The 144179-nt window shown below is 42.5% G+C and overlaps 1 protein-coding gene and 1 non-coding gene across 6 annotated transcripts; one reads left to right on the top strand and one right to left on the bottom strand.

The window, feature by feature from the left end:
• Positions 1-8307: 8307 nt before the first annotated feature.
• On the top strand, positions 8308-8498 carry LOC142747556 (U2 spliceosomal RNA). The gene has a single exon (XR_012881857.1). It is a non-coding gene; the product is annotated as a U2 spliceosomal RNA (small nuclear RNA).
• Positions 8499-27614: 19116 nt separating this feature from the next.
• On the bottom strand, positions 27615-91119 carry SOX13 (SRY-box transcription factor 13). 5 transcript variants are annotated; one of them, XM_075853725.1, is made up of 15 exons: positions 90628-91118; positions 64036-64104; positions 59074-59197; positions 54296-54386; positions 53768-53854; positions 51664-51836; positions 51477-51545; positions 50995-51136; positions 50504-50565; positions 50248-50410; positions 49817-49923; positions 35423-35519; positions 35031-35171; positions 32162-32378; positions 27615-29194 (listed from the first exon to the last, which is right to left on the bottom strand). In XM_075853725.1, the coding sequence occupies exons 2-15, from the start codon at positions 64095-64097 to the stop codon at positions 28948-28950; spliced, it is 1782 nt and encodes a 593-aa protein (XP_075709840.1). In that variant the 5' UTR covers positions 64098-64104; positions 90628-91118; the 3' UTR covers positions 27615-28947. The 5 variants fall into 5 exon arrangements, with proteins under 5 accessions (XP_075709840.1, XP_075709839.1, XP_075709841.1 ...); XM_075853724.1 differs by having other exon boundaries at positions 50504-50568; positions 90628-91117; XM_075853726.1 differs by having other exon boundaries at positions 50504-50568; positions 50995-51100; positions 90628-91114.
• Between the last annotated feature and the right edge of the window lie 53060 nt (positions 91120-144179).

The raw sequence follows: 144179 nt of genomic DNA, 5'->3' as shown, positions 1-144179 counted from the left end.
TACCTGATTCCTGAAGAGGTCCAGATCAGGGATCCTGGAGGTGGTCAGATCCTTTTATGCTCATCTTTTGAATAGAAAGGAGCTAGATTGGGACAAGATGGTAGCTTTCCTGGCTGAAACGACTCATAAGCCAGGGTTTTGATATTTTGACAGAGCCAATTAAGAGGAAGGTAGGCTGGCAATTGACGGCCTTCCCCTAAAAATAAAAAAAAATAAAAAAATCGCCAGGTCCGGTTGGCTTAACATCTGAGTATTATAGGACCTTTAACGAGAGTTTGACTCATCTCTTGACCATGGTATTTAACGAATGTCTTTCCTCAGGTGTTCTGCTTAGGTCATTGAGGAGGTCGGCCTTGTTTTGTCAAAGGGTAAGGATCCGTCACGTATCGAGAACTGGCGACCCATAGCACTTCTCAAGACGGATAGGAAGATTTTGATGAAGATACGGTTTAACCGGTTGGTCCAATTTGCACCCCGGTTGCTTTCGGTGGCTCAGCACTGCTCTGTTCTAGGCCGCAGTGTGTTTAGCACTCTATTTTGTGTCCGGAATGCTGTGGAGCAGGGCAGGGCAGGGCGGTTCACTGGAAGGGGTATGTGCTGTCTTTGGATCAGGCAAAAGCATTTGATCGAGCTGACCATGAGTGGTCTGTCCTCCTGAGGTACAGCTTGCCAGGAGGGTTCGTTGATTGGCTTAAGACTTTATACGCAGGGGCTGAAAGTTTCCCGCTGTTAATGGTTGATTGGGCCACCCTTTTAAGGTTGAATCTGGTGTTCGTCAAGGTTGTCCCCTTAGCCTCCTTCTATACATGTGTGCGATCGACCCTTTTTCTTAGTAGGGTTGATCATGGACCATTGGTTAGGGTGGGGGTTGATCAGGCGACACCAGATACTACTCTAAGTGTAGTGGCATATGCAGATGATGTCACTCTCTTTGTCTCCGAGAGAGAGAGAGGAGGCGCATTGGGTGATGTCTGAAGTTGACTGCTACTCGGAGATATCCGGGTCTAGTATCAATCGTGAAAAGTGTGAGAGTTTCTGGATGGGAGACGGAGAGCCTAGTTATGATCTCCCGGACACCCTCCAGGCAAAAATTCTTGGCATCGAATTTGGCCAGAGATTATCCTACTCCCCAAATTGGGAGAGCAGGCTTAAAATCGCCAAGGTGGGCCAGTGGAAGGGTTGGTCTTTAACCCTCATAGATAGGGCCAACTTGATCAAAACATACCGGATTCCTATTTAGAGTTATGCAGGCAGTGTCTGTATCTTGCCAGAATCTCTCTGGACACGGGGGTCTATGGCCTGTTCTTCCAGATGTTGTGGGGGAACAGGCTTAACCTAGGCAAAAGAGCGAATACTCACTGTACAAGGAAACTAGGGGGGTTGTATATGGTCAACCCCAAGGTATTCCTGGGGAATGCCTTTGTTGAGATCAATCTTGCAAACCTCTGGCAAGAGAGGGCTCCTTTGTGGGTAATCTCCTGTAAGGGATGGTTTTAGCCTTTCTTCCAGGAATGGGAGAGAGGAGGGCAAGCAGTGACGTAACTACCGCGGTAGCAGCCGTAGCAGCTGCTACAGGGCCCGCGGCTTGAGGGGCCCGTGCCGGCAGCTGACACGCCCCCCCCATATGCCCGGTGGCGCCGCTAGCGGCCGTTATAGTAGCGCTTCTACTATGGGGCCCGCGCCGCCGAGCCTCCAACAAGTATGGGCTGGGCGACACATGCCCTCTCATGTGTGTAGGCGTCGCTAGCACCGGCGGGGGCCCCAGTGCTAGTGACAGCCAAATACATGCACTAGCCTTACAATGACGCTGATTGGCTAGCGGCACGATGATGTCATCGCGCCGCTTCCATGCTTGAAAGGTCCTCATTGACGGGGCAAGTTATTCTGCCCCGCCAATCAGCGTCATTGAACGACGCTCGTTCAGCTCCTATGTAAAGATTTTTATTTTATTTTTCTCTCATAAAACTGTAAATGGCATTATCTATAGTCGGGGCTCTATCTACAGGGGGGTCGTCTATATGTGGGCCACTATATACAGGGGGGTCTATATTTGGGGCACTAGCTACACGGGTGGTCTGTATGTGGGGATGTGGGGCACAATCTACAGGGGGTTCTATATGTGGGGATGTGGGCCACTATATACAGGGGGGGTCTATATTTGGGCCACTATCTACATGGGGGTCTATATGTGGGGCAATATCTACAGGGTGGTCTAAATGTGGGGCACTATATACAGGGGGAGCTATATGTGAGACACTATACAGGGGTGGGCTATATGTAGAGCACTATCTGTAGGGGAGCTATTTTTTTAGGGCACTTTCTACAGGGGTGGGCTATATGTGGGACACTATATACATGGGTGGGTTACCTGTGGGGTACTAGCAACAGGGTGGCTATATGTAGGGCACTGTCTACAGAGGTGGGCTATACATGGAGCACTACCTATAGGGGAAGCTATATGTAGGGCAGCATGGTGGCTATGGGGGCACTATTTACAGGGGGCACGGTGTGTGTGTGTGTGTGTGTGTGTGTGTGTGTGTGTGTGTGTGTGTGTGTGACAGTGTATGGTACTATTATAATCAGGGACACAGTGTATGGCGCTATTATAGTTAGAGGTGCAAGAGGTGTTGAGAATTGTAACTTTGTTTATAGGTGCAGAAATGTTTTAAAAGTGAGAAGCTGAAGACATCTGAGCGGAAAACTGCAGAAATGGGTCATGGCCGGTAGAAATACATCATAGATGTCTGGACCGGAGGGAGAAGAAAAGAACTAGAATCTGAGACGTCACTGGTGAGTCACTTAATGTAAATGTTTATTCTGCCTCTAATCATCACTGTAGTTACTGTATGATCTGCAGGGAGATGATTATGATATAATTTATTTTTTGTGAAACAGCATCTCCCAGCATATCCTTACCATTGTTCGGGCCATGCTGGGAGCTGTAGTTTTACGCTGTACAAACCTATACGGCAGGGGTTGCACGAGAGAAAATTTTGTTTACATTATATTAAAAGCAATATAAAAAATAAAAAAATAAAATCATGACACCTTCCCTTTAAAGAGAGTTTGACTCCTCTCTTGACCATGGTACTCAACGAATGTCTTTCCTCGGGCGTTCTGCTTAGGTCAATGAGAAGGTCGGCCTTGTTTTGTCAGAGGGTAAGGATCCGTCACGTTTCGAGAACTGGAGACCCATAGAACTTCTCAATACGGATAGGAAGATTTTGGTGAAGATACTGTTTAATCGGTTGGTCCAATTTGCACCCCTTTCGGTGGCTCAGCACTGATCTGTTCCAGGTCGCAGTGTGTTTAGCACTCTATTTTGTGTCTGGAATGCTGTGGAGCAGAGCAGGGCAGTTCACTGGAAGGGGTATGTGCTGTCTTTGGATCAGGCAAAAGCATTTGATTGAGTTGACCATAAGTACCTCTGGTCTGTCCTCCTGAGGTACAACTTGCCAGGAGGGTTCATTGATTGGCTTAAGACTTTATATGCAAGGGCTGAGAGTTTTCCGCTGTGAATGGTTGGTTGGGCCACCCTTTTAAGGATGAATCTGGTGTTCCTCAAGGTTGTCCCCTTAGCCTCCTCCTATACATGTTTGCGATCAACCCTTTTCTTAGGACGGTTGATCATGGACATTGGTTTGGGTGAGGGTTGATCAGGCGGCACCAGATGCTACTCTAAGTGTAGTGGCACATGCGGTTGATGTCACTCTCTTTGTCTCCGAGAGAGAGAGGAGGCGCATTGGGTGATGTCTGAAGTTGACTGCTACTTAGAGATATCTGGGTCTAGTATCAATCGTGACAAGTGTGAGAGTTTCTGGATGGGAAACGGAGAGCCTAGTTATGATCTCCCGGACACTCTCCGAGCAAAAATTCTTGGCATCGAATTTGGCCATACTTTCCAAATTAAAATCGCGATGGTGGGCCAGTGGAAGAGTTGGTCTTTAACCCTCATGGAAAGGGTCAACTTGATCAAAACATACGGGATTCCTATTTTGAGTTATGTAGGCAGTGTCTGTATCTTGCCAGAATCTCTCTGGACACGGGTCTATGGCCTGTTCTTCCAGATGTTGTGGGGGAACAGGCTTAACCTAGTCAAAAGAGAGATTACTCACAGTACAAGGAAACTAGGGGGGGTTGTATATGGTCAACCCCAAGGTATTCCTTGTGAATACCTTTGTTAAGATCAATCTTACAAACCTCTGGCAAGAGAGGGCTCCTTTGTGGGTAATCTCCTGTAAGGGATGGTTTTAGCCTTTCTTCCAGGAATGGGAGAGAGGAGGGCAAGTGAAGAATCTCCACACGGACATCTCCCGGCTTACGTTATCCTGGCTCTAAAGGTTGTACGCCGGTGGGATTTGGTCGTGTGGGAGATAAGCACCCTGTCGTGAAAACTCCTTGACAAGAGGGTACGGTCGACGCACTTCCAAAAACTACTGGTGCTCAGGGATTGCCCAAGCAGGGTCCTAAAGGTTGGCTTTCCGCCTATTAAAGGGAATGTGTCGCTAGAATTTTTTATTTCATTTATTTATTTAGTTAAACAATTATTATTTAAGTGATTAAACATTGTTTTAATTTTTTCAATTTTTTCACAAGTCAGGAAATATTATAAATTAGATTCTAATTTATAACATTTCCATGTGCTGGCCACTAGAGGGAGCAGTACTAAAAATTGCAGAATGGTCAATGTGGTAAAGCGACCTCATTTCTTTATGCTGCAAAATTGGGACACTCTCTCTCTAGTGTCCTCACACAATCCCCTCTCACTTATTCTGGCTTTGAATCTTCAAACCTCCTACACTGTGTGTGGCCATTTTCTGAGCGACTGCAGAGTGTAGGAGGATTAGATACAGTGCTCAGCAGACGGTATAACACGAACATACACGAACATACATGAACATAAATTACATCCTCCTGCCGCCGCCTCCGCTCCTATTCCTTGCGCCTCCGCTTCCTTGAACATATGGCCGGAAGCCGCGGCCGGAAGTCGTCATCTTACTGACTGGCAGCGGCTTCCGGTCCACATGAAGACGGAACGGCTCTCGTTCGCATTCTCTATGGGGTTGTATGTGCCAGATTCCATCTCTGTATGTGTTGTTAATCGACACATACAGAGATGAAAATAAAATAGTAGCCCCCATAGAGAAGTAAAAGTAAGAATAAAGTAAAAAGTAGAACATGAGAACACAAATAAATAAAATTTATGTTAATATCGTATTAAAAGAAGCTGTATGTTAGGTGTAACCTGAAGTATAGGAACTCTGAGGAAAGAGGTTGTCCTCGGGAGGAGTGTTGCAGCATGCTGGAGAGCATGGAGCACTTCCTGCTTCAGTGCCCCTTCAACACAGAGGTCTACAGTAGGGTGGGTGGTTTCATCGGTTGGCCTAGGCTGGCTGACATTTCCTATCCAGAGGGGCCTATGGTGCATTCAAAAGCTTTGATGGGAGTCATTTTCAACTTAGTGTAGTGGTCAGGTTCTTCACTTGGAACGCACGTTGTTTAGTATCGACGCATCAGAAAATCCTCCCTGTAGATGAAGTATGTAGGAACATCTTAGGGGACCTGGTGAAAGTGCGCTCTTTGGAGTATGAGACACTGGGTGCCAGCAGAACCTCTTTATTGTGGAGGGGTCTTGCTTTTCAGGTGCACTAGTTCTCTGAGGCTCCCTTCCTGGTGGGGGGCTATAACACCTTAGCCTTTTGTTTTGGTCAGTAGTTTGGTGAGGATATGGCAGGCACTAAACTTGGGTCTTAGGCCCCATGCACACAAATGTGCTTTTGCGGCCGCAATTCCCCCGAAAATCCATGGGAGAATTGCAGCCCCATTCATTCCTATGGGGCCATGCACACGACCGTGGTTTTCACGGTCCGTGCATGGACCCATAGCGCGGACCGCAGAAAGAACGGGCAAGCCTTATTACGGCCGTGTTCTGCGATCCGGACTCATCGAAAATAATAGCTGCGGCTGTCACTCTGTGGCCGGCCGACCCCGAAATCACGGCCATGCACATGGCTATGGTCGTGTGCAGGAGGCCTAATGGTTTGATTAAAAGGCTTGGTTAAGTTGTAAGTAATGCCAGAGCTGGTTCACCTTCTCTCAGTGGATCGCAGGTGAGTAAGCTCAGGGCCTCAGCAGTACCTGGTCAATTTCCAGTGGGGAATCTGAGGTGCTGCTAATAAGGGTATGTTCACACGGCAGCGTCCGTTACGGCTGAAATTACGGTGCTGTTTTCAGGAGAAAACAGCACCGTAATTTCAGCCGTAATGGCATGTGCAGGCGTCTTTTGCTGCGTCCATTACGGACGTAATTGGAGCTGTTTTTCCATGGTGTCAATGTAAAACGGCTCCATTTACGTCTGAAGAAGTGACTGGCACTTCTTTGACACGGGCGTCTTTTTTTACGCGCCGCCTTTTGACAGCGGCGAGTAAAAAAAATTACCGTCGAAACAGAACATCGTAAGACCCATTCAAATGAATGGGCAGATGTTTGCCGACGCTTTTGAGCCGCATTTTCGGACGTAATTCGGGGCTAAAACGCCCGAATTACGTCCGTAAATAATGTGTGTGAACCCAGCCTAAGTGTTAAGTATTTTGGTATAAATAAAGGGGCGTTTTTTTATGGGGGCGTTGGAATAACATAAGGGGGTGTATGGAGGGGTGTCTTTTCTTTTCTCCTTTTGTTTTTTTTTTGTAGATTGGTTCAGTAAAAAGATGATTTATGGACATTTAAACCTTGACTGTGGCTTTGGACCAGGCTTATGGACCTTGTTATGAATCTTTATTATTGGGAGATGGGGTGGAGGGTTAGTTGGGTTATTTAGGTAGATAAAAAAAAAAAAAAATCTTTGTGTGTATTGGTTGGTCAATATAGTTATTGTTTGTGTTTTTGATGTGATTACTACTGCTTTTGTGTGGGATTGGGTAAGGAGACTGGATTAGCAGGTAGGTTGGTTAGGGTTACAACAATTGGGAGGTTTGGTTATGTGTGGCTATGTATGGGTATGGATGTGGGGGGGGCGTGTGGCGGCTGGGCTGAGGTTTTGTTTGCTTTGTATTTTTGGTTTGTTATAGGAGGATGACAATATTGTTATGTTATGGTATGTTATTAATTTTTATATTAAAAAAAGATAAGCAGCAGTAGCAGCAGCGGTGGTAGCAGCCATCCCATTCCCTATCATGAAATGTGCGTGCGAGTGCATGCATGGGTGCTGGATGGAATGAGTTCCCCTCCCTGCATTTCCAAGGCCTAAGCACTTCACTTGCAACACACACTCGCCTACAAAGATAAATTTTTATGTATTAATATGTCACCTGGAAGACTAAAACTGTGGAAGGTGTCAGCGATTTTTTTGGGATGCTGAATTCCCATTTTGCAGTCCCCTGTCTCCTCCTTTTCGCCTTCAGAAGGCAGCTGTGCAGAAACACGTCTTGCTCGCTCAACATGAAAATGGATGATAAACTCAAGCACTCCTTCAGGTGAAATATGCAAAAGGTGATTTATTTGAATAAGGCAATATTTAGAGAAAAAGTAACGTTTCGGCCACAACCCAGCCTTTGTCAAACTCTATTGCCGCTGGTCAATAGAAAAAAATCCTTGCAGAAACAGTGCTGTAGGGTAGCTAGTACTATGGATAGGCATACCAGAGGCAAGCAACAGAGTTTGACAAAGGCCGGATTGTGGCCGAAACTTTAATTTTTCTCTAAATATTGCCTTATTTAAATAAATCACCTTTTGCATATTTCAACTAATGGAGTGCGTGAGTTTATCTTTCAAATATTTACGGGATGGGAACCTTACCTACAGCACCCTGACAACCTGTAGAGTGCCACAGATTTGATCAACATGAAAATGGAGACTGACCGACTGCATTGGAAGGCTCCGGTGGAAGTCTGCATGTGTCACAATGGGGTCCATCAGCAGGCAGAGGCAGTGACGTCATAAAGAGACCTCAGCAAGACAAGCCTAGGCCCAGGCAGAGTTGGTCATTCAGCAGTTGGACAGCAGTCTAGTGTATTGCAGCTCATCCATACCGTGAAGGAGGTAGGGGGCGGTCGTGGACATGAACTTTCGGCACAGCATGCATCCGCACAGCAGGAGGGCGAATGGGCGCAGCCAAGAAGGCGCTTTTATATAGATTCGGATGCTGCTTTCTGCAGAGCATTGTGGTGAAAGAACCATACCATATCTATTTCTCTCTCGCCACGTGTGACGATGCCGGCGGTGGCCCATGGGGGGTGCCTAGAAGTAGCCTCCATACTCTTCAAGAGGTGGATAATTTTGGCGCCAAAACTGGTGCCAACGAGGATTATTACTTCTCTGTCTTTTGGCTAAGATCAAGTCTAATATCTGTTCATATCAGTTTAATATCCGGTGCGTCCCCTATCTAGGGACCATATAATAAATGGATTTTTAGAACAGGGAGATGGAAAGAGAGCTTGCTCCGTCCACTCCACGCATTGACCTGGTATTGCAGTACCTCCAGAACTGGTGCAACCCTTCCTGATCCAGTGAGCAAAAGCAGAATCTAAAAGAACTTTGCCCTCTTCCTTTCTGTCCACAGTGCAGCTTTAATCCCATTACTTGCAATACTATACAATGTCTTTATTTCATTAGTTAACTAGTGAATGAATGACGCGACTATTTCGGAAGCAGCAGTGGCGGTGGTGGTCTGTTGCTGTCCTGTGCCTGCGGCCTATTTAAGGCACAACTACTATATGCCTGAGCAACACCGGAACAACCTAATTGTATCCTGCAAAGGTACGTGTGTACATCATATTCACACCCGCTATTGCGTCAGACGCTCCCACTATTGCTCTCTGGTATCAGTCAGCACCCAGTTGACCAAAAAATAGCCTGGCTCCAGTCCGCTGTTGCTGTCAGCCTGTGTGTCCAGCTACCTGCCTGTGTCTGGCTAGGCTACCCGCTATCAGCTTCAATCCACCACTGCTCATGTGCTTGCAACATGACATATATAATGTTGCATGCAACACTTGACTAAGGGACAGCTTGTTCTGCTGTGACCTACTAGCAACTTGACACCCCAGAAACCCAGTAAGAACATGGACAACAACTTTTTGGTGGAAGGCCACAGCAGCCTCTTATTTAAACAATTACAAATTAATGTCAAGCATATAAACATTTAATCATAAATAACCTTTTTTAACCCCTTCCCGCAAATGGGCGTTACTGTATGTCCTTTCTAGCGGTGCGTTCGCTTCATCTTCAGCGGGTATAGGCTTTAATATACAGCCGACATCTCACTGCTAAGGCGGCGATCACAGTTCACTCCGATCACCGCCGTTTAACCCCTTAAATGCCGCTGTCAATAGCGACAGCGGCATTTAAGTGATTGACACAGAGGGAGGGGGCTCCCTCTGTACCCTATTGGCCCCCCTGCCAAAGGCAGGACCTAATAGACTGATTGTTGTAAAATGACAGTTACAAGGACAGTGACAGTTACAGTTACAAAGTAGTGCAGTGTACTGGATGAGGGGGATCATAAGATCAGATCTTCAAGTGCCCTAGTAAGGGTAAATAAAAAAAGTAAAAAAAAAAGTTTTATGTAATAAAACCAATAAATCGCCCTGTTTCGCTGATCAAGTTCTTTATAATTAGAGAAAAAATAAATAAATAAAAAACTATACATAATAATAGGTATCGCCGCATTCATATCGGCCGGAGCTATACAAATATAATTATTTATCCCGCACAGTGAACACTAAAAAAAAATGACAATTAAAAAATGGCAGAATTTTGATTTTTGGTCACGTTGTTTCCAAAAAAATAGAATAAAATGTGATTAAAAAGTCGCAAGTACAACAAAACAATACCAATACAAACTACAGTTTGTCGCGCAAAAAACAAGCCCTCACTTCGCTCTGTCGACAAAAAAATAAAAAAAGTTATGGCTCGCAGCATATGGTGACACTAAAACATTATATTATTTAGTAAAAAGTGTTTTTATTTTGTAACAGTAGTAAAACATATAAAAACTATATAAATTTGGTATAGCCATAATTGTATCGAACCGCAGAATAAAGTAAACATGTTGTTTATACTGCACAGAGAACGCCGTTAAAAATTTATAAAAACAGTGAGAGAATTTCTGTTTTTTGGTCTCCTCATCTCCTAAAAAATTGAATAAAAACTGATCAAAAAAAAAATTAATCGCAGGTACCCCAAAAGGATACTAATAAAAACTAAAGCTCGTCCCATGAAAATCAAGCACTCACACAGCTCGTCAACAGAAAAATAAAAAGTTATGACTCTTGGAACGCAATAATGCAAAACAACGGCCCAGACTAATTTATATGTGCAGCAGTTCCTCACCTAAAACCTCACGTCATCATTTGCTAGCCCCCACTGGTAGACCCTGTAAATGCAGCGAAAACGATGAAATTTTTGGGGTCTTACACATGGAGCTAGTGAAGAAGTCAAAGATTAGGCAAGGCTGGAGTGTGGATATTTTGTACAATACCACGGACACCCTTTATAAGTGCAACACCTGCACCCAAAAATCTGGCCTGTGCATAAAGGATTGGTTCAAAGAGGATGTCACTATTCATGGATTATTAATTTTATTATTCATTTACCCCATTATTACATCATCCTATGACCTGATACACCCCACCCAGCTTACATATACCCTGATGTACTCCACAGCTTACATATACCCTGATGTACTCCGCTCGGCTTACATATACCCTGATGTACTCCGCCCAGCATACATATACCCTGATGTACTCCGCCCAGCATACATATAGTCTGTTGTACTCCTCACAGCTTACATATACCCTGATGTACTCCTCACAGCTTACATGTACCCTGATGTACTCCACCCTGCTTACATGTACCCTGATGTACTCCGCCCAGCTTACATGTACCCTGATGTACTCCGCCCAGCTTACATGTACCCTGATGTACTCCGCCCAGCTTACATGTAGACAAATAGAAACTGGGGAGGAGACCTCCAGCTCACCTTTCACACTCCAGTGTGGTGTGGATTGTGGATGGCGCTCGGATCCTCGTGTCGGCACACGGCAGGCTAACGAAGAAGGAAGAAGGTAGGAGGTAGGATCCAGCGCTCGGTGTAGTTAAAACGGATATTCTGTTCCAAGTTTATTGGAGGTAGATTAAAAGGAAAGTCCAGTTGCATGTAGTCCTGGGTGAGTGAGAAGTGGAGGTATATGTCCTCGGAGCCTACGCGTTTCGGACGACTATCCGCGTCCTTAAACTTGGCTGTAGTGATTTTTGAAATGAGCGCGCTGTTATTTTATACTTAGTCAGCTGATTCATGCGTGTCATCGTCTGAGTTGTTTTGGAACGCACAGCCGGAAATGATCCATTTATACTCAGTCAGCTGTTAATTGATGCGTGTCATCCTCTGTTCTGCGTTGGAACGCAGACCGGCAATGGTCGTGGGTTCCTATGTTATCGGTTGGATCTTTTCCGTAAGTAATAGGATTATTCTAAATCTTTATCTGACCTAGACGATTGGGATTGTATGATATGTTATAACTGTTTGTGATAAGTGCTGTATGTTAACAATAATTTTGTTTTGATTTAATTGTGACGTTTCAGATTTTTCAGTGGATATATAATAATCTCGGAGTCTGGTTTAGAAGTATATCCAGGTCTACACGAGCTCCCAAAAACCATCATGAACGTTCGTGTTGGCCGTGAGTAATATTAAAGCGTGGATTTTTACTCGTATAACCGATGATTTATATGCATAAGGTTGTGTTTATTAATTGGTTATAGCGAACATCGGGGACCTATCGAGCTGGTCTTGATGGGTTATCCAGTCATGTAAAAGTGGCCATGAAAATGAATTGGGATTGGTGTTGTTACGTGACTGATGTTGTTTGCCTGAAATGAGGTATGCATGAAGGCCTCTTAGAATGTAACAGCGTGATCTGCATTGATGATGAGGACCATGTGGGGAATGTGTAGGAAGGACTCAACTGGATCTACAAGGGAATTAGGAACACGTAAATGAACAACAAGACTAGGTGATATGTGAATTAAAAAGTGTGCATGACAAAAAGCACATGTTATGTATGCATCACTTGGGGGATTTGTACCTCACATGGATTCGCATAATTGATTCGATTTTGATTTTTGTAAGTCGTAACTCTATCCTAATGTTATGTTTGTGTATGGCTGATATTGCTTCTATATGTAGTGATTGTATTTGTTAGCTAGTAATATTTGTATGTATGATGACTTTTTAGTATAGATACATTAGTTCTTTTCTTAGGTTTAGGCCTTTTGGATATCTAGTATTGAGTCTGTATATCCAGTAAGCTTCCCTAAGATGGATTTTGTGTTTTATGTCCCCTCCTCGTTTGCAGGGATGAATTTTTTCTATTGCGTAGCAACGAAAACATTTGATGGATCTATGATGTTGGGAAATGAAGTGCTTAGCGGCATTTGATATGTTTAGAATGTTTTCATTTCTGATATAGCTGAGGTGTTCTAGAATTCTTACTTTAAACTTCCGATTGGTACAGCCTACGTATTTTAAATTGCATTCAGTGCACTCTATGATGTAGATGACGGCTTCAGAATTACAATTGATGTAGTTTTGAATGTTGAAACTGTCTTTTTTTGTGGAGTCACTGAAAGTTTTGGTAATCTGTACATGGGAGCACACTTTGCATGGGTGCTGCCCACATTTATAGAAGCCAATGGTCTCTAACCATGTTGTTTTTGGTTTTTCGTTGGCAGTGAATAAGGATGGAGACAAGCTGGTACCTAGGGAGGAAGCTTTCCTTGCCACTATTTTGCACCCTCCAGACAACACCGTGCGTAGAGTGTCATCTTCCATAAGAATAGGTAGGTAGTTAGTTACTATTTTTTTGATTTGTGTAAACTGATTACTCTGTTGTAGGATCAACGTTGGTTGGTTGTCCATCTGTTGCGTGTTATAAGTTGAGTTTACTGTTTTGCTACGGTGACCTAGAAGTTGGGGTCTGCTTTTCTTGGTCATAATGTTACTGGCCCGATTGAGTGACCATTCGGGATAGCCTCTTTCTTTGAGTCTTGTTTTAATTGTTTCTTGTTCTGCTTCAAATTGTTTTTGTGATGTACAGTTCCTTTTAGCACGGTGCATTTCTCCCACCGGAATGGCTTTGATGGTATGCTTTGTATGATTGCTTTTCGCATGTAATATATTGTTAGTTGCCGTGGGTTTTCGGTGTGTTTTGGTCAAGATGTTTTGGCCATTGATACCCATAAGTTCTAAATCCAAGAAGATGATGTTTGTGACATCAAAATGGTACGTGAATTTTAAATTGCAGTCATTATTGTTGAGGAATTGTGCGAACTCAGGGATAATGTTGGTGTCTTCTCTCCAGATAATCAATATATCGTCGATATATCTACCGTACCATTCTATGCAATGACTGTATGTGTTTTCGGTTGAAAAGATATGAAATTGTTCCCACCAAGCCATGACCAAGTTGGCTATTGAGGGGGAGAATTTGGCCCCCATGGATACCCCTTTGAGCTGCAAATAGTATTTTGAATCAAATTGGAAGTAGTTATGTGTTAGGAGAAAATTGAGTACCTCAAGTATGTATAATTGGAAGTGTACATCATATGTACTATGTTTGGTAAGATGATAATCAAGTGCAACGTGAGCAATTCGATGTGGGATTGAAGTATATAGTGACACGACGTCGCATGTAAGCCAGCTGTATTTTTTGTCCCAACGTTTGTTGAATAGTAAATTTAGGACATGTTTAGTGTCTCTAAGAAAGCCAGGTGTCGTTTGTGCCAATGGTTGTAACAATGTATCTAACCATTCTGAAAGTCTCTCTAAGATCGATCCAATACCTGAAACAATCGGTCTCATAGGTGGAGGGAATAGCTGTTTGTGGATTTTTGGGAGTGCATGGATAATTGGGGTGATTGGTTGATCGATGTAGATAAAGTCCATTTGTTTTTGGTTGATAAACCCACCCTGAAGCCCATCATTGAGTAGTTTTTTCATTGCCAATTGGATTGTTTCTATTGGGTTTTTGTCCAATTTCTTGTAGGTGGTTTCATCCGACAACATGTTTAAGATGGAATTTTTGTAATCTTCTTTGTTTAATACTGTAACGTTGCCCCCTTTGTCTGACATTTTGATGATTATTTGTTTGTTATCTTGTAATGATTTTGCTGCTTCTTTGAGTTTGATTGACATGTTCTTTATCGGGCGCTGTCCTTTGAGGTTGTCAGCAAGATGGTGTAGTTCTTTTTCGATGACCATTTGAAACCGATCCATGGAATCTGTACGTGAGCTGGTGGGGTAAAATTTGGGGTTTGATGTTTTGAAATTGGGAGCTGTAGTTACTGTTTGATTTGGCGTTTCATTCCTCATATGATCAAGGCTAACTATCGTTGTGAGTTCTTCAAATGAAAAATTTGATGGCTGAACCGTCAATTCGGGCAATGATTGTGCCTGTCTTTCAGTATCTGAAGTTGAGGATGATGTTAGTGTGCTGGAATCTTCTGGTTTTGGTTCGTGTTGAGTGAAAAAATGCCTTTTGACTGTCAAATTACGGATGAATTTATTGATATCAAGTATGGTTTTAAAGAGGTTGAAGTTTTTTTTGGGGGCATAGTTTAGGCCTAGAGATAGGACTTCATTTTGTTCCACAGTTAGAGGTATGGAGGAAAGATTGGTGACATTAGTGGTTAATGTTGTTGGAATTTCCTTGAGCGGAGGCGGCGGTTCTGTTCTGTATTTGATCGACTTATGTTTTCTGCCGCCCCTCCTTCCCCGTTTTTTGACTGGAACATATTGTTATCTGATCTAAAGTTGGCGTGTGGATGTGTTCGAATGTTATCGTCTTCTGAGAAACCATCGGCAGAATCTGGTTCTGTGGAGCTAAAACTGACTCTGTTTGGTAGATCCCTGATTTGTTTGTGAGTCTGGTTTCTTCTTTTTAGGATTGGTCTCGGTCTGTTGTAATTCCTTGTTTTGTGGCTCCAGTTATAAACTTCGTTGCATGAATAATCTTTAATGTCTCTTTGAAATTTGTTTTTCTTTATGTCTGCAATAGCGTGATCAAGTTTGTCAGTGGCTGATGACGTCCTGGTGTAGAGAAGGGTGAACGAAGGTGAGTTTGAAAAGACTTCTAGTGATTTCTTTATGTCCACAATGTTGACATCTAATTCTTTGAGTTTGAGTTCCTCCTGTTTTGTGATTAATTTCATTAAATTTATCGAGCATGTTGATAGGATTTCATTCCAGTCCTTTAAAAAGTCCTCTGTATAGATGAAGCTGGGTGTTTTGCGTAACCGTAACCCTCTAGGGATCATGTCCTTTGCAATGTAGTTTTTTAACGTGGTGAGATCCCACCAGATTTTAGCTTGTTGGGCTAAGTTTTTTTCTAGTTTGTGAAAAAGGTCTTCCATGTCTTGGTTTTCTTCAGTATATTTATCATAGTTGCCAAACACTTTTTCAGCCAGTTCTGTACGAGAAACTTGAGTTTCTTGAGTCATGATACTTTGAAGCTATTCAGATAAGGATTTGAGGTAAGGTACAATGTGCAAGTGAGTTAAAATCAAAGTATATTTTATAGGTCAACCGGCTTGTTATTTAACAATATTACTTGTATTATTAGTAATGATATTTGCTTGTAGATTAGTTGTGTCTACTTTATCTAAGTGGCTGGCATGTAACACTTCACTTTTCACAACACCCGCCTGAGTTAGGACTTGTATTGGACGTATGTCCGGACTGACTAGTGTTCTTCCTAGAACAACTAGTGTTGAGGGAGCTCGAGAGGTATAGGTGACCGAACTTGCAGACAAATAGAAACTGGGGAGGAGACCTCCAGCTCACCTTTCACACTCCAGTGTGGTGTGGATTGTGGATGGCGCTCGGATCCTCGTGTCGGCACACGGCAGGCTAACGAAGAAGGAAGAAGGTAGGAGGTAGGATCCAGCGCTCGGTGTAGTTAAAACGGATATTCTGTTCCAAGTTTATTGGAGGTAGATTAAAAGGAAGTCCAGTTGCATGTAGTCCTGGGTGAGTGAGAAGTGGAGGTATATGTCCTCGGAGCCTACGCGTTTCGGACGACTATCCGCGTCCTTAAACTTGGCTGTAGTGATTTTTGAAATGAGCGCGCTGTTATTTTATACTTAGTCAGCTGATTCATGCGTGTCATCGTCTGAGTTGTTTTGGAACGCACAGCCGGAAATGATCCATTTATACTCAGTCAGCTGTTAATTGATGCGTGTCATCCTCTGTTCTGCGTTGGAACGCAGACCGGCAATGGTCGTGGGTTCCTATGTTATCGGTTGGATCTTTTCCGTAAGTAATAGGATTATTCTAAATCTTTATCTGACCTAGACGATTGGGATTGTATGATATGTTATAACTGTTTGTGATAAGTGCTGTATGTTAACAATAATTTTGTTTTGATTTAATTGTGACGTTTCAGATTTTTCAGTGGATATATAATAATCTCGGAGTCTGGTTTAGAAGTATATCCAGGTCTACACGAGCTCCCAAAAACCATCATGAACGTTCGTGTTGGCCGTGAGTAATATTAAAGCGTGGATTTTTACTCGTATAACCGATGATTTATATGCATAAGGTTGTGTTTATTAATTGGTTATAGCGAACATCGGGGACCTATCGAGCTGGTCTTGATGGGTTATCCAGTCATGTAAAAGTGGCCATGAAAATGAATTGGGATTGGTGTTGTTACGTGACTGATGTTGTTTGCCTGAAATGAGGTATGCATGAAGGCCTCTTAGAATGTAACAGCGTGATCTGCATTGATGATGAGGACCATGTGGGGAATGTGTAGGAAGGACTCAACTGGATCTACAAGGGAATTAGGAACACGTAAATGAACAACAAGACTAGGTGATATGTGAATTAAAAAGTGTGCATGACAAAAAGCACATGTTATGTATGCATCACTTGGGGGATTTGTACCTCACATGGATTCGCATAATTGATTCGATTTTGATTTTTGTAAGTCGTAACTCTATCCTAATGTTATGTTTGTGTATGGCTGATATTGCTTCTATATGTAGTGATTGTATTTGTTAGCTAGTAATATTTGTATGTATGATGACTTTTTAGTATAGATACATTAGTTCTTTTCTTAGGTTTAGGCCTTTTGGATATCTAGTATTGAGTCTGTATATCCAGTAAGCTTCCCTAAGATGGATTTTGTGTTTTATGTCCCCTCCTCGTTTGCAGGGATGAATTTTTTCTATTGCGTAGCAACGAAAACATTTGATGGATCTATGATGTTGGGAAATGAAGTGCTTAGCGGCATTTGATATGTTTAGAATGTTTTCATATCCAAAAGGCCTAAACCTAAGAAAAGAACTAATGTATCTATACTAAAAAGTCATCATCAATGCAGATCACGCTGTTACATTCTAAGAGGCCTTCATGCATACCTCATTTCAGGCAAACAACATCAGTCACGTAACAACACCAATCCCAATTCATTTTCATGGCCACTTTTACATGACTGGATAACCCATCAAGACCAGCTCGATAGGTCCCCGATGTTCGCTATAACCAATTAATAAACACAACCTTATGCATATAAATCATCGGTTATACGAGTAAAAATCCACGCTTTAATATTACTCACGGCCAACACGAACGTTCATGATGGTTTTTGGGAGCTCGTGTAGACCTGGATATACTTCTAAACCAGACTCCGAGATTATTATATATCCACTGAAAAATCTGAAACGTCACAATTAAATCAAAACAAAATTATTGTTAACATACAGCACTTATCACAAACAGTTATAACATATCATACAATCCCAATCGTCTAGGTCAGATAAAGATTTAGAATAATCCTATTACTTACGGAAAAGATCCAACCGATAACATAGGAACCCACGACCATTGCCGGTCTGCGTTCCAACGCAGAACAGAGGATGACACGCATCAATTAACAGCTGACTGAGTATAAATGGATCATTTCCGGCTGTGCGTTCCAAAACAACTCAGACGATGACACGCATGAATCAGCTGACTAAGTATAAAATAACAGCGCGCTCATTTCAAAAATCACTACAGCCAAGTTTAAGGACGCGGATAGTCGTCCGAAACGCGTAGGCTCCGAGGACATATACCTCCACTTCTCACTCACCCAGGACTACATGCAACTGGACTTCCTTTTAATCTACCTCCAATAAACTTGGAACAGAATATCCGTTTTAACTACACCGAGCGCTGGATCCTACCTCCTACCTTCTTCCAGCTTACATGTACCCTGATGTACTCCGCCCAGCTTACATGTACCCTGATGTACTCCGCCCAGCTTACATATACCCTGATGTACTCCGCCCAGCTTACATATACCCTGATGTACTCCGCCCAGCTTACATATACCCTGATGTACTCCGCCCAGTTTACATATACCCTGATGTACTCCGCCCAGCTTACATATACCCTGATGTACTCCCCCTAGCTTACATATACCCTGATGTACTCCGCCCAGCTTACATATACCCTGATGTACCCTGCCCAGCTTACACATATCCCGATGTACTCCGCCCAGCTTACATATACCCCGATGTACTCCACACAGTTTACATATACCCTGATGTACTCCACACAGTTTACATATACCCCGATGTACTCCAGTTTTAATATATCCCGATGTACTCCGCAGTTTACATATATCCCGATGTACTCCGCATAGTTTACATATACCCGGATGTACTCCTCACAGTTTACATATATCCTGATGTAATCCTCACAGATTACATATACCCTGATGTACTTATTGCCCTCCTGCTCAATGGGAGGTTTCTGTCCTCCCTGAGCTCGCCTTACTAGGACCGAATTTTGTAACACCTCAACTCAGAGTTCAAATAATATCACCATCTAATGCCAAAATGATACTGATGTAAAGTGCCAAAAATGGGCACTTTATAGTAAGGCCTTACATTTCTAGCCTAAAACCAATTTAAAATGCCTAAATAAAGCCACAATGAAGTGCTGTAATGCCGCCCAGCTAAAATAACTTTGTAATAATATAAATTAAAGTTACTTTCAGGGGAGTAACTAGGAAAGACTGGGCCCCATAGCAAACTCTTGACTGGGGTCCCCCCCTTATAGATAGTGCCCCCTGCAGATTGTGCCATAAAGCCACCCTGTAGACACTGCTATACAGCCCCGCCTGTAGACAGTGTCACACCTCACTTGTAGATAGCGCACCCTACCTCCCCCTTGTTGATAGTGCTATACAGCCCCCCTGTATATAGCACCAGCCCCGCCTGTATATAGTGCCACAGAGCCCCTCTCCCTTGTATATAGTGCCACACAGCCCCCCTTAGTAGAGTGCCACACACAGACCCCTGTAGATTGCGCCACAGCCCCCCCTTGTAAATCGTACCATACAGCCCCCTAGTAGATAGTGCAACACAGCCCCCCTTGATAGTGCCCCACAGCTCCCCCTTGATAGTGCCCCACAGCTCCCCCATGTGTATAGTGCCACACAGCCCCCCAAGTAGTACAAGGCAATGGCACATCCGAGAAAGTTGTATCAGCCAGGGGGATGTTAATCAAACATGGAAAGGTGGGTTTTGAGGCAGGACTATGTGACTCTTCAGGGTGGCGATATCGCCCAATAACCCTTTAATGAGTAATTAACATATAGTGTTAACAATTCCATCTGCCCTGCAATTTTATTATAAATATATCCTATATAATTACAGCTCCAGAACCAAGCTCATACATATATACAGTACCACAACCAAGCTCAGTACATAAATACAGCACTAGAACCAAGCTCAGTGCGTGTGTGTATATATATATATATATATATATATATAAAGACAGAGAACGTTTCGGTTCAACAAAAACCTTTCTCAAGTGGCTTGAGAAAGGTTTTTGTTGAACCGAAACGTTGCTGTGTTGTGGTGAATAAATCCACCCTGCTTTTCATCTACCTTGAAGTCCTGGTGCCGGTACTGTGTTCTCTGTCTTTCTCTATTTGAATTGGGGAATTGATACATCCCCTGGTGACGAGCACATGGCCTGATTTTGGAAGTATTGGAGTGCTGTGTTCATCTACCTTTGGACTGATATATATATATATATATATATAAAAAAGAATATATACACACAGTACCAGAACCAAGATCAGTACATATATACAGCCCCAGAACCAAGCTTAGTACATATATACAACACCAGAAAATGCAGCTCAAATTAGTGCAACCCCTGCCGTATAGGTTTGTACGGCGTAAAACTACAGCTCCCCACATGGCCCGAACAATGGTAAGGTTATACTGGGAGATGCGGTGTCCCCAAAAAAAAAAATCATACCACCCATCACCCATAGAGGCAGAATAAACATTTACATTAAGTGACTCACCGGTTTCTGATGCAAAAAAAAACAATATTTGCTATGGGTCTATTTTCCCCATTGAATTCAACAAAAGTACGATAAATGAGACGCTGCAGATTTAAAACAAACAAAAAAAAAAAAGACAAAAAAACAAATCACCAGGGGCAGAGCCTGACCGTGGAACGAGATGGCAGCATAACTCTTTGCTCCTCACAAACCGGCGCAGACCTGGAGTTATACAGAGGCAGAGGGTAACAAAAATGATCAAAATAGGAAAGGACAGAGGTAGAGAACCTTCTAGTACCCCAGGCCGACAAAAGCAGCAAGCGGACTTAGGTAAATTTCTTCATAAGAAAGGCATACAAAACGCTGCTGGCGCTAGCAAGATGACACCGGACCTCGTGTCTGATATGGAGGATTCCGACGCTGACAGCATATGCGGGGTGGTGGCTCCTTGTCTGGGTACAGATTCTGGCCAGATTACCAAGTCCTTTCTGAAGAAGACACTTCAACAAGCTGTAACCCCGTTGATGAAGGAATTAACGGACTTCAGGTCAGATTTTAAACTTATGGGTCACAAGCTTGAAAGTTTGCAATCAATTGTATCTGACACAGTGAACTACTTTGACTCGGTGGGACATAACTTACAAGTCCAAGACGTGCAAATAAATAAAGCGCTTACCCTCATCGAGGATATGGAAAAGAGGAGCCGTAGAAAAAAATATTTAGCTGAAGGGTTTGCCAGAATCCTATGCTAACGAAGCCTACCCTCTATAGCGCGCCAAATCTTTACCACGCTCCTGGGAGAGGAGAGAGCTGTAAAAGTGGTAATTGAACGAATACACAGAGTCTTGCGGCCCAAACCCAAAGATCCTCAGAGGAATATAATTTGTGGGCTATTAAGCTATGTTGACACTGCAGATATTTTGTCGGCAAATAGAGACCAGACAAATCTCCTTTTCGAAGAATCCAACAATACCAAGATATCACAGCTTCTACATTAGCCAAATGACGTATAATGCGTCCCCTACTGACGAAACCACAAGACCTCAAGATACCCCACACCTGGCTGTTTCCTTTCGGTCTTGCTATACTCAAAGATGTGAGACGTATATTGATCCACACCCCAAGTGATCTGGATGATGTGTGGGAACATCTGGGAATACAACCAGTAGACATACCATCCTGGATGCCTGCTCAAACAGACATTGCCCTGCCAGATTTACCCAAAATGGAATCGTGGTCGGTTTATGCTAAGACCAAAGTGACTGGAGGCAAGAAACCACGCTAAAAACAGACGGCAGTTCAAGTGTTTACATCTCCTAAGTTGTTTGTGTACCTTTTAGGGTATGTGCACACGATAACTGCAATTACGTCTGAAATTACGGAGCTGTTTTCAGGAGAAAACAGCTCCTGAATTTCAGACGTAATTGCATGTACTCGCGTTTTGCGGGGCGTCTTTTACGGACGTAATTTGGAGCTGTTCTTCATTGGAGTCAATGAAAAACGGCTCCAATTACGTCCCAAGAAGTGTCCTGCACTTCTTTTGACGAAGCTGTAATTTTACGCGCCATCTTTTGACAGTGACGCGCAAAATGACAGTTCGTCGGCACAGTACATCGTAAAGCCCATTAAAAGTAATGGGCAGATGTTTGCCGACGTATTGGAGCCGTTTTTTCAGACGTAATTCGAGGCGTAAAACGCCTCCATTACGTCTGAAAATAGGTCGTGTGAACCCAGCCTAAGAGGATCTATGAAAACAGGACTTGTTCATCTTCTCCGCTCATGTTATATGCATTGGTAATAGCTTCTGCCATTGTTTATTCTTTCAAACTGGAAGAGCTATGTCTCTCTAGTTTTTCATTGCAAGATGCATCTGGGTGCGAGTACTTTTGCATAGATGGGTGAACTGTATCAATAGTCTATACAGGACTGGGGAGTTTATTGACAAGAAACCCATGTGTATTGTTTGGTTTAGTTATTTTGCCCTATGGAGATATTGAACTGCGGCCAAAAGTGTCCAGTTCACACTCCTGCACCCGAATGCATCAGTTTTTACTTATGCCTTGTCAAAAAAAAACAAAAAAAACGTACTACCGTTTATGACCCTTAGGTCCCGGATTGGGAAGTTCTCCACTCCTGCCCACATGCAGCGATGGGTTGGCGCTGGATGCCAGCAGAGGCCTGGATCTCGTATCATCCATATTATTTTCCTATTACTAATCTGGTTGCCAATTTTGTAATCTAGTTGCTGCAGTTCTTTGTCCATTGTAAATCTTGTGTTTCATATATGTTGTTTAATCATCCCTCAGTTTTGTCTTTCCTCCTTCCCCTGGCGATTTTATAGAAAACTGCCATGGCTTTTACCTGTAGTACACGAAAGGAAAGCTGGTAACGTATAAATGCAAACAGGTTAAATACTCCCAGGAAACACAATCAAATTATAGCACTATTGAAAAGGGAACAGGCATCTAAAGCTTTTTTCAGGAAACTCACTTTAAAAAGAGTGTAAGTTGCCAAAAATATCTACTTCTTATTTTTCTTCTTGGCTCCACAGCTGCAATTCGTGCTCTGCTTCGCGAGGGGTTTCTAAAGCACTCCACAAGGACTTGCCGTTCTTTTTATCGAATAGGCATGTTTTGAGGGATGGCAGAGCTCTTTTTCTTAGAGGTAAGTTGGGTACACTATCCTGTACATTAGCAAAATTAGATGAACCAAACACATTACAGATCTCCTTGCTCTTACGTCTTTTGGAGGAGTTCCGTGCGTTCGCTATACGTCCTAGAATAATAGGTGGAGATCTCAATTTAACATTACACCCTGAAATAGATTCTTCCTCACATAAAGCAACTCTTTCTAAAGCTAGACGTAGGAAGTTTTTATGTAAACTACAGGAACTTGATTTGATACACTCCTGGCGGGCATTAAATCCTTCCTCTTCCGATTTACACGTTCTATTCCCATTTACATGGGTCACATCAAAGACTGGACTACTTGCTAATTCACTCACGTTGTGCAATCTTTACAGTCCGCTTATATAGCTCAGATAACCCTTTCGGACCATGCTCCTGTGTTTTCCTCACTAGTTATTTCTGCACTGCCCTCAAGAGAGTGGACGTGGCTCTTAAATGAAACCCTTCTAGATTGCCAGGAACATATCAGTTTCTTGGCAGAATCTTTGAAATCCTATTTTGAGGTGAATGCTACGGAGGATGTCTCAGCAACCATAGTATGGGCCGCTCACAAGACATCAGGGGTATTTTTATATCACTTAGAACTAAAGTTAAAAACGATAGTGATAAAGTAATCTCTTTGCTGTCACAAATTGCGATTGTTGAAAAGCTCCACTAACTGCCTCCTACCAAACCTTTACAAGCTGAATTGACTATTCTCAGAACCAAACTAAAAGATACTTTAAACAATAAGTCTGCTGCTCACCTAAGATCACCATGGATGTAGATGTTTCGTTTGTATTTATTAGTGTTGTCACTTAATACTTTTTACTGTATTCAAACTTTTACTTCTCTATGGGGGCTGCCATTTTTTTTTCCCATCTCTGTAGGTGTCTATGAACGACACATACAGAGATGCTATACGGTACATACAACCCCATAGGGAATGCGACCGGGAGCCGTTCCATTCTCGGGAACGGCGCATGCGCCGCTCCCACACAGACCAAAATGAAGCTCGTTCGTAGAGCGAAATCCGGCACCATTTTCATGTGGACCGTAAGCCGCTGCCGGACAGTACGATGACGACTTCCGGCCATATTTTCAACGAAGTTCAGGCGCAAGGAATAGGAGCGTAGACCAGCGGAGGCAGCAGGAGCAGGTAATTTATGTTCGTGTATGATGTGTGTATTATGTTCGTGTGATACGGTCTGCTGAGCCCTGTATCGAATTCTCCTACATTGTGCAGTCGCTCAGAAAATGGCAGCACACAGTGTAGGCGGTTTTAAGACATTCAAACCCCTCCTTCTCCTGGCACTAGCCAGAAGAAGAGAAGACGGGAGGGGGGTTTTGTATGAGGACACCAAAGGAGTGTGTCCACCCCAAATTTGCAGCATAAATCAAGGCGTTTGCTTTACCACAGTGACCATGCTGCAAATTTGGGAACTGCACCCTCTAGTGGCCAGCACATGGAAATGTTATAAATTAGAATCTGGCTAACACGGTACTACACTATTTTTAATCTAATTTATAATATTTCCTGACTTGTGAAAAAATTAAAACCGTGTAAATCACTCAAATACGAATTGTTTAACCGGAAAAAAAATAAACAAACTCTAGTGACACATTCCCTTTAAGTCTCCTAATTGCACGGACTGCACAAATAATGCGGCTATATCGCGGTAGCGTTTAGTAGCTACTACTCGGATTTGTAGAATCTACAAACATCCCCGTCTTTATCAGAGGGCAACGCATTCAGCGTTTGCTAGACCAGTTAACATTACCTACATTGATGGCAGATGAGGTAGACGATCTTATGAAACCTAGACCGTTGGACGTACTGAAGATCTCGTGTTCTTTTCTGTCTGGGAAGAGTCCTGGCCCAGATGGTCTCACAATTAAGTATTTTAGAAAATTACCCCATTTAGTTACAGCATTTAACGAACTCTTACAGGAAAAAAAAAAAAAAAAAGATCTAGAGGTATGTGTATATATATATATATATATATATATATATATATATATATATATATAACGATTTTGCCTAAAGAAGGTAAGGCTCCAGCATTGTGCTCAACTTATAGGCCCATTCCCCTTCTAAATTTAGATTTAAAAATATGGGCTAAACTATTGCCATTCACCTGATGAATTGCATTCAGTATGCTCATGACAAGTGCCAATGACTCTTAGGAACAGATGCAGAAAAGGCATTTGATAGAGTGGCATGGAATTTCATGGCCTCTAGACTTGCAAAATTAAATTTTCCTACTAAGGGCTTACTCAGACAAACGCATAATACACCCGTGTTACGCGCGTGATTTTTCACGTGCGCCGCACAGACCTATGTTAGTCAATGAGGCCATTCAGACTGTCCATGATTATCACGCCGCATATGTCCGCTGCGTAAAACTCACGACACGTCCTATATTTGCCTGTTCTTCGAGCATCACACACCCATTGAAGTCAATGCGTGTGTGTGAAAACAGTGTGCCGCGCGCTACAGTAGTCAAAACTATGAATGAAAACAAAACGCACCACGTGCTTTTCTGTTTACAAACATAAAAACAGAGTGTCATAATAATGGCGGCTGCGCGAAAATCACAGCCACGCATCATATGCTGACACGGAGCTTTTATGGACCTTTTGCGCACGCAAACCAAAGCGTTTTTTTTGCGCGCGCAAAATGCACACGCTCATGTGAATCCAGCCTAACTTTGTAAGGGCTATCTTTACACTGTATGGTACACCTACAGCTAGAACCAGAGTGAATGGTGTTCTGTCTCCTCTATTAGCAATGGCACTAGACAGGGTGCCCCCTGTCCCCTACCCTATTTATACTAACACTAGAGACGACTTTGAGACAGGATAGCGGTATAATGGGTCTTAACATAAAATCACAAACCCATCTGGTTGCTGCTTTTGCAGATGACCTATTACTGACTGTCATGAACCCTATGCAGGCTCTTCCCCACATTTTGGATGTGTTTTACACATCTAGTTTTAGATTTTATTTCAAGGTCAATTATGCAAAGTCGGAGATTCTGAATAGGTCTCTACCACCTAGGCTAGCAGGAGAACTAGCATCAAACGCGGAATTTTCGGGTCCTAATGTTTGTCAAATACCTAGGTATTCAATTGCTGAAAGAGCTGCGTTCATTATACATTGTAAATTACCAAGCGTTGCTTAAAAAAGAATATTGTATTATATTGTACACCATGACAATGGTACCCATTCATTATCCAAAGAAATTCTTTCGTAAACGTTTTTTTCACATTCCTACGGTAACAGGGGAGACCTCGTATTTCATATAGTCTTTTCATTGGAAAAAATGTAATGGAGGTCTTTGGACTTTCTAGCATTGATTATTATTATTATTATTATAAGGCAATTCACCTACAGAGCTGGCTGGATATGTGGGGGATTCTGAGAGGATTTTCTTGGCATCCATACACTGGAAAATTTCTCTGAACTTTTGTGGGCGCCATTACAACATAATGTCCGATCCATGTTAAACCCTTTATTAAAAAGGCACTTTTGGCAGAACATGGTTTGTCATCTAAGGTAGTTAGTGGTTTTATTTAGTAAAAGCGTAAAAACTAAAAACAAAAGTACACATATATGGCATCGCTGCGACCGTAATGACCTAAACAATAAAGTTAATATGTAATTTAAACTGTAAGGTGAACACTGTAAAAGAAAAACCCGCAAAAAACTGCAAAATTGCTTTTCCCCACTGCTCCCCCAACAAAAAAAAACAAAAAAAAGCATTAAAAAAAAAAAAGTTAATCAATAAGTCCTATGTACCCCAAAACACTAAGTCTCGTCCTGCAAAAAACAAGCCCACATATCACTACATTGATGGGGGAAAGAAAAAAAAAAAAAAAAAAAAAAAAAGAAGGACGGCTCTTGGATAGACTATGCAAAAACACAATTTTAGTTCAAGAGCGTTTTTATTGTGCAAAAGTCGTAAAACATCAGAAAAGTATACATATGTGGTAGTTGTAATCATACCGCAGAAAAAAAAAAAGTCTTCATACAGCGAAGGGCGACGAAAAAAAAAAAAGTTACGTTAAAAATCGCTCTTAGAAAGACTATAAAAACACGGAAAAAATGGCTTGGCCATTAGGGCCTATAATAGGCTGGTCACTAAGGGGTTAATGGGGGTACACAAACTCCCTATATAAAAACACACAATCATGTAATATCAAAGCTTCTACAAAAAAAAACAAAAAACAACCTGAATTCATTTCCTATAGTAATCTGATTTGTCAGAGGCTGTTTGAAAAAAATCAAAGCAGTGATCTCATTGGTTGCCATAAGCATCCTTTGCACCAGTTTTGAGATATCTCCTGCATTGTCTTTGTATGTGAAGGCCACTGAGGGGCAAAACAAAAACAGGCCTTAATTCCCCATTAGATCGGACCATACTGCACTTCTAGTGGGGAATTCGGTGCAATATATTGTACACTCAGTAGAATATTTAAAGGCTTGTTGGTCTTGGAATGTCTTCGTTTAGAGCAACAAAAAGTGCAATATATTACTGCGGAGTTCATTATGGGATGGGGAAAAATAAAAAATAAAAAGAGGCTGGTTTCACACAAAATGTAGACTGTCCATTTTTTTTTTATTCTGTACAGTAAACCGGGAACTAGAGAAATTTCAGGTTTAAGTTATTTTCTATTTCTTTATCAAAAAAAAATAAAAAAATCCAACATCTCTATGACCTATATTTACAGAGGTATAAAAATATACATACATTTTTATAATATATATATATATATATATATATATATATATATATATATATATATATGTCTCTTATGAGGTATGAGAATTAGGTTATATCCCTTCAGTACATTCAATAAGGCACTATGGAGATGTAAATAAAATGATTGCACTCCGCTATTGTGATGCTACCTATCAAATAGGGCCAATATATTTAAAAAAAAAACACCTAGTTACAAACCAAATTTCAGCAATAAAACAGAATCAGGGTTCTATTAATTGGAGTAGGTGGAACTAGTCTTGACAACAATTCCTAAAACCGTAAGGCCAGGATCACACAGTTTTGATGCAGTTTTATGAGCCAAAGCCTAAAGTGGATCCAAAAAGGAAGCAAAGTTAAAGTAAAGACTGATGCATCGCTTTTCCTTTAGATGTCCACTTGTATCTAGCTAAAAGAACCGAGCCCAACACTGGCACAAATTACTGTGTGAGATCCCGGACTAAAAGGCCAATGTTGAAGTGGTTGTCGTCATCATTTGTAGACATTATATACAGCTGACAAATATTCATCATTTGAGGACACTTCTTTCCACAACTTTAAAATATTTATGCACAAGGATGTTCAAAGAAATCAAGAATGAAGACAGTGTTGAGTATGTACTTTCTAGAGGAGCAGTGCTCTAGAAAATGCAGAGTGGTGGCAGCCGCCATCATTTTTTTTTTTTTATATTACTAAAATGCTTGCTGAATTGGTCTTTTATATCATTTGCACATAATGCAAGTGTCAAAAATATTGAAGAAAATACAGATAGTCTACAGAAATCCATTCTTATTTGACATATCTTGCCTTATTTGCAAGAAAAAAAATAAAATTGTCAGGTGCACAGCAACAGAATCTCACCTCACTTTACCAATCCTGCATATGGTTTCCATTTTCCCAAAATGCAGAGTTGCTTTGCAACTAGAGTATATCCTAAAAGTGCTAAAGCATTCCAGAGGATTTTAATCCAGCTCCATGGGGTAATGTATTTATGTTAATGTTCTAGTTTTTTTTCTCCATATGTGAATATATAACCTATCCAAGCAGAACAGACAGCAACAACAGCGATCTGGAAAATACAGAGGGTCCCTTCCATTGTCCATCTGCAAAAGGGGAGGCCATCGGTTCTCTATATTTACATAACACCCGAGAAGAGGGCACGGTTTACTTTGCTTAATCTGTTATAACCACAAGTTCTCCTTCACTCTTGATTGAGTCTTCGGAGTCGCTGCAGAGTTCATGCATACGTGGCACAGGCCCTCTTAGATCCTGGTTTTGCAGACTCCTGGTGTTGAGGATTACTGGCATGTTGTGATCCTGGGCTTGGTAAATATCAGAAGTGGATAGATGAGACATTCCTGTAAGAGATTGGGATTGGAATCCAGATGGTGATGGAGGACTTGCCATCGACCCCTGGGATCTGCAAGAAAATAATTTAGGAGAGGATTATTCCGTATGATTAATCATTGATGGAGCACACCAGACCGTTTCCAATGATCGGGCAAATCAGTGTTCATGTGAACACTTGTTCCCGATCATTGCCTTGCGTAAACAGGGCAACGATCAACCGATAAACGAGAAAACGCTTGTTTATTGGCTGATCGTATTGTTTATGCAGCAGAAATTTGTCGGCAGCACATCTTCCAGTGTAAACAGGGAGATGTACTGCCAACATGCTGCAAATTCATTGGGACGAACGATCGTAGTAACGATCGCTCGTCCCCATACATTACTGATCAGAGCAGTCCCGTTGATCGGCACGCATTGTTATGGCCCATATTGGCTGCTGTAAAAGGACCCCAAAATGTTCACTACTAACTGCCTATGCAATGAAAACTAAAATTGATGATATTGTGGGGGGGGGGAATGGGGTAGAGTCACCGATTTACTTCCAATTTTATGGCCTTATGAATGTTTTTCCATTATTAAAAACATTTTCAAATAGCATTAGCACAGGAATGACCAAGACAAATATTTAAAACCCATTTAAAACCTGGACACTTGGACCGTCTATCATAGTGAATTATCTGCAAGTCATACACTGTTCGGGCTTATTCAGACGAACGTGATATACGTCCGTGCAATGCGTGTGATTTTTCACGCGCCTCGCGTGGACCTATATGACCAATGTCCATTTGTGCGTATTTCGCGCATCACGCACCCACTGAAGTCAATGGGTGCGTGAAAATCACACGCACCACTCGGAAGCACTTCCGTGGGACGCGTGTAATTCGCGCAACAGCTGTAAAGCTATGAATGTAAACAGAAAAGCACCACGTGCTTTTCTGTTTACAAACATCCAAACGGAGTGTCATAATGACGGCGGCTGCGTGAAAATCACGCAGCCGCGCATCATACGGGGCTGACACACGTAGCTGTTTAGTGCCTTTTGCGCACGCAAAACGCAGCGTTTCGTGTGAATCCGGCCTTCGTGCAACAAGAACGTCGATTTTTTTTTTTCCATCACAGAGCACAGATCACCAATAGGGACATCAGCCTTAGGATCTATTCACATAATTTTATGGCACACATTTAAAATATACGTCAGGACATAAGAGGTGTTCAATCGTGTCTCATACAGTTGCGTATATCACCCTTAGGACATCATTGTATACAAAAATTATACTGTGCAGCATACATTTTTTTGTGGCGCCCAACTGAATAGGAACGTGAGCTAGACTACACTTTCTTATACAGCGAAGAAAAAGCTATACCAACATATGCCATCCGGCAGATGCCAAGGCCCTCTTGGCATTCATTGCCCCTGGACACATTCATCATAGTGGAGAATTTCCAGGCCCATACACATTGCACGCAGCATGAATATGCACATGTTAGACTAGCTTTCAGTGAATGGGACGAAGTTGTAACCAATTTCCCCTATGGGCCTCAATTCAAACTGAACAAAAAATTGGCCTTGCTGTCCATAGCAACCAAACCACTGGCAGCTTTCTAGAACAGTTTAAGAAATGGAAGGGAAGCTCTGATTGTTTGCATTTGGGAAACAAAACCAGTTATTCCATTAGACAGCTTGGATTTAAAAAAATAAAATAAAAAAGCCAAAATGTTTAACATTAGTTTTCTTACCAATATTAAATGCTGTGTGATGTATACAGGTTGGACAGATGAAAATGTAATAGAATAAAAAAAAAAAAAAAAAGTCAATTCAACATGGGAATTTCCTTCCTGGTATTGCAGTATAACAAGATGTCGGCCAGACACACGAGCAGCAGGTTAGTAGCCAACTGCACCATAAATGCCATACAAGTGTTAGCAATCCATGAGCATAATTTGTGTTAAAGAATTAAACCTTCGATAGGTACTGGTACTTGTGCTTAGGTGTACTGCTTACCTAGTGGCTAGGATTTAAAAAGGCCTATAAAATTTGCACTGCAAGTTCAACAAACATGTGATAGTCTATTAGAGCGACCGTTCAATTCAAAGGCAACTGCTCCTCTATTGTGCCATGAAACATTAGGCGCTCTTCTGTACCTTTCACTTATTAAATTAGAAGGACATACGATGTGCCAGACAATGAATTCATTAGATCGCGTACAACAGATGTGTAAAACCGACTGTATGATTAGTAAAATGTCGCAATTATAGAAGACTTCCTCCTGTAGGAGCACATTTTCCTAGGGTAATGAGCCCACTCATTCTAAAAATACTGTATCTAATGCAGTGGTCATGTACATTTTAAAGGACTTCAGCTTATCACAACGCATAGATAGGATCGGTAGAATATTGTCCTACAAGCAGTAGCATAGCTAGCGGTGCGGGGGCGTGTCCCGGTTTCAACTGCATCTGTGTCCTCAGAATGAAGATATAGTTGAATCCAATGCTGGAGCAAGAAGCTGGCTGCTCCTTGTTCCAGCATTCACTTTGTAACGCCAGCTCCAGCTGTGAGCGGCTCGACACAGACAAGCGCGACGTAGTGACATCACGCCTGCCTGCAGTGTGTGGCTCTGCACAGAGTGGAGGAGCAGCAGACCCATCTCCTCAACTCGTCGTAGGCAAAGATTTTTTTTTTGGGCAAAAAAAATCTAGGAAAAAAATAAAATATATACACACATTTATGTCTTATATACAGTATTTTTTTTTTTTATCTATGGTAGTTTGTGCAAAAACTTCGTAAACTATCCTCCCTCATATCTTCTCTAGCTTACTCATAAAATAAGCTTGAAAATGAATTTGAGAGCAGATTGGTGTGAAAACCATTTAGATTTTCTTTTTATTGCTAAAATGGCAACAGTTTTTACCACTAGTGCCATCTGTGAAAAAAAATGCAAAAAAAGAGCCTGTGTGTGGGTGACTGGTATAAAATTATTTTTGATGGATAAAAAGTAAAAAATTATAAAAATCCCTTCGTATTAGTTTACATACTTACGGGAGAACGTATCCATGTCGTGAGTCTTGTCTTCGGTTCTTCATTAGAGCTTTGTACTCTCCTACTCGCAGTCTCTTCCCCTCTACAATGCAAGTACGTTTTGGTCGTGGCTTGTACTTGTAGTCTGGATACTTCTCCAAGTGCTGTCGGCTCAGCCGTGCCTGTTCTTCATAGTATGGCTGTTTTTCAGAATTACTCATAGATTTCCAGCGAGAGCCTGAAAAAGAGTGAAACATGACAATCGTATTACAGTACTGAATGTGCATTGTCTAAGTTAATCACGGACATTGTATTGTTTTAGGTTTATCCATAGATACAATCTAGCACAGAGCACATAAGCACCTTTTCCTAAAACATGAACTATAAACTTCTTAGTTTGTTTGAAATAGTTTAATGACTCATGCCAAGCCAATAATAATACTCGAAAAACAAGAGAACTGCAATTTAGCAGGTAGTAGAGTCAATGTGGCATGTAACAAGCAGTTCAGTTCTGTTTCAGGACCAGACCTCAACCAGTCAATCGGTTGTTTGTTTTATATTGCGGTTGTAAAGCCAAAATCCTCACGTTGATTTCCTGGAAAATCTGCAGTGGAAATTCTCTGCCGCGTCTGAACATCTGTCATAACTGTGCGAGAAGGGTTTTTTGTGTTTATTGGTCTCTTGTGGTTTGAGATAGTTGAAACACAGTTTTTTTGCTGCGGTTTTTGCAGCGGAAACTGCGGCAAAATACGTCCGATATTGACTCCCATTGATTTCAATGGGAGATGGATTCGTTTTTTACCACGAGCAAAAAAAAAAAAAAAAAATGCTCGCAGGAAAAAGAAGCGACATTCCCTATCTTGATGCGTTTTCCGCCTCAAAAACCCCATTGAAATAAATGGGAGATGCATTTTTTTGCCGCGTTTGATGCATTTTTCTGCAAAAACGCTCGCCGTTATTCCATTTTTCTGTTGGAGATAGCAAAAAAGAAAGCCTCAAACACACGTGGCGCAAAACTACTTAAAAAAAAAAAAAAAAAAAAACAGGGCCAGTCCACACATCGGAAAACATGTAAAAAAAAAAAATGGCCGAAAATGCCTCCCATTGAGTTCAAAAGGAGATTTTTTTTTCCCCCCCACGAGCAGAAAAACCGACAAGTCCCATCTTCGGGCGTTTACGTCTGACATCAATGGGAGGCAGAGAAAGCGTATTTAGCTGCGTCTGCCTGCGGCGCTCAATGGCCGCAGGCAAAAAAAAAAAAAACTCTGAATCAGATTTTCCGCCTGCAAAAAAAACTCTGTTTGAACCCAGCCTTAGAGTTAGAGCGAGGAATTACTGAAGGCGAAATTCACACGAACGTGTGCGTTTTTTGCGCGTTGCAGTTCCGTGTGTCATAAGTGTTTGGTGCGTGGCTGCGTGATTTTCACGCATATGCCATCCTTAGGACACGCGATTTTGTGGTTTAGAAACTGCAATGAATGAGGTGCTTTTATTTTTACCTTCATTTATTTAATAACTGTAGCGCGAATCACGTGCGACACACAGAAGTGCTTCCGTGTGCTGTGCGTGATTTTCACGCACCCATTAACTTCAATGGGTGCGTGATGCGCGAAAAACCCCCAAGTATAGGACGTAGTGAGTTATACGCAGCGGACACGCTGCGTCAAAATCACAGAATGTGAACTGCCCCATTGAGTTACATATGTCCGTGCGACGCGCGTGATTTTCACACGCGTACCACGGACGTGAACTACGCTCGTGTAAATAAGGCCTTAGTTGAAGTCCACTCAGACACTATCCGCTGTGAAAACATGCAGATGTTACCATATGCATTGCAAAAGAGTGAACTCTTCAGTCAAAATCCGTGACAGAATGGACTTTGAAAATTCGCAGTATGCCATGAATTTCGCTCTGATTTTTTCCACTACATGTGGCTTGGGTCTTAAATACCTCATCCACATTTACTGTACCCTATATGGTCCCTGATTCTTAGTGTAGAAAGCAAAATGAAATTCTGCAACAAGTTTACAACGCGTAAATTCACCCTTAGGAAGGGTTCGCAGCATAGCCGACTTAGAACCCAGAGCAAATTCTGCCCGAATAACCACACCAAATTGTGGTGCAGTTTTTGGGTGAAATCTATGCTGCGGAAACATGTGATTGGGGGGGTGGGGGGTGGAAGGGAGTCCATACTTAACCCGGGCCTTTGTTATTGTGGCGCATCCCTCTCTCATCCGTGCAGTCCGGCCTCCTGAGAGGACGCTGTAGCCCCCGTCCAGATGGGACGAAACATCATACCAGGAGGCCGGCTTGGATAAACAGAAGAATGCGTCACTATGACAGCCGGGCTGTAAGTATTGACTTATTTTTATTAATTTTACACAAGACGCTTTTTTTTATTTTTTTTATTTGCGATTTTTGCCGCAAAAGTCGCAACACTTGACTATTTGTTGCAGGTTTTACATCCCCATTGAAAACGGGGTAAAATCTGCAATAGAATAGCACTGCATACGCAGAACATTGTGCCGCAGTTCAATTTATGACGTTTTCGCTGCAGATTTTTTGTGCATGAGACTTGCTAAATCACATTGTTTGCCAATACTGTAAATGCTGCAGAATTTCTCCACAAAATTCTGCAGTGCTTATGCTGTATACTGGAGATTGACCTACGAATTCTCGTTTTCTGATTTTTTTTCAGAACAGAAATTCCACAGCAATTCTGACTCCTGTGCAGTAGGCCTTCGTAAAAAACAAACAAGGGTGAAATGCTTTAGTTAGGCGGCTTTGCTGGCCTATGACAGTACTGGTGTCATCTGACTTGTTATAGCATTTGACTACACAAAAGAATACGGACACAAATATTTTTATACTCTGTAATAAAGAATCTTACCAAGAATTTTGCTGATGCTGGAATTGTGCATGTCTGGGAATGCTTGCAAGATTTTTCGCCGTTCATCTTTTGCCCATACCATGAAAGCATTCATTGGCCTCTTTATATGGCTGCCACGGCTCTCAGGAAAATGGCGAGACCCTAGAACAACATTTTGGCATTTTTTATTTTATTTATTAAACTGCCTAATAATCTGTAATCACACAAAAGCGGATGCGGAGATAAAGATTTCGTTTACAAGCATAAAATGCGCTAAAACCAGTTTGAAGACTAGTCGTCCTGCAAAAAGATAGCAAGCCAAAAATAAAATGTAGTTTTGTTCTTTTCTCTCTAAGTAAACATTTATGATGCCCGATCACAGTGACCTCATAAATACACATAGTAAGCCTTACCATCAATGTCCATGCTGCATCGGAGCAAAGATTCTTCACTTTCTTGCAGAGAAGACTCATCTTGAAATTCCCTTTGAGGCATTGATTCAAACATTTCCTACGAGACATATAAAATGTTGAACGTTCTATGAAAAAAAATAATTAACATTTCACTTATTACTGTAAAGTGTAAATATTCTATTAACCCCTTCCCCCTGCTTGCATTCTGGGCCCTAATGACCAAGCAATTTTTTTTAAATTTTTTTCCATCGTCCCATTCAAAGAGCTATAACTTTATTTTCACACGGACATGGGTGTATAAAGACTTGTTTTTTGCGGGATGAGTTGTATTTTACAATGGCACCGTTTTGGGGTATCTAGATAATAGCAATTTAGCCAATGTCCTATGCATTTTACATGTACGCCATTATCAATGCAGCGTAAATAACAGGCTACCTTTATTCTATGGGTTGGTACGATCACACATGTATAGTTTTACGTTTTACTACTTTTGCCGAATAAAAAAAACACTTTACAGTTTAACAGTTTATTTTGCATCGATGCTTTCCAAGAGCCGTAACGGTTTTATTTTTCAGTCGATGTCGCCATATAAGGGCTTATTTATGGGACTTCATTGCTACCTTGCTACTATTTTGGGGTATATGGGACTTATTGATTAACCTCTTATTATTTTTTTGGCAGGGGGGGGGGGGGGGGGATGGGAAAAACAGCAATTCTGCTATTGTTCGCTTATTTTTTGTTTTTTTACGGCGTTCACCTTTTAATATGCGAACCTTAATTTCTGGGTCATTACGATTGCGGGGATAACAAAAGGTGTAGTTTTTAAATTTACACTTTTACTAAATAAAACCATTTATGAGGTGGGGGGGGGGGGGGGACGACATTTATTTTTTGTGTACCTTTTATTCAACATTAATTATTTTTCAGTCCCACTAGGGACTTCACTATGTGATCTTTAGATTGCAGATATAATGCTTTGGTATACATCGAATACCAAAGCATTACTGCCCGTCAGTAAAAAACCGAAGTAACCTTAAATAGCTACCGTTTAAGCGGGAGCCCAGCTGTCAGACAGCAGAGCCCCCGTTTCAGCCTGCACGGGACACCTGTGCAGGATGTGGATTAGGCCACCGTGAAAAGGCGTTGGCCTAGAATAAAGCCCCTTAAGGACCGCCGTGAAAAGGTGTATTGGCAGTCGTTAAAGGGGTTGACCCATGATTAAATAATAAAAAAAAAGTTAACGCAATACAAGAGGATCAGTTAGTGGGACTGAGCTGCCAGGCATGTATGTCCACCGGCACTCGATGCTCTGAGAGGGAATCAGAAGAATATCAGGGGACATCATAACAAGTATGTAACAGCAATATTTATATATAATAAAAAAAAATACATGAAAGTGGAGATACATTTTATATTTAATTAAGGAGCAACCTCTTTAACTGGTTCCCGACCGCTGGCTGTGTTTTTACGGCCAGCGATCAGGGTCCTTAAAACCCGAGCCATAGACTTTTTACGGCTCGGGTTTTAACTTGCTGCCCGCGCGATCTGAATGTCGGGTCTCCGGCTGTCAGTGACTGCCGGGGACCCTGAGGAGAAGACAGAAGCAGCTTTTGCTGCTTCTGTCTTCTGACCTCTTCTACACAGCGCTCAATGAACGCTGTGTATAGGAATAGAGGCAGCGGCCGCGCCGCTGTCTATTGCTTCCGGTGTTCATGTGACTGGTCACATGATCGCCGGGTGCCGTTACTGACAGACTGCTGCTGGGTCTTACTAGACCCAGCACAGCCCTATTAGTGACAATCGTCACTATGAGAGGGCTGATTTCCCCTGTGCAGCCCCAGTTACAGTAGAAAAAGATGGTGTAAAAGAAAGAAAAAACATATATAAAGTTCCCCAAAGGTCTTTTTTGACCTTTGAGTGTCCCTCAAAGGTCAAAAAAGACCTTTGGGGAACTTTATATATGTTTTTTCTTTTTACACCATCTTTTTCTACTGTAACTGGGGCTGCACAGGGGAAATCAGCCCTCTCATAGTGACGATATAATAATAATAAAAAAAAATAAATAAATAAAAGTAAAGTGACATTTTTTTTTTATAATACACATAAAATACCCACGCCAAAACAAAAAAAAAAAAAGTCCCAACGCCAGTCATTGTTGTAACGCTAGCGCTGACCCAACTACACTAATAGACATGTAATATATTAAAATTTACGGTAGACAATACCAAATAAAAGGTCTATATTAGGGTAAAACTAGATTACCCAAAAATAGCTGGAACGTAAAAAAGCTTATTTTTTTACCATTACTTTCAAACTTTAGGAATAAAAATTCTAAAATAGCAAAAAGGAGGAGTATAAAAACGATCAAAAAAAAAAAAGAAAAAAAGAAACCTGTATTGTCTATGGAAAAAAAACATCACAAAAATCACATCGTTAGCCCGACAAATAAAAAAGTTAGCCATTTAACGAAAAAGGGCTAAACTGGTTAAGAGTCTATTTGTTAAAAATGCCAGTTCATGCCAAGTCTGTAAATGAGAGCCATAATAAAACTATACAAGTCAGATCCAATAGTGGGATAACAGTAGAGGGTACAGAATATTGGTGCAGTGTTAAACAAAATGCTTCAACACGTAAAGGGGTTTTCCCATGAGAGACATTTACGACATTTCCACAGGATAGGTCATAAATGTCAGATAAGTGCGGGTCCCAGGAGGTGGGACCCGCATCTCTCTCTAGAACGGGGCCCCCTAAAGCCCGTTCTGCCGCTTTGTGTTGCAGCAGAAGCAGGTGAATTCCGACCATTAGGAAACCGCATAGCTCGCATGCAACGCTGCATCCGTAACTGCCATTCACTACTATGGGAGCTACGGAAACCGCGTAGCTCAGCGAGCTACGCCGTTTTCGTAACTCCCGACCATGTAGTCAAGAAGTGGCCGGGGAGGCAGATGGAGCAGCAAAAGGTAGAACTGGGATTAGAGGGCCTCGTTCTAGAGATAGGTGGGACCCACATCTGATATTTATGACATATGCTGTGGATAGGTCATGAGAATATGTTGCTAAACTTTTTATGTTATGTTCTTTTAATCAGTGAGAATTTCAATTGTGCAGAATATTCTGCTGTACAGTTAAGATAATTTACAGGTTTTATTTACTGTTCTATGATAGCATAAACATGAATCTAGTGTTTGCTACTCGGAACGGATAAGAGATTGAATTTTACCATTCATTGTTTTTCCCGGTTAAAAAAAATGAAAATATCCTCAGAGCAAGCGGTACAGCAGATATGTGACACGGATTAAAAGCAATGGCTTTTACCAACAGTAAAGAATTCAGTGTTTGATCACAATTCAGATTCCCAAAGAAGTAGATGCTCTGCAGTCCAAGGCTCCATGCACACGACCGTATTTTCATCGGTAAATACTGTCCGTAAATACGGTCCGTATTTGATCCATGTATACTGATCAGTAAGAAGAAAAAAAAAGAAAAAAAGAGGGAGGCTGCAAATGTCATGTTGCCTAGCAACGCATCAGTAAATACGGACAGTTTAACCCCTTAACGACCAAGGACGAAAATGAACGTCATGGTCGGCTGCTAGTTCCCGCACCATGACGTTCATTTTCGTCCGCATTTCAAACGGTCACTCTGTGTAAACACAGAGTGACAGACCCGCGCTGACAGCTGTCCTAGACAGCTGAGACATCAGTCTCGCCGGACAGCGGACCATCGCCGCTGATTTCGGCAGTTAACCCCTTAAGTGCGGCGATGGATTGCCGTCGCCGCATTTAAGTGGTTTGAAGCACATCAGCAGCCCCCACGAAGTGATCGTGGGGGCTACCGATGCTTGTCACGGCAATCTGAGGTCAGATAATGACCTCCGGGTTGCCATGCACGGAAGCCTCGGAGGAACAGCCTCCGGCCGTTCCTCCTCTGCTTCCTGTCAGTGTGACAGTCACGTCACAATGACAGTTAGAGTACATTACACTACGTGTGTAGTGTAATGTACTCTAGCAGCGATCAAAGCTGCAAGTCTAAGTGTCCCCTAGTGGGACAAGTAAAAAAAAGTAATAAAAATGTTTTAAAAAAAAGTGTAAAAATAAAAGTTATAAGTTCTATAAACACTAAATGCTTTTTTTCCTATAATAAGACTTTTATTATAGAAAAAAAATGAACACGTTAAAAAAGTACACATATTTGGTATCACCGCGTTCGTAACGAACCCAACTATAAAACTGTAACATTTTTTCCCGCACGATGAACACCCCAAAAAAAAATCAATAAAAAAACTACGACAGAATCGCAATTTTTTGGGTCACCACCGCTCCCTAAATAAAGAATAAAAAGTGATCAAAAAGTCGCATGTCCCCGAAAATAGTACCAATTGGTGGGTTTCCACTGTTTTGGTCCCTCCAGTGCATTGCAAATGCGACATGGCACCGAAAACCATTCCAGCAAAATCATAAATCCAAATGGCGCTCCTTCCCTTCTGAGCCCTGCTGTGGGTCCAAACAGCAGTTTATTACCACATATGGGGTATTGTCGTAATCGTGAGACAATGCTTTACAAATGTTGGGGTGCATTTTCTTCGTTATTCCTTGTAAATAATAAAAATTTCTATGTTGTTTCAGAAAAAAAGTACATTTTAATTCTTACAGACTAATTTCAATATATTTAGCGAAAAACCTGTGTGGTCAAAATGCTAACTATACCCCTAGATAAATACCTTAAGGGGTCTAGTTTTCGAAATGGGGTCGTTTATGGGGAGTTTCTATCATTCTGGCAGCTCAAAGCTTCTCCAAATGTACATTGGGGCCTAAAACATTTTCAAGCAAAATATGAGTCCTGAAAGCCTCCGGGTGCTCCCTTCCTTTGGGGCCCTGCCGTGTGTCCAAACAACGCATTAGGGCCACAATGTGGGTATTTTTGAAAACAGGAGAAAGAGGGTGATAGATTTTGGGGTGTGTTTCTTCATTTTCATGGTCGCTTTACAAAGAAATCGGTCTTCAAACAAATACTTTTATGAAAAAAGTGAAATTATTATTTTTTTCACCTGATATGCATTAAATTTAGCAAAGAACTGTGGGGTCAAAATAATTACTATACCCCTAAATAAATACCTTATGGGGTCTAGTTTTCTAAATGGGGTCGTTTATGGGGAGTTTCTATCGTTCTGGCAGCTCAAAGCCATGTACAGTGGGGCCTAAAACATTTTCAAGCAAAATATGAGTCCTGAAAGCCTCCGGGTGCTCCCTTCCTTTTGGGTCCTGCCGTGTGTCCAGGCAGCGCATTAGGGCCACAATGTTGGTATTTTTGAAAACAGGAGAAACAGGGTGATAGATTTTGTGGTGTGTTTCTTCATTCTCATGGTCGCTTTACAAAGAAATTGGTCTTCAAACTGATACTTTTATGAAAAAAAGTGAAATTATTTTTTTTTTCACCTGCTATGTATTAAATTTAGCAAAAAAACTGTGGGGTCAAAATACTTACTATACCCTTAGGTAAATACCTTAAGGGGTCTAGTTTTCTAAATGGGGTCATTTGTGGGGGTTTCCATCACTCTGAGACCTATGAGCCTCTGAAAACCTGGCTTGGTGCAGGAAAACAAAATGTAATTCAAAATTTATAAAAATTATTATTCAATTTGTAAGTCCTCTAAATTGCTGAAAAGTTATTTTATTTTTTCAAAAGTGCTGCCAAAATAGAGTAAAGAGATGGAAATATATATTTAATTAAAAAAATTGTACAGTATGTGTGTACATATGTCACATATTGCAGTTAAAAATAGGGGAAAATGGTAATTTTTACAAAATTTCTTCCATTTTTCGATTTTTTAATTAATTTCCGCAAATCGTATCAGTCTACTTTTACCACTAAAATAAAGTACAACATGTGACGAAAAAACAATGTCAGAATTACTTGGATATTCAAAACTTTCACAGAGTTATTCTCTGATAAAGTCAGACATACCAGATTTGACAAATCTAGCTTGGTCATTAAGGTACAAACATGCCCGGTCATTAAGGGGTTAAGGACACACATCCGTAGCAGTCCGTATTTACAGAAGCTCCCATAGACTTTAATGGGAGAGTCCGTGCCGTAATTACTGATAAGAATAGGACAGGTTCTATAATTTTTTCAGCACGGACACCCATCAGTAAAAATACTGAAAGGCGTCTGTGGCCAATAGAAACTAATAGGTCCGTAATTACTGATGAAAAATACAGTAGTGTGCATGGAACCTTAGGTGGTGTTCACATCTGCATTATGGTTATCTGTTCTTCAGAACAATGAAAGCCCAAAAGCGCCGTATTCATCGCATGACTATAATGCGTTTCAGACTGGTTTTCGTCATGGTATCCATGGTTATGCAGGACAAAATAGCAAAGCATGCTGCGCGATTTTGTCTGGCAAAAATAGAATCTGCAACGGAGGCTCCAAATACGAGTGAAAATCTGAATAGGCAATCATAAATATACCAATAAGTGTACGAATTACGAATTCCCATTGCCAAGAAATTAACTGGTAAAAATGAAAAACCCCCAAAAAAAACGAACAAAAACAAACTGCCAAATGTTTAGACCCTTAAATGGCACATGAAGCAAGTCCTCAGTCACATGGGGCTGTGTCAGCGCGTCCTTATTAGAAAAGCTCCAGGACTTCCGGGAACAAATTCACAAGATTAACTGTGCAATTTAGTACAGAATTTTAAAATTAAAGTAAATTAGTAAGTTACTTCTTTTCACATAAATATATTATTGCAATGCAATTTTTGGTCCCCGGATAACCACTTTAAACAGTTATTGCTTTCCAGAGACTGGCATTGATAGCTTAGATACCCAGTGCAAATCAAGGCATCACCTTTCCTGCAACCAACGCCTTATTTTTCCTGCTGGTCATCCAGTTGCAATAAAAAAAGTGAACACTTTGGAAACGCCTGGATTTTTTTTTTTATTGATTACTAATAAAAGGGTAGTGTCCGTCATTATGGACAAACACAATCTAACTAAAATAATAACACACAAAACAGTTGTACTGTCCATGTGTTTTTTTACACACCTTGAGTAAACATCCACAGTGCAGGGAATATTAACCCTCTAATTTAATAATCTGTAGATTCCCTTTAGGAGCCAGCACCTCTTATCAAATGTTTCCTGCAGCTGAAAATAAGATTTGCCTAATGTCAAGGAAGAATTTTATACAATTCCTCCATGCAAGTGTGTTTCAGTTAGGAGCCTCACACACACATACGAGCGTGTGATATACAGTCCGTATGTCTGCCGCATTTCACGGACGGAACACACTGCAGGGAGCCGGGCTCCTAGCATCCTAGTCATCTGTCCCGTACTGAAAACACGATTACAGTACGGGACAGTTGTCTGGCAGCGAGACAGTGACACCCTGCAGAGTGTTCGGTCCGGGAAATGCCGCCGACGTACGGACCGTATATAACCGACCAAACAAGCCCCCGTGTGAGGCTCCTTAATCAATATTTCTGGGATGTCTTGCGAGCACAGCCCACTTCAGGTCATGCCACAGCATCTTGATAGCATGAAGGTAAAGAACTGACTTTGCTATTCCAGAATACATCTTTTTCCACCATTCTTTAGTTGATTTACTTGTGTGCCTTGGGTCATTGTCTTGTTGCATCACCCAATCTCTTCAGCTTGAGGTCATGGACGGCTACTCTTCCATTCTCCTTTAAAATGTTGTGATACACCTTGGAATTCATGGATCCCTCAACGATCGCAAGGCGTCAAGACCCAGAGGCAACAAAGCGGCCGCAAACCACGATGCGCCCTCCACTATTCTTTTTTTTTTTTTTAAACTCGTTTTATTGAAAGAATTGTACAATACAAACGTCCATAGTACATGACAGGAAATAAACACATTTATGTATTCATACACATTTAACACAGATGCATAGTAGCTATGGTGGTTTTTAACATGTCATAACCCAATAGATCACATAGTTAGCCCTCAGAGACAACACACTAACATCCCAACGGGCAAAATACTTTCCCAGGCCAGTTTGATTTGTTCCATATAAATATAGAGATCTTATAAGTAACCAGTCATGCAACACTCGTCCTCCTCAATGCTGCATCAACTGGTCCCTCATGTCTGTAAATCTGTTCGGAGTATACAGGGTACATGATGAATCACACCAAATCTGCCATATTTTATAAAATTTACCAACACACCCTCTTTTCTTATATAATACTCGCTCATATGGTATAATGGAATTGATCAGCGATTTCCATTTCATCACCCTAGGAGGTCTCTGATCCATCCACCGAAGTGCGATGGTCTTCCTTGCCATAAACAACACTTCGCGCAATAAAATACGCATGTGAAATGGCCATTGATCTTCAGGCAGCACCCCAAATAGACAGATCTTAGGTGAAAAGGGGATCGGCTGCTTCACCACTTCCTCAACCACTTTCAACACCTCCCCCCAAAAGGAGGCCACCACTGGACAATCCCAAATCATGTGCCAGAAATCAGATCTGGGAAAACGGCACCTGTGACATTCAGTGCTAGGATATCTGCCCATTCTATGCAATCTCACCGGCGTGAGATAACTCTGATGAACTATAGCTAATTGGATCATTTTGTTATTTGCCGCCGGTGACAGACACAGGAGATGAAAGTATATCCTCCCATTCCTCCTCTGTCAGATCAGGTATCAGGCTCTGCCATTTATCTTTTACCGGTAATTTGACATTGGCCAGTTTAGCATGTATAAGGGCCGTGTAGACCGCAGAGATCAGCCCCCGGGGGCCCTGCGATTTAAAAACTCCAATCAAAGGGAATCGTGAGAATTCTTGATCTGACCTAGGGTATTGACTTGCGAGAGCATGTCGCAGCTGCAGATATCTATAAAAACTTTCCCTAGGAATTTGGAAGTCCTCTTGCATTTGCGCAAAGGATTTAAGGACATTATCCTTATACACATCCCCAATTCTATGTACCTCAAATCCATCCCAAAATGAGGGGGCCTGCCCCTCCATTAGATGTGAAAGAAGGGGGTTATCCCATAATGGCATGTCCACTTGTACATCCGTATATGCATAAATTTGTTTGGCCACCGTCCATGCCTGCACGGCCGCCTTGTGGATTGGGAGCATTCTTTTATAAGTTCCCGGGGAGCTTTCTATCACTGGCCAAAGGTGCACTAGATGCAAATATGCAGCGAGGTGCTGTTCCCTCATTGGTAACGGGTCCGACCCAGTCCATAGCTGTAAATATCTCAACTGCCCAGCTAGATAGTACATAAACAAATCCGGTAGTGCCAATCCCCCCTCCTGTTTGGGTCTCTGCAGAGTAGCCAAACTGAGTTTGGATCTATTGGATCCCCATATAAAAGCCGGGAATAATGCATGTAGGGTTTTAAAAAAGGCCTTATATACCGGTATGGCTGCGTGCTCCAGAACATACAGACATTTTGGGAGAATAACCATTTTAATTAAATTTACACGACCCGTCACTGCCAGTGGAAGTGCCCCCCACACCTTGAATTTGAGCCTGATATAGTCTAACAGAGGCAGTATGTTGGTGATTCGGTCATACCTATGATCTCTGTTTATGATAATACCCAGATATTTAAAGGACGACACTACCTGCAGGCCGTGCTCAGCTTCCGCCCACCCCACTTCCTTCAAGGGCATGAAAAATGATTTGTTCCAATTAACATGTAGGCCAGAAAATCTACCGAATTGGTTCAGGATTTCAATAGCTAGCCCCAAGTTGTCTCTCGGGTATGACATATACAATATCACATCATCGGCGTACAAACTAATCCTCTCCTCTTGTGCTCCCACCACTATTCCCCTATATTCTGAGTGCGTTCTTACACGTATCGCTAAAGGCTCAATAGCTATTGCAAACAAAAGCGGGGAGAGAGGGCACCCCTGCCTGGTACCTCTACGGAGGTGAAAATAAGGGGACATTATACCATTAATCAAAATTTGTGCCCTCGGATCCTTATACAAGATTTTTACCCATTTGATGAATATCGGACCAAAACCAAACCTCTGTAATACTTCAAACAGATACACCCATTCAACAGAATCGAAGGCCTTGGCCGCATCAAGAGATGCCATTGCCCAGTCCTCCTTTAGTGCCTCTCCTATTTGAGTCAAAATTTGAACCTTGCGTATATTATCAGATGTGGATCTCCCCGGCATAAACCCTGCCTGATCCGAATGAATGAGTTGTAATATCACCTTGTTCAATCTATTTGCCAGTACCTTTGCAAGTATCTTGTAGTCTAGATTCAGTAATGAAATAGGGCGGTAAGAACTACATTCACTAGGGTCTTTGTCAGGTTTTAGTAACACTACAATTGTGGCATCATAGAAACTGTCCGGTAGTTTCCCCTCCCTCCGGGCATAAGAATACATAGAGCATAATGGGGGAGTGAGCTGGTCAGAGTAACGAAGATACACCTCCAATGGTATCCCGTCTGGACCCGATGCCTTACCCTTTGACATATCCCTTAATGCCTGCGTAACCTCATCTTCCGTGATATCGAGTTCTAACATATCCCTGCCTGCCTCATCTAACTGCGGGAATTCCAAGTCCTCCAAGTATGATACACACTCGGACCAATCATACGTAGGCTGTGAGGAATATAGGTCCCTATAGAATTGAGTGAATCGAGCCGCTATACTAGGGGTATCGGTCAGCTCACGGCCTTGACTGTCTTTAACCTTTAATATTGCTGAGCTCTGAGAACTGTGGTGTATTAAATGAGCTAGCAATTTACTTGATTGGTTTCCCAATTCAAAATAGGTCTGCCGAGCAAAAAACAATTTCCTATCAGCTTTTTCTTGTAGTAATAATAAGTATTTGCGGCCCATCGTCAGCCATGCATGTTTATTCGCTTCAGATGGGTTTCCTATATACTCGCGCTCCAATGTTTCACATTGCTGTGCCAACTGACCCTCTTCCTTTGCCGCTTCCCTTTTTATGTAGGAGATTGTAGATCGCAAGCAGCCTCTAAGGTAGGCCTTCAGGGTATCCCATAAAATATTAAGATTATCACACGAGTTATTAGTATCCTGAAAAACCTCCAGTTGATCTGGTATGCGATCCTGCGGCCCTATCAGGGTAAGCCAGAATGGATGAATTTTCCAGCTACCAGTCCTCACAGGCCCTGGGTGAATGAAACGTGCAACCATCGGAGAGTGATCTGACACTCCCCTTACTTCATAAGACACATCCGTTACCATCGGGACCATTAGAGCGTTCCCAAAGATATAATCTATACGAGACAAGGAATTCCTACCGATAGAATGACATGAGTACACCTTTACATTCGGATGTTTGCACCTAAATATATCTAACCAACCCATTTCTTGAAATAGCAAATTCAACTCTGTTGGAGACACCGATGTATCCCCACCATCCATCACACCTCTAAATCTATCGCATTTGGGATCCATGACCATGTTAAGGTCCCCCATGCCCAGTACCGTAGCTTGTGGGTAAGCGGCAGCAAATGCGGCAGCCTCATGTAAAATTCGTATATTTGCCGGAGGAGGAACATATAGGCCCAACAATACAAATGGTATAGTGTCGATGTAAGCATGTATAAACACATATCTACCTTCCTTATCCACTTTAACCTTAACCGCCTCCCACCTCAGAGATTTGTGGATTAATACCGATACCCCCCTGGAGTAGGACGTATGGAAAGAGTGTGAGGACCATTGGATCCAGGGTCTACGCAATAATCTCGCCTTGTCTGGGATTAAATGCGTCTCTTGCAGACATATTATAGAGGGATTAAATTTACGGATACATGCAAAAATGGCTGCCCTTTTCCTCGGGGTACCCAGCCCCCGGACATTCCAAGACACAATCGATATAGACGCCATTAATGAGGCCGGAAACTATGTTTGCCTCGGAGGGAAGATGGCTCCCGACTCCTGCATATTAACCATATACTTTCCCTAGTGACCTTTCCCCACCTTCTGTGTACTTTATGACTTTTTAGACATTTGTATTCATAAATGAGTATAATTTCGCCTAAATACGGCATTAAAAACATAGACGACAGAACTAACATATAAACAGTAAATTGTATCGACAATGCGCGATGACACATAGGCCATTGCCGAATCATGCCCTCCTCGTGGCACCAAAGAGTAACGGGGAAGGCCCCGTGCTATTAGGCAGCATTAACGTATCCTTCCCTATCTACACCTTCAAACACCATAATACATTTTAAGCCCTTTCCATAACTTCGTACAGGAGGATAATAAATCCAGCAGCAGTTTAAACAATATATCAGCAATATTTAAACGTAATATGCGTCCTGCGCATATACCCGGATCTCTCCTGCAGTCCTTCAACTGGGGCCCCTTCTTACTTCGGCCGGATCACTCCTTCCCACTATAGGCCAAGCTCCATGAACCGAATGGTAACAGAATGAAAGTCCCGACAGTCCATTCAAATGAAATGGGGCGGAGAAGAATGCCCCTCTTCCAGGGCCTCCGGAACCATTCACCCGCCGAATAAGACTTCAAATTGGGTGTACCATAACATTGGAATCCCTCCTTAAACACAGGAGATCAACCAGCAAAAGAAACCTTTTAGCCTGCATCAGGCGCAGAAGAAACTCCAGCATCATCTTAACTTCCAGCACTTTCCAACCTCCCCCTCCAAAGGGGTCACACGCGGCGGGGCGATCTCCTCCCTCTCACCCAGTCGTCGGCTTCCAGCGGAGAGTTAAAAAAGATAGAACGGTCGTTATCCACTACCCGCAGCCTTGCAGGATACGCCATAGAATATGGGATATTGAGATCCCTCAGCCGCCTTTTCACCGCCATAAACGTAGCTCTGCGCTTTTGCAGATCAGCCGAGAAGTCCGGGAATATGGATATAGCAACGCCATTATATTTAATACCTTGCAGTCGGCGGGCTTGACGCAGGATCATGTCCCTGTCGTTACAATTAAGCAACCTGGCCAACATCGGCCTCGGAGGAGCCCCAGGTGGAGGCGGTCTTGCCGGCACTCTGTGCGCCCTTTCTACTGCAAAGGCCTGCGAGTAAGGTGCATCTGGCATTATCTCTTTCAACCACTTAGATATGAATTCGCCCGGATCTTGGCCCTCCGATTTCTCAGGCATTCCTATTATCCGGATATTATTCCGACGCAGCCTATTTTCCAGATCATCATTTTTTTGTTTTAATAACTCCGTCATGGATTCCAGATCTGTAATCGCACGAGGCATGGCCGCCATCCTGTCTTCCACCCCAGACACTCTGTCCTCCACATGTGTCACTCTTTCTCTCAGGGTCTGCATATCTTGCCTTATGAGGCCTATATCAATTTTCACCTCCTCCATCTTACCAGTCAGCGAGGTCTTGCATGCTGATATGGCTGCCAGGAGTTTGTTCATCACCTCTGTCGGAGTAGGTTCCGGTTCTGTCTCCTCCACCACCGCTGAGGAAGAAGTCGACCCGCCAGGCGTCTCACTGCCCTTTGAGCGCTGCTGCAGGGAAGCACGGCCGCCATCTTTGATTTCTTCCCGGGCATAACTCTGTAGCTTTTCCGCGGCCGATTGACCTCTCGTGGGGCCCATAACTCCACTCTTACCACCCGACTGCTGCCTGGATCTCCGGGACGTAATAATGAAGGTAAGGAACGATCAGGATAGTCACAGGATCAGTATAGCACGGAACCACAGCGGAGCTCTCAAGTCATGCGACTGCTCCCGTTGCGCGCCAAGCCACGCCCCCGCCCTCCACTATTCTTCACCATTTTTGTTCAGTGTTTTTCAAATAGTGGAGACTCGAATAGAGGTTTTTGCCGTTTGCAGAGTCTTTAGTAGGTCTCTCACCTCTTTTAGCATTGCCTGTTGTGCTCTTGGAGTGATCTAAAGAGGATGCCCACTCCTAGAGAGAGTAGGAACAGTCCTGATTTTTTTCCATTTGTAGACAATGTGTTAAATTCTAGATTGATACACACCTAAGTCTAGAGCAATAATTTTGTAGTTTTTCAAGCTTCATGTGTCTTTAACACACATCTTTTGAGGTCTTCTGGAAGTTGTTTGCCTCGAGGCTAACCAATCTTTGAGAAGATTTGTCAGAAACCAGGCTGTGTGCGCACCTTTATTGAACCTGTGAAACCAACACTTCCACTCTTATCTTCATAATTGAAACACCTTTCACTAAATAGATCTAGGAGAAGTCAATAACACACTTAGTTTTTCTCCCTGCACGGTGAAGTCCACTCAATGGACTCAATAACAGTTTGTTTGTCTAAAATTGTAACTTCGACCACATTTTATTAGTAATCAATGCAGAAATCCAGGTAATTCCGAAGAGTTCACTTTTCTTGAAACTGTAGGTGCGCAATGGAAACCATGTTGCCCCTTTTATAATCACCTTAACACTCTGTCCATCACGTTGCTCTGGTGTTTTGTTCTGCCCATGAAGGAGCTGCCGTGCTTCTTGTATCGCTTTAGTTATGGCATCTCCATCACCCAGAAAACCTGAGGGAGATATCAATAAAATCAGTAATATAATTGATCATAAATACAACCACCAGCAACATTGCAATGGAACTACATAAAAAAAAAAAATTAAGATATTGAGCAGACTGGGAAACTATTAAAAACAGACATTGGCTACAATGAGGCAGTGTGTTAGTTCATCTTGACAAATCTAAAAATACATATATTACCATTGCAAAAATGTCAGACAATTTGTAACAAATGACCAAGTCCTCATCCCTGTCAGAAGTAAATGAACGATCGGATATGACGATGCATATGTAAGCTATAGCTACAAAATGTATTCTAAAAAGGCAGACATACCAAGTGGAAGATTGGCTCTTGTAGGACTGGATGTATTATCTCTGCTACTTCCAACACCATTGCACACGGCTGGTGAGTGCTTCAAATTGGGAGAGCTACTTGATGTAGGGGACTGCTCACAAGCTTTGGGTTTGGCTGTCAGATTCAAAGGCTGAGATGGTTCCTAAGTTTAAGAGGAAGGAAACATTAGATCCTCATTTTATTATATGGTTCACATGGCTATTTAACAATTGAAGTCCCTTCTGCATCACTTTACCTGTTTTATAGTATTCGGGGCTCTAGGTGGTGTAGGATTATGAATCAGCTGCATAGGATATTCTACTGAAAATATGAGTAATAAATTAATGACATACTGATTGTAATGGAACCCTTAATAGTAATACTCTTAACTAAATCCCATTAGTCTACATGTCTTGCATGAAAGGTTAATAAGGCTTCTTTTTGTATATAACAATTCTCACAGCAAAGGTCTTGTTTGCATCAGCTTACAATGCAAAAACTGCTGTATGACCTATACGTGTGAACACAGCCCAAGTAACACATTAATTACAGAATTAGATTCATTGATCCAACAAGATGCATAATTTTATCAATTAAATATTCGTACAATATTAGGCTAGTATTAAGTACACATACACTTTATATTTTTTCTAAAAAGATACCCACGCCCCATATAGTAGATGTTACATAAGATAGGCTTAAAAAACAGTTTAATTAGATAAATTTTTTTACACGACATGTACTCACCAGGCTTGCAAGGAATTGGTTGTAAAAGTGGTGAAATCTGGGAATCTGATGGACCCGTCTGAGCAGAGGGGAATGCTGGGATCATGACATATGGCATATTTACTTGCTGCGAAAACAGGGGGTGGGAAGGCAATGTGAAGATCTGCCAACATGCAAGGAGTTTAGAGATGCAAGTTTAATGGTCTAATACATTAAAGCGGCTCTGTCACCAGATTATAAGTGCCCTATCTCCTACATAATCTGATCGGCGCTGGAATGTAGATAACAGCAGTGGTTTTTATTTTGAAAAAAAACACATGCCCAGTTGTCTATTAAAAAACGAATTAGCATAAATCTAAAACGGTTCATAACTTTGTCAAAAATGAGTTTTTAAAAATAAAAGCCACTGTTATCTACATTCCAGCGCCGATGACACTATGTAGGAGACAGGGCACTTATAATCTGGTGACAGAACCTCTCTAAGAGATCAAGACAGATATTACCTGAATCTGCTGCTGTAACACATTAATTTTGTGCTGCTGCTGGATGAGCTGCTGCTGCTGTTTAGCTATCTATGCAGAGAAAGTGAAAAAGATGATAGAACATTAGGAATACTACAAAAAACCAGGACATGAACATCCACTAATGCAGTATACAGGAGAAAACAAAAATGTGTGAGTTCATTTGTACCTGCTCTTGCTGTTGTCTTGCAAGCTCCATCTGCTGCTGCTGTTTCTCCAACAACATAGCTGCCATGTTCCGATGTTCAGAATGTGCACTGAGCAATTGGTCCCTCAATCCTCCTAGCTGGCGGATCATCAACAACAACTGCAGCTCTTTCTCTGCCAAACTCTCCTGGGTGCCTAAAAACAGTAAACAGGAGTTAACCTAAACAAAATGGCAACAGATTACAAAATTTATATACATCAAAAACACAAAATATGGGGGGGAAAAAAAGTAGTCATATGATGGAATTCTAGAACTATGCCATTACGAAGAAAAAAAGCAAACATGGCCACATCACTTCAGGTTTAGTCAGGTCACAAAATGAATTTTTTTTTTTTTTTTTTAGCCAGGATTAATTTTATTTACCAAGAGCAGGAAAGTAGATAAAAACGAAAATAAAAAAACAAAAACACATAACTCACCTGTTCAGTCGCCCAACACCTCTGCTTCGGGGGTCACGCCGATCTTTGTTGACTCGTCCTGGAGTGATGACATGCTGTTCATACAATCCAGCCAATTACTTGTCTTAGTAGTCTGGTTCTTACGACCATCACTGCTGAGGCCAGTTATTGGCTGCAGCTGTCACATGCATGAATGGCACGTCATCGCTGCACGGGAGTCAGAAACCGGAGTCCACCGGAGCAACAGAAGATTGAACAGGTGAGTATTTATTATATCTCATTAAAGATGACTACAATTGGCCTCTTGACACCCCGCAGATTGCAGATTATAGCAATAGATTGTATTTCGCTGCACAGAAAGAGCCAATAAAGGAAACCACAGACTGAAACGGTCACCTAACTCTTTTGTGCTTCATGAAATCTCTCTGCCAGATGACAAAACAACTCCGATGTAAGACTGAAAAAAAAAATCAGCTCTGCTACAACAGTTAGAGAGCGGCCAGTTGTACCAGCTGGTAGTTATCACATTTAAAAGCCCCATCCCCCCTGCTATTAATTGATGGAGGGACAGTTAGGGTATGTTCACACACAGAGTCAAAAACGTCTCAAAATACGGAGCGGTTTTCAAGAGAAAACAGCTCCCGATTTTCAGAAGTTATATGCCACTCGCGATTTTCGCTGCGTTTTTCACGGCCGTTTTTGGAGCTTTTTTCAATAGAGTCTATGGAAAACGGCTCCAAAAACGTCCCAAGTAGTGTCAGGCACTTTTTCCGCGGACGTTTTTTTTACGCGTAAAAAAACGCCGCGGAAAACTGTCGGAACAGAACGCCGTATTTCCCATTGTAATCAATTGGCAGATGTTTGGAGGCGTTGTGCTTCCGACTTTTCGGCAGTTTACGGCCCGAAAAACGTCTGAAAATAGGCTGTGTGAACATACCCTTATGTCTATGGTGGGGAGTCGAGACAAGAGTACAATGAGATTTCTTTCTAAAAGAAAAAGATAAAAGAAAAAAAAGGCAAAAAAATAAAAAAAACGAGGAGGAGAATGGTATGTGGGATATGCGGACCGTAAACTAGTCTGCATGATCTAACTTGAGTGATGTTTGAATTTATTGCCAGCACAAGTGAAAAAAAAATTAAATGAACAGTGTAAGCTAAATTTATCAAGAAAACTGGGACTCCGCAATGACTGTACAGTATTTTAAGAGTGACTGGCATAATTAAAAGCAGCATGCCATGCGACAAATTTCTGCCATTGAAGCACGGGAGTTAGGCCTTGCTCACACGGCACTCAAAAAAAAGCAACCTGTAAACGCGTCAAAAATGCTAGCATTTTTGCAGAGCGCTTTTTAAACTAAATGTTTGACATGTTTTCAGCGCGTTTCTTTGGGACCCCCATTGACTATGGGAATTAGGCATGTTTTACACGCCAAGAATTGACCTGATGCGCTTTTTTTTTTCTTTTACACTACACGTTTTTTTTTAAACAAGCTTGCTTAAAAAAAAAACGCGTTGTATGCACTGCAATGCGTTTTTCCATTGAGGTCAATGGGAAGCTTAATTCATGGACTTGACGCTTTTTTTAAGTGAACAGAACGTTTAGAAATAAGAAGCCTTATGGTCTGTTCACATCAGCGGCCCTAACAAATAAACACCACAGACAATACCTTTAACATCTTTACTGTGAAGTGTTCCATTTCCCAACAGTTTGTCTTTCCAGTCACTAGTTAGCAGTCTCTCCAGGGCTGGCATTGCTGCAAAAAATAAATTAAAAAGTGGTGTATATACTACACATTAAAACATATAGTGCACTAACAGACGGGACATAATGCAATAATCTGTGCCCACTACATGAAGATTCAAGGTCACATGCAGCAGATTTGTTGCAGACATTCCTTCAACGGTCTTATTCACCTGAACGGGGCTTGCAGAAATCTATGCACATGCTGCGGAAACAGCCCCATTCACACATATGGAATGGTTTTTAAGATATTTCTGCAACAAATATGCCACATGTGAATATATGCTCAGTAAATAAGAAAAAAAAAGCCTGTTTACATTTAAAAATCGGTAGAGGATAAACAGTTTTCCTATTTACTTCAAGTGCGTTTAAAATGACTAGTCACCAAGAGTAAAAGCAGAAAAATAAAAAAAAAGATGAAAAACAAAGTAAGTAGAAGGTTTGGGAGTCCTACCATCATTCATTGTTTTGCTGAATTCAAGACTTTCTTGGCGTTCATTAGACACTGTTGCAATATTCCGAGAATCAGAGACATAAGAGGCTTCCTGGGTAAAAAAGTGAAAGCAGCAATGAGTTAACAGAATTATAAGCACTATTTAAATATCCTGATCAATCTATGGCATTTTACTTTCTGAAAAACAATTATGTTCGCATGCTGCCAATATCAGATCATGCTGAACTGGCAAAATAGAATAAAACCAATGCCAATAAAATATTTACTCTATTGTGCACACTAGGTGGCACTGTTGTCCAACGAATTATTTAAAAAAAAAAAAAGAAAAGTAGAGAAGTATAAAAAGTAAAATAATTCCTTTTAGGTTTGCATGACAAACCCTACAGTATCACAGATGCATAATATGTGCTATGCTTGGAACTATATTATTTCCGAACTTGAATTTCCTAAAAGGTTTCCAAGCATTCTTAAAAATAAAATCATAGACAAACACTACTACCTTTGTTGTGTTTCTAAACCAAAACACCTGACTGATCACTTTTTGTAGGCTCATAAGAAGAGATCATCTCATTTATATCTATCTAAAGCAATTATTCCTGACCCTCTGACCCTCCTTCTCTACACAGTGAACCCAGCAGGCAGCAGGAATTTCCTCTACTACAAAACTACATTTTAGCCTGGAAATATTAAAAGTGACCCCAATACAATTAATGCAGCATAGATGTAAAAACACGTAAAGGTGAAGTAGGTTATTAGCCTAATTCATCGTGTTATAAAGTAAATACAGATCTTATAAACATACATCCTTACTATATGCATTCTGAAATGTTATGGCAAATGTAACAGGAGAAAACAAATTTACAGCTGAACAAATAGAAAGAGATGAAGTCCCGTCAAATGGTGAGAAAAATAAAATTAAAAAAAGTAATCGGCTTTAAGACTATTAATGATTTATATGTGTGTATTAAAAAGGGGTTGTCCACTACCAGACAACTGATGACCTATCCACCGAATGGATCATCATTGTATGATCGGTGCATGTCCGACATCTGGACCCGGTACACTTCAGATGCCTCTGGGCACCAGATGTCCTTGCTGGAACCAAACTTATTTTTATTAATTTGTTACTTATATAGCGCCAACATATTCCGCAGCGCTGTAGGTGTCCCCATTGGGGCTCACAATCTAAATTCCCTATCGGTATGTTTTTTTTGGGCGTGTGGGAGGAAACCCACACAAACACGGGGAGAACATACAAACTCCATGCAGATGTTGTCCTTGGTTGGATTTGAACTCGGGACCTCAGCACTGCAAGGCAATAGTGCCAACCACTGAGCCACGGAAAAGTGGCTGAGCTGCAGTGCGGACTGCTTCCAGCTCCATACACCACATACAGTGCAACGACATCCGGTGCCCACAGGCAGAAGGAGCAGCTGATCGGTGCTGGGGTCCGGAAGTCAGACCGGCACCGATCATATACTGATGACCTATCCTGTGGATAGGTCATAAATTGTCCGGTATTGGAAAAAGCCTTTAATGAAAATTATCCATGGTCTTATTACAACTCTGCATTTGTTCTGCTATGGTTCTCTTACATAGAAGTATTCTACGTGTAGCCCTACTTTTGAATGTAATTTAGCAGTTTATGCCTACATATGTTTGCATGCATTCTGACAGTTACCACTTGGAAGTCAGCCCTATGCTTACAGATAAACATTTTCTTCATCAGATTACCGTACCAAGCTATGGGTAAGCACTAAGGGGGTTGGGGAGGGGGGTGTTTTATACGTAGCTGAAATACAATGTGCCTAACTTATTAAGGGGCGCACGCCTCTTCGTAAATTAGGCGCATCACTGGTAATCCATGCACTAGAATGTGAAATCTATGCCAGCCATGAGCTGGTGTAGATTTGCGACATAATGTACACCGGTTTCTGGCGTAGATACATTTTTTTGGGCCTCGGGTGTCCCTTCCACTAAACTCTGTCCACATTTGATAAGTGCCGAGAGCAGCGTCAATTGCGACTTTTGTATGGCGGAAAACTGGTGTAGAAGAGTTAAAGAATTTCCCCTTAAAGAGACTCTGTCACCACATTATAAGTGCCGTATCTCCTACATAAGGAGATCGGCGCTATAATGTAGGTGACAGCAGTGCTTTTTATTTTAAAAAAAACTATTTTCACGTTATTAGCGATTTTAGCTTTATGCTAATGAGTTTCTCAATGGACAACTAGGCGTGTTTTACTTTAGACCAAGTGGGCGTTGTACAGAGGAGTGTATGATGCTGACCAATAAGTGTCAGACACTTCTCTCCATTCAGTCAGCGCATAGGGATCCTTTTAGATCAGTATGTGCGGTCTTATACTTACACATTAACGATACTTAAGGGTTTAGACAGTGAATAGACACTCCACGGGATGTAAATTCACAATCTCTGCACTTCGTTACTATTTCTATGGTAGTTACAGCAGAGCAAGCGTAATCTCGCTGTAACCTGTCATTTACAGTGTAATCCCACGGGATTAAGCTTGCTCTGCTGTAACTACCACAGAAACATTAACGAAGTGCAGAGATTGTGAATAGACATCCCGTGGAAAGTCTATTCACTGTCTAAACCCTCCAGTATCCTTAATGTGTTTGTATAAGACAGCACATACTGATCTAAAAGGATCCCTAAGTGCTGCCTAAATGAATGGAGAGAAGTGTATGACGCTGATTGGTCAGTGTCATACACTCCTCTGTACAACGCCCACTTGGTCAATAGTAAAACATGCAGTTATCCATTGAGAAACTCATTAGCATAAAGCTAAATTCACTAACATGGTGAAAATAGCAGTGCTTTTAATTTAAAAAAAATGATCCGTCATCTACATTATAGCGCTGATCTCCTTATGTAGGACATAGGGCACTTTTAAATGGGCTCTGTCACCACATTAGGTCTTCTATAATCAGGGGTATAAGAATAAGTTAGGGGGACCCATTTTCAGTGTTTCTGTGACCCCTAACTTCTATGTATGCTCTGGCGGATGTATGGTCACACCCCTACAATTAGAGAAATGTTCTGTATATCCTCTTCTGTCCCTCGTATTGGTGAAGCATTGGGCTGGTTTTCCCTTGCTTTCTACCTAAAATTGTGGTATATGAAGAAGGGTAGCCCTGTGTGTCTACATTGCCGATGGTGTAGTTTGAGGAAACTAACCTGAGTATGCCCTTAGGGCACATAACACCATTGCCCATAATCCTAAACAGAACCAAATGAGTGGGGGAGAAATAGGATGTGAAGGCATCAGAATGTTAAATGTATTTCTATATATGAAAGTCAAGATGCGTCTCAAAAGAACTATGAGATGAGAAAAGTTTGCTAAACTGTAAATAAATTACAACAGTAAAGTTATATCCAACAGTGGAGCCATACTTTAAAAAAGTAACAATAATAAAAGATATTATGCTACGGCCAGTGCAGAGCTTGAGGGGACCGCCTTCTCAGACCCGGTACTGGGCATTACACAGCACAACTTGACTGTTAGGCTCTGATCACATCTGCGTCCGTGGCTTGGTTAGGTGCCTCAGTCGCAGATCCAGCAGGGTTTACAGCAGACAATAGCGCAGAATGCTAAGCTATTGTGCCCGGTAAAATCACGGACACCCCAACGGAAAGCCAACAGAACCTATTAAATAGTCAATGGGTTCCGTCAACAACCGGCGGGTTTCATTATTTCCTTGTTCTGCTCCTCTGATTAAGCAGAACAGCTGAACACACCAACGCAGGTGTGAACGCAGTCTTAACTGTAGAACTTGCTGCAAAAGCGACCTACTTAGCAGCAGCAGCAATACGTTATAGTACAATTCCTTTTTTTAGTTCCTAAGGATATTGCACTGCAGTACTACTACAACAACTCTTAACATGCTCATCTGCAGCTTCTTATGTAGTATGTTCCTCTAACTCAGGGGTCTCAAATGTGGACCGCGGGACACTAGCTCCCTCGGGAGAGAAAAGAGCAGGCCGAAGGAGGAGTGCACCGGCGAATAACGAAGCCCCTGAGGTCAATGTCCATATATGGACAGTGATGTCAGGGGCTTCTCCAGAGCCTGAGCCCCAGAGCAGCGCTTATACTACACTCTGCTCCGGGACTCCTGCTCTGAAGAATCCCCTGACCTCACGGTCCATATATGCTCAGTGATGTAAGGAGCAGAGCTTGAGTCCCAGGAAGATTGCTACTAGCACTCTGGGGTTGCACCTGACATCACATTCTGGTCCAGGAGGAGCCCCCTGACATCACTGTCTATGGACAGTGACATCAGGGGCTCCTCCGGCAGGGGAATCCCCGGCCTAAGCGTCTGCAACACTCTGGCTTGGGATGCCACTCCTAGAGGGAGCTCCAATGGAGCTACCGTGTGTGTGCGCGTCTACAGAGGGTGATGTGGCACTATCTACAGAGGGGCTGCCCAATTTTCATATTCTTGTGTCTGCCAACTGAGCAGCCAGACTGAATTTCGTAACACTTAAACTGGATTGTTAAAATAAGCACGTGGAGTAAACTCACAAATTTCCATTAAGTTTAAACCTAGTGCTATTATAGTAATGTAGTATTGTTATAGTAGTTCAAATAACTAATTGATTAACAATAATTTTGTATTGTACCAAATTTGAAAGTAATGCAGCCCGTCAACTTTAAACTTTTTCTATGTGCGGCCCACTTACCTGGCCAAGTTTGAGACCCCTGGTCTAACTACTGTTTTTTTTCCTTTTACAATCAAAATACAAAGGCCTGGCTCACCTGAAGAGAAGAATCCTGTTGTAAAGTAGCCAAATTATTCACATGTTGTAAGATATTATCCTTAGAATCTTCCTCCATCTTAGGGCAAAATTCTGCTGGAGAGACTGACACCTTCAAAGCAACACTGCAATAGGTGGTTAAAAAATATAACAATAAGTGGCGTTTCCGATTTATATATTTTCAGAAAATGGAACATAAGTTAAGGGGGTTGTCCGAGAGGTCATGAAATTAAACTAGCAGTAGGATCAGAATAAAAAAAAAAAAAATAATACCTCTGCCGCTCTAGCTCCATACCTAGCTGGCATCACCGCTAAAGCCAATGATTGGCTGCAGTGATCACGCGGTACGTCATCGCTCCAGGAAAGTAAGCAGACTGGCATGGACTATCGGCACTGGATTTAAGAAATCAGTAATGTTTTAAAATAAAAACAAACATTTCCTGCTGCTAGTTTAATTTCTTGACCTTTTGGACAACCCCTTTAAAAAAATAAAAATGTGAAAAAAATAAAATGGTTAAATTAGCAGCAGTGGTGCACAACCCACCATGCCATACTGTGCGGACCACAACCATCAGGACACATACATGTGTATGGAACTGCCTGGTATCCGCCTATGGTGCTATCCGAATCCCTGGGTCATGCACTGCCCGCCAAGCCCTGCACTTGGCTGAACACAGTGCGTCAATTTTAGAGAGAGTGTTCCTTTAAAGATCAGACATTTATAGCATGTCACCCGATCGCCACTCGAGAAAAGAGAAAAAGTTGTGACCTAGGAGGAAGGAAGCGTAGAGGTCATTCCCACAAGAGATGTGATCCCCCACTTTTAAACATTTATGGAATATATCCTGTTTATGTGCCATAAATGTTCCATGTCATATGTTTTTATGTCATTAATGGCCCTTGCACCAGAAAAGGTTGTGCACCCTTGGCTTACAGTAATGTCCTTGAGGCAAAAAAAACACTATTCACACAATTCTAGATTGAACACTCAGCCACCAGTAAAGTAACAATATAAAATACCAAATCCATTCCTAGGAGAATACCGCTGAATAATGTAATTAAAATCAGGAGGAGCACTAGTTATAAAACATAAAATAGAAATCCTGAAACATCCACAGATATGAAAAGGTAAAAGAGCAAAGAACTTTATCACATGAAGGGAAGGTTTTTTTTGCAGAGATCCAGTTGGTAGAGTATTTAGTTCAATGCTCCCTATAGGAGGCACTAGAGAGCCAGTTAATATCTGAGAGCTACACCATTTAGGAGAACAGTATTGGGACACACCTCAATCATTGAATTAATGTTTTTAATTCAGTCCCATTGCCACAGGTGTATAAAAATCTAGCACCTAGCCATGCTGTCTGCCTTTACAAATATCTGTAAAAGAGTGGGTCGTTCGTAAAGAGCTCACTGAATTAGAGCGTGGTACTGTAATAGGATCCCATCATTCCTATAAGTCAGTTTGCAAAGTTTCTTCCCTCCTAGATATTCCACCATCAACTGAGTGGTATTATTGCAAAGTGGAAGCGTTTAAGCACCACAGCAATTTAGCCACAAAGTGGCAGACCACGTAAAGTTAGAGAACGGAGTCACCAAGTGCTGAGGTGCATCTTGAAGACAAATAAATAAGTCTCGAATGCTCTGCTAACTCAATAACTGCAGAGCTCCAGACCTCCTCTGGTGTCATCAGCACAAAAACTGCACCGGGAGCTTCATGGCATGGCTTTCCGTGGCTGAGCAGCTGCATGCAAGCCTTACATCACCAAGCACAATGCCAAGTATCTGATGAACGGATGTAAAGCACGCCACCACTCTACTCTGTAATGTGTATGGAGAGTACTATGGGGCAATATACTGTGTGGGGGCAGCCCTACCCTGACCTCAACGAACACCTTTGGGATAAACCAGAACAGAGATTGCGAGCCAGGCCCGCTTGTCCAACATCAGTGTCTGGCCTCACAAATGCTCTTCTGGATGAATGGGCAACAATTTTCACAGACAATACAAAATCTTGTGGAAAGTCTTCCCAGAAGAGTGGAAGCTATTTTAGCTGCAAATGGGTAACAAACTTATTAATGCATATGGATTTAGAATGGGATTTAATAAAAGCTCCTGTAGGTGTAACACGTAGGTGTCCAAATGGTATATTTTGAAAATCTCCAGCTGCAAGGCAAGTGTTGTCATGCTGCTCCACGTTTGGACAATTCTAGGCAATTCCCTGATATCAGACGTATAGGTGTAGCTCCCAAATAAAAACTTAGTAGTAAGAAAAATAAAATGTAATGTTTCTCACTCTTATTTGGGTACATTACACAGAATTCTATAAAGACATAGAATCAAACTAGAATGAAGCCGATTTAGTGGGGCAAGGGATAAAGTTCAATCAAAAGGAGGCAAATTCATAGCTCAACAATCAAAGCCATTGTCATCTGTCATTGTACGTTATTGTCTGGCGTCTTGAACTACTGAAAAGGGTTGGAGGAATAAAAAAAAACCAAAAAAAAAAAAACAAAGAAGGAGTTACACATCGCTAGCTGTAAAAGGAGGAAGTCATGGAGGGAGAAAAAAACCGACTAAGAAGTGAGAGCCACAACACACGAGAGGCTTAGAACAGATCGTATGGAATCCTAATAAAAGATATTACGGAAACGTGTTATTGGTTACTACAGACTAGAAGATAGATCTCATCGGTTACTAGACATTAGTTGAAGAACCACTGATAGGAACATTAAAAGCAACAGGATTTATAATGTGAAGTACAATGTACAGTAGAAAAGGTGAAGAAGAAGAAAGCTCAGAAAATTGACAGTTCATGCCTCTCTCAAAACATTTGCTGGGACATGTGCTCTCATAGCTCAGACCTTTACTCCTTATTAACACCCTCACCTCCGCATGGAGCTTTGCTGGCACAACACTGAAGGGAGAGCAAAAGCTTCCCAGTGGAGGCAATGCAAGGAGAGGCCACTCAGCAGGGGGCAGAGGAAGCAGAACAATGAGCGGACAAAGTAACAAAAGGAAGTAGGACAAGAACACAATGGGGCATTGTGATAATGTTCCGCTGCCAGGAACCTGTACGCTCACACATAGACGACAAGTATCATTGAACCCCATACTGTATACCTACGTACAATGCACGGCACACACCTATAGGTCAGCGCTAATAACAGATACAACTAATACATCTTTCTAAGCAGCTGCTGAAAGGTAATTTCACAAATGTGATCACAATCCCTCCATACATTACCACTGCTATCTGCTTATTCTTCGCTCTCCATTTTCCACTCCCTCCCCCTAGCAATCAGGCCTGTTCCTGCCCTGCAGGTTGCTGTGGGGACTCTGCCTTTGCTAAGGATGGCATTGATAGAGTACAATGACTTCCCCCACCCTCACTCCATGCACTCAGCCTCTCCCACATTCCTCACACTCGGCCGCTGATCACCAGGGAAGAGAAAACACAAGGGACAGTTTAGAACACCCATGATCACAGCATTCACATATGGGCTCTATATCGGAGCCTCAACTCATACTGGGACTCCCTATGTGCTGACAGTTATCTATGCTTTATGTTGTACACATTTTGCAAGTGAATCTCGGCACACCTGGTTATAGCATTTACAGAGCAGCAGACTGAATCAAATAAGTATCCGTATTCTCCAAAATAAAAGTATAAAAGCACAGGCAATATTGGACAGTTATTGCAAGAACAAAACGTCTAAGATCAACAGTATAGAAGACCATTCCGGGTACAGGCGATTGGCATGACATTTGCTTCAAATTAGGGAAAGCAATGCGAAACTATTAGGGGAAATCATAAAAGCAAAATGTTCCTGTGAATTTTCCATTAAACCATAAGCTGTTCAATCTTTCAAGTCAACTGCTGTTGGTGGATCTCGTTATGGCTTTATGGTTAGGCTTATATGAATACAAGTTTATACTACGAACACTAAATACTTTATTCAAAATGAACCTTTTAATGAACACAAACACTTAGGTATTGGGTAATGTGCTAATAAGGTCGCTTTATGGGAAATTAAAGAATTAGTTGATCTCCACTGATCCATCTCCTGGAACCTTCTGTTATCAGCGGTTATTGTGTGGCCAAACATGTACACAAATGGTTTCAGTACATGGCCCCCATTAAAATGAACAGGTGATGTTGTGATACCTGCCCGGGGTAAGTTTGCCAATGCGGGAGCTCTGTCTAATAGAAGAGTGTTCCAAACAGGAGACTACACTGAAAGAGGTCCTTTAATAGTTTGTGCGACAACTCCTTTACGGTGTAAATAAAGCAAATATTTGGCCTTTTTTTTTAACTGAAAAATTAATGAAAACCGCAAAAAAACAGAAATAAAAAAACATCTGAATTAATAGAGAAGTAGCCTAGGACCATTATCTATTAACCAAAGAGGAGAGCAGTTAACAGAGCATCTCCAGCAGTGGAGGACCCAACACTTCCTTACATTACAGAAACAGGGGATTGAACACTTGCTGCCAGGTTCCCTCTATATTACTTGTGAGCAGAACACTGACCAGCTGGTCTTCAGACAAAACTGGATTGTCCCAAGCTGAATGCATGTAAGAGACTTTAATTCCTGTTTATACACATTTACAGTGAGCATTGCTGTTTTAAAGGCCTGCTGTCACATTCTCTCTCTCTCTCTGTGTGTGTGTCAGGTCTTCAGTAGTGTTCCCCCTATTAGGTTAAAATGAAGCATGGGAACACGATGTAAAACGTAGCACAACACTGCGGTTTCCAGTGAAAGCAGCGCTTGGAACCATCACAACATAAAACAGATGTCGCAGCACAGTGTTTGCACAGTTTTTGTTGCATCACTTTTGAAAAATGTAAATAGTGCCTCTAAACCAAATCTGTCACCATAACATTCTGCCCTAGGGGAGCATGCAATCTAGTGACAGGTCTGATGTGCTATGGCATAAAAAATAAAAAGTATATTCAAGTTACCTTCGCTCTTGTAAGTTTTCAGAATAGAAGTTCAACGCATTCTGCTCTGCTGAAGAATCCATTCAAACACTACAAGACACAAATTGTAAACATTAGATACAGACGGAAAGTATATACAACTAGAAGCAGATAAACCAATATGTGCAGTAATAGGTGATATTTTATTCAGTATAGTTAAGAGCCTCGGTCACCAAAAGATTGACGTGTTAGGATTCTGAATAGACATGACGTCCTGGCGAGAGCGAGAGTGCAGATAGCAATATCGCTAGTGCAGTGTAAATTAATGGAGAGAAGTGCATGACACCGATTGGTCAGCGTCATACACTCCTCTGTACACCGCCCACTTGGTTTAAAGTAAAAACACGCCCACTTGGGCATTAACCCCTTCCCGCTTTTGGGCGTGACTGTACCTCCAGATACAAAGTGCGTTCCCGCACACGGGCGTACACATTTACTCCCTGTAGATAAAGCGAGCACAGGAGCTGTGCGCGCTTTATCTTCAGTGGCTGTCAGCTGTCATACACCGCTGACATCCCGCTGCAATTGCGGTTACTGCCGATCGCAGCCATTTAACACCTTCAATGCGGCTGTCAATGGCATCTGCCGCATTGAAGTGGTTGACCGAGGGAGGGAGCTCCCTCTGTACCCCCCCCCCGCGCATGGATCGCAGGTGGCAATGGATCACGGGTGGCGATGGTTGCTATGGCAAACAGGAAGCCGTTGCTAGGCTTCCTGGTTGCCCAGGTACGGAAGCCTATTAGGTCCTGCCCGAGGAAGGACCTAATAGGCTAACTGTCAGATGATGAATGACAGTTACGATACACTGCACTACATAAGTAGTGCAGTGTATTGTACTGGGGATCAGAAGACCAGATCTTCAAGTCCCCAGGTCAGTGTAAAAGAAAGTGAAAAAAGTAAAAAAAAAAAAAAGTTTTAACTAATAAAAACAATAAATTGCCCTGTTTCCCTGATCAACTCCTTTATTATTAGGAAAAAAAATGAAAAAAACATGAAGAAAAAAAAAAACTATACATAATAGGCATCACCGCGTTCGGCCTGATCTATAAAAATATCACATTTTTACCGTACGGTGAACACCGTAAATTTTTTTAATAAAATACAATGACCATTTTATTTTTTGGTCATCTTGTGTCAAAGAAATGTAATAAAAAGTGATCAAAAAGTTGCAAGTAACGCAAAACAAATCCTCCCGCAGCGATAGCAACCAAAAAAATAAAAAAAAAGTTATGACTGTCAGGAAATGGCGACACTAAAACAGGATTTTTTTTTATTTTTAGAAAAGAGTATTTTTATTGTGGGGACGTAGTGAAACGTAAAAAAAAACGATATAAATTTGGTGTCGCTGTAATCGTATCGTCCCGCAGAATTACGTTAACATGTTGTTTATACTGCACGGTGAACACTGTATGACTCAAAACGTAATGATGCTAAATGACGGCCCAGACTCATTTTTTAGGTCCAGTAGAATTTCAGTAAATACCCCACATCATCATTTGCTGGACCCCACAGGTGGACCCTGTAGATGCAGCAGAGATGAGGAAACTTTAGGGCCTTGTGCGGCTTATAGGGCTAGTGAAGAAGTCAAATATAAGGTAATACTGGAGCGCAAATATTTTGTATAACACCCAATAAACCCGGCCTGTGCATAAAGGATTGGTACCACACCAATCCATGGATTATTCATTTACCCCATTATTACATCATCCTATTATGTCCTGATGCACTCCGCCCAGCTTACATATACCCGGATGTACTCCGCCCAGCTTACATATGCCCCCACATTATAAGCTGAAATACCAGTAAAACCCCAAGCAAAATCTGTGCTTCAAAAGCCAAATGGTGGTCCAACTGAGCCTGGCAGTGTGCCCAAACCGCAATTTATGACCAAATCTGGGGTATTACTGTATTCTGGAGAACCCGCATAACAATTTATGGGATGGGTGTCTACAGTGGTACAAGCTGGGCACAACACATTGGGCGCTGAAATGGCATATCTGTGGAAAACAGCAATTTTCAATCTGCAACATCTATTGTGTACTCATTTTTGCAAAACACTTGTGCGGTCAAAATGCTCACTACACCCCTTGATAAATTCTTTGAGGGATATAGTTTCCAAAATGGGGTAATTTTTCAAGAGTACCACTGTACTGATACTATAGCTCAATGCAACATGGTGTCAAAAAACGAATCTTGTAAAATCTCCACTCCAAATTCTAAATGGCGCTCCTTCCCTTTAGAGCCTTGCTGTATGTCCAAATAGCAGTTTATGACCACATGTGGGGTATTTCTCTACTCTGGAGAGAATGCTTTACAAATGTTACGGGGCCTTCTCTTTTATTTGTTGAGAAAATGAAAAATTTTGAACTAATGCTACGTCTTATTGGAAAATAATGTAATTTTGCATTTTCACTGCCCATTTGTAATAAAATCTATGAGACACCTGTGGGGTGAAAATGCTCACTACCCCCCCCCCCCCCCCCCCAATATGAATTCCACAATGGGTGTAGTTTGCCAAATGGAGTCACTTTTGGGGAGTTTCCACTGTACTGGTACCGAAGGGGCTTTGCAAAAGCGACATGGTGTAGAAAAACCAATCCAGCCAAGTCTGCTCGCCAAATGGCGCGCCTTCCCTTCTGAGCCCTGATGTGTATTCATACAGTGGTTTATTACCACATATGGGGTATTTCCGTACTCTGGAGAAGTTGCTTTGCAAATGTTACGGTGCTTTTTCTCCTTTATTGGATGAGAAAATGAAACATTTTGACCTAAAAGCTACATCTTAGTGGAAAAAAAAATAGTTTTTTATTTTTACTGCACAATTCTATGAAACACCTGGGGGGGGGGGGGTCAAAATAATGCTCACTACACCCCTAGTTGAAATCCTCTAGGGGTGTAGTTTCCCAAATGGAGTTACTTTTGGGGGTTACTGGTACCTTAGGAGCTTTACAAATGTGACATGGTGCCGAGAAATCAATCCAGCAAAATCAGCGCTCCAAAAGCTAAAATGGCGTGCCTTCCCTTCTGAGCCCTGATATGTATTCATACAGTGCTTTATTACCACATATGGGGTATTTCCATACTCGAGAAGTTTCTTCAAAAATGTTGGCATGCTTTTTCTCAATTATTTGTTGAAAAAATTAAAAATTCTGAGGTAAAGCTACATCTTATTGAAAAATAATGTAATTTTTCATTTTCACTGCCCAATTCTAATGAAATACCTGTGTAGTCAAAATGATCACTACACCCCTAGATTAATTCCTCTAGGGGTGTAGTTTCCCAAATGGAGTCACTTTTGGGGGGTTTCCTTTGTTTTTGCACCACAAGACCTCTTCTAACCTGACATGGTGCCTGAAATAGAATTTAAGAAAAGGAAGGAAGAAAAATCCACTAGGTGCTCCTTTGCTTCTGAGGCCGGTGTTTCAGGCCCGTAGCACACTAGGGCCACATGTGGGATATTTCTAAAAACTGCAGAATCAGGGCAATAAATATTCACTTGTGTTTCTCTTGTAAAAACCTTCAGCATTACAGGGAAAAATGGAATTTCTGCAAAAAAAAATAAAAAAATAAAATTTGCAAATTTCCCTTCCACTTTGCTTTAATTCCTGTGACACACAAAGGGTTAAGAAACTTTCTAAATGCTGTTTTGAATACTTTAAGGGGTGCAGTTTTTAAAATGGGGTGATTTGTGGGGGTTCCTAATATATAAGGCCCTCAAAGCTACTTCAGATCTGAACTGCTCCCTAAAAAAAAAAAAAATAGCGTTTTGAAATTTTCTTGAAAATATGAGAAATTGCTGCTAAACTTATAAGCCTCGTAACATCCTAGAAAAATAAAAGGATGTTCAAAAAATGATGCAAACATAAAGTAGACACATGGGAAAGGTTAACTAGTCAATATTTTGTGTGGTATAACGATCTGTCTTACAAGCAGATACATTTGAATTTAGAAAAATGCACATTTTTGCAAATTCTCTAAATTTTGGTGTTTTTCCACAAATAAATATTGACTTTAAAGCGACCAAATTTTTCACTAACAAAAAGTACAATATGTCACGAGAAAACAATCTCAGAATCGCTTGGATAGGTAAAAGCATTCGAGTTATTACCACATAAAGCGACACGTCAGATTTGAAAAATGAGGCTGTGTCATATGGTCCAGAAGTGGCTGCGTCCTTAAGGGGTTAAGAAACTAATTAGCATAAAGAAAAAAAAAACGCTCAAAGTGGTAAAAAAAGATAGTTTTTCTAAATAAAAAAACACTGCCGTCACCTACATTACAGCACTGATCTCCTTATGTAGGAGATAGGACACTTATAATGTGGTGACAGAGCCTATATAAGTGTCAAGCCATCTCCAATAGTACATATTTATGGATATTGAGAGTTAGGCCTCATTCACACGACAGGGTTTCCCGGCCGGGTGCCGGCCGTTCATAAATCGGCCGGCACCCGGCTGCATTAGGAATAGACCCCTAATGGGGCTATTCACACGACCGATTTTTTGACGCCCAGGAAAACCGGCCATCAAAAAATGGGACGTGCTCTATTTTCGGCCGGGTACCCGGCCGCCCAGCTCACATAGAAGTCCATGGGGCCGGATAATACACGGCCATCACCGGAATGTGCCCCGAGTGATGGCCGGGTTCTCCGTCGCTTGCGCTCTATCTCCTCACAGCGCAGAGTGCATGTGAGGAGGAGTTTATACCATTCGGACGAGCACTGCGCTGGCTCCCTTCCCCTGCTTGTTTTAAAAGCGCCCTGGCCCGGCGACAGTAGCGACGCCACTATAGCAGAGCAGGGAGGTAGCTCCCCGCTCTGCTATGTGCTAGCCCCACTTTAGCTCCTTGAAGGAGCGGAATCCCCGTGTTTTCGGGGATTCCGCTCCTGGACAGAGCGCTTGATGTTTCTGTCCATATCTGGGCAGTGACATCAAGGGAAACTCCTGAAGCGGAATCCCCGAACACATGGGGGTTCCCCTTCAGGAGTTGCCGCTGATGTCACTGTCCAGATCTGCCCGGCCCGGAACAGATGCAAACCGGCCGGGCAAAATGGCCGATTTTACCGGCCGACACTCGGGCTCGGGCGGGGCCCTGTCGTGTGAACCCAGCCTTAAAACACACATCTATGTTTTGGTTCAGATTTTGATGCAGTGCTTGTAGCTACAGTCAGAAGTGGATATAAGTGTGAGTTTTTTGGCGATTTTGACGCGGAAACCGTGCCAAAAAACGGCTGAAAATGCCTCCCATTGATTTCAATGGGAGGCGGAGGCGTTTTTTTCCTGCGAGCGGCAAAACCGACTCACAGGAGAAAGGGACATGCCCTATCTTCGGGCGTTAACGCCTCTGCCCTCCCATTGACATCAATGGGAGGCAGGGAAAGCTTATTTCTTGGCGCTCAATGTTCGCGGGTGAAAAACGGCGCGAAAATCGGCGTGCAGGCAGAGGAAAATCTGCCTCAAAATTCCAAAAATGGAATTTATATTACTTTATATTACCCATTCCTTTTCAATCCACTTCTGACTTAGTTTGAACTAATTAAGTAATTACACTGAACACACGGACATCTCTATTAAAAAAAAAAAAAAAAGCTCCTCAAAAGGTGTCCATAGCCTTTAAGCCTTGTGTTCTTATATGACCTCAGGATAACAAATATTGGAGGTTGTGACTAAACAAAAGAAAAAAATAAATAAATAAATAAATAAAAAAAATATAATAAAAGACACAGCCATGCAATGTTAATTGAACAAACACGGGATTGAGAATAAGTTAGTAAAAATATAACACATACTACAATCTTTAGTTACCAGATTTGGAGGAGTGAGGAAGTTTCCTTGAAAAAGAAATATATCTGTATAATATTTATGCACTAAAGAGTCATTTGTATCATTTACAGATCATAGCCTCGTAAACAGTACATAAAAAAAATAAAAATGAATAAATAACGATGCAGCATGTGCATGGATTTCAGCAAGTCCAATTCAGATGAATGAGACCGTCACAGAAATCTGCCAATTGTAAGTATACCATAAGGCATGCAGCCTTGCTGGTTGCTTAATTTGGTGCAGAAAAGCCATAGAAACGTATTAATGGTGCTTTTTTTACATTTTGACGAGTAAACAGGAGCGGAGTTTATGCTGTGGATTTTGAAGAGGTTTTTTTTTTAATATATAAACTTGTCAGATAAAATTCTGAGACGGATATGCAAAATAAATTGACATGCTGCAGAGTTTAAAAACACGCACCACGAGTCAATTTAGGTGCGGAAAAATTCTGCAGCGTGTAGATACTTTGCGGATACTGTATTATGCTGCGGATTTGCCACAGGCAGTACACATCGCAAGCATGTGGCATAAGGAAAAAAGAAATGAAAACTGCACTACATAGTAATGACCATGTTGAAGCCAGTAATGTCAATGCTACAATTTTACAGCTTTCAAATAATGTTTGCTTTCATAGAGACAAGGAGAGTGTGGACAGCCAGCTACATTTCTATAAATGCATAGAACTAATGAATGCGCAATGTGCAGTACAGCATGTTCAACGTATTTTGAAGGTAAAAGATTGAACAAAAAAAAAAGTTAGATATAAAAATACATATTTATATTACATGCACACACTAAAGCTAGTAAAATTATATAGTAAACGATAAATATGGACCACATGATTAGATATAGAATATACAGGACAAAAAAAAAAGGAAACTTGTGCTGTAGAAAGGATCTTCTTCCCCATGCATATGCTGCAGGAGAATCCATAATACAGCACCAAAGATTACGAATTTTAACTAGATCGACTTCGTCCAATGCATACTCCTTACCTGCAATGCCTTGTAGAGTGGACTTTATTGCACAGTTTGATGCAAATATCACCCTTTACTTGCTCCTCTCCAGTTAGTGGCCCACCGTCGTCTCAGGCAACTATCTCCTACCACATCGCTAGTTATTTGCGCAGCACACTCCGAGAGTAGATAATGTATATTATTTCTGATCCCATCGTTGCAGGAAGTGGACTCAGAAGTGATTCCATCAGTTTTCTACACCTATTTTAAGACCCACTTTAAACAGGGTTTTGTTCTGACATTAAATGTAACATTACTTTTTTAATTTTTTAATTTTTTTTTTTTTTTTAAACGCAAAATTTTTCTGGCGCTTTTCAAGGCCTTGTGAAAAAAAAAACAAAAAAACACCAAAAACAAAGCCAGAGCATGCTGTGCTTTGAAAAAAATTCCCCTGTACCCCAAAACACTAACGTCTGGCCGCAGCATTTGACCCAAGAAAAAAAAAAAAATATGAAAATACACAACTCAGTTGACTCGCTATTGCTTCCAGCAAAACGACAGGTCCGGTGCACAAACGAGGCAAATGGAAACCATGGACACCGGCTCAGTCACCATTGAAGTCAATGGTGATGGAAACGGAAACCTCTGGTTTCCGTCGGTGTCAGTTTGTGTCTGCTCAGGGCCCCGTTCTGACGGAAATCTCCAACGGAACCCCAATGCAGATGTGAACAGAGCTTAAAAAGCTTATTTTTCAAACCCAAAATTTTATCTGTGATTTGTTCAGAATTGGGAAGTTTCAAGACTGAAAGTTACACAATACCAGGCTGAGCAAACTGCAGCTAAAGTAATATATAGCATTATTAGCCAGACCTTCACTGTCCCCCTCCTTTCACAGGACCACCCCTCTAGTATAGGGAAAGGTGGATATACAAAAAGGTAGAATTTACTGCAGATATAAAACCGCACATAAAAAATATGTCAAAGAACATACCGTACTCTTTTTTTTTACATTTGGTTTCTAAACGGCAGCGGAACAAGAGACATGCAGTACTGGCATTCTCTCTCACATTAAGCTATCTACACCTTTTAAAACATGTCGAGTGGTTATCGATCACATCTAAGTTATGAACTTAGATGTGATGGATTACAGGTGGATCCTGCATTTCAGAGACACTGAACCAGTCAGTCCCACTGACCTGACAGATTCAGATCCCAGTGCAAGCTACAGCTGCTCAGTATACAAAGCAGTCGCATCTCAGAAAGTCAAAAAATAATTCAAATAAAAGTGTAATTACAAAAGTTGCACCAATCACACAGATATACATACATTTTCAAAAAGGTGCACATAGCCTTTAAAACGAACAATGAGAAAAATTTGGGTGAAAAATGTAGCAACCCTAAACAGCAGAGCACAACAGTGAAAACATGTTTAAGGCCCTGTTCAGAGTGTGACGCGGAAACCGCGTTGGAAAAATGGGTCAAAAAAACATCTGAAAACACCTCCCATTGATTTCAATAGGAGGAAGAGTTTTTTCCGGCGAGCGGAAAAACAGTCTCGTGGAAAGAAGCAGCGACATGCCCCATCTTCGGGCAATTACGTCTCTTACCTCCCATTTACATCATAGGCAGAGAAAGCATTTTTCGCTACGGTTTTGCCCGTGGCGCTCAATGGCCGCAGGCAAAAAACACGGCAAGCAGATCAAAATCTGCCTCAAAATTCCAGACGGAATGCAAAAAAAAAAAGTGTGTGAACAGGGCCTTACTGTAAAAGGGGAAGAAGAAAAAAAAAACACGGCAAGCACACTGCTGCATTAGGGTGCAGTCACACATTGCGTATTTGCCTCGTATTTCCGCAGCGTGAAAAGACGCTGCGGATAACTGTACAACGTCCAAATGGAAAAATATTATGCAACTGGTAGAATATTCTTTTCAATAGGCTTAGGGCCTGTTCGTCAGCGTTCAGTTCCTTTGACGGAACCGATGAACGCAAAACTAACACTTCCGTTTTCTTTACCATTGATTTGAATGGCAATGCTTCAGTGTGTGTCAAGGTTTTTTTTCACAGAAACAATAGTGAAGTTGACTGTACTTGTGTTTCCGTGGAGGAGGAAAAAAAAAAAAAACGTAATGGAACGGAAATACTTTGAAATGGAAGAATTACCATTGAAATTAATGAGACCTACAGACTAGAAAAATGATCAACTGGCACAAAATAGTGAAGTATAAAAATATCTAAAATGTTTTTTTTTGTTTTTTTTTTTACAGATAGTCACAACAGAATAAAAAGATGACACAGTGAGAAGGCGTCAACCTATGCAAGACCAAAGAGGCATGTATATCGAGCATGATCATGCGTAAATATCAAGATACAGGCGCATGTGTAAATTGGAGTCCAGAAGGGACAGTCAAACTGCATGAGATGTGTAGCAAAGTAATTAATATTAGTAACAGTAGTCAAGTATAAAGTGCTGGGAAAGTGCAGGTAGCACAGCCTATAGCCACAAACTAATAGACCATATATAAAACAAATGCAGAGCTGAGACCTGTGCAGCCCATCACTAAGGAGCAAAATATCATCAGACCAAGAGCGTGTAACACAAACACCTGTTCAAGGTAACATACATACCCGAGGTCATGGTCTTGCACCGGGAGGACGCCAACACCCGATGCGCGTTTCGGCAAATGCCTTCGTCCCAGATGTTGATATTATACACCATCACCATTTTTTGAGCAAATTCCTCTCAGCCCTCCTGGGGTATAGTTGGTTTTCATTGAAATGAATGGTAATGCAGACGGAAGCGGTGGTTTCCGTTCATCGGTTCCTCTGACGGGAAGGGTGAACGGAACACGAACGCTGATATAAATAGGTCCTTACATCGCAATGTTTTCTGCATAATAAGCTTAGAATGGCATCCTTGTGGGCGATCAACTTAATTCGATTTATTCACCCTCAAACCACTGTTTTATTACAGAATCGCCGAATCGATTCTTTAGCGGCACGGTCGTGCTGGAGGATTCGCCGCTCTGCCATCTCGTCACTGACTGGTCCGCCCGTCTGACAAGCCGTGCCAGTTCTGTTTCTGCTTTCCCACGGAGATGCTATTCTGTAGTGAACAAAACGGTACAGTGCGGAAGAGCAGTTCCATTGGAAAGCAGAGACTCCTAGTATAGTGCCACACCGCCCTGTAGATACTACCCCACCTTCACCTTGAAGATCGCACCACCACCCCACTTCTTGTAGATAGAGCCACTGTAGCTTCCACTAGTAATTGTATCCCAAGTGGCGGCAAACTCTGGCCGGTGACTCAGCCCCTAGTGGCAACTACAGTAGCCGCTATCTACAAGAAGGATGGGGTGGGGTGCTGCGATCTAGAAGGGGATGCTATCTGCAAGGGTATGTGGCACTGTTACTATATGGGCCCTCTGTCACTATATTGTGGCACTCTACTAAAACTGCTCTATATCGATCTTGGGACTATAATGTATAATGCGGCAGCATGTTTCCGCCCACATTAGCGGATTGTCACACTGCTATGCGTCTGGCAGTGGCTTATCTCCCTCTCCATAAGGCCTTATTTACACGAGCGCTGCGCATCTCAGACATGAAAAACTGCAGGTTTTCACGTCTGAAGTGCATCCGTGCTCAGCGCCGCAGGACGCAATGTCACGCATCCCCCATAGTTGAGAGTCTATGGAGGGATGCATGCAAATAACGAACATGTCCTATTTTTTCATAGACCCATCACACAGTCCGTTGAAACAAACCTATGGGCCCGCTGTCCCTTACTATATTGTGGCACTATCTACATGGGCATTGATGTTTTCAGGGGATTGGGACAAAAAAATATTTTTTTTTTAAAAAAACCCTGACAACGGACACCCATTTGGAGATACTGATGCAAAACGTACATGAAAAAAACTGACATTTGAGCAGTTATTTTTAATGGCCTTTTTTTTCCACTGTCATGTGACTGTAGCCCAAACGACTGATACCAGGAGCCCTGTTCATGTACTGTGTTTGAGCTGGGAAATCCAGCTGACACACAGACCGTTTGTCACGGTCCAATCACGTTCGTGTGAATCGAGCCTTAATGTCATTTATTTAACCCTACATCGTGGGGCCGGTACTGCACAGGGTCCTGCTCAAACTTCAGACACTATAATGTAATCTCGCCCCAGAGTACCCGCTCGGCGCTATCTGCCTGGCCCTGCTGCAATTTACACTGCTCTCACCTGCAACGTCGGAGACCCGCTGAGGTGGTGATGGGCAGAGGGGGATGTTATGTGCTGCATGCACTCATTTATTCTAGATTCTGTTATCCTGTTGCCTGCCGGTGGACAAAAACGTGATTTAATTTTTTTTGGGCAAGATCGCTTAGCCCTATTAGAAGGTAATATTATTTGGGATCAGAGACCTTATTCACACGAACGTGTCAGTTTTGCGCACGCAAAAAAAAGCTGCATTTTGCATACACAAAAGTTCCGTGTGGCATCTGTATATGGTGCGTGGCTGCGTGATTTTCGCGCAGCCGGCATCATTATGACACACTGTTTTTATGTTTACAAACATAAAAGAAGGAGGTGCTTTTGTGTGTTGATTTTTTTTTTTACTACTGTAGCGCGAATCACATGCGGCACTCGGAAGTGCTTCCGTGTGCCGAGCGCGATTTGCACGCACCCGTTGACTTTAATGGGTGCGTGGTGTGCAAAACACGGGCAAGTATTAGGACATGTCATGAGTTTTACGCAGCGGACACATGCTGCGTGAAAATCACGACCTGTCAGAACGGCCCCATTCACTTACATAAGTCCATGTGACACGTTCGTGTGAATAAGGCCTCATGCACACGACCGTATTTTTTCCCACCCGTAAATACGGGTCCGGTGTCACACGTATTCCACCCGTATTTACGAGCACGTTTTTGGCGGCAAAATAGCACTGCACTAATCGGCAGCCCCTTCTCTCTATCAGTGCAGGATAGAGAGAAGGGACAGCCTTTTCTGTAATAAAAGTTAAAGAAATTCATACTTACCCGGCCGTTGCCTTGGTGACGCGTCCCTCTCTTCACATCCAGCCCGACATCCCTGGATGACGCGGCAGTCCATGTGACCGCTGCAGCCTGTGATTGACCTGTGATTGGCTGCAGCGGTCACATGGCCTGAAACGTCATCCAGGACGTCGGGCCGGATGTCGAGAGGGACGCGTCACCAAGGCAACGGGTGGGAGACCGGACTGGAGGAAGCAGGAAGTTGTCGGTAAGTATGAACGTCTTTTATTTTTATTTTTTACAGGTTTATACTGATCGGTAGTCACTGTCCAGGGTGCTGAAAGAGTTACTGCCGATCAGTTAACTCTTTCAGCTCCCTGGACAGTGACTATTTACTGACGTCGCTTAGCAACGCTGCCGTAATGACGGGTGCACACACGTAGCCACCCGTCATTACGAGAGCTCCATAGACTTCTATGGACTGTCCGTGCCGTTATTACGGCCTGAAATAGGACATGTTCTATCTTTTTCAACGGCACGGGCACCTTCCCGTGAGAAAACGGGAAGGCACCCGTCGCAAATAGAAGTCTATGAGCCCATTATTAGGGGTCGTAATTACGACCCGTAATAACGGGAGTTTTTACGGTCGTGTGCATGACGCCTAACAGTTAAACTTGAAGCCACCAGTTTCAGATCAAAAGAAGAGTGATTACATCTGGATATGCAAATAGGATTTAGTACCAGTACCTACCAGAATAGGACATGCTGTTAGATTCTCGCAACGGACACATGCTCCATAGAGGAAAGGGAAAAGAAAAAAAACGTGGGGGGGGGGGGCGGGACGTGTGAATAGCCTCATTGAATTGCATGTGTTAGGGTATGTTAACACGCAGTGAGCAAAAAAAAGTCTGAAAACACAGCTGTTTACAGGCCAAAACAGCTGCTGATTTTCAGACTTTTTTTTTTTTTTTTTTAACAAGTCGAGGTTTTTGCGGCGCTTTTTACGGCCGTTTTTGGAGCGGTTTTTCAATGGAGTTAATGAAAAACGCTTCCAAAAACTTCCCAAGTAGTGTCCTGCACTTCTTTTGACGAGCCGTCATTTTACGCACCGTATTTTGACAGCGACGCGTCAAATAAAGGCTCGCGGGAACAGAACATCGTAATTCCCATTGAAAGTAATGGGCAGATGTTTGTAGGTGTATTAGGGGCGTTTTTTCAGGTGTAATTCGAGGCGTCAAATGCCCGAATTACATCTGAAACCACTGCGTGTGAACATACCCTAAGTGTGCTGTCCGTTGTCAAAACGAACAGCACACCGACAACAAACAGGTTTGTGTGAATAAGGCCTAACCGCTCAATGCTAGAGCAGATATTTATTTTGCTTTGTTCTCCTGAAGCGGCTTGTGTATACTTTCTGAAGTTATGCAACAATAGAAATACATTCCTGACAGGATTATTTTACATTTAGCCTGAATGAGCAGAAGAACACATTCGTAACACATCTGCAAAACTGCACTAATAACTCTTCATAGACCCGCACTGTGACCTGTAGAAAACAGCGCTTTGTGTCTACACAGCAGATGAAAATTGCTCCTTTGAGGGTCACCCACGCGTGAGGCTTTGGTTTCAATCCAGCTACTTGTGAAGTTCCAAACTCCTTTCATCTCTCAGCACCTCAGCGTCTAATGCTATATGGCTCCAATACGGTCTGTGCCTGCACCGAATATACCGGAGTACAGCAAATTGACATTTTTCTTTCATGAAGCGTCAATTATTTATTTATTTTTTCTCCATACATTCAGTACAGAATCATGCAGAATTATGAGTCAAGTTCAAATAACACTGGTACGCTTAGTGTGGAGAGCCATGTTTTAGAAGCACCGCACATTACTTCCTAAAAAAAGCGCTATAAAATACAAAAAGTATCCAAAAACACAAATCTGACTATAGAGGACAAGATGCGTCAGACAACTCCCATTCAATATAAAAAAATAATTCATGACAAGGATATAAAATGTTCATGAGAAGCACTCAACAGAAGCCAAACATTGCAAAACCAAAATTGTACTGTGTATGGTCATTCTGATACTTTAGTTGGGGTAGAAAACTTCTATATAGAAGAATCATAACAGCAATTCTACTAAAACTGCTCTATATCGATCTTGGGGCTAGAATGTATAATGCGGCAGCATGTTTCCGCCCACATTAGCGGATTGTCACACTGCTAGGTGTCTGGCAGTGGCTTATCTCCCTCTCCATAAGGCCTTATTTACACGAGCGCTGCGCATCTCAGACATGAAAAACTGCAGTTTTTCACTTTTGAGGTGCATCCGTGCTCAGCGCTGCAGGGCGCAATGTCACGCATCCCCCATAGCTGAAAGTCTATCGAGGGATGCGTGCAAATAACAGACATGTCCTATTTTTCCATGGACCCGTCGCACGGTCCGTTGAAACAACGGCTGTGTGAACAGCCACATTGAATTACATAGGTCCGTGGGACGGCTGCTGTTTCAACGGCCGTCCCACGGACGTTAAATGGGCTCTGTCACCACATAAGTGGCCTTATCTCCTACATAAGGAGATGGGCGCTATAATGTAGGTGACAGCAGTGCTTTTTATTTAGAAAAACTATTTTTACAACGTTATGAGCGATTTTAGCTTTATGCTAATTAGTTTCTTAATGCCCAACTGGGCATGTTTTACTTTAGACCAAGTGGGCGTTGTACAGAGGAGTGTATGACGCTGACCAATCAGCGTCATGCACTTCGCCCCATTCATTTAGTCAGCACATAGTGATGCTGTGTTGTTCACAATGTGCTGTCTTATACGGACACATTAACGTTACGGATGTGTTTAGACAGTGAATAGACATTCCTTCCAGCCAGGACGGGATGTCTATTCACAATCCCAACACTTCGTTAATGTTTCTGTGGTACTTACAGCAGATCAAGCGTAATCTCGCGAGATCACGCTGTAAATGACAGGTTACATGGAGATTACACTTTGCTCTGTTCTAAGTACCACAGAAGCGTTAACGAAGTGTCGGGATTGTGACTAGACATCCCATCCTGGCTGGAAGGAATGTCTATTCACTGTCAAGACACGTCAGTAACGTTAATGTATCAGTATAAGAAAGCACATAGTGAACAACGCAGTGTCACTATGGGCTGACTAAATGAATGGAGAGAAGTGTATGACGCTGATTGGTCAGCATCATACACTCCTCTGTACAACGCCCACTTGGTTTAAAGTAAAACATGCCCAGTTGGGCATTAAGAAAGTCATTAGCATAAAGCTAAAAATCGCTCATTTTCCGTCCGCAATTCAGGACAAAAAAACGCAGCAATTCAGTAAAGTGTGGACAAGCCCATATACTGTGAGAAAGATATATACGTCTGAAGCCACAGGGTCTGAAGGGCAAAAACGTGATTTGGTTTTAGTTCAAACTGTAATGGGGCTGCAGTGTAAACTGATTAACCCTTAAATTACCTCCCAGTCCAGTCTTCAGAAGGTGGTAGGTGCAGGTCCCGAATTTACAGCAAACTCTTTTGGTGTCACTGTAGAAAAGGCGCTCATTCTCTAAGCAGGAGCGGATACTAACACATCCGGTTCTTAAAGAGGATCTGTAGCTAGTTTAGTAATGCCCCATCTCCTACCTAATCTAATAGGCGCTGTCACACTGATAATTGCATCCCAAAAGTTCTGGGCTTTTTCTAAATATGCAAATGAGCCTATACTAGACAAATGGGTGTCGACACCAGCAGTTCCCCCTGAGGTGGCGCTACCTCACAGCCCGACACTGTCCTATCAGCATGAATAAAAAAAGGATAGATATATATATATATATCTATCTATCATGCTGTAGTTATCAGCATCATAGCGCCTACTAGATTAGTAGGGAGATAGAGAATGAATAAACTAGTGACAGATCCTCCTTAAAGAGAACCTTTCACCTCCCTATACATGTGCAGCATTTAATGGGGAGAGCTGCACAAACCCTGGGGCACTTTACATTTTTTTCTACCTCCCTCCATTATTTAGATACCGTTGCATTTGGCGCCCGATATTTAAATAACCCCCTGAACAGTCAACGGGGTGTGTACTGTCAAGGGGCTGTGACACTGTTCAATCAGATATGAACAGTGCCACAGCAAGAGCGGAGAGTGCGCGATTGCAGCCTTTTCACCCAAACTGGCAAGGGCACCCCCTTGCCAGTACACACCCCGTTGACTATTCAGGGGGTTATTTAAATATTGGGCGCCAAATATAACAGCACCGATATCTAAATAACAGAGGGAGGTAGAATTTTTTTTTTTTAAAGTGCCCCAGGGTTTGTTCAGCCCTCCCAATTACATGCTGCACATGTTTGGGGAGGTGAAAGGTTCCTGTTAAGGTAGCTTCGGGTAAGGCCGGTACTCAAGATCCAGTCCGTTTAACCCTTTGATCGCCACAGTCCGTGACGGTAGCATGGATTGAGTCACCAGGTTCCCCAGTGACTCGATCGGAGACTGGGGGAAACCTCTGCAGTCAGTCCTGTTGGTGTTAAAGACAACGTTTCACCTGCCCATACATGTGCAGCATGTTATAGGCAGGGCTGCACAAACCCTGGGGCACTAAGTTTTTTTCCGATCCTCTTCCGTTATTTAGATATCGGTGCCAGATATATTTGGAGCCCGATATTTAAATAACCACCTAAACGGTCAATGGGGCGTGTAATTGGCAATGGGGCATGTAAAACATTGCTGTGGCACTGTTCAATTAGCTACGGACAGTCACAGCAAGAGCATGCTCGCGCACACTCACTCTTCAGCTCTTGGCAGACAACGACAAGACTGATCTCTCGCGAGAGATCAGTCTGGTCGTCCCGGTCTGCCAAGAGTTAAATAGTGAGTGAGGGTGAGAGCAGCTCAAAGCTGCACGAGCACACACACACACACGCTCTTCTCTTTCCAGCTCTTGCTGTGACAGTGTCCGTAGCTGATTGGACAGTGTCACAGCGATCTTACATGCCCCCTTGACAGTTCAGGGGGTTATTAAAGTACTGATATCTAAACAACGGAAGATAGGAAAATAAACTTAAAGTGCCTCAGGGTTTGTGCAGCCCTGCCTATTACATGCTGCATCTTTATGGGCAGGTGAAAGGTTCTCTTTAAAGGAATATTCAAATAGCCTTGTCGTATGAATTTCTGTAAAGTGTTTAAAGGGACACCAAACCTAACATTCTATCTTATCTAGATTTCCTGGGCAGGCAAATGTCTTTTGTTCCCTGTAAGCAATCATTTGATTCTGGGGAAGGGACGAACGTAGGTCTGCCCTCATGTTTACAACGGTATATCACATCTCCAGGTTGGAGTATCTACTGAAAAGATTACATATATGTGCGAAAAGTATTGGCAGCTGTTCTTTTAAAGGCTGACCATATTTGCAACCTTTTTTTTAAACTGCTACACTGCATCTAAAATAAAATTTAAAAAAAGCCACTTTGCAAATTGTTGGGGAAAAAAATACCCTAAAGTTGTGTATACAGCTCCTATGCAGACTTTTGTCTCCATAGTTACAGACTACAAACAAACCAGATGTCAGAACCTGCAGTCTTGTGTTGCTCTGTTCCATCTACCCCTCTTCTAATGTTTCAAGAATAGGAAGAAGCAGGGATCAGATAGGAGAGAGGTTCAACTACACAGTTTGTGTATTGTGTTACCATAGAGACACGTAGGCCTTGAATAGAGCTATAAACAAGAAAATGTTCTAAGTTGCTCCTTTTATTATCATCAACATGAATACTGTAGGAGACAGAAAATAAAGTAGCTGCAAATGTGTACATAAGATTGCATTTCAAATCCCCCCCAAGGGGATTAACAAGAATAAATAAAGGTTTAATAAAGTTTTAAGGACACACACACTTTTTTCCCCCCATAAAAGTGGTTTTATCAGAAGCTTAAAAAACAAACAAAAAACACACATATGGTATCTTTGCAATCTTAGGGTATGTTCATACACACAAATTACGGACGTAAATTGGGCGTATTAACCCCCGAATTACGTCCAAAATTACGGCTTGAATGCGTTGACAAACATCTGCCCATTGAAAGCAATGGGCTGACGTTTGTCTGTTCACACGAGGCGTATATTTACGCGCCGCTGTTAAAAGACGGCGCGTAAATAGACGCCCGCGTCAAAGACGTGACCTGACACTTCTTGCGGCGTAATTGGAGCAGTTATTCATTGACTCCAATGAAAAGCAGCGCCAATTACGTCTGTAATGGACGCGGCGTTCAAGTGCCTGCACATGCCATTACGGCTGAAATGACGGGGCTGTTTTCTCCTGAAAACAGCCCCGTAATTTCGGCCGTTACGGACGCTGCCGTGTGAACATACCCGAACACATTTAAAGAGGCTCTGTCACCAGATTATAAATGCCCTATCTCCTACATAATCTGATCTGCGCTGTAATGTAGATAAGTAGTTTTTATTTTGAAAAACGATCATTTTTTAGCAAGTTATGAGCAATTTTAGATTTCTGCTAATTAGTTTAATGCCCAACTGGGCATTTAACTTTTGACCAAGTGGGCGTTGTAAAGAGAAGTGTATGACGCTGACCAATCAGCATCATACACTTTTCTCCATTCATGTCCATTTGTACTCACGCTGTACCATCACATACACCCATACTAACTTTGCTGAAGTGTCTTGAGAGTGACTAGACATTGCCCCAGCCAGGATGTGATGTCTATTCACACTCGACACTTCAGTAAAGTTTCTCTGGGACTTACACAGCACGATCTCGCGAGATCACACTGTGAATGATAGCACAGCGTGATCTCACGAGATCATGTTGTGATGAGAGTACAAATGGACATGAATGGAGAGAATAAAATGACGCTGATTGGTCAGTGTCATGCAGTTCTCTTTACAATGCCCACTTAGTCAAAAGTTAAAAAACGCCCAGTTGGGCATTAAGAAACTAATTAGCATAAATCTAAAATTGTACATAACTTGCTCAAAAATGTTTTTTTCAAAATAAAAACCACTGTTACTATCTATTTTACAGCGCCTATCAGATTAGGTAGGGGATAAGGCACTTATAAACTAGTGACAAAGCCTCTTTAAGTAACTCGAACAAAGTAAAAAATAAAAAATAAATATGATGAAAAAAAAAATAATGGTAGAATTGCTTTTTACCCCCATTCCCCTCCACAAAAACAAAAAAAAAAAAATCCTCACAATAGTTCTATTAAAAAAAATGTATGATTCGCACTGCAGAAAACAAGCCCACATACAGCTACATCAACAGAATAAAAATAAAAACATGGCTCTCAGATTATGGCAACACAAAACAAATGAGTTTTGTTTGTTTGTTTTTTTAAATAAAAAATTGTTTTTGCTGCATAAAGTAGTAAAACATAAAAAACAAAAACAAACAGAATTATATAGATTTGGTGTCTCTGTAATCACACTAACCAGCAGAAGAAAGTGAACATGTCATTACATGCGTCAATGATTCCGGTAGAGACGTTATTGCGACCTCCTGAAGTTCACATTGTAGTTAACAGGAAAAAAATAAATAAATAAAAAAAGACACATATTTACTCGAATATAGGTTTATATTACTAATAGACCAACCCCTGAGTCACAGTGGAAGATGGGGCAGTACAGGACACTTGGAGGGGAGAAGCCCATTGGTGACACAGGACAAGTGTGCAAGAGGGGAGCTGTGGATTGGGCAATTCCTAGGACAGGTAGAGGTGAAATCTGGAACAGCACCAAAACACTGTACTCCTCCTGCGGTCAGACCTTCTCAGTATCACGATAGAGGGGGAGGGTCAGCATGAATACACACAAGACTGTGCAGTGTGGGCTGTCCATCTCCCCTTTTACACTTCTTGTGACACCCAGTAGCTGCAGGTGACAGAGTGCACAAAAGACTCTTTGTTTGCCTTCAGATATTGTTGTTAGGTGTCACAATAGCAGCTGGCAAACAATAGCTGCAGGACAACAAAAGGTCTTTTGTGCACTTTACGCTTCTTGTGACACCCAGCAGGTGACAGAGCGACAATGGGAAGGTGAACTCCACCCTGTACTGTCTTATGTGTATTCAAGATTATCAGCTGTGACATATGGCTCCACTAATAGTCCAAATGCAAGGTAGAAAACCACGTACGGTTAGCATGATTTTTCCTAGATTTAAAAATAGTAAATAAGACAAAAAATAAATAAATGGCATATTCTGTAAAGATGGACAGCAATGTGTTTGACATCCTGATGCTCAGACAGACAGTAGTTCTAAGACTTCATAATCTGTTTAGACAAGTGGAATGCGTGTTGCAGTTATGTCATGTAGACCGTTCAGGAAGTTCTGGCACTGGCCACTCGAAGCCGCGAATGGGGTTTCTGAAACAACAATCAATGTCCTGCCCTAATGCAATACTAGTTTATGTAAGGACCCCATGGTTTGACAGGTGTGTGTACAACCAGTGCTGCTTTGGGCACAGTATATGAAGTGTCAGCTGTGTCTACCAACAAGCATTTGCATCAACATATTATAGGCAAGTTTGAAATGCTGCAATAAAAATGTTGGAAAATGTGTCTGTCCATAAAATATCAGTTAGGACTTGTGACGTAGACCCGTAACCATTAACAAATCGTAATAAAAAACGTAGAAAAATACAACAGCAGCACTAGAGTTGCACGGACATAATTCCCGTTCGTCTGAATAAAGCCTAACTGCAAGGACCAGTTTTCCAGTTATCTAAATTCACACCAGTGCGTCAGATTTACAATCTAGCCCGTGTGCGTTGCGTTATGCATCAGTGTGCTTTGCGAGCGGCGCACGTTTTCACGCACTTGCAAATCCCTTTTTTTAATGGAATTGACTCGCAAATCATGCACCGCAGATGAGCATCCGTGCGCAGTGTTTCGTTTTCACGCACTCATTGACGTCAATAGGCACGTATGTGTGAAAATGCACCAATATAGGACATGCAGTGAGTTTCACCCAGCGAACTCTCACTGCGTGAAAACTCCTGCACGGGTGAATGGCCCCATTGAAATCAATGGATCTGTGTGTTGTGCGCGATTTCCACGCACTGGCGAGATTCACGTTCGTGTAAATGGGCCCTTGCTCATTCAGTGCCACAATAAAACCTGATTGTGGCACTGTTCAAGGGGCCCCCTGGTACCCGTGATCTCGAGGGCTGGCACTAGATAACAGTCCCCAGGGCTGTCTTCTGTAAAGTTCTGTTAGATAATCCGTAAACATGTCAGTCTATTCTTATTAATATATACACATACTGTATATCTGTAGACACGCACACCAAAACGGATAACATATACTTACCCAAATGGCACATATACCCATTCTCGATATAGGTTCGGGTCCCAGAGTTGAGACCTGAATCTGTCAGACATTTATGGCATATCATGTGGACATGCCATAAGTGTCTAAGATGGTCATACCACTTTAAGGGGTTACTCTAAGTTTATAGGTCGCACACTCAATGTATTTTAATTGAATGGTTATGGTATGTTCACACACAAATTCAAAAACGTCCCAAGCTATGGAGCCGTTTTCAAGAGACTTTCGCGGCTTTTTTTTTACGGCCAAAAACATCCCAAGAAGTGACCTGCACTTGTTCGCGGCAGTTTTTTTTTTTACGCAGCCGTTTTGAACAAGGGCCGTAAAAAACGCTGCGAAAAACGCTCCGTCGGAACAGAGCGCCCGTTTCCCATTGAAATCTATGGGCAGATGTTTGGAGGCGATATGATTCCGATTTTTCGGCCATGTTAAACTGCACTTTTCCTTAAAGAGGAGCGGTCACCTCTGACATGTCTGTTGTAGCAAGTCATTTTATTCCCCATGAACTAACAATTCTGGAGCATATTTTCTTAGAGCTCTATGTTGTGCTGTTCCTCTGTTAGGCTATGTTTACACGGAGTATTTTGGAGGAGGAATATCTGCCTCAAAATTCCGTTTGGAACTTTGAGGCAGATTTTCCTCTCCCTGCACGCCGATTTTCTCGCCGTTTTTCGCCCGCGGCCATTGAGCGCCGCGGGCATAAAACACTGTGAAATACGCTTTCTCTGCCTCCCATTGAAGTCAATGGGAGGTCAGAGGCGTAAACACCCGAAGATAGGGCATGTCGCTTCTTTTTCCCGCGAGGCAGTTTTACTGCTCGCGGGAAAAAGACGCCGACGCCTCCCATTGAAATCAATGGGAGGCGTTTTCGGGCCGTTTCTGCCGAGTTTTGTGACGCTGTTTCCGCGTCAAAAAACTCGGCAAAATACTCTGTGTGAACATAGCCTTAGGCTGGGTTCACACAGAGTTTTTTGCAGGCGGAAAATCTGCCTGCCGATTTTCGCTGCATTTTTTGCCCGCGGCCATTGAGCGCCACGGGCATAAAACGCCGCAAAATACGCTTTCTCTGCTTCCCATTGATGTCAAGGGGAGGTCAGAGGCGTAAACGCCCAAAGATAGGGCATGTCTTTTTTTCCCCCCACGAGCTAGATTTTCCGCTCGCGGCAAAAAACACCTCCGTCTCCCATTGAAATCAATGGGAGGCATTTTCGGACGTTTTTTTGGAGCGTTTTGTGGCGTGGTTTCTGCGTCAAAAACTGTGTGAACCCCCCCCCCCCCCCATTTCTAGTAAGAATGACAGAGGACCGGCACAATGGAGAGTTCTATCAAAACTGGTGCAAATGAAAAGTGGAGTAGTTGCCCATAGCAACCTATGAGGTTCATGCTCACTGTTCATAGGCCATTTTCAAAATGAAATAAGCAATCTGATTGGTTGCCATGAGCAACTACTTGACTTGTCTTTTGCATCAGTTTTCCTAAATCTTCCTCTGTGCATTTTCAAAGATGGTGCACAGATGTATTAGACTAAGGGCTTATTCAGACGAACGGGATATACGTCCGTGCAAAGCGCGTGATTTTCACACGCGTCACACGGACCTATATTAGTCTATGGGGCAGTGCAGACAGTTGCGTGATTTTTACGCAGCGTGTGTCCGCTGCGAAAAAGTCACGACATGTCCGTTCTTTGGGCGTATTTCACGCATCACGCACCCATTGAAGTCAGTGAGTGAGTGAAAATCACGCATGTCACACGGAAGCACTTCCGTGGGACGAGCGAGATTCGCGCAACAGCTGTCAAACTATGAATGAAAACAGAAAAGCACCACGTGCTTTTGTTTACAAACATCCAAACGGAGTGTCATAATGATGGCGGCTGTGCGAAAATCACGCAGCCACGCATCATACGCGGCTGACACACGGAGCTGGTAAGTGCCTTTTGCGCACGCAAAACGCCACGTTTTTTTGCGTGCGCAAAACGCACACGCTCGTGTGAATCCGGCCTAAAAGAACAAGTTTTATTATAGTACAACTGCCAATAATCCGCCATTGAGGTACAGAAGATAGAGCACTGCAATAAAGAATAAGGACACACGTAGTAACAAGCACGCGCGGCCAAAACAAAAACACGCATGTGTGATGGGCACAGATTACAAAGTTGTTAGTTAATGGCCGTACGATATTTCAGGTGATCAAGCAGTCTAATTCGCAAAACCTTTGGCCATTAACATAGTTTTATATTAAGCTATGCATTGACTCTACTGCATCCTTTTCCAGAACATTGCGGGAAATATTGGCAAAAATTATTTTCTTTCAGATTAAGCAAAATATAATCTAATTTAAAATCATATTCAGTCCTTTTGAAGTCATAGATCAGCCGGAAAAATAATGAGATTATGCTGCTCCCATGACACACAATAAACCCTTTGACAGAGTAAAGAAGTGACAAGGACCTGCTGCAAAATTTCTTCTTTTAAACGCACATTAAGGAATCTCCAGAAGGGTCGGAGGTAATTCAAAGAACCGCACTATTGCAAACTACATAAAAATATATGCATTTTATAAACCAAGCCAAGTACCATCAGTGGAGGAAATACCCAAATTAAGTAAATCAATTGAAGGCCTGCCACCTTCATTGGGCTAAGAAATGTGACCTTGTTGTCAGGATTGGTAAGTGGTCTCCACAGTTGAACCGCTTGCAATCTAGAGAACAGACCAATCCTAGTACTGATCAGCCAATAATGGTCATTCTCTAGTAGGATAAATAAAAGTAATAAAGTTCTCAGGGGTACCCATAACTGGGCATCTCTCCACCTAGAGCTAGGGACAGGAACTCGTAAGATGGATAAGGGCCCCAGCCGCTGCTTTCCTGTGGTTTTATTATTTGAACTTCCTAAAACATCAATAGAAAAATAATCCAAAAAGTCCAACGGAGGTACTATTTATCCCTTATTCCTGCAGGGCCAGATCTAGAGGCGCAATAGAGAGCACAATCTGTAAGAGAGCATCTCTGACAGCTGCAAACAGTGGTGAAAGGTCTTATTAGATTCTCCATAGAAGTCATCATTCATCTCTCATGTTAGCAGGAACAATATATGATATAGAACGTACAGAGAAAGCCGTACATGCAGCTGGTTCACACATCTGTCATGGTAGAAATAATTGAATCTCACATGAGCATACTCCATTTATAGAACCACAGGGTAAAAATGGAACATGAATACAGAGAAACCATTTCAACAAGAATTTTTAGAGCTAGAGAAAAGGGAATTTTTTTTTATAAACACATTGGGATTCATGTATCAAGTTTGTGCAACTCGGAAAGTTTTGAAATGTGCAGGATTTTTCACAATTTAAACTGGAGGGGAACACTGCAGAACAAGTCTATCCTGTTGTATATGTACATCACTGCCATAAAGCGATGATAAATACATTGCAATATTGCAGCAGTTTAGCCACACCCCCTTGTTTAGAAAGAAAATACAATATCCCAGCTTTGAGTATTTAGGCAAAAAAAAAAACTAAAAATTATATAGTATGGTCCATGCTTCAGATATATTACTGGGGTATACGGAAATAATGAGAGGATTTTACTGAGCAAAATTACAAGATGGTCATAACGGACCCTGAAGAGTGGAGAATGTGCCGGGGACGAAATTAATTAATTCTTACTTATTAGACCATCATCATTTTTTTGGGCACAAAGTATTGGTGTATATGTGGTTCAGCCATGAGGTGATAAGGAAGAGAAAAGTTCCAGGCAAGTGGCGACAAGCTCATCACGTCAAGCGCGCCATTTGGATAAACATTGCCTAATCTTTCCAAACTGATTGTCCGTTGTGCGATTGTGTGTTAGGAAATCTAGACTGTAAGACCCATTGAGGAAAGCGATTGATGTGAATGGCGATAATGTTTACAGCGCTGCAGAATATGTTAGTGCTATACAAACAAGAAATACATCTAGAATCTCATGGTTATTTACCTTCATAGAGGTGTCCCGATTAGAATATCCACCAACACAAAGCACATGAAGAAGTATAAATATACTTATATAACTATATTGTGGATTTTGACTTCAGGGTGAGCAACGTGCAAAGCATTAATATGTGTGACATATAGCCTTATGTGTGACAAGATAAACAGATATGGCATTACTATATAGATGGGTACAGCTATAATAACCACTTGGCGAACACGAGCCTGTCACGTATATACAGTAAAGTCACATGTTATTAAACATAACAAACTACTATGTGTCAGTATACTGTAAACATTAATCATGACTGCATCATCTGAAGTGTCACATGAACGGGGGCCATGAGCCGAACCATCACAGTGTCCCATAACCAAAAGGACTGGAGAAGGGGTTACTGCTACGTCAGAACATACATTAAACGATACAAAGACAAGATAAGGTGAAACTTCCAAAAATTGGTGTTCTAGGGGGCGGTCTTCTCAAAGACGGTCAGTATGAATATTATATGTGGAACTAAAAATCTGGTCTGGATAAAGGGGTGGTCTTCTAAAGAGGTGGTCCGCTCAAGACAACAGGTCAGTATGACCTATTGTGGATCCCATGCTCAGAGCCCCCTCTATTAGCCCGAGTGGAGAGTGATGTTCGCTCTAGAAGACACCAAGCTACCAGAAGAATTACACAGCCGCCCATTGACTTCTATGGGCTTCATGGAACACTGCAAAAATATGGATTTTCAGGCAACTTCTCCCAGCGATCGCAGCCGCATGCCAAGGGATGCAGCAGCCGGACCCATGCCTCAAGAGAAACATTATTCCTTGTTAAAGGGATTCTCCATGTCTCTTTATTGTATGGTGACAAATACCGTGCTACAAGTCAGAACATTTTAAGTTCAAATATTTGTGACATTATACAAAATTTCTGACACAACTAGTGTTTTGTGGATGTACAACTGTGGTAAACGACAACTCAACCAAATACAATTCACACATAGACGCCACTATCCATACAAATCATCATATCAATGTGTCACCAACAATAAATCAGGATCCACCAAAAATACTGCCACCCTTCTGTTCTGAGCCATCTTGCCTACTGACAGTTATAACTTCTCAGGCTTTAGACAGGGGTGCGGTTAGATAGACGCATTTAATAGGAGGCAAAATACAGGTGCAGGGCAGCGTCAGGCTGCGCCGGACACAATGGCGTCACACGACAGTAGAAGTTTCATTGCCCCCCTATCCAAAGTATGGAAAGATGTTTGAGGAAACCAGCAGTGTAGTCAGTATTAATATATAATGTGAGGTTGCGTGTATTAGTGAGGTGGATAGAACTACAGAAAAACGCATGTTAAGAGGACTGTATGAACTGACGCTGAGCATCAGGGGGGATTAAAAACAACAAAAGTTGTCCTAGGCATTGCCAGCGTAATACACCAGGACAGAGAGGGACCATGAGAGATGGTGAGCCACCCCATACTCACTGCCAGGACGTGGTCTGTTCCTATGCCCGCTTGCCGCTCTGTCACGCAGTGAGGTGTCCGTCCACTCCTGTCACCGGAATAAACGCTTCCCTCATAGCACCGAGTGTGTGTGAGAAGTGCGCCCGCTCCTTCCCGTCTGTGTATTGCCTTCTCCTGTGATCCTGTGGGTGTGAGCGCCTCTCCTGGGATGTAATAGCCGCTTCCTGCCCGCCCCCTGCTGTGTGTTTGGAGTTACCAATCAGCGGCGTATCGCCTGCACTGTGCGCGCTTCACATAGACGCGGCGCTGTACCATGAACTCTCCGCTCCCAGATAAACAGCGGGACTGCTCATGACAGGGAGCCGACCCCACACGTGTTATTTACTATGGAGGAAGAATCACGTGACTTGTACTATTTACAAACTGCTTTATACTTATCACATAACTCCCACATCTATCTATCTATCTATCTATCTATCTATCTATCTATCTATCTATCTATCTATCTATCTATCTATCTATCTATCTATCTATCTCATATATATCTATCTATGATGTATTTCTATAGATAATGCACTGTGTGTGGACTGTTCCACTCCAGTATTGTGAGTGTATGGATCTGGGTGTGTGTCCAGCTAACAATTAACAAAAGCCCCAGAGCAGAAGCAGGAAAACAATGAACAATGGCTCTTTGAGAGGAGGGAGGTGAATAAAACCCTTTGTTCCTCTGTCCATATGATGCTCACAGACCCTATTACTGGGAGCAGCAGGAAATGGCTCAGTCCCTCTACACTGGGGGAGGGGGCACATTCCTGTCCCGTGAGGGACACATCAAAGGGAAGTGGGGGAGTACTGAGAGAGGCCCCTATACTGCGTAAATAGCGTTTAACTCGTGCGTTGCCGCAGCCTCTATAATAATCATCCATTGTGGCTGACTCGTCTAATAAGTCAGTCCTGCTGCTGCTTATCTGCTTTATTGCTGGTGACCTTTGATGCGAAGTGATTGTTGTGCAGCTCAGGAGAAATAACAAAGGTCCATGGTCCTGTATTTGTGAGGTGAGGCCGGTCATAACGTGGAGGATACAATAACCCAGAGCTCATACTTATAATAAAGAATTTCCTCAAGCATCAGTAAGAGCCAATGGGCTAGTAAGGCTTGTGATATTTGCAGCATTGTGGTCATAATTTGACTGCTACACAATATTAACCCCTTCAGGACTGAGCCTGTTTTGGCCTTCAGGACGAAGCCGATTTTTCAAATCTGACATGTGTCACTTTATGTGGTAATAACGTTGGAATGCTTTTACCTATCCAAGCGATTCTGAGATTGTTTTCTCGTGACATATTGTACTTTATGTTAGGGAAAAAATTTGTTCGATAAATTCAATATTTATTTGTAAAAAAACACCAAGATTTAGAGAAAATTAGCAAAAATTTGAATTTTTCTAAATTTAAATTCATCTACTTGTAAAACAGATAGTAATACCACACAAAATACTTACTATTTTATATTTCCCATATGTGTACTTTATGTTTGCATCGTTTTTTGAACATTCTTTTATTTTTCTAGAACGTTACAAGGCTTAGAACTTTAGTAGCAATTTCTCATATTTTCAAGAAAATTTCAAAAGCCTATTTTTTCAGGGACCAGTTCAGTTCTGAAGTGGCTATGAGGGCCCTATATATTAGAAAGTCCCCATAAATCACCCCATTTTGAAAACTGCACCCCTCAAAGTATTCAAAACAGCATTTAGAAAGTGTTTTAACCCTTTAGGCGTTTCACAGGAATTAAAGCAAAGTAGAGGTGAAATTTACAAATTTCATTTTTTTTTTTCGAAAATTAATTTGTAATACATTTTTTCTGTACCACAGAAGGTTTTACCAGAGAAACGCAACTCAATATTTATTGCCCAGATTCTGCAGTTTTTAGAAATATCCCACATGTGGCCCTAGTGCGGTAATGGACTGAAGCAGAGGCCTCAGAAGCAAAGGAGCAACTAGTGGCTTTTGGGGCCTCCTTTTTTTAGAATCTATTTTAGGTACCATGTCAGGTTTGAATAGGTCTTGTGGTACCAAAACAGTAAAGACCCCCAAAAAGTGACCCCATTTTGGAAACTATACCCCTAAAGGAATTTATCTATGGGTATAGTTAGCATTTTGAACCCACAGTTTTTTTGCTAAATTTATTTGAATTAGTATGTGAAGATGAAAATCTACTTTTTTTGTGAAAAAACGTAAAAATTTTAAATATTTACAAGGAATAAAGTAGAAAAAACACCCCAACATATGTAAAGCAATTTCTTACGATTATAGCAATACCCCATATGTGGTAATAAACTGCTGTTTGGACCCACAGCAGGACTCAGAAGGGAAGGAGCACCATTTGGATTTCTGATTTTGCTGGAATAGTTTTCAGTGCCGTGTCATGTTTGCAATGCACTGGAGGGATGAAAACCATGGAAACCCCCCAATAGTGACCCCATTTTGGAAACTACACCCCTCAAGGAATTTTTCTAGGGGTAAAGTTAGCATTTTGACCCCACAGTTGTTTTGCTGAAGTCATTGGAATTAGTCTGTAAAGGTAAAAATCGACTTTTTTTCTGTAAGAACTTATAAATTTTAAATTTTTACAAGGAATAAAGGAGAAAAAGCACCCCAACATTTGTAAAGCAATTTCTCCTGATTACATAAATACCCCATATGTGGTAATAAACTGCTGTTTGGACCCACACCGGGGCTTAGAAGGGAAGGAGCACCATTTGGCTTTTGGAGCTCAAATTTAGCTGGAATAGTTTTTGGGTGTCATGGCGAATTTGCAAAGCCCCTGAGGTACTAAAACAATGGAAACCTCTCAAAAGTAACCCCATTTGGGAAACTACACCACTTAAGGAATCTATCTAGGTGTATAGTGGGCATTTAGGCCCCACACGTCTTTTGCAGAATTTATTAGAATTAGGCCGTGAAAATTAATATCAACATTATTTCCACTAAAATGTTGAATTTTTTCAATTTCACAAAGGATAAAGGAGAAAATGCACCCCAACATTTGTAAAGCAATTTCTCCCGAGTACGGCAATACCCCACATGTGGTCATAAATGTTTTTTCAATAGAAAATAAATTAACCCTTTCCGGACTGATCCATGTTTTGCTTTTTCTTTTTCGTTTTTCCTCCCCGCTTTCCGAGAGCCACAATGTCTTTATTTTTCCATCAATAGAGCGGTGTGGGGGCTTATTTTTTGCGGGACGAGCTGTAGTTTTTATTGGTACCATTTTTTGGTACATAAGACTTTTTCAGCACTTTTTATAAAAAATTTTGGTAGAGCGAAGGTGACCAAAAAACTGCGATTTTGCCATTTAAAATTCTTTATTTTTCACGGCGTTCACCGTGCGAGTTCAATAATGGTATATTGTAATAGCTTGGACTTTTACGGACGCAGCAATACCAATTTTGTGTAATTTTTTTATTTTTTTACATTACTTTAGAGAAAAAATATGAAAAGGGTTTCTTTTTGGACTTTAAATATTTATTTAATTTTTTCCACTAATAATAACTATTTACTTTTGTTTTTACATATTTTATTAGTCCCCCTGGGAGACTTGAACCAGCAATCGTTAGATCACTGGTAGAATACACTGCAATACTAATGTATTTCAGTTTATTGTGATTTTTACAGGCTCCTGTAACAGCGCGATCGCTGCTTCTGTCCGTTAGTCCCGGGTATCAGCTGTAATACACAGCTGACACCCGCAGCGTATGGCACGGGCTCAGTGCGTGAGATGCTCCATATATCACCCCCCACACCACGACATGCTATTAAGTCATGGTGCGCGAAGGGTTTAATTTGCAGCCGATGGTGGAAAGTGAAAATTACAATTTTCCACTGATGTGCCATTTTAGTGCACTATATGTTGTGCCCAGTTTGTGCCACAAATACCACAAATAAAATATTAACAGGGTTCTCCCGGGTATGGCGATGCCATATCGGTGGACATAAACGGCTGTTTGGGCAGACTGCAGGGCTCAGAAGGGAGGGACGCTATTTGGCTTTTGGAGCGCAGATTTTGCTTGGTAGAAGCTCTGGCGTTTTGCTGGTATTTCAGTTTATAATGTGGGGGCAAATGTAGGCTGGGCAGAGTATATCAGGGCATAATAAGAGGGTATAATAATGGGGTAAATAAATAATAATCCGCAGATATGTGGCCAGTGTTGCACTTATATTATAAATGGCGCCCGATCTTATCCGCTTTTGGAACGCTCTGCACATTTTGAATCGCCATATTCTGGGAACCGGAACTTTTTTTATTTTTTCACCACCGGAGCTGTGTGAGGGCTTATTTGTTGCTGGACAATCTGTAATTTTCATTGGTACCATTTTGGGGTTTCTGCGATTTTGTTGATCACTTTTTATTCCATTTTTCGGCAAGCAAGGTGACCAAAAATCATCAATTCTGACAATGATTTTTATTTATTTTTTACAGCGTTCACCCTGGGCTATAAATGACCATTATATTTTATTCTGCGGGTCGGTACGATTACGGCGATACCATATGTATCTAGGTTTTTTTATGTTTTGCAGCGTTTGCGCAATAAAATAACTTATTTAGAAAATAATTTATTTTCTGTGTCACCATATTCTGAGAGCCGTAACTTTTTTATTTTTCAGTCAAAAAAGCTGTGTAAGGGCTTGTTTTTTGCGGGACGGGTTTTCGTTTGTATTGGTACAATTTTGGCGTATATGCGACTTTTTGATCACTTTTTATTGTATATTTTGTGAGGGGTGGTGACCAAAAAAAAGTGATTCTCGCTTTGTTTTTCATTTATTTTTTTTGCAGTGTTCACCTTGCAGGATAAATAATATTATAGTTACGAACGCGGTGATACCAAATATGTGTACTTTTTTTTTACGTGTTCATTTTTTTTCCTATAATAAAAGACTTATTATAGGAAAAAAAGCAGTTCTTGTTTATGTCACTTATAACTTTTATTTTTACACTTTTTTTAAAACATTTTTATTCTTTTTTTTACTTTTTTCACTTGTCCCACTAGGGGACACTTAGACTTGCAGCTTTGATCGCTGCTGGAATACATTACACTACACACGTAGTGTAATGCATTCCAACTGTCATTGTGACGTGACAGTCACACTCACAGGAAGCCTACGACGACCACCCTCCGGGTGGTCCTCATAGGCTTCTGTACATGGCAACCCGGAAGCCATTGTCTGGCGTCCGGTTGCCATGGGTACGATCGCCAGCCCCCGTGATTTCACATGAGGGCTGCCGATCGGCGCTAAATACCTTAATTGTGGCGTTTAAATCGAACGCCGCAAATTAAGGGGTTAACTGCCTTAATCAGCGGCGATAGGCCGCTGATCGGCAACGGGGAATGCAGGGCAGACGCCCTGCACAGTTAACCGCCGCTGCGGTGTATCGCCGCGCGGCGGTTAACTGTCTAAGCACAGACGTAACTGCACGTCAAGGTGCGCGAACTTACTGCACACCTCGATGTACAGTTATGTCAAGGTGCGGGAAGGGGTTAAGGACACAGCCGGTTTTGGCCTTTAGACGTGTTCATTTATGTGGTAATAACTCCGGAATACTTTTACCTATCCAAGCAATTATGAGACTGTTTTCTCATGACATATTGTACTTTATGTGAGTGAAGAAATTTGGTCGATAAATTCAATATTTATTTGTGGGAAAACACCAAAATGTAAGAAAAATTAGCATTTTTCTAAATGTAAATGTATCTGCTGGCAAAACAGATAGTAATACCACACAAAATAGTTACTAGTTAACATTTCCCATATGTCTACTTTATGTTGGCATCGTTTTTTGAATATCATTTTATTTTTCTAGGACGTTACAAGGCTCAGAACTTTAGCAGCAATTTCCCACATTTTCAAGAAAATTTCAAAAGGCTATTTTTTTATGGACCAGTTCAGTTCTGAAGTGGCTTTGAGGGGCCTATATATTAGAAAGTCCCCATAAATAACCCCATTTTAAAAACTGCACCCCTCAAAGTATTCAAAACAGCATTTAGAAAGTTTCTTAACCCTTTAGGTGTTTCACAGGAATTAAAGCAATGTAGAGGTGAAATTTACACATTTACATTTTTTTGCTGAAATTCATTTGTAAAAAAAAAATTGCTGTACCACAGAAGGTTTTACCAGAGAAACACAACTCAATATTTATTGCCCAGATTCTGCCGTTTTTAGAAATATCCCACATGTGGCTCTAGTGTGTTACATGACTGAACTTCAGGCCTCAGAAACAATGGAGCACCTAGTGGATTTTGGGGCCTCCTTTTTATTACAATATATTTTAGGCACCATGTCAGGGTTGAAGAGGTCTTGTAATGCAAAAAACAGTGAAAATCCCCCAAAAGTGACCCCATTTTGGAAACTACACCTCTCAAGGAATTTTTCTAGGGGTATAGTTAGCATTTTGACCCCACAGGTTTTATGCTGAATTTATTGGAATTAGGCCGTGAAAATGAAAATCTAAATTTTTCCCTGAAAAAACATACGTTTTTAATTTTTACAAGGAATAAAGGAGAAAAAGCACCCCCACATTTGTAAAGCAAATTCTCCCAATTACAGGAATACCCCATATGTGGTAATAAATTTCTGTTTGGACTCACGGCAGGGCTCAGAAGTTCTGGAGCGTCATTTGGATTTTGGAGCACAGATTTTGGTGGAATGGTTTTTGGGTGCCATGTCGCTTTTGCAACACCCTGGAGGGACCAAAACAGTGGAAAACTCCCAAAAGTGACCCCATTTTGGAAACTACACCCCTCAAGGAATTTTTCTAAGGGCATAGTGAGCATTTTGACCCCACAGGTTTTATGCTGAATTGATTGGAATTAGGCTGTGAAAATGAAAATCACATTTTTTTCTGAAAAAAGATAGAAGTTTTTAATTTTTACAAGGAATAAAGGAGAAAAAGCACTCCCACATTCGTAAAGCAAATTCTCCCGATTACAGGAATACCCCATATGTGGTAATAAATTGCTATTTGGACCCACTGCAGGGATTAGAATGTGAGGAGTGCCATTTGGATTTTGCACAGATGGTTTTTTGGTGCTATGTCACATTTGCAGAGACCCTGATGTACCAGTACAGTGGAAACCCGAAAGAAGTGACCCCATTTTGGAAACTACACCTTCAAGGAATTTATTCATGGATGTAGTTGGTAGTTTGAAACTATATTTTGTTGGAGGAATTAATGCATAGCCGGTGTAGAAATACAATTTTGATTTCTTTTTTTTCCTCACAAATGCGTCATTTATAGGACATTTTTCTTCGTATTCAGTACATGAAACTAAGGAAATGTACCCCAATGTTTATTTTGCTGTTTCTCTTGTTCAAAATTACCCCCGCTTAGGTTGAAATCTCATCTTTGTCAACATGGTAGGGCCCAAAAGCAAAGGAATACCCTGTATTTTTCAGAATATAGCTTCCACTTACAGAGGATTTAAGCTGGCAGAACAATGTAACACCTCCAGAAGTGACCCCATTTTTAAAATCAGATCCTGAAAGTATTCATCTAGGGGTATAGTGATTATGTTGACCATATATTTTTAGCTGAAGTAATGGGAGAGCATAAAACTGAAGTGTCTTGTGGCTTTTTGGGCCTAGTGAGATAAATTCCAGGCACAATGTTCTGAAGTGACAGAGCAGAAAACACCGTCCTCCAGTATTCATCTAGGGGTATAATGAAATTGTTTGTTTTATTTGAGGTATAATTCCAATTTTTAAATGGGCACTAATGTAATGGAAATAGGGATAAAATATCTGTACGTCTATATGAAAAAACCTTTTTATACCAGACACGTGACTTCCACATCGCTTTTTATGGCTGTAATAATTGGTCAACTAGGTCCACCCCCCCCCCCCCATGTGCGGACTGTACTCTTAAATGCACACAGGCTTGGGGGCTGTGGTGTTACTGCCTCTTACAGGAACAGGGGTGCTGTGGTCCGCATGAATAGACGTGAGGATGAAGACATCTTTTTTGTCCCTAAATTTAGTCAGCATAATGTTTGCATTACACAGGGACCTGCTTTCGCCAGGTCTCAATTTTTGATACACCAGATTTTTGGGGAGGCCTCTTTGATTCCTCCTTACTGTACCACAGGTCACTGTCTCTTTTTCAAACAGACACTTGAAAAGAGGGACGCTGGTATAAAAATTGTCTATGTATAGGTGATACCCTTTTCTTAGCAGGGGGTATAAAAGGTCCCAGACAATTTTGGCACTAATGTTGAGGATGGTGGGGCAGATCTGGGAATCTTTTCTCTCGTAGATACGAAATCTGTGAGTGTACCCACTTTCACTCTCACAGAGCTTGTAAATTTTGATTCTGTATCTTGCACGTTTACTTGGCAATTATTGCCGGAATCCCAACCTCCCCTTGAACAGCACGAGTGACTCGTCGATGGCAATATTTCTTTGAATTCCTCATTAAAATGAGTCAGTAGTGGCCTAATTTTGAATAGTCTGTCGTGGGTAGGGACACCAGGGGCAGGGCACTGGCTGTTATCGGTGTAATGCAGAAATTTTAACAGCGTTTCAAACCGTGTTTTCATCATTACAGCCCTGTACATTGGCGCATCATATAATACGTCAGTGGACCAATAGGACCGTATTGTGGGTTATTTAATAAGCCCCATATTCAGAAAAAGCCCCCAAAACTTTCGCATTTCTGCGGCATCAGTGGGATGCCATATCTGGCTTCTTGCATAGCAAGAGGTGGGATGACTTGCCAGAAATTGTGAGGCGTATAGATTGGTTTGAGTAAGGGTATGTTCACACGCCCTATTTACAGACGTAATTTGGGCGTTTTACGGCTCGAATTACGTCCGAAAATACGGCTCCAAACCGCCGGCAAACATCTGCCCATTGAAATCAATGGCATTAGGATGTTCTGTGCACACAGGCTTTTTTCTACGCGCCGCTGTCAAAAGACGGCGCGTAAAAAGACGCCCGCATCAAACAAGTGCATGTCACTTCTTGGGACGTAATTGGAGCCGTTTTTCATTGACTCCATTGAAAAACAGCTCCAATTACGTCCATAATTGACGCCGCAAAAAAGAGTACGAGCAATTACGTCTGAAATTCAGGAACTGTTTTCGCCTGAAAATAGCCGTGTTGGACGCTGCCGTGTGAACATACCCTAACCATCAGGTTCACTAACTGTTCTGTGAAATTTTTTTTCACAAATCCAGTTCGCTGTACCCGGTGGTGACAATTTTTATTCCCGGGGCAGAAATTAATTCTGGAATTTGGGGAGAAAACATGTTTGGGGGCACCCAATTAGAGTCACTCTGCCTTTGTAGGGGCTCTTCACTATCACTTGATGAGGACATTATTAGGAAATGTTCCTCATCATCACTTGCGGTATCTGTGTCTGAACACAGCATGGTGTAGGCTTTCTCCACAGCAGGGGTCTCAAGCACGCGGCCCCTGGGGCTGTCATTTGCAGCCCGCGGGACACAGAGCCGCTAGTATCGGCTCTGCTCCGAGACTCTGCAATTCCCTGACATCGCTGTACACATATGAACAGCGATGTCTGGGGCTTCCCCAGAGCCGGAGTCCCGAGCAGAGCGCTGGTGTCGGCTCTGCTCCGGGACTCTGTGGAATTCCCTGACATCACTGTCCACATATGAACAGCGATGTCTGGGGCTTCCCCAGAGCCAGAGTCCCGAGCAGAGCGCTGGTGTCGGCTCTGCTCCGGGACTCTGTGGAATTCCCTGACATCGCCGCCCATATATGGACAGTGTGTCAGGGTCTTGCCCAGAGCGGAGCAGAGTGCTGGTGTCGGCTCTGCTCCTGGACTCTGTGGAATTCCCTGACATCGCTGTCCACATATGAACAGCGATGTCTGGGGCTTCCCCAGAGCTGGAGTCCCGAGCAGAGCGCTGGTGTCGGCTCTGCTCCGGGACTCTGTGGAATTCCCTGACATCGGTGTCCACATATGAACAGCGATGTCTGGGGCTTCCCCAGAGCCGGAGTCCCGGGCAGAGCGCTAGTACAGGCTCTGCTCCGGGACTCTGTGGAATTCCCTGACATCGCTGCCCATATATGGACAGTGTGTCAGGGTCTTCCCCAGAGCGGAGTCCCAGGCAGAACGCTAGTATCGGCTCTGCTACGGGACTCTGTGGAATTCCCTGACATCGCTGCCCATATATGGACAGTGTGTCAGGGTCTTCCCCAGAGCGGAGTCCCGGGCAGAGCGCTATTATCGGCTCTGCTCCGGGACTCTGGGGAAGCCTCTGACATCGCTGTCCATACATCGACAATGATGTCAGGGGCTTCCCCAGAGCAGGAGTCCCAGTGATGTCAGCAGCACAGCTGGAATCCCAGGAAGAGCCTACTAGCGCTCTGCCTGGGACTCCAGCTCTGGGCAAGCCCCTGACATCACTGGGGCAGCCTCTACAGAGGGCACTGGGGCAGCCTCTACAGAGGGCACTGGGGCAGCCTCTACAGAGGGCACTGTGGCGTTATCTACAAGTGGGTGTGTGACAGTATCTGAAGAGGACACTGGCATTATCTACAGAGGGCACTGTGGCCTTATCTACAGAGGGCACTGTGGCCGTATCTACAGAGGGCACTGTGGCCTTATCTACAGAGGGCACTGTGGCCTTATCTACAGAGGGCACTGTGGCCTTATCTACAGAGGGCACTGTGGCCTTATCTAGGGGTGTGTTGCATTATCCACAGAGGGCACTGCGGCAGCATCCACAGAGGGCACTGCGGCAGCATCCACAGAGGGCACTGCGGCACTATCTAAAAAGGGCTGCTCTATCTTGACATGTGTGCTAACTGAGCCGCCGGACTGCATTTAGCGACACTTAAACTGGAAAGCTGGATTGTTGAAATAAGCACTTTGAGAAATATTTCACATTTTAAACCTAGCGGTATTATTATAGTAATGTAGTATTATTATTCTAGTAATATAGTGTTATAGTCGTTCAAATAACTAATTGATTAACAATAATTTTGTATTGTATCAAATTTGAAAGTAATGCGGCCCGTCAACTTCCCACTTACCCGGCCGAGTTTGAGACCCCTGCTCCACAGTGTACATCTGTTTAGCCATACTAGAACAGACAAATGTAATTTTTCTGACTAGAAAAACACTCAAAAACACAGGACAAAAAACCTACCTATAAACCGCGCCAAAAAACTGGTCAAAAACGGCCCAAAAAGGCCTCCCGTTGATTTCAATGGGAGGCGGGGGCGGTTTTCTCCCGCGAGGCGGTTTTAAAGAAGCGACATGCCTTATCTTCGGACGTTTCCGCCTCTGACCTCCCATTGACTTCAATGGGAGGCAGAGAAAGCGTATGTCGCGGCGTTTTATGCCCGCGGCTCTCAATGGCCGCGGGCGAAAAACGCCGCGAACATCGGCGTGCAGGGAGAGGAAAATCTGCCTCAAACTTCCAAACGGAATTTTGAGGCAGAAATTCCGCCTTCAAAAAACTCTGTGTGAACATAGCCTTAATGATTATACTAAATGTATATAACTTGCAATACAACCTATATTTATTTTATTTTATTTTTTTTAAATTTTTATGACAAAACAAAAACGGTGCCTGAAACGTCAGCGCACGGCGGGAGATAACACGCCTTTACAGACCTAACCTAACCTAAATCTACTGTACTTCACCTAACCTACTGTGCTATATAGATATATATACCTCAATACCTGCGTATTTATATTATATATATATATATATAACACTACTATCACTAACACTATATATATATATTTATATTTGTTTTTCAAACGGAAAAACCGTCTCGCGGGAAAAGGAAGTGACATGCCCTATCTTCGGGCGTTTACGTCTCTGACCTCCCATTGGCAGAGAAAGCGTATTTCTCTGTGGTTTTTTGGCTGCGGGCGAAAACCGCCGCAAAAAACGTGGCAAACGGCGTGCAGGCAGATCAAAATCTGCCTCAAAATTCCAGACGAAATTTTGAGGCAGAATTTTCTGAATGCAAAAAAACTCAGTGTGAACATAGCCTAACTGGGATCTGGTGAATAAACGCACCTCTCATTTTTCATTCACTACTTTGGCATGCTGCCTGAATTCTTTATTCTCTATCTTGTCTAGTAAAATAAAAGCTGTGTTGTGATTGGTCGCTATGGGCAACATTAAGAGTTTTTACTTTAGGCTATGTTCACACTGAGTTTTTTTTACGCGGAAACCGCACCGCAAAACTCGTCAAAAACGGCCCGAAAATGCCTCGCGGGAGAAAGAAGGGACATGCCCTATCTTCGGGCGTTTACGCCTCTGACCTCCCATTGACTTCAATGGAAGACAGTATTTTGTGGCGTTTTATGCCCGCGCCGCTCAATGGCCGCGGGCGAAAAACGCTGCGAAAATCGGCGTGCAGGGAGAGGAAAATCTGCCTCAAACTTCCAAACTGAATTTTGAGGCAGAAATTCTGCCTGCAAAAAACTGTCTGAACATAGCCTTTTCATAAATGAGCCCCTATGCTGTTTTTATAGATTTGATAATTGCTATTGTAAACTCATGCCATACACATTGCTCTATGGTATTCAAGATGCTGTGTTTCTATAGTTAACTAGACTAATGCTGGTACTGTACTTACTGGCGCTTCATCATCTTATTTTTCTGATTTGTGCTTATGGAAAAAGTCTTTCCTTCGTTAAATATTCAATTGATCAGAAACTATGTTGAATACGTGAGATTGGCTTTTGAAATCCATGATCAGTATGTAAAAGGTGTTTTCTAACCATAGACATTGAAAGAAACCCCTTTAAGACACATTAACCCCTTCAGGACTGAGCCTTTTCTGGCCTTGTGGGCGCAGCCGATTTTTACCTATCAAAGCGATTCTGAGATTGTTTTCTCATGATATATTGTACTTTATGTTAGTGGAAAAATTTGATCAATAAATTCAGTATTTGTTTGTCAAAAACACCAAACTTTAGAGAAAATTTGCAAAAATTGTCATTTTTTTAAATTTAAATGTATCTGCTTGTAAAACAGATAGCAATACCACACAAAATAGTTACTAATTAACATTTCCCATATGTGTTCTTTATGTTGGCATCGTTTTTTGAGCATCCTTTTTTTTTCTAGGACGTTACAAGGTTTAGAACTTTAGCAGCAATTTCTCCCATTTTCAAGAAAATTTCCAAAACCTATTTTTATAGGTACCAGTTCAGTTCTGAAGTAGCTTTGAGGGCCTTATATATTAGAAACCCCCATAAGTCACCCAATTTTTTTAAAACTGCACCCCTCAAAGTTTTCAAAACAGCATTTAGAAAGTTTCTTTACCCTTTAGGTGTTTCACAGGAATTAAAGCACAGTAGAGGGGAAATTTACAAATTCCTTTTTTTTGTCAGAAAATCAATTTTAATCCATTTTTTTCTGTAACACAAAAGGTTTTACCAGAAAAACGCAACTCAATATTTATTGCCCAGATCCTGCAGTTTTTAGAAATATCCCACATGTGGCACTAATGTGGTAATAGACTGAAGCACCGGCCTCAGAAGCAAAGGAGCACCCAGTGGATTTTGGGGCCTTCTTTTTATTAGAATATATTTTAGGCACCATGTCAGGTTTGAAGAGGTCTTGTGGTACCAAAACTGTGAAACACCCCCAAAAAGACACAATTTGGCAAATTACACCCCTCAAGAAATTTATCAAGGGGTATTGTAAGCATTTTAACCCCACGTTTTTTTTTGCTGAATTTAGTGGAAGTAGGCCGTAAAAATGAAAATCTACATTTTTTTCAATAAAATGTAGAAATGTTCAATTTTTACAAGGCATAAGGGTGATAAAGCAACCCAACATTTGAAAAGTAATTTCTCTGCAAATACGGCAATACCCCAAATGTGATCATAGACGGCTGATTGGATACTCGACAGGTCTCAGAATGGAAGAAGCACCATTTGGCTGTTGGAGCTCAAGTTTTGCTGGAATGGATTTTGGGTGCCATGTCGCATTTGCAAAGCCCCTGAGGGACCAGAACAGTGGAACCCCCCCCCCCAAAAGTGACCTCATTTGGGAAATTACACCCCTGAAGGAATTTATCGAGGGGTATAGTGAGCATTTTGACCCCACAGGCCTTTTGCTGAATTTGGTGGAATTATATCATGGGGAAATTTTTTATTTTTACAAGGAATAAAGGAGAAAAAGCACCCCAACATTTGAAAACCAATTTCTTCCGATTCTGGCAATACCCTACATGTGGTCATGAACTGCTGTTTGGACACACGGCAGGGCTCAGAAAGGAAGGAGCGCTATTTGGCATGCAGATTTTGCTGGATTGGTACCAGAGTACAGCGGAAGCTCCCAAGAAGTGCCCCAAGTTTAGAAACTACACTCCTCAAGGCATTTATCATTTGGACATATGATTGGGCTCAGAAGTGAAGAGCAACAGGCGCATGTGAGGCCTATTTTGGTGATTTTCAGAGCATTGGCTCACAATTGCATGGCTCTGAGGTCAAATAGTAAAACAAACCCCCAAGTAGTGAACCCTATTTTGGAAGCTACTCCCTTTAGGGCTTTTTAAGGGGTGTAGTGAGCATTTTGACCCCACAGGTGTTTTTTCATTAGAAATTAATGTGCAGCAGATGATGCAACATTTTCCACTAATATGCAATTTTAGTGCACAATATGTTGTGATCAGTTTGTGCCACTGAAGACAAATACCTCATAAACTGTTTAGCAGGTTATCCCGGGTATGGTGATGCCATATATGTGGACGTAAACTGCAGTTTGGGCGCACTGTAGTGCTCAGAAGCGAGGGAGAGCACCATTTGGCTTTTGGAGTGCAGATTTTGCTTGGTAGTTGTTCTGTTTGGTGGTCTTACTGGCATTTCAGTTTATAATGTGGGGGCAGGGGCGGATTAAGGGTACCATGGGCCCCGGGCACTTTTTCAAGTCTGCCCCCCCCCCCCCGAACTCTGAAGACAGAACTTTGAAGACGCTGTACCGTATATATTTGCAGATTTCTGTTTAGGCAGCCACAGATCTGGCACAGTTTTGAATTAGCTGTAAAAGCAGAATGAGCCATACAGAAGAGAAAAAGCAGAATATTTTGAGGCAGTAAAGTGGTCACGAGCTTTATAACGTTTTTATTTTTACGTCAATCGAGTGGTGTGTGAAGGATTATTTTTTTATGGGAGGAGTTGTAGTTTTTATTGGCACCATTTAAAGTACCATATAATGGGTGAATTGGAAAAAAACTGTTTTTTTGGGTTTAGTTTTTACTGTATATATTTACCTTCTCTTAAGGTAAAAGTAGATTCAACATCTACTTTTAGGTAAATATATACAGACCCAGAACCAAGCTCAGCACATCACATATATACAGCTCCAGAACCAAGCTCAGTACATATATGCAGCAACAGAACCGAGCTTCGTACATATATACAGAAACAGAACAAATACAGTTCAGTACAGAGATCATTTGCAAATTCAGTTTAACCCCTGCTGTATAAATTTGTACGACATAAAACAACAGCTCCCAGTATAGCCTGAACAGTGGTTAGGTTATGCTGGGAGTTGCTATTTAACTACAAAGAATGCTACCATCCGTCACCTCACTGCAGATCATACAGTGACTACAGTACTGATCAAAAAATGCAATATTTGAAGCAGCACAAATCCCATTATCAGGAGCGGTGTCACGCTGTAAAATCAGACAAACCCAGTCTGACGTAATGTAATCTTCAGAAAAATGCGTGGTGAACAGCAGCACACGTCTCCCAAGTTTCAATCAATAAGTTCTTGAGAAAGACCCTCCACTTGTCACGGGTCGAAACATTGCCATTTTTTTACTGGATGTTTGACCAATAAAAGAACTTATTGATTGAAACTTGGGAGACGTGTGCTGCTGTTCACGCTTTTTCTGAAGATTACAGTACAGATCAGTCACAGGTAGAATAAACATTTACATTGAGTGACTCACAGGTGATGTCTCAGATTCTTTTTCGTTCTTTTTCTCTTTTTTTCTCCATCCGGTCCAGACTTCTTCCAGGCACGGCCTATTTCTGCAGTTTGCAGCTCAGATTTCTCCAGCTCCTCACTTTTCCAACATTTCTGCACCTATAAATAAAGTTACAATTTCTCATGATGCCACACTCTATGCTTCTAAATATAATAGTATCATAAACTGTGGCCCTGAATATAATAGTACTATACACTGCGCCCCTGAAAATAATAGTACTATAAACTGTGCCACTGCATATAATAGTATCATACACTCTGCCCCCAAACATAATAGTGCTACACACTGTGCTGAATATAATAGTATTATACACCATGCCTCTGAATATAATACTACCATACAGCACGCCCCTGAATATAATACTACGATACATTGCGCCCCTGAATATAATAGTATTATACACTGTGCTCCTGAATATAATAGTACTATACATTGTGCTCCTGAATATAATAGTACTATACCAGGGGCGTAGCTAGGGGGTGCAGGCGGGGCATGTGCCCCGGGCGCAAGGGAAGGGGGGGCACCGAAGAGCAGCTGATCGCTGCTGATAGGCGCCCCGTATGTTTACACAGCGGCGTTCTGACTGGGTTCTGTGACGGCCAGGGAGTGGACCAGTCCAGTCACCTGACCTGTCACCTGACCTCACGTCAGCGACATTAGTTCAGATGACTCAGGTCAGGGGACAGGTCCACTCCCGTGTTGCAGCCTCCCTGCATCTGCCTCTACTCTGCTCTCCTGTTACACACAGCCGACGAGCAGAAGAGGAAGCTCCGCCCACAGCCTGTCCTGACCTGTCAGCAAGGAGACATGGTGAGTGTCTGTGTGTATATGTGTGTAATGTGTATACAGTGTGTGTCTCTGTCTTAGTATGCTTATATGTTACAGTGTGTGTGTGTGTGTGTGTGTGTGTGTGTGTGTGTGTGTGTGTGTCTCTGTCTGTCTGTGTCTCTGCATGTGTTTGTCTCTTATATCTACTACATTATCTGTACTCAGAGAGTTATCACTGTGTTATCTGTGGTGTTACATATGACTGCAGGTAACACTACTACATTATCTGTACTCAGAGAGTTATCACTGTGTTATCTGTGGTGTTACATAGGACTGCAGGTAACACTACCATGTAGGGATGCACGGTGCATCGAAACTTCGATACTGTTTCGATACTGTGCATCCCTAAGCGGTTCAATACCGCTATTTCCTGTATTTCGATACTGAGCTGCGCAGCCGCACAGCTCAGTATAGTAATACATGAATGTATGGGAGCGTGGCTGCGGCTGTGTAATTCAGCCACAGCCCCGCTCCTGAGTCATGATAAGTTCGCGGGGTCAGGATGATGTGATGTGGCCAGCGCTGCACTAATGAGCGGCGGCACTGGAGACAGAACATGGCGGGCGCACTACAAAACACCCCCATGTTCTGTCCTCAGTGCCTGAACTGCCGCTCATTAGTGCAGCGCCGGCCGCATCACCTCATGCTGACCGCGCACGCACTTCCTGTCAGGAGCGGGGCAATGGCTGTATTACACAGCCGCAGCCCCGCTCTATAACGGCGGAGATCAGAGAAACCTCTCATCTCCGCCGTTATTCCCCTGAATGCTGCGATCACAGCTGACTGCAGCATTCAGGAGAAAATGAGCAGGGGGGATGCCCCTGGATCGCGTCACAGGAAATTCCTGTGACGCGATCGAGGGCCATACCATATATGGGCAGACAGCCCAGGGTCTATTGACGGACCCCAGGGCTGTCTTACCATATTTCATGTTGTTAGGACATACCCAAGTATGTCCTAACAACTGCCTGTGTGCTATCCGTCCACAGGCTAATGTACTGGCACATATCTGATATATGTCAGTACATTAAAGTTTAAAAATAAAGTAAAAACAAAGTATTGTTAAAATTTTTAAAAAATACACATTCACCTTTTTTACAATAAACATTAAAATAAGTCTCAATACATAAAATATTCACACATTCAGTAATGACGCGCACAACAATTTTTTTGCATCATTTATGATGTGTACGCTGTAAAAAAATGAAATAAACACGGCTTTCATTCACTTATTAATGTGAGGCGCGAGGTGCGATGAATTTAACCTCCATGTTCCTCACATTAATAGTAATTAACCCCATCATGTACCTCGCACATTAACCCATTATGACTGAGAAACATGATGGGATTAATTACTATTAATGTGAGGCGCGTTCAAAATTCATCACACGTCGCGCCTCACATCAGAAAACGGAAGAATTTTTTTTTATTACTGTTGGCAAAAGTATCAAAATTGGTATTGAAATCGCAATACTAAACGAAGTATCGGTATCGAAGTCCAAATTCTGCTATCGTGACATCCCTACTACCATCTGTATTTAGAGAGTTATCACTGTGTTATCTGTCGTGTTACATAGGACTGCAGGTAACACTACTACATTATCTGTCCTCAGAGAGTTATCACTGTGTTATCTGTGGTGTTACATAGGACTGCAGGTAACATCTGCTACATTATCTGTACTCAGAGAGTTATCACTGTTATCTGTGGTGTTACATAGGACTGCAGGTAACATCTGCTACATTATCTGTACTCAGAGAGTTATCACTGTGTGTTATCTGCGTTGTTACATAGGACTGCAGGTAACATCTACTACATTATCTGTACTGTGTGTATATATATGTGCCTGTGTGCGTATATATGGGTCTGTTTGTGAATGTGTCTTTGTTTTTGTATATTTGTGCCTTTTATGTATTGGTATATGTTCCGGTCTGTGTATTTATCTGCCTGTGTGTGTGTGTGTGTGTGTGTGTGTCTATATATTTACCTGTATGTATATATTCCAGATGTGTGTATGTATATTTGCCTGTATGTCTAAATATCTATCTTTATGTATGTACAGTATATATGTTCCAGCGTGTCTATACACCGTGTTCCAAATTATTATGCACATTGGATTTAAGTGTCATAAACAGTTAATTATTAGTTTTTCAATTAAACTCATGGATGTTATTGTGTCTTAGGGCTCTTTGGATCATTGTAATAAATCTCAGACACCTGTGATAATTAGTTTGCCAGGTGTGCCCAATCAAAGGAAAACTACTTAAAGAGGCTCTGTCACCAGATTTTGCAACCCCTATCTGCTATTGCAGCAGATAGGCGCTGCAATGTAGATTACAGTAACGTTTTTATTTTTAAAAAACGAGCATTTTTGGCCAAGTTATGACCATTTTCGTATTTATGCAAATGAGGCTTGCAAAAGTACAACTGGGCGTGTTGAAAAGTAAAAGTACAACTGGGCGTGTATTATGTGCGTACATCAGGGCGTTTTTACTTCTTTTACTAGCTGGGCGTTCTGACGAGAAGTATCATCCACTTCTCTTCAGAACGCCCAGCTTCTGGCAGTGCAGACACAGCCGTGTTCTCGAGAGATCACGCTGTGTCGTCACTCACAGGTCCTGCATCGTGTCAGACGAGCGAGGACACATCGGCACCAGAGGCTACAGATGATTCTGCAGCAGCATCGGCGTTTGCAGGTAAGTCGATGTAGCTACTTACCTGCAAACGCTGATGCTGCTGCAGAATCGACTGTCGCCTCTGGTGCCGATGTGTCCTCGCTCGTCTGACACGATGCAGGACCTGTGAGTGACGTCACAGCGTGATCTCTCGACAACACGGCTGTGTCTGCACTACCAGAAGCTGGGCGTTCTGAAGAGAAGTGGATGATGCTTCTCGTCAGAACGCCCAGCTAGTAAAAGAAGTAAAAACGCCCCGATGTACGCACATAATACACGCCCAGTTGTACTTTTACTTTTCAACACGCCCAGTTGTACTTTTGCAAGCCTCATTTGCATAAATACAAAAATGGTCATAACTTGGCCAAAAATGCTCGTTTTTTAAAAATAAAAACGTTACTGTAATCTACATTGCAGCGCCTATCTGCTGCAATAGCAGATAGGGGTTGCAAAATCTGGTGACAGAGCCTCTTTAAGAAGGACGTTCCACATTATTAAGCAGGCCACAGGTTTCAAGCAATATGGGAAAGAAAAAGGATCTCTCTGCTGCCGAAAAGCGTGAAATAGTGCAATACCTAGGACAAGGTATGAAAACATTGGATTTTTCAAGAAAACTTAAGCGTGATCATCGTACTGTGAAAAGATTTGTGGCTGATTCAGAGCACAAACGGGTTCGTTCAGATAAAGGCATAATGAGGAAGGTTTCTGCCAGACAAATTAATAGGATTAGGAGAGCAGCTGCTAAAATGCCATTGCAAAGCAGCAAACAGGTATTTGAAGCCGCTGGTGCCTCTGGAATCCTGCGAACCTCAAGGTGTAGGATCCTCCAGAGGTTTGCAAGTGTGCATAAAGCTATTATTCGGCCACCCCTAAACAATACTCACAAGCAGAAACGGTTGCAGTGGGCTCAGAAATACATGAAGACTAATTTTCAAACCGTGTTGTTTACTGATGAGTGCCGTGCAACCCTGGATGGTCCAGATGGATGGAGTAGTGGATGGTTGGTGAATGGCCACCATGTCCCAACAAGGCTGCGACGTCAGCAAGGAGGTGGCGGAGTCATGTTTTGGGCTGGAATCATGGGGAGAGAGCTGGTAGGCCCCTTTAGGGTCCCTGATGGTGTGAAAATGACCTCTGCAAAGTACGTAGAGTTTATGACTGACCACTTTCTTCCGTGGTACAAAAAGAAGAACCGTGCCTTCCGTAGCAAAATTATCTTCATGCATGACAATGCACCATCTCATGCTGCAAAGAATACCTCTGTGTCATTGGCTGCTATGGGCATAAAAGGAGAGAAACTCGTGGTGTGGCCCCCATGTTCCCTTGACCTCAACCCTATTGAGAACCTTTGGAGCATCCTCAAGCAAATTATCTGAGGGTGGGAGGCAGTTCACATCAAAACAGAAGCTCTGGGAGGCTATTCTGACATCCTGCAAAGATATTCAAGCAGAAACTGTCCAAATACTCACAAATTCAATGGATGCAAGAATTGTGAAGGTGATATCAAAGAAGGGTTCCTATGTTAACATGTAACTTGGCCTGTTAAGTTTTTTTTGATTGAAAGAGCTTTTGATTTCTGTAAATATGACCTCCTGATGCTGCAAATTCAACAAATTACCATTTTAGTTCTCTTTACAACCTTTAAAATGTTTTGATCTCTGTTGTGCATAATAATTTGAAACAGTGCATTTTGAGTTTTTTACTTCTAAAAAAAAATCTGTTATCATTAGGAGATTTGTTCAATAAAATTTGCATTATACTCCAATGGTTGATGGCTTGAAGATTATACTGACTGTCATTTGCATCGACTATTTAGGAAAATCAGCGAAAAATAACATTTGCATAATAATTTGGAACGCGGTGTATATGTGGTTAATTTTTGGTTTGTGTAGGGGGCGGCAATAGAGAGTCCCGCACAGGGCGCCATCCAACCTAAGGCCGGCCCTGGCTGTCACCGACCCTAGTCAGAAGGAACTCCGCCACTGCCTGTGCCGCATGACCTCGGCTCCTCCGGTAAGTCACACCAGGCAGAGCGGAGAGTTCTAGCGGTAGGCTACCACTCACCGGTCTGTTCACAGTGTGGCGCTAAGTACAAGGGGGGGAGTGTGGCGCTATTTAAAAGGGGGGAGTGTGGTGCTATTTACAAGGGGGGGGAGTGTGGCGCTATTTAAAAGGGGGGAATGTGGCACTATTTACAAGAGGGGGGAAATGTGGCGCTATTTACAAAGGGGCAACGGGCTGTGTGTGGCACTATCTACAAGGGGGCTGTGTGGCGCTATCTACAGGGGGCTGTGTGTGGCCTCTTTAATTTATTTTCTTTTAATTTATTTTTATGCTAATTACATTATAGAACTATATCGCTTGTAAAATGTAGAAATGCTTTTATACTCGAGTTACATTAAAAAAAATTGTGAAAGACAATTACACCTCATTGATTGGTAGAGAAAGCAAACATGGCGAGGGGGAAGGAGATGTCGGGAAATAAATTGGGGGGGGGGGGCGCCACTCTGAATCTTTGCCCCGGGTGCAGGAGAACCTAGCTACACCTCTGACTATACACTGTGCTCCTGAATATAATAGTACTATACACTGTGCTCCTGAATATAATAGTACTATACACTGTGCTCCTGAATATAATAGTACTATACACTGTGCTCCTGAATATAATAGTACTATACACTGTGCCCCTGAATATAATAGTACTATACACTGTACTCCTGAATATAATAGTACTATACACTTTACTCCTGAATATAATAGTACTACACACTGTGCTCCTGAATATAATATTACTATACACTGTGCTCCTGAATATAATAGTACTATACACTGTGCCCCTGAATATAATAGTACTATACACTGTGCTCCTGAATATAATAGTACTATACACTGTGCCCCTGAATATAATAGTACTATACACTGTACTCCTGAATATAATAGTACTATACACTTTACTCCTGAATATAATAGTACTACACACTGTGCTCCTGAATATAATAGTACTATACACTGTGCCCCTGAATATAATAGTATTATACACTGCGCCCCTGAATATAATAGTATTATACACTGCGCCCCTGAATATAATACTACCATACATTGCGCCCCTGAAAATAATAGTATTATACACTGTACTCCTGAATATAATAGTACTATACACTGTGCTCCTGAATATAATAGTACTATACACTGTGCTCCTGAATATAATAGTACTATACACTGTACTCCTGAATATAATAGTACTATACACTGTGCTCCTGAATATAATATTACTATACACTGTGCTCCTGAATATAATAGTACTATACACTGTGCCCCTGAATATAATAGTACTATACACTGTACTCCTGAATATAATAGTACTATACACTGTACTCCTGAATATAATAGTACTATACACTGTGCTCCTGAATATAATAGTATTATACACTGCACCTCTGAATATAATAGTACTATACAATGTGCTCCTGAATATAATAGTACTATACTGTACTCCTGAATATAATAGTACTATACACTGTACTCCTGAATATAATAGTACTATACACTGTACTCCTGAATATAATAATACTACACACTGTGCTCCTGAATATAATAGTACTATACACTGTGCTCCTGAATATAATAGTACTATACACTGTACTCCTGAATATAATAGTACTATACACTGTGCTCCTGAATATAATAGTATTATACACTGCGCCCCTGAAAATAATAGTATTATACACTGTACTCCTGAATATAATAGTACCATACACTGCGCCCCTGTATAATAGTACTATACACTGTGCTCCTGAAATTGTGTCAAACACTGTAAAGTAAAACACCACACACTAACATTGACCCCTGTAGATAGCGACAGTCACAATGCCCGCTGTAGATAGTGCCAGTTACAATGCCCTTTCTAGATAATGCCCCCTATAGATAGTGCCAGTTAAAATGCCCCTTGTAGATTGCGCCAGTCACAATGTCCCCTGTAGATAGCGCCAGTTACAATGCCCACTGTAGATAATGTCACCTTTAGATAGCACCAGTTACAATGCCCACTGTAGATAATGTCCCCTGTAGATAGTGCCAGTTACAATGCCCACTGTAGATAATGTCCCCTGTAGATAGTGCCAGTTACAATGCCCACTGTAGATAATGTACCCTGTAGATAGTGCCAGTCACAATGCCCCCTGTAGATAGCACCAGTTACAATGCCCACTTTAGATAATGTCCCCTGTAGATAGCGCCAGTTACAATGCCCACTGTAGGTAATGTCCCTTGTAGATAGTGCCAGTTACAATGCCCACTCTAGATAATGCCCCCTATAGCTATTTCCCCCAACGCTGCCGAGAAAAAAACAAAACATTGTCACCTGTCCTCGTTCCCACGTCTTCCTCCAGCACCGCAGGAGTGGTCAGAGACCAGACGGCGTCATCCATCGCAATGGCGCAGTCAGCGTGATGACATCATTGCGCCGACTGTGTCATTAGTAAGGCGCCGAATGGGAGGAAGGGAACGTATAGTTCCCTTTCTCGCCAGCGCTAATGTAAGCAATTGTATCCGCATCCTAAGGATGCGGATACAATTGGGTGAGAGGTCCCGCTTCACTCCGGTTCTCTGAACCGGCTTTAATTTTAACAGCTAATACGGGAGAACCTGGGGTGAACTGGGCCCCCTTCCAGCCTCGGGCCTAGGGCACTTGCCCAGATTGCCCTTATTATAATCCGACCCTGTGTGGGGGCATATGTAAGCTGGGTGGAGTACATCAGGGCATAATAAGAGAGTATAATAATGCGATACATAAATAATAATCCACAGATATGTGGCCAGTGTCGCACTGATAAATGGTGCCCAATCTTATCCGCTTTTGAAACGCCCTGCACATTTTGTGTCGCCTTATTCTGAGAGCCAGAAATTCCTTATTTTTCTTCACCGCAGCTGTGTGAGGGCTTTTTTGTTGCGGAACATTTTTACTTTATTCTGCGGGTCAATATGATTACAGCGATACCCTATGTATATAGTTTTTTTTTTTGTTTTGCAGCGTATGCACGATAAAATAACTTTTTTTTTCAGTCAAAAAAAGCTGTGTAAGGGCCTGTTCTTTTGCAGCACGGGTTGTAGTTTTTATTGGTACATGCGACTTTTTGAAAAAGATAGCGAATCTGGCATTGTATTTTATTTAATTTTTTTGCGGTGTTCACAATGCGGGAAAAATAACATTATAGCTTTATAGATTGGGTAGTTGCGGACACTGTGATACCAAATAAGTGTATTTTTTTTAACGTTTACATTTTTTTCCTATAATAAAAGACCCCCCTCGGATCTTTACTCTAATGCATTGCACTACCCACATAGTGCGGTGCGTTAGAGCTGTCAGTCATTCACTGACAGCAAGCCTATTAGGTACCGTCTCTGGAACAATGATCGGCACCCCTGCGATCACATGGTGGCGATGCCGTTCGGTTACAAACACTAAGATTCTGCGATCGCTTTTGATTGTGGCATCTAAGGGGTTAACGACAGGGATCGGAGCTAGCTCCATTTCCTGCCGTTACAACTGGGTGTCTGTCGGAGGCTTAGCTTCTGAGCATGCGACATCTGTCTGTTTTGCGGCCGGAAGCCTTTTAGGCTCCTTCTGCGTTGTTCACTATGTGCTGTCACATACTCACACATTAACGTTACTGAAGTGTCTTGACAGTGAATAGACATTGCTTCCAGCCAGGACGAGATGTCTATTCACAATCCCGACACTTCAGTAACGTTTGTGTGGGACTTACAGCACAGCAAGTGTGATCTAGTTGTAATCTGTCATCTACAGTGTGATCTCGCGAGATCACGCTTGCTGTGCTGTAAGTCCCACACAAACGTTACCGTCGGGATTGTGAATAGACATCCCGTCCTCGCTGGAAGCAATGTCTATTCACTGTCAAGACACTTCAGTAACGTTAATGTGTGAGTATGTGACAGCACATAGTGAACAACGCAGGATCACTATGAGCTGATTACATGAATGGAGAGAAGTGTATGACGCTGATTGGTCAGCGTCATACACTTCTCTTTACAACGCCCACTTAGTCAAAAGTAAAAACACGCCCAGTTGGGCATTAAGAAAGTAATTAGCATAAAGCTAAAATCGCTCATAACTTGGTGAAAATAGATAGTTTTTCTAAATAAAAAACACTGCTGTTACCTACATTACAGCGCCGATCTCATTATGTAGGAGATAGAGCACTTATAATGTGGTGACAGAGCCTCTTTAAGGACATCCAACGTACTAGTACGTACTAGACATCAAGTTCTCCACCGGCCACAGGTCGATTCCACTCCTTCAGGGAGCTACAGGAAGGGGGGGGTGCTATCTACAAGGGGGCAGAGTGGCACTACCTACAAAGCGGTGTCTGGCACTACCTACAAAGCGGGCTGTGTGACACTACCTACAAGGGGGCTGTGTGGCACTATCTACAAGGGTCTGTGTGACACTACCTACAAGGGGGCTGTGTGGCACTACCTACAGGGGGCTGTGTGGCACAACCTACAAGGGGCTGTGTGGCACTACCTACTAGGGGGCTGTGTGGCACTACCTACAAGGGGGCTGTGTGGCACTACCTACACGGGTGCTCTGTGGCACTACCTACATTGGTGCTGTGTGGCACCACCTACAAGGGGCTGTATGGCAATACCTACAAGGGGCTGTGTGGTACTATCTGCAGGGAGCATCTGTGAGTGGCGGGCTGATGGTCATTTTAGTGAGAGTGGCGGGCTGATGGTCATATAACTGTGAGTGCCGAGCTGATGGTCATTTTACTGTGAGTGGCGGGCTGATGGTCATTTTACTGTGCGTGGCGGGCTGGTCTCCACCTCTGACCTCCAATTGAAATTAATAGGAGGCGTGTGTTTTTGCTTGTGTCTTTTAATTAGCTTTAACGGCTTAAAAAGTCAAATAACGCTGTCAATTCTCAATCTGCCTTCAAATTCTTGAAGGAATTTTGAGACCGTTTTTTTCTGCCTTACAAAAAACAACGTGTGAACATACCCTAAGAGTGTAGTACTTGTTTTTAGCTGGTTTCTGTCTTTCTCTCAACAATTTTTGGTAGGGGTGCCCTGAAGAATAATTGTTTTTCGTGGGTGCCTCGAGTCCGAAAAAGTTGGAAAACTCTGTACTAGGCTACAGGATCACGCCGTCCTACGCAAGGATTCCATCATCGACGTTGTGGAGCAGCTCAGTTCATTGTGGGAACGGGGCCTAGGTGAGTACAATTTTTTTGGTTTTGGGGGCACTGTCTACAAGGGGTAGGTGGGGGGCTGTATGGTACTGTCTACATGGGAGAGGTGGGGAGCTGTATGGCACTGTCTACAAGGGGGAGGTGTGGGGCTTTATGGCACGGTCTACAAGGAGGAGGTTGGGGATTATGGCACTGTGTTCAAGGAGGAGGTGGGGATTATGGCACGGTCTACAGGGAGGCTGTATGACACAATCTACAGGGGGCACTATCTACAAGGGGGGGGGCTGTGTGTGGCAGCCAGGGGAGGGGGGCATTATACTGTGTGGAGGCCACTAAGCAAACTATACTGTTTAGGGGCACAGCAGGGGGCAATATACTGTGTGTGGCACTTAAATATTATTATACTGTATGGGGGTCACTAAAGGGGCATTATACTGTGTGGGGGCATTATAGTGTGGGGAGGCATCATACTTTTTTACGTGGCATTTTTTTTTATGATGGGGTGGGGCGCGAAAGATAATTTCGCACGGGGCACAATCTATCGTAACGCTGGCCCTGAGGCCACGCATGCACCCTGCTGACCTTGACCTTTCTGAGGACTAGCCGCACAGCCATGCCCTTGACCACTGACAGCTGGCCAGCCACACAGCTATGCCAGGCCCGCCGTGAGCCCATCAATTGCAATGTCCTTGTTGAGAGAGGGCAAGAAGCCACGGCGCCACTTGGTGTGGATCAAAGAAGGTGTAGGTGAGAAATAAAAATAATAAATGCTCACCGTGAGGTTAGAAGAGTTGAATGTAGAAATCCACGTAATAGCTGCTGCCAGATCCGATGCCGGTTGCCGAGGTAACCGCTTGATTGTGATGAGTGCAAAAGGAAATAAAATTAGGATCTATGTTGGCGCTGCTGCGTGGTGTAGAAAGGATGAAGATCCAAAAGCCAGATAAAAGTAAATGATTTATTGCTATGCAACGCGTTTCAACGCCGAACTGGCGTTTTCATCAGGCATGGGGAACATAAAAGAAAGGACATGTATTTACACAGAAAAACAAGTCATCTGATTTGGGCCAGTTCAGACTGGGTAATTAGGTCAAAAACCGCCAAAAAAACATCAGGAAGGGGGGGGGGGCGGCAGAGGAGTGGGTTCAAAGTTCAAAGTTACATTTTATTGAAATGACATTTGTTGATGTTAACTCATTAAAACGTATATACATAGTAAAATACATTAAATAAATAAAGAGACGAGCTGTCATGATAAAGAGTTCTCTTTATGATGTGTCGGTGTGGAAAGGACGGCTGAAGGAGTTTGCGGGGGACGGCAAAGTTTTATTATTATCAAAAGGTAGAGGGAAAGAGTGGAAGGTGAGCAGGTACTAACTGGATAAATATTTGTTTGCTTGTTAGTTTGTTTTTAATGTAGGTGTTGTGACATTGAAATATACGTGTTTTGCGTGTATGAATGAAAGTTGTTGTCTGTTGCCAAGGAGACCGCCAGTATTACGGTGGCCGACGCGGTCCAAAACGGGATGGAACGCACGGTGAACCGCAAAACGCCAAAAGAACGCCGGACTGTGCTGCAGGGGAAATTAATGAAGAACGGAGAGAAGGCGAAAAAAACCCACTCCTCTGCCAGTTCGGCGTTGAAACGCGTTGCATAGCAATAAATCATTTACTTTTATCTGGCTTTTGGATCTTCATCCTTTCTACACCACGCAGCAGCGCCAACATAGATCCTAATTTTATTTCCTTTTGCACTCATCACAATGTCCTTGTTGGGATGAAATGTCGCAATTCTGCCTCACAGATTCAGAAACTGCCCCTTCATCAAATTTGTAAACCTTTCCGTGCCTTTAACTGCATACCAGGGAGAGTGGGTAATTCAAAATCTGAACAAACAAACCGCTCACCTGGCCCTTCTTTTTATTCTCGTAACTCCGCCCACCTTTAACACCATAGCCCAACACCTGTTTTTCCCACCTCATATTTGACTTTTTTCTTTAGAACACAGGCGTCTACTAACATCTACACCAGGGGTCTCAAGCACGCTGTCCTCTGCGGCCCACGGGACACAGAGCCGCTAGACTGGAATTCCCTGACATCGTTGTCCACATATGAACAGCGATGTCGGGGGCTTCCCCAGAGCCGGAGTCCCGTGCAGAGCGCTAGTATCGGCTCTGCTCCGGGACTGTAAAGGATCTGCCAGACACAACTTCTGTGTCGACGCCCATAGGTAATCAGTCTGCACCTGCTTCTATGTCTGTGAGACTGACTCCATCTTCCACCACCCAGGATGGCAGGCTTAGGAGTGGGAGAGCCTATCACAGCCTGGCCAGACGGAGCTAGCTGCCGCCCTCTGTCTATTTATACCTGCCTTTCCTGTTCCTCCTTTGCTTGTGATGCTTTGTTTGTTTCCTGGCCCTGCTGCAGCTTCTTGAACTACTGATCCTCTGCTTGTGATTGACCTTGGCTTTTCTGACCACTCTTCTGCTTTGCTTTTTTGTACCTCGCTCATCTCCTGGTTTGACTCGGCTCGTTCACCTCGCTTGTTGCTCACGGTGTTCCCGTGGGCAACTTCCCCATTTCCCTGGCTTCTTTGTATCCTTGTCTGTTTGTCTGTCGTGCACCTATTTGAGTGTAGGGACAGTCGCCCAGTTGTACCCCGTCGCCTAGGGTGGGTCGTTGCAAGTAGGCAGGGACTGAGTTGCGGGTAGATTAGGGTTCACTTGTCTGTTTCCCTATCCCGACATTACACGGACTCTGCGGAATTCCCTGACATCGCTGTCCATATATGGACAGTGTGTCAGGGTCTTCCCCAGAGCGGAGTCCCGAGCAGAGCGCTAGTACAGGCTCTGCTCCGGGACTCTGTGGAATTCCCTGACATCGCTGTCCATATATGGACAGTTTGTCAGGGTCTTCCCCAGAGCGGAGTCCCGAGCAGAGCGCTAGTACAGGCTCTGCTCCGGGACTCTGTGGAATTCCTTGACATCGCTGTCCATATATGGACAGTGTGTCAGGGTCTTCCCCAGAGCGGAGTCCCGAGCAGAGCGCTAGTACCGGCTCTGCTCCGGGACTCTGTGGAATTCCCTGACATCGCTGTCCATATATGGACAGTGTGTCAGGGTCTTCCCCAGAGCGGAGTCCCGAGCAGAGCGCTAGTACAGGCTCTGCTCCAGGACTCTGTGGAATTCCCTGACATCGCTGTCCATATATGGACAGTGTGTCAGGGTCTTCCCCGGAGTGGAGTCCCGAGCAGAGCGCTAGTACAGGCTCTGCTCCGGGACTCTGTGGAATTCCCTGACATCGCAGTCCATATATGGACAGTGTGTCAGGGTCTTTCCCAGAGCGGAGTCCCGAGCAGAGCGTTAGTACCGGCTCTGCTCCGGGACTCTGTGGAATTCCCTGACATCTCTGTCCATATTTTGACAGTGTGTCAGGGTCTTCCCCAGAGCGGAGTCCCGAGCAGAGCGCTATTACAGGCTCTGCTCCGGGACTCTGTGGAATTCCCTGACATCGCTGTCCATATATGGACAGTGTGTCAGGGTCTTCCCCAGAGCGGAGTCCCAAGCAGAGCGCTAGTACAGGCTCTACTCCGGGACTCTGCGGAATTCCCTGACATCGCTGTCCATATATGGTCAGTGTGTCAGGGTCTTCCCCAGAGCGGAGTCCCGAGCAGAGCGCTAGTACAGGCTCTGCTCCGGGACTCTGCGGAATTCCCTGACATCGCTGTCCATATATACATCCACGGAGGGCACTGCGGCAGCATCCACAGAGGGCACTGCGGCAGCATCCACAGAGGGCACTGCGGCCGTATCTACAGAGGGCACTGTGGCACTATCTAAAAAGGGGCTGCCCAATCTTGACGTGTCTGCCAAACGCTGCCAACTGAGCCGCCGGACTGCATTTAGCGACACTTAAACTGGAAAACTGGATTGTTGAAATAAGCACGTGGAGAAATATCTCAAATTTTAAACCTAGCGGTATTATTATAGTAATGTAGTATTCATTTTATAGTAATGTAGTATTATTATTATTATAGTAATATAGTGTTCTAGTAGTTCAAATAAGTAATTTATTAACAATAATTTTGTGTTGTATCAAATTTGAAAGTAATGCGGCCCGTCAACGTCCCATTTTTTCTATATGCGGCCCACTTACCCTGCAGAGTTTGAGACTCCTGATCTGCACCCTAGCTCAGTGTTGTCCTGCCTAGCCCTAATTCCACTATCTCCCCTACCCCCTTATTACCCAAGGAGGGGGGTCGCAATGGGCCCCCTTATGGCTCCTTGCCCAAGTCCTTGGTCCACGTACCTCTAGACTAACCAGTTGTGGGTAGTGGAGGTAAAGTTCTTTTAATTTACTCGGCTTTTTGCTGCTGATTCCCTGATATTAGCCACTGCCCCTTCAAGATGCCACTTTCACCCCCAAAATGTATGAATTGAGGGTCCATTCAATGGTTGCGAATAATGCCTACTATAGATATATTTACATTTAATCAAGTCGATAACCATATTTGTTATTGGACTTGTTAATGACTGGTCAACTTTAAGTATAGGAGTACTTAATTTATACAACAAATGAATGGAATTGTAATTCTTATGCACATAGAGAAACTTGTGTTTCTCCTAAAGAGTTTTAAGCAAGGATGTAAATCATGGGTTCGCTTTTAATGCAACAAAAGTTAGTTTATTGCTTGTAAATTAGGGATTGGAGTCTAAAAAAAATCCATGATATATTTCTGTATTCCAAGTCGTATCCTTTATAAGCGGAATATTTTAAATAATTGAGCAGCGAATACACCAAAATCTAAATTACAACAACTTCCCTGCATGTTATTAGCAGACAATGGCTACTGGCATTGGCTCTGATATGTGATTGGCACAATACGAGGAGACGAAAATGGCGGCCTGCATTTTGTTAATGAATTTGCAAAGCTAATTTCCTAACAGCGTCCCTGCTATAGTAGATTATAGAATTGCTATATATGCATGGATACCAAAATGTATTTTCCACAAATATTAACTATTTTTAGTGTATAATTAAGGGTATGTTCACACGTGCACGTCCGTTACGGCTGAAATTACGGAGCTGTTTTCAGGAGAAAACAGCTCCTGAATTTCAGACGTAATGGCATGTGCAGGCGTTTTTCGCAGCGTCCATTACAGACGTAATTGGAGCTGTTTTTCTATGAAGTCAATGGAAAACGGCTCCAATTACGTCCCAAGAAGTGACATGCACTTCTTTGACGCAGGCGTCTTTTAAAAAAAATTACCGTCAGCACAGTACATCGTAAAACCCATTCAAATGAATGTGCAGATGTTTGCCGACGCATTCAAGCACTATTTTTGGCCGTAATTCCAGGCGTAAAACGCCTGAATTACGTCCGTAAATAGTGTGTGTGAACCCAGCCTAATATGTATTGCAGAATTCTACAGAATCAATAACTTATCTCTTCAAAAATGTTAAAACATTCAGAAGGATGGGGAAAAAATATGTATTCTTCCTTGAAAGGAGGTTGACAGTATTTACTAATGATGTGTGAAAAGAATGATATATTTTATTTTTTTGCAACTCACATGTAAATGCATTAAACTATAGAGGTTTTCCAGTTTTATAAAAAATAATATTTAAATGGGTTATCTCACCAACAATATTGTTCGCAAATGTTTCCGACGTTGAAATTCAAAACAATTTACAAAAACATTCAGTCGTTTAGATAACTCACATTGGTGTCCGTGAAAGCACTCCTGGATTTTTCTTTACATGCAGCTATCTGCAGCCACCTTCGCCAACATCAAGCGGCAGACTCAAGGTCCTATTACACGCCGTGTGAACGAGTGCCGATCAAAGAGACAGCTCGTTGATCGGCGCTCGTTTGGTCCTTTCACAAGGAGCTATTATCAGTTCTGTATGGGGACGAGCGCTCGTTACTCCAATCGTTCGTCCCCATACATTTCTATCATGTCGGCAGATATCTTCCTGTCTGCCTGCCCACTAGCCACCGACGGAGAAGAGGGATACAGTAAGTGGGCTCAAAAAGAAGAAATAAGGTAAAAAATTAAAATGGGGTACACTGTGTGAATGCCTGGTGTTTCATGGGTACAAGAGTTCATGGGATTAATCATTTAATCACTATATAAATAAAAAGTTTTACAACTTTCTTACTTTGTTGCATCATACTTCAGTGGGCTTCAGTCTAAGAATAGCGTATTAAAACGTCAGTCTTAGTAAATCTGGGCCTTTATATTTCAATTCCTCATAATTTTCAAGATATTAATTTGCTGTGAGTAAATTAAAACGATCTTAAATTATTAACCTAAAACCAGAAGACCCCTTTAATATGTCAATAATGCTCGTTAAGCAATGGTCACTTGCTGGAGACATTTTCTAACCCATTGTAGCCAGGTATCAGAAGGGCCATGCAATGGCTTTAAGGAGCTGTGGGTAAAACGTCTTAGTACACAAATAACAGAAGAGCTACATTAGGCTTATACAGTACGACAGCACTCTCTTATCTTTCCTGTACACGCTTTACTAGAGAATGTTATAATGATATCTCACTATCTATCTTTTCATGTTATTCTCATGAAATAAAGATATAATCAGCTGTACATATGCCACTGCTTAATCTATATTTAGATATTTATGCTTCTTTTTTTGGTTGCACCTGCTCTAGCCGTAATATGCACTAGATAGATATGAGGATTTTCCAGACAGTGTGAAAATCCACATCTAAATAATGATTCGTACAGCAACATTTCATAACTGTCTGATAAGATTATAAGTATTTCCTTCTTTGGTATATACAACATAAGCTTAAATCCTGCTAACTTTTTTTTCCTGCACCTCTTCACATTGCAATACGAAGTACTGTACAGTGAAACCTCTTTGAGATGACCACCCAGTTGCATAGAAAATTGGTCTTCTAGAGTGGTGGTCATCTAAAAGTAGATGGCCAGTTTGCATAATACAGTAAAACCTACCCAGAAGACTACCCCATTTGAGAAGACCTTCCCCATCCACACCAAATTTTTTGTGACCGATTTTCTCCACCATTAAAGTTTATTAAAGCTGGCCCTCGATAATGAGACGACCCCTTAATCTGACCAAAGACCACTGTTTTGAATAAATTTATCAGTGGGAACCCCTTTTAAAGACCAAAAATTGGACTTACATGCACTGTAAATCATCTGGATGTGGGTGCGTGCTATATTCCTGGACCAAGCAGGAGGAGGAGACTTGCTTGGAACATCAGGGGAGAGAAGCTTCCAGCATCACGTTCTATCATTGGGGCAGAGCATGAGGAGCATTTCTTGCACCACGAGAAAGGAGGGAAGAGAAGAGAGGCTGTCAGAGAAGGAAAGGGTGTAGTATGCATCATGCTGCACTTAACTGCCCACATAATTTCTGAGGAGCCTGCAGATTTCCACTGGGGTGTCAAGGTTAGCGGTAAGAGGGCATATGCAGAGCAAAGCCTGACTAGGCTCTAAGAGTGAGGGGAGCCTTGTTGGTGTTGTATTGTATAAGAATGAGAGGGGGGACCATGCTAGGGATTAGCAATGAGAGGGGAGCCATGTTGAGGACCAAGAGGAAACCATGCTGGGAAACCAGATTTAGAGGGTAGGCCATGCTGGGGGCTAAGAATGAGAGGGGAGCAATGCTGGGGACTAAGAATAAGAAGGGGGCCATGCTGGAGACTAAGAACGAGAGATGAGCCATGCTAAAGATGAAGAATGAGGGGAGATACATGCTGGGGACCAGGAATGAGATGGGAACCATGCTGGAGACTAAGAATAAGAGGGGGGCCATGCTGGAGACTAAGAATAAGAGGGGGGCCATGCTGGGGACTAAGAATGAGAGGGCTGTTTATTTGTATGCTGTACATGTTTGCTGACTTCATGACACAACTGAAACTGCATTCTATGAACCTTTATTTTTGTGTGGCTCAAAGAGGTTTTACTTCTTAGATAGATAGAATTTGAAAATCTGTCATGGAAAATCTGGTCTAGATAAAGAGGTTGTCTTCTCAAAGTGGTGGACTTTTGCAGGGGTTTTACTGTAACAAATCTGTTTTTAATAGTGTGAAGTTGTAGGCTTCAACATGTGATTCTCCAGCTGTTGTAAAACTCCTAGCATGCCTGGCATTTTCAGATAGTACGGGCATACTGTGAGTTGCTATACAATAGCAGGTGAGCGACAGGTTAGAGATCACTGGCTTAAAGTATGATCTTCCCTTTGGTAAACCTACACATAAAGAGGAATTCCCTAATATATTTATTCTTTGAGAATCAGTCCGTTTACAAAAGAGAGCATTATAACCACAAAACAGGTAAGAGGGAAAGAATTAAAATGCACCGCAGCTTACAACTTACTTCTATTCTGTCAGCAGACACAGGGCTGCTACATAGACAGAAAACAGGCTTCCTTCATTTATGTCCAAAAGTACAGATAAATTACTTTTTTAGCCCCAAGTATATAAATTAATAGGCAAATATTACTAATGCATTTACATAATTACAATAAAAAGAAAATTGTTCCAAACAACCCCTTCCCCCTGCTTGCATTCTAGGACCTAATGACCAAGCCATTTTTTACGTTTTTCCATCGTCACATTCGAAGAGCTATAACTATTTTATTGTTCCGCCGATGCAGTTGTATGAGGGCTTGTTTTTTGCGGGACGACTTGTAGTTTTTATTGGTACCATTTGAGAGTAGATGCGACTTTTTGATCACTTTTTATCACATTTTTTTTACGTCAGGATTAACAGAAAACAGCAATTTTTCCATTGTTTTTTATTTTATTTTTTACAGCGTTCACCGTGCGGGTTAAATAATGTAACAGCTTTATAGTCAGGGTCGTTACGGACGCGGCGATACCAAATATGTGTAACTTTTTTGCTTTATTGTGTTTTTTTAATAGTAAAGCATTTTGTAAGGGGAAAAAGTGGGTTTTTTATTTATTTTTTTTCAAATTTTTTTTATTAACTTTATTCAACTTTTTTTTTTTTTACTTGTCCTACTAGGGGACTTTCATATGCGATCGTCCGATCGCTTTTATGATACACTGCAATACTTTTGTATTGCAGTGTATTACTGCTTGTCCGTTTAAAACGGACAGGCATCTGCTAGGTCATGCCTCTGGCATAGCCTAGCAGGCATTTATTACAGGCAGACCTGGGGGCCTTTATTAGGCCCCCGGCTGCCATCGGAGACACAGACACTCGGCGATCTTATCGCCGGGTGTCAGTGGGATGAGAGGGAGCTCCCTCCCTCTCTCCAAAACCACTCAGATCCGGTGCACGCTATTGAGCACCGCATCTGAAGGGTTAGACGGGTGAGATCGATACTAATATCGATCTCACCCGGTCGAGCAGGGACACCCCCAGCCCTCAGCTGCCTCTGGCAGCTGAGAGCAGGGAGATTTGACGGCTCCCTGCTCTGTTTACTTTATTCCAATGCAGCGCCGTGGAATGGCGGCGCTATAGAATAAAGCCCATTAATGACCGCCGTGAAAAGGCTAATCGGCGGTGATTAAGGGGTTAAAGAGACTCTGTCACCACATTATAAGTGCCCTATCTCCTACATAAGGGGATGGGCTCTGTAATGTAGGTGACAGTAGTGCTTTTTATTTAGAAAAACAATCTATTTTTTACCACTTTATGAGCGATTATTAGCTTTATGCTAATTTGTTTCTTAATGCCCAAGTGGGCGTGTTTTTACTTTAGACCAAGTGGGCGTTGTACAGAGGAGTGTATGACGCTGACCAATCAGCGTCATTCACTTCTCTCCATTCATTTACACTGCACTAGCGATATAGCTATATCGCTATGTGCAGCTACATACACAAACACTAACATTACTGCAGTGTCCTGACAATGAATATACATTACCTCCAGCCAGGACGTCATGTGACGTCATCTCGTTTTAAATGACAGTTTACATCGTAATCTCGCGAGATTACGTTTGCCTTGCTGGAAATCTCACAAAAAAGATTCAGACGTGTCAGGATTCTGAATACACATCACGTCCTGGCTGGAGGTAATGTATATTCATTATCAGGACACTGCAGTAATGTTGGTGTTTGTGTATGTGGCTGCACATAACGATGTAGCTATATCGCTAGTGCAGTGTAAATGAATGGAGAGAAGTGCATGACGCTGATTGGTCAGCGTCATACACTCCTCTGTACAACGCCCACTTGGTCTAAAGTAAAAACACGCCCACTTGGGCATTAAGAAACAAATTAGCGGGGGGCGTGGCTTGGACCTGCATGAGGACGGACGTGTGACCGGGAGCTCCGTGACTAAGAAGCCCAAACCGGCTTAAATAAACCCACCAGACATCAGGAAAAGAAGTCTCCCGGCAGTTGAACATACCCTAAGCCCGGAGGGCGCAGTGAGGTCGGAGAATCAGCTGGGTAACGGAGGAGACATCGTGGAGGAGGGGAGTCACGAGGCGCGGCTTCCCGGGCTAAGGCGCCTCTACAGACATCTCGTGTGAAAAACACAACAGAGGATCAGCAGCTGTCAGGAGTCGCAGGAGGCCAGATTCCGGGAGAGCAGTGAGGAATTTGTGAACGGAGGTGAGGAGGGGAGTCATCGCAGCCCACGGAGGGTCGGAGGCACTGCAGGAGAAAGAGGGGAAGGAGGGGAGCGGCCTAGAAGGGAAGAAACGCCATTGTGATAAACTTCATATCTGGAGGTACACAACAGGTCGGTGCACACATTAGAAAGGAGGTTGAGCAAAGTCACAGACTTTCATAAGCTCTCCTCCATTTGATATCAATTCCACCACAGCAAAGAGAATATAGGAGGAACTAAAAGAGAGTCTGCTGGGGCAGGAGCAGTCGCCATTTCCCTTCCCCCCCCCCCCCCCATAGCAGGATACAACACAATACACAATACGGTAAAAGGATATATCTACAGTAACTGGCAGAGATAAATAAAGTACACAGTTACTTGCCTTGAACGTTTATTATAATTTTCTCGCTTACCTTGTGCATCATACTTTACAATGGGCGGCACTACAAAAAAGAAAGACCAAAAAGCGAAACCTACTAAACTCACAGAGTTTTTTGCCACTTCTCCCTCTAGACAGGCTGGAGCAAAGAGACGGTTATCACTCCCTCCGTCGTCTCCTGCATCTTCTTCCAGAGCAGATTCCTTAAAGGAACAGTGTCATCACAAATTTATTTTTCATATGTTAAAGATGTTAGTGCTTTATTAAAAACGTTTATATTTATTTGTGTGTTTGTGTTTTACTTTTTCTTATTTTTACACTTTTTCTTCCCTATGGGGGCTGCCATTTTTTGTTCCATTTCTGTATGTGTCGATTAACGACACATACAGACATGGAATACGGCAGCCACAGTCCCATAGGGACTGCGAACGGCTCCCGTCCCATCCACTTCTGTGTACGCCTTCTGTGTGGGAACTGCGCATGCGCCGCTCCCACACAGTCCAATTTGAAATTGGCGCCGTCCGGCACCATTTTCCTGTGGACCGGAAGTCGCGGCCGGACAGTAAGATTACTACTTCCGGTCGCGGCTTCCGGACTTGTGCACTTGGACCAGCGGCAGCAGACGGAGCGGACGGGCCGGAGGGAGCCGCGGCAGGCAGGAGCAGGTAAGAGATTTCAATGTATGTTCGTGTTTGTGTACGTTTACTATTGTATGTTAACCTTCTACACTGTGTGTTAGCTCAAAAAATGGCGACACACAGTGTAGGAGGTTAGACCGTTCAAACCCCTCGTTTATCCCGGCACTAGTCAGGATAAAGGAGGGGGGGATGCTGAGAGCTCACTAAAGCGAGGGCTTTTTACCCAATTTTGCAATGCTGCAATTTTGGGAATAGCTCCATCTAGTGACCAGCAATGGGAAATATTATAAATTAGAATCTAATTTATAATATTTCCTGACTCGTGAAAAAAATAAAAAAAATTTGAACAATGTTTAATCACCTACACACTAAATGTTTAATTAAAAAAAAACAAACATGTTTTTCTGGCAACACATTCCCTTTAAACAATGATATGGGGGAAGACTCTGACTTACACCCAGTTTCGGAAACCACAATTAAAAAATTACTGAATTCTTTGAGAGACTCTCTACAGTCCGATTTCAAAAGTATTGTTGGGGAGCTGAAAACTGACATTCTGGCTATAGCGTCGCGCACGGATCATATTGAGCACAAATTTGAATCCTTTGCCAAATCGCATAATTTGTTAATTGATGCGAACTCAACGTTAGAGGAGGAGGTTCAAAGGTTATCAAACAAAGTGTTAGATCTTGAGGACAGATCGCGCAGGAATAATGTCAGAATCAGGGGTATTCCGGAATCAGTGACACCAGACCAGCTTTCTCCATATCTTACAGACCTATAGAACGCGGTATTACCTCAAAAATCCAACTTGGATATGACAATAGACAGGATCCATAGAATTCCTAAACCGCGGCATATTGCGCCACACCTTTCGAGAGATTCTATAGCCAGGATCCACTTTTATCATATTAAAGAGGAATTTCTTAGGGCTTTGAAAAGCTCTCCAGAATTACCGGAACGTTTTAAAGATATTGCGATCTACCCTGACCTGTCAGCAGCTACTATGTTAAAACGTCGAGAATATATGCCTCTCACAAGAATCTTGAGAGATAAAGGAATACTTTACAAATGGGGATTTCCGGTGAAGCTTATTGTATCCAGGAACGGCAGTGTTCATGTGTGTAATTCACCTGAAGCAGCGAAAGAATTACTTCAAGAATGGGGACTTATTACTTCTCCGTCTCAAAGTCCTCGTCGCAGGGAAGAGGTTCGTCCAGAAGTGATCACCCCATTGTGGTCAGAAAAAATAAGCAGATCCAGGAAGAAAACGGGAGACTGATATAAATGTTTAAGAATATGGTGCTACATATATAATGGCTTCAATTGTCTTAGTCATTTAAGGGAGGTAGCTTGGGGAGGTAGTCATGGTTACTTTGGGAAAGGCAGGTCCTACTGACGTTGCCTCCTTTTCTTCCCTGAAAGAGGGAAATAACATGTTGTTGGGTTCTTCAAGCAATCCGCTAAGTTGGAAAGCGGTGTGTTGTTATGTTAAAGTTTGCTTTGCTTTACGGTTACTTTATGGCCTCTCCCCTGGTAAGAATAATGCTAAACGAAAGTCAAGCCTTTACAGTCAAGATGGGTCTTAAATTTGTATCGCTCAATGTAAACGGTTTGAATTCACCTTATAAAAGGTCTATGTTGTGGAGGGAAGCTAACAAATCTGGGTGTGATGTATTATGCATTCAAGAATCACATATGCGCACAAAAGATGTCCATCTTCTTAAACATCCAAAAAATGTTAATATTATTTCAGCTACTACCAATGTGAAAAAAGCAGGAGTTACTATTGCAATCAATAACTCAGTAGTGTTTGAAAAAATTGCGTCATTAATAGACCCTCAAGGTAGATATATAATCCTGGTATGCAAATTGGATTTAGTTCTGTACACTATTGTTTCTTTATATGCACCTAATAAACGGCAAATTCCGTTTATCACTAAAATTCTTACTAAAACTAAAAAGATACAGCAAGGTGGCTTGCTGATTTGTGGAGATTTTAATACGGTTATGTTTAATAGACTAGATAGATCTAACCCGGAAAGGGGCAGAGGTTTAGACATAGAATCTCTGATAGCAGGGGAATATTTACACGATGTATGGCGTTACCAACACGCATCCGAAAGAGATTTCACATTTTTTTCTGCACCTCATACAGCGTATTCCAGGATAGATTTTTTTCTAGTGGACAGAGAGATCCTCCTAAACTCGGAGAATTCAGAAATAGGGGTTAGTACTTGGTCGGATCACGCCCCCATATCCTTAACATTGAAGGCACAATATAGTTTCCCTCCAAGAGCCCCTTGGAAATTAAACACGTTTCTTTTGAAGTCTCAGCCCGTTCAAGACTCTATACGAGCAGCTTTAGAAGAATTTTTTGACATAAATTCCCCATCGGCTACTCCAGAAATGGTGTGGTGCTCCCATAAAGCTTTCGTGAGGGGTCTCTTTATTCAACAGGCGGCTAGGGCAAAGAGAGTTAGGAACAAAGAAATGGAAGAAGTGTTGTTGGCTATTAAAGTCAAGGAATCCTTAATGAAATCAACTCCTACGAGGGCTACAGGGGAGATTCTCAGAGAGTTGCGGGATAAACTACAGGTTCTGAATTTGGTCCAATACGATAAAAATTTGAAACGTCTTAAATTGAATTTTTATGTACAAGGGGATAGGCCAGGTAAGCTCTTAGCGAAAAGGGTGAGAGTTCAAACAGCTAGGTCTAAAATACCATATTTAGCTCGTCCAAATGGACAAAAGGTATATGATCCCCAAAAGATCACAGATTCCTTTGCAGATTATTATAGCCGATTATACAATCTGAAGGACGACCCTTCACTAACCCACGCATCTTCAGACCGAATTAAAGAGTTTTTATCTGAAATAAAGCTCCCACAACTCTCTGAGTCTCAATTACTTAGCTTAAATGCGCCAATTTCAGAGATAGAGTTACGAAAAATATTGAAGGGTTTAAAACTAAATAAAGCTCCGGGTCCAGACGGACTCCCAAATGAGTATTTTAAAATATTTGAAGAAATACTTACTCCATTCATGACGAATACATATAATGAGTTGGTAGCCAAACAATCTCCTCCCTCGGAAATGTTACAGGCGATCCTGATAACTCTCCCTAAACCTGGAAAAGCGGCGGATAGACCAGAGAATTTCCGTCCAATCTCGCTTTTAAATAGCGATATTAAAATCTTCTCAAAATTATTAGCTATGCGAATAAATGAGTGCCTACCGTCCTTGATCTCACTGGATCAAGTGGGATTTGTGAAAGGTCGTCAGGCCAGAGATGGCACCAGAAGGATGTTAAACTTGATCCAGATTGCATATGACTCGTTAGAACCCACGGTAGTCCTTTCTTTGGACGCAGAAAAAGCTTTCAACCGAGTACATTGGCGTTTCTTAGAAGCGGTATTAGACAAATTTGGCTTTCACTCTTTTATTAAAAGAGCGGTCCTTTCCCTGTATACACATCTGGGTTTTTGTCCAAAACGTTTCTCATAAGCAATGGAACTCGCCAGGGCTGTCCTCTCTCCCCCCTAATTTTTGATTTGTGTATGGAACCATTCGCGGAAATGATTAGAACATCTTCACATATTTCAGGAATTATAGTAGGGGGAAGGGAACATAAAATTGGTCTTTACGCAGATGATGTGGTATTAATTTGTAAATCGCCCATGTCTTCCTTGGCGGAAATAACTAGGATTATAGCGTGTTACTCTGAAATGTCATATTACAAGCTGAACGTAGCAAAATCCCTGATAATGCCCATTCATATTCCTCCAATAATGAAACCACTTCTCTCTAGCTTTAATTTCATATGGGCGAACGAGGGGCTAACATATCTGGGTATAATGTTGACTCCTCATCCATCTATGGTTATGAATAAAGACTACATGACGCTCATATCTCAAATAACGAAGGATTGCAATAGATTGGATAAATTTCAACTATCTTGGATGGCCAGGATTAATATAGTAAAAATTTTACTATTGCCCAAATACCTATACTACTGCAGGACGCTACCCTATTTAATATCGACCTCATTATTGTCCAGATTACAAACAGTAATTATGAGATTCATTTGGAACAATAAGAGAGCAAGAGTAGCTAAACATTTACTGTTTCAGAGAGGGAAATATGGAGGTTTGGGCGTTCCAAACTTAAAAGCCTACAATGTAGCGGCTATAATGGATCAGATGAAACCAAGTTGGTTTTCCAATGAGCAACCATTATGGTCTCAAATAGAGGACGCAATGTTCCCTAAGTTCTTAATGAAACATTTTATGATGGCTGTATATCTGGGAGCTAAAGCTCCACCCATGCCTTTGCGATCAATGGCAGATTCTCTTCAGGTGTGGAGTAAATATGTATGTAATGAAAAATGGATTCAAGTGCCAAAAACTAAAATCCCAACCCAAGTTCTCGCATTATTTCTTCCTCATATTTTGTTTACCCCTTGGGTGGATGCTGGAATTGAATGGATATCGGACTTTTACGAAGGAGATACGTTCAAATCTTTTGATAATATTTCAAAAACCCATAATATTTCCTCTAGTCTTTTCTTTCAGTATCTTCAAATCAGACATCTCATGCAGTCAGTAAAAATCCAACCGACAACAGATAGTTTTAATGCCTTTCACAGGTTTATGTGGGCGGAGTCAGGAGTGGTAAAAGGGATGACATGTAGTTATGATCTTAGTATTCAGTTGGGGAAAACAGGGAAGGCAGCATATATGACAAAATGGGAAGGAGAACTGGGGACTTCCTACTCTATTGAGCAGTGGATTAAAGCGTCATGTTGGTCGTCTAAATTATCCAAATGTGTGAATCACACGGAATTAATGAAAAAAATCCATCTTAGATGGTATCTTACTCCAACTAGGGTAGCACACAGTACCCAAGGGGCCTCTAGATTGTGCTGGAGAGGATGCGGACTTATGGGTTCTTTAATACACATGTGGTGGTCGTGCCCTAATATAGCTCCAATCTGGTTGGACACATTTAACTTAATTTCAGAAATATTAGAATTCCAGGTTGAGAGTAACCCCTCTCTAGCTATATTAGATATCACATTAGAGGACATCCCACCGGACAAGAGAGTAGTTATTCATCATATTTTAATTGCTACTAGACTAACCATAGCTCGGACATGGAAGTCTCCAGAGTCTCCGAATATTAGAGAAGTTATTCAAAGGGTGAATATGCAATGTCATTATGAAATGACATTATTATCACAAGCTCATATACAGCAACGCACTAAACAGCTGTGGGACAAGTGGTTACAATCTAAATATTTCAAGTAATGTATAAGGTTGGATCTAACCAGGGGCAAGTTTTAATGGAGGCATTGTTAACTTGTGGTTGCGTGTTTGCATTATAGAGAATAAGACAGATCTCGAAATGTTTAGAGATCTTCCCATTTATGTTTCTTGTATTTGTGTTGGAAAAATCAAATAAAAATCTATTGAATTATTTAAAAAAAAAAAAAAAAAAAAAAAAAAGAATCAAATTAGCATAAAGCTAAAAATCGCTCATAAAGTGGTAAAAATAGATTGTTTTTCTAAATAAAAAGCACTGTTGTCACCTACATTATAGCTCCCATCTCCTTATGTAGGAGATAGGGCACTTATAATGTGGTGACAGAGCCTCTTTAATAATATTTTCTGGGTACTAGGAAGCCCCCTCTTAGAGCACTCCTGACAACAAGGGTACAACTCTTGGTGAATTTAGCACACAGTGCATTTCTGACTACACCAGTCTTTGTAATTCTTCCCCAATGTCTGTTATTACAATTAACACACAACAGTTAGAGAATAATTGTTGAAATGATACAATGATTTTATACAATAAGGTTTGCAACCAATTCCCGAATAATATGGGTTGTTTGGATGTCACCGGAACATTAAAAAATGTTGGTACATTGTCGCATGCAGTTTGTTCACTATTATTAGGTAAGTCAGTATTCTAATCATATTTCTTAACTCCCTACCATATTAACCTAAATAATCACTGGCTAGAATAATTTTCAAGCAGTGAGCAGCCAACCCTGCAGTGCTAGTTCACCTTTACATCTTTCTGACTTGTCATTTACAAATGTCAAGATATTGATGGACATCCATGATCTGGGACCTCCATTGATCATAAGAAGCAGAGACCAGCACATGTTATATCCTTGCAGGTTTAAGCTTGAAGAGCTTACTATTAAGGCGGTTAACCATCAAAAACGTGTGGCATATTCCCAGAAGTGCTCAGCTCTTTCCATAACTCCCATACACTTCAATGGAGAGAGTGGCGCTCAAGTGCAGCCACCTTCTAACTGAAGCCAATACAGCTTGCGCTCACTTTGCATCGACAAACGGTGAGACCACCACCAATCAGGTATTTATGGCAAATCCTTTGGATAAAGACTTGAGCCGTTTAATTAATGTACCAATGTACTTCAATGTCAGTGCCATCAACATTCACTCCTCAACATTGAAATTGCTACACCAAGGAGGGCAAGTCGTAAGGTTATGCAAATTGAGGAATGCGATGCCTCCTGTTTGTTGACGTGCCAGTCATCGCCACTTGTTGCAAACTAAGAGAGACAGAATCCTTGAACTGAGAGACATTGGTTTATCACTCCAGCAGATCACTATGCGCCGAGATTTCAGCACTGTTCAAAGTTGCGTGTCCCAGAGTTTGGGAGAAGAACAATGAACGGGAATGACAGCAAGAGGTGTGCAGAGGCGAACCTCTGCACGGTCTGATCGTCTGATTGGAAGAATGTTGCGTAGTGATTCATTCTGTACTGTAAGTGAAATTGGACATCACATCCCAACCAGTGTCGAAACAAACCATCAAAATGGTGATTGTTCGATATTGGGCTACGAGCCAGACGTCCAGCTACAGGCGTTCCATTGACCACAAGCCACCAATCTCAAAGGCTATCATTGTGCACAGCAATACGGCAATGGATGCTGGAATGTAGGTCTATCCTCTTCAGTGATGACTCTCGCTTTTGTCTCGGACGCAACAATAGCCGAATATTGGTCTGGAGACCACGTGGGCAACACCATAAAGAGGCCTTCACAAGGAAATGTCACACAGGTCCTAATCCTGGGATTATGGTGTGGGGTGGCATAATGTATAGTGGCTAGACACTTCTAGTCTTCATATCAAGTACACTAACAGCTCGGCGTTACATTGACTTGGTCGTGGAACCAGTGGTAGGAACGTTTCTCCAAAGTGTCCTAGAAGCTGCTTTTCAACAGGACAACTCCAGGCTGCTTGTTGCTTGTGCTACTGTGAGCAGCCTGGGTGGCCTAAATGTGCTACCATGGCCTGTAGTGTCTCCGGACTTGTCTCCCATCAAGCACATCTGGGACGTCATTGGTCGGCAATTGCAAAGAGAGCTGCCAGCAGCCAATCTTGATGATTTGCATGCCCAAGTGCATTCAGCATGGCATAACATTCCTAATAATCTCATTGATAGCATGCCAAGGCGTGTAAGTGCATGTATTTCTGCACTCATACTCGATACTGAATAAATCAAGATGTTTCGAATTTTTTGTTTCCATTTTCTATATAATTTGCATATTATTAACATGTCTATCGATCCTGTGATTTCCAAAATTTTCCTTCTTGGTGTTGCAATTTCAGTGTTGAGGAGTTTAGCTCTGAGATCTCAGAGCTAATAGCCAAAGAAGCATATGCTAAAAATGTGCTAAATGCCTTGAATTTACCTACTGGTGGAGGAAGGGTCCTAACTGACAGACCCCCACCATATCATAGGAGCACTTATGCGCAGCAGCACAAGGGCCCACTTGGTAAGCAGCTAACAGCTTCCTTCTGTCTACTAGATTGCATATAAGGGCCTGATCTAACGAACATCATACTCACAATTACTGATGGATTGTGAGAGAAACATAAGGGTAATGCGCTATTAGAAAGTTAGGAGCCTATAATCTGTTTTTGTACATGCGCCCTCTGCTGGCTGTGTCTGCCCCTGGCCCACCTGTTACAGTGATCTTGCACCTTAAAGTAAGAAATAACTAATATTCAGAATTATTAGGCAGATTTTTACTACAGGTAAAACTTAACAAAAAAAGAATGAAACTGACCACTGGTAAGATAAAATTGTAAAAAAAAAAGCCATCAAGAAGGACTCAAGACACTTGAACTACTGAAGCGTGACAATCACACAATCAGATGCTTTGTTAATAATAGCTGGGTCGCACAAAAAGTGTTGGAAAGAAAAGGTGCAAATTAACTTCAAAAGACTTCAGAAGAATTAAATATGAAGCCTCGAGATGCGCATGGGGCTAATGGTGGACGTGTTTCCCTAGAGCTCCTCAACTTAGCGAGAGTATCTAGCAAATCTTAGCGATTTCTAGCCGCTCACCTCGCTCACATTCCACCGGAATCCCTCCTGCTTCCTCTGAGGGGTCTTTTGATCGCGAAAGGGAACTCCAAAAAGTCCGGGATCGTGACCTGATCTTCGGCTGTTGTATCGGAGCCTCCGTTACAGATTGCACACACGGAGCAGGCCATGATGGCGCCGGACCCGCCTCCCCCTCCTCAGTTGCAGGCATCCTCACCAGACCCGATTCACGGTATGGATGGAGGTACCCCATGTTTTCAGAGCCCGAGCCCTGCCTCAGATTTATTTGGGGACAAAGGCTCCAATGCTTCCTCCGCAGAACCTGCGGTACAGGGGTTCTCATTTAGCCAGGCTGGGCAAGATGGAGCCTTTCAATTATCCTCCCCGCAGATACAAGCTGACACTGGGGCGTATTCTGGGGACAAAGTTCACAACTCTTACAGCAAGAACTTGAAAAAACGTGTGTGAAGATAACGTGAACTTAAAGCTGATTTTCATGCTTTGGGGTCTAGAATGGAAGCAATGGAGGCTAAAATTTATAATACGGAGACGACTGTTAACCAGCACTAAGATTGTATTGACGACATATACCAGCAGCTTGAGGAAATCCAATCTAAGATGGAAGATATGGAAAATAGATCCAGGCAGGAAAATTTCCGTATCACGGGTTTGTCAGAAAATGTCCTGGACTTAGAAACTGCAGTACATTATCTTTTTAAACAGCTCCTTCCTGATTTACCTGACTGCTATTTTGATGCTGACAGAGTGCATGGGGCGCTTACTGCTCCCCGCTCAGATGGTCTGCCAAGAGATGTGTTAGTGAAGCCTCATTATTATTCTGTTAAGGAAAAGGTCATGAAAGCTTCCAGATCCGCGGAACAGCTGCGATTGCGTAGCTGTGACACACAGATCTTCGCTGATTTGGCTCCTTGAATGATCCAGAGGCGTCGTTCCTTAAAACCTCTCCTCCAAATCCTGATTCGCCAAGAGATTAGATACAGATGGACCTTCCCCTTTCGTCTCACATTTTCGTATCACAATCGGCCATACAGTTTTGCTTCTATCCAAGAAGGAGAAGCCATTATGGAATGTTTGGGTCTTCCTTCAAAAGATGGTACGCCTCCGCCGAGGAAATCACCACCGCCTGCTTCCTCATCTTCTACAGCACGTATTCGACCACTCTGGAGCTCCAGATCTTCGTCCCGGCCTTCGACTTCTTCTACCTGATCTTGTAGATCCTTGATGTCACCTTGATGCACCTCTTAGGATCCTGTGATTGGAACTTTCTCCACGTAACAGTTCCCTTTGCTGCTTACTATTGATGTTTAATTTTACATTGCAAATGTCTTTAATACTGAGATTTTTTTATGATGTTGTTTTTCAGCTAGCTATGGACCGAGTTATCGTGAGCTGGCCCTCCCGCTGGGCGATGGCATGTCCTCCTTGGGATCTTGAGAGAAACCCCTGATATTCTATTGTTCCTTGGGTTGTGCTCTCTCAACATCCCCCATGGCGCTGGTTGGGCGATGCTTTACATTGTACTCTATGAACCGCAATAATTTGTGTTTATTGTCTTTTCTTTTTTACTTTGCTCCTCTCCCCTCCTTTCCTGTCCCCCTCTTCTGATGGTCGGGTGTCTTGGGAGTTTTGCTGTGTGAACATTTTGGTTATGGCTGACCTTCCGTCCTCCTTTAACATTGTTACTCACAACGTCCAAGGCCTCAACTAGCAGACTAAATGGCGGAAAGCCTTCCAGACATATAAATCCTTGCATTGTGATGTTGTGTTTCTACAAGAATTGCATTTCTCCACTAGCTCTTGTCCTAAATGTATCATAATCATTATACTTTGTATTACTTAGAGGTGACTGCGGAAAAGAAGAGAGGAGTGGGAATCTTTTTCAAAAGAAACCTTCCCTTCATAGATCAAACCATGGTAGCGGACCCTGAGGGCAGGTAATTACTCGTAAATGGTACACTACATGACACTCAGGTCACATTTATTTCTTATTATGCACCAAACACCAAACAAACAAACAAAGGCCAAATAAGTTTTTCCACTACAATGTTCAGACATTTACTTCCTCATTTTCTTGGTAAAGTGTTTTTACTTAGGGATTCTAATGTAGCATTGGATCATCTCCTTGACAAAACGAACGCAGGTCCCTCTTCCCTTCACCCCCCTCCCCCAAACAGGGGTTGCAATTAGCCAAATTCTTATACTCCCATGATTTTGTTGACGCCTGGAGATCTGTCAATCTCTCCACCAGGGATTTCACCTTTTTATTCTCATGCCCATTCATCTTACTCTCGCATAGACCATCTCTACCTTCAGTCCCAGCTCTTAAATAGTCTACTACGGGCCAAAATACACCCCATTTTGTGGTCAGATCATGACTTGGTGTTGTTTACACTGGATTGCTTCTGGCTTTCTCATGGCGTTTAAATGAATCCCTTCTGACATATATCCAAGTATTTAAACAAATTGCAACTGAAATTGTACACTATTTCCAAATCAATTACGCGACTGACACTTACCCAGCTATTAAATGGGAGGCCCATAAAGCTACCCATAGAGGGAAACTTATTCAGATCGCTTCACGTCAGAAGAGAGAGAACAACTTCTTAAAGATAAGGAAGCAACTTATTTAGCTTTAGTTAGACAACAAAAGGCAGACAATATCATTGACCTATGGTACAAACTTGAGGATGCCCGTACGGAACTTAACTTGTGCCTTACGACTATCGCAGAGCCTCACATTCGTTGGACGCAATATGCATTTTTTGCCCAAAGTGACAAACCCGGGACCCTTTTAGCTCAGAAACTTGCTCCGTTGTCCCGTAACTTTATGGTTCCTAAACTACGGTTAGCGAATGGCAATCTCACGCAACACCCTAAAGAGGTTCTCAACAGTTTCTTTGTATTCTACTCCTCCCTGTATAAATCTCCTCTTCAATTATATAAAGTGAAAGCCGAGGCATTATTTCAGGATATCTCCTTGCCTGTATTGAAGGACCCTCACAGGGATACCATAGAGGCCCTATATCGATTCAGGACGTTTTGGCTGCACTTAAATCCCTCAAATATGCTAAATCCCCAGGACCAGATGGGTTCTCTAATCATAACTATAACATTTTGCAGATGTTTTGGCCCCTCACTTGGTCACCCTTTTTAATGATTTGAGAGATGGGGGCTCTCCTGGACCTGAAGCCCACAGGGCATACATTTCAGGGATCCCAAAACCAGGTAAGGACCCCTCTCCCTGTCAAAATTATAGGCCAATATCACTAATTAACGTTGACCTGAAAATACTCACTAAATTTGTGGCCACGCGACTCAATGCCTTTCTAGAACAACACATTCACCCTGATCAGACTAGAAGGATCATTGATCTTATCTCCCTTGTTCGTTCACATTGGGATGAATCGCAGAGGTCAGGAACATTGTGCCTGTCGCTGGACGTGCATAAGGCTTTCGATTCCCTGAACTGGGACTACTTATTCTTTGTATTATGGCGATGGAGGTTTGGTGATAAATTTATTACTTGTAAAGGATCTGCCAGGCACAACTTCTGTGTATACGCCCATAGGTAATCAGTCTGCACCTGAGTCTATGTCTCTGAGACTGACTCCATCTTCCACCACTCAGGATGGCAGGCTAAGGAGTGGGAGAGCCTATCGCAGCCTGGCCAGACGGAGCTAGCTCCCGCCCTCTGTCTATTTATACCTGCCTTTCCTGTTCCTCCTTTGCTTGTGATTCTTCTCGTGTGGTTTCCTAGCCCAGCTACAGCTTCTACTATTTGATCCTGCTCCATTCTGACCCTGGCTTACTGACTACTCTCCTGCTCTGCGTTTGGTACCTCGTGCACTCCTGGTTTGACTCGGCTCGTTCACCACTCTTGTTGCTCACGGTGTTGCCGTGGGCAACTGCCCCATTTCCCTTGCTTTGTGTTCCCTTGTCTGTTTGTCTCGTGCACTTACTGAGCGTAGGGACCGCCGCCCAGTTGTACCCCGTCACCTAGGGCGGGTCGTTGCAAGTAGGCAGGGACAGAGTGGCGGGTAGATTAGGGCTCACTTGTCCATTTCCCTACCCCCGTCATTACATAATCACAAGCCCATATACCTAGTCTACCCTGGTCCCTGACACTACTATGGACCCCCTTGAGACCCTGGCCCAGCAAATGCAGGGTCTCTCCCTACAGGTCCAGGCCCTGGCACAGAGGGTCAACCAGCCTGACGCTACCATGGTAGTGCCCCTCACCTCACCTCTTGAACCCCACCTCAAGTTGCCTGACCGGTTCTCAGGGGACCGGAGGACTTTTCTCTCCTTTCGGGAGAGTTGTAGGCTCTACTTTCGCTTAAAGCCTCACTCCTCAGGTTCTGAGAGCCAGCGGGTGGGTATAATTATGTCCCGGCTCCAGGAAGGGCCCCAAGAGTGGGCCTTCTCCTTGGCTCCTGACGCCCCTGAACTTTCCTCCGTTGATCGTTTCTTTTCTGCTCTCGGACTCATTTATGACGAGACTGACAGGACTGCCTTTGCCGAGAGTCAGCTGGTGACCTTACGTCAGGGTAAGAGACCTGTTGAGGAGTATTGTTCTGACTTTAGGAAGTGGTGCGTATCTTCTCGGTGGAATGACCCTGCCTTAAGGTGCCAGTTTAGGTTGGGTCTGTCGAACGCCCTGAAAGACCTGCTAGTTAGCTATTGTAGCGCCCATGGCCGCGGGCCGTCGGGTTCACTCACCTCCCGACGCCCGCAGCCAGGGATATGTGAGCGCTGGCCTCCGTCTCCCTCCTAGGAGATGCCAGCGCTCACTTCCGCTCTGTCCGGCTGGGTCCCGTAAGGTGCGCGCGCACGCTCGCGCCCGCTCTTAAAGGGCCAGCACGCGCACATGAAAACAATGTTCATTAACCCACATGATTTCCTGCTCTATAAGAATGCCCCAGCCCTTCTGATCCTTGCCTGAGCGTTGTTAGTCTTTCCCTGTCTGTCTCGTAAATGGTCCCTTAGTGTCTCCCGTTCCAGCTGTTACCCGTGCCCTGTTACCGTTCCTGTATTCCGCATTGTTCCTGTGCCTACCCGTGTTCAAGTTCCATCTGCCACATCAAGTGCCATCTGCCACGTCAAGTGTCATCTGCCTCGTCAAGTGCCATCTGCCACGTCAAGTGCCATCTGCCACGTCAAGTGCCATCTGCCACGTCAAGTGTCTTCTGCCACGTCAAGTGCCATCTGCCACGTCAAGTGCTATCTGCCACGTCAAGTGCCATCTGCTCATCAGATACTGCCCGCCACGTCTGGCGCCACTTTCCGCTCCTGCCTCCATCCGTGCTGAAGCCACAGCCACCGCCCGGACTATTTCAGGTACCTAAGCATCACTGTCTGCCATCTTACTTTCACATACACTGTGACCTGGTCAGCTGCCTCCCCGCTACGGCGGAGCGGCCTAGTGGGTCCACAAACCCAGTGTCCGTGACAGCTATCCCTCTTCTGACTCCCTTGACCAGGTTATGGCTTTAGCGGTACGACTTGACCGACGTCTCAGGGAACGACAACTTGAACGTTTTTGTGTTTTCCCCTCTGACTCCCCCATGATGCCTCCCGAGGTCCCGTTGCTTCGCTCTTCCACGGAAGACTCGGAGGTACCTATGCAACTCGGGGCCTCCGTGTCCCCCCGACAACGTAGAGAGTTCCGCAGGAAGAATGGTCTCTGCTTCTATTGTGGGGATGACAAGCATCAAGTGAACACCTGTCCTAGGCGTAAGAATAAGCAGCCGGAAAACTTCCGCGCCTAAGTGATCATCGGGGAGGTCAATTGGGCGCACAGGTATTTCCCGTAAATATGAAACGTAATAAAATCTTGCTTCCCTTTCAGGTCTCTTTTGGTGGTAGGTCTGCTACCGGCAGTGCCTTCGTGGATTCAGGGTCTTCTGCTAATATCATGTCTGTGGAATTTGCTATGTCTCTAGCTATGTCTTTGATTGATTTGCCTAAACCTGTCCCGGTAGTGGGTATCGACTCCACTCCTCTTGCTAATGGTTATTTTACACAGCATACCCCTGTTTTTTATCTCCTTGTTGGCTCCATGCATTTGGAGCAGTGCTCTGTACTGTTGATGCAGGGATTATCGTCCGATTTGGTTTTAGGCCTTCCCTGGTTGCAGTTGCATAATCCCACGTTTGACTGGAATACTGGGGAGCTTACCAAATGGGGTAATGAATGCTTGACGTCATGTTTTTCTGTTAATTCTATTTCTCCCCCTGAGGAGGTGAACACGCTACCTGAGTTTGTTCAGGACTTCGCTGATGTTTTCTCTAAGTAGGCCTCCGAAGTGTTACCTCCTCATAGAAAATACGATTGCACTATCGAATTGGTACCAGGAGCTAAGCTTCCTAAGGGTAGGATATTTAACCTTTCTTGTCCCGAACGTGAAGCCATGAGAGAGTATATCCAGGAATGCCTGGCCAAGGGTTACATTCGCCCCTCTACTTCTCCGGTAGGTGCTGGCTTCTTCTTCGTAGGGAAGAAGGATGGTGGTCTTAGGCCATGCATTGACTACCGTAACTTGAATAAGGTCACTGTAAGGAACCTGTAACCCCTTCCTTTGATTCCTGATCTCTTTAATCAGGTTCAGGGGGCCCAATGGTTCTCTAAGTTTGATCTACGGGGGGCGTATAACCTTATCCGCATCAAAGAGGGGGATGAGTGGAAGACTGCGTTTAACACGCCCGAAGGTCATTTCGAATACCTCGTCATGCCCTTTGGGTTGTGTAATGCTCCTGCGGTCTTCCAGAATTTCATAAATGAGATTTTAAGAGATTACCTGGGGGTATTTCTTGTAATGTACCTTGATGACATACTGGTGTTTTCCAAGGACTGGTCCTCCCACATTGAGCATGTCAGGAAGGTGCT

Source organism: Rhinoderma darwinii, chromosome 2, assembly GCF_050947455.1.
Source record: "Rhinoderma darwinii isolate aRhiDar2 chromosome 2, aRhiDar2.hap1, whole genome shotgun sequence".
Lineage (NCBI taxonomy): Eukaryota > Metazoa > Chordata > Amphibia > Anura > Rhinodermatidae > Rhinoderma > Rhinoderma darwinii.
The sequence above is the reverse complement of the archived record's forward strand: the minus strand, read 5'-3'. Positions and strand labels throughout refer to the sequence as shown.

Bases quoted from the DNA above. Each gene is read 5' to 3' on its own strand.
- SOX13 (XM_075853724.1), bottom strand. From the start codon at position 64,097: ATGGATTCTTCAGCAGAGCAGAATGCGTTGAACTTCTATTCTGAAAAC. The intron at 59,198-64,035 runs GTAACTTGAATA...CACCTATTGCAG, and splicing joins GAAAACTTACAAGAGCGAAG to TGTTGCTTTGAAGGTGTCAG. The intron at 54,387-59,073 runs GTGAGCCAGGCC...TTTTTTACCCAG, and splicing joins AACAGGATTCTTCTCTTCAG to GAAGCCTCTTATGTCTCTGA.